The sequence below is a fragment of the Rhinolophus sinicus genome, linkage group LG07, assembly GCF_036562045.2.
Source record: "Rhinolophus sinicus isolate RSC01 linkage group LG07, ASM3656204v1, whole genome shotgun sequence".
Lineage (NCBI taxonomy): Eukaryota > Metazoa > Chordata > Mammalia > Chiroptera > Rhinolophidae > Rhinolophus > Rhinolophus sinicus.
In genome coordinates, this window is record NC_133757.1 from 63792997 (window position 1) to 63937175 (window position 144179).

The 144179-nt window shown below is 41.1% G+C and overlaps 1 protein-coding gene across 2 annotated transcripts; it reads right to left on the bottom strand.

Annotated features, from left to right (window-relative positions):
* Nucleotides 1-12018: 12018 nt before the first annotated feature.
* On the bottom strand, nt 12019-98431 carry ERCC6 (ERCC excision repair 6, chromatin remodeling factor). 2 transcript variants are annotated; one of them, XM_019730116.2, is made up of 21 exons: nt 98235-98430; nt 93070-93505; nt 91103-91223; nt 89089-89200; nt 83787-84486; nt 68398-68526; nt 62992-63150; nt 53901-54036; nt 40300-40470; nt 39641-39817; nt 35220-35336; nt 31611-31706; nt 29353-29568; nt 28788-28898; nt 28325-28444; nt 27488-27582; nt 19279-19424; nt 18492-19193; nt 16802-17006; nt 16090-16165; nt 12019-14717 (listed from the first exon to the last, which is right to left on the bottom strand). In XM_019730116.2, the coding sequence occupies exons 2-21, from the start codon at nt 93489-93491 to the stop codon at nt 14298-14300; spliced, it is 4431 nt and encodes a 1476-aa protein (XP_019585675.2). In that variant the 5' UTR covers nt 93492-93505; nt 98235-98430; the 3' UTR covers nt 12019-14297. The 2 variants fall into 2 exon arrangements, with proteins under 2 accessions (XP_019585675.2, XP_074193362.1); XM_074337261.1 differs by lacking the exon at nt 68398-68526 and having other exon boundaries at nt 98235-98431.
* Between the last annotated feature and the right edge of the window lie 45748 nt (nt 98432-144179).

Genomic DNA, 144179 nt, shown 5'->3' on the forward strand with positions numbered 1-144179 from the left:
AGGCTGAGGGCATCAAATTCATTGTGAGGAAGAAAATGATAACTGGTACAAGCTAAGGTGCTGCTTTTCCTCTCTGTTCAAAGAAGAAGAAAGTTATAAGAAGCAACTTAGAAATTAGCTAATGAGATGACTAGTCAGACTTTTTCTGTCTTAAATTCAGAGACTATCCAAAGCAATAATCTCAACTGAAGCTTGTTCCAGCCTTTTTTTCAAGTCTGAAGTCCACAGTACACGTAAGGGGAAATACGCAGAACAAAGGTTTGGGGCAAGAGCTCCAGGAGGATTGAACATGCTCGGGGCAGGTGGTCACAGAAGTAGGAAGAGGGTCTTGTTAATACGGACTGAAATTACTTTCCATTCACCTTTACCACATACTGTATTTTGCCGTGTATGATGCGCACTGTTTTGCCGAAATTTGTGAAGGAAAAATAAGGATGTGCATTATACATGGATAGTACTAATTCTGTGTCTATATAAATGTCTTTAATTCTTTTATTTATGCTTATGAGTTAAAAGTGTAACTCTAGAAATCAATAATGTTTCCTGGAACATGGTATTGGTTTTGTTGAACTTACAACCAACATGCAACAACAGAGTTCTTGGCCTTCTATGATGCTGTAGGGAAGATATTGAGAAAATTTGCCTTCATTGGCTGTTATGTTTTGTCTGTTAGTTTTTGTTCCCCCACATGAGAGACTGCATGTGGGGTTCCCTCACGTGAGAGACTGCACATGAGGTACTGGTTAGCTTTTTGTTCCCTCGCATGTGGAGGACTGCATGTGAGTTTTGTCTGTTTGTTCTCTCACATGTAGAAGACTACATGTTAGGCTTGTCCCAGACTAACTCTCAGTTGGTTTTTGCTCTATTTCGCCCGCATCAGCAGATGAGGTGGAGAAGTAACTAAGTTATATCAGAATGACGTGACAGGCATGTTGCCAGGCTTTGGAAGGCCTTGGACCCATGGTCCCAGGAGAGAGCAGCAGGTGTTGTTTGTCCGAATGAACTGGCCCTTCAGTCGGATAAACAGTATTTTTTTCACAGTAACTGCTGGACCCTTCCGGAACTGGCCATTCCCCGAGGGGGAAGCAGGAACAAGAGGCTTGACTCTAAGGTACATCTGAAAAAATATATAAGACAGACCTCAGTTGGCAGTATAATTTCATCTTTTGTCGTTGGTGATTCTTCATCATTCCAGCATCTTGGAAATTTGTACGTAACATGCAGCTTATGACACCAGGAGATGCCCTAACTTCCAGCCTCGGACCTGGTGAGGTCTGGCTGGTTCCCAAACTCTCTAGTGTTGTTCCCCATGGTAAGCCTTCTTGAGAACTGGTTAGCATGTTGAAACTTGTATGCAGCTTGCAGCTACAACATCAGAAGATGTCCTAACTTCCAGCAACAACGGCAACATCAGCAACAGCAGCAGCATTCTTGGGAACTAGCAAGCAGCAGTGAGAGATGCCTCACCTTTCCCAGCTGCAGACCTGGCAAGGTTTTGATTTCTGACCTTTCCACTCTTGTTTTTACTACAGTTTGGTGAGCCTTTGGCATCTACTGTAATAGTTACTATCTTATAGAGTTTATTACTGCTTTTGGTTACTCCTTATTGATGATAAGGAGCTTGGCTCTAAGGTACATCTGAGAAAATATATGATAGACCTCATTTGGCAGTGTAATTTTTATCATTTTGTCATTTGTCATTGGTGATTCTTCATCGTTCTAACATATTGAAGACTTCCAGCAACATGCAGCTTAGAACACCAGGGGATGTCCTGACTTCCAGCCATGAACCTGGTGAGGTCTGCCTGGTTCCTGGCCTCTATAGTGTTGTTCCCCATGGTTAGCCTTCTTGAGAACTTGTTAGCATCTTGAAAACTTTATGCAGCTTGCAGCTACAACATCAGAAGATGTTTTAACTTCCAACAACAAGAACAGCAACAATGACAACAGCAACAACATTCTTCAGATTGTTAACTCCTTGAAAACTTGTATGTAGCTTGCAGCTTATAGCATCAGAAGACACCCTGACTTCTAACAACAACAACAACGACAACAGCAGCAGCATTCTTGGGAACTAACAAGCAGCAGTGTGGGAGACGCCTGAGTTTCTCTCAGCTGCAGACCTGGCACGGTTTTGATTTATAACTTTTCCAGTGCTGTTTTACCCCAGTTTGGTGAGTTTTTGGCATCTACTATAATAGTTACTGTTCTATAAAGCTTATTACTGTTTTTTGATACTCCTTACTAATGTTATTTATGTATTTAACCAAGTGATTTTTGATCAATAGCAAACATGTTGGGATCTCTTAAACTTATATGTATACTCCTTTGACATGACATTGTTATCAATGTATATAGTTTAGTCTTAACCACCTTTACTTTCTGTCATTAGCGCATTATTTTAAGTGCCTTTGTCTTTTGCTATTGCATATTGCTAAATAGATAAGATATTGCTAAATAAATTAATCCCACTCTAGTGTGTTCTCCTCTTTCTTTTCCCCGCTCGTCATTACAGATGCATAAATATTGTAAATTTGTTCCCAGTACATAAAATGTCTTCTACCTTGTATCTGTTCTTGTGTTTAGCAATTGTTACATAAAATTTCTTATACCATAATATGTTAAAAAAATAAATGCAAAAATTCCTTTATAATACAAAAACAAACAAACAAGTGCCTAAATATAAACAAATAAAAATTTGAATTAAAAAATTAAAATGAAAGCTTTTTTTCCCTGAAAGTTTGGGCCAAAAACATGGGTGTGCATTATACACAGGAATACATTATACATGGGAAAATGTGGTAATGCTTTAAATTCTTCACCTCCATAATTTCATTCCTATTTTTAGTAAAAAAAAAAATTCTCCATTTTAGTCTCAGGTTACTTGCTCAGGAAAACGTAGTTTTTATTCTCCAAATAAAAAAATTTCAAAATTCTACTCCAACCATTAATTTGAGGATTAAAACCTATCCAATAGGCTAAAAATGTTAGTGTCCTTCGTCTCTAGTTACTTTGTTTGCATTCACTTCTGACACTTGTGTCATTGGAAGTATAAAATGTCCCCTTGGTGTGACCTGGTTGTCAGGAGGTGACCTCCTCTTCCCCTTTTGCATAAATGTTGTTCCTAGTGATTTAGCAAGGGAAGACACTGAATGGAAAAGTGAAATGCAACTTCTGAAAAAAACCTTTTGCCATTTGTGCCATAAAGTAAGACTGAAATTAGAAATATGTTCTAAAATTACTCACATGAATTAAATGTTAATGCATTTAGGTTAAAGAAATTAAATCAGTGTCATCATAGGAAGTTTGGATCAAATGACATTCTGAGCATAAAAGCTTAATGCCCCTTCCAGACAAAATACATACACATAAAAAAAGTCACATATAGTGTATGGTATACCAGAGGTGCCAAAAAAATGTATACACATTTTAAGAGATGTTACCTATGCTCCAGCAGTAGTTCGCCATAATCAGAAGTGTCTGGACACTGATGGTAACCACTTTGAGCACCTCTTGTAATTGCAGAAGTCAAATGTGACTTGTATTCATATTTTGTTATTGGTATATATTGAGTATTACAATTTTAATAGTTTTTTTCTTTCTTAAAATGTGTATACACTTTTTGGCACCCTCTGTATATACATATGTATCATACATACACTATATATATATATATATATATATATATATATATATATATATATATATATGCCATTGTGAATCACAAATTATGAAGTGTCCCTGAAGGACAGACTTGGATAGGACAAGAAGGGAACCACAGATGGAACAGGTGGCTGCTGCCAAGATGGGACTAGCTAGGGAGAGGGGTGTTGAGCCCACAGGCAGGAGTTATGAGGGCAGCAGGAGGTCATTGCATTAGGATCAGCCAGGGGTTGGGTCCTCAATCCCCTCCTCCCATCCCTCCCATCCTTCCCCTGCCTTTGCCCAACCCACTGAGCCATTGTGGGGGTGTTGCTTGGAGAGCAGGGCTTTGCCACGCCTCCAGGCTGGAAGCAACCTGGAGAAAGGGGGAGTCCCCATGCACCTGATACCCACCTCTGGACTTCCTCCCAGCAGCACGGTCCAGCTCTCTCAACAGCGCGGGAGGCACACTGGGATAAACAGGAGCGTCATGCACAGGCCAACAGGGAGTTCAAAGGTATCGATGGGAACATAACTAAGAACCACCAGAGCTGAGGACAACCATCAGCAGAAGAAGGAAGTACCAAAGTGGTGAACTGCGGCACAGGAGTCAAGGAAATTAAGCGACCAGAGGAAGCCACAGGAGATCTTCCATATCAGTAACACAATTGAGGGATAAGAAAGCCCAATCCCTCCAAGACAAAGGAACAGAGTATTATGAAAGAAGGACCAATGACAAATCTTAGAAACAAATGAAATGCGTTTTATAAAATTAGAAGAAAAATAGCAAAGCATAGACAGAGTAACAGAATTGACACTGCTGAAAAGCAACTTAGTGAGCCTGAAGACCAAGCTGAAACATTATCCCAAAGGCAGCATTCCAGCAAATGTTCACATAATGCCATGTTACATGAACATTTTTTAGAACATAAAAAGGTGGGAGGTTTCCCAAACCATTTTCCAAAAATAGAATAACCTTCACACATACACACACACACACACACACACACACACACACATACTCACATACACACAAATCAAAAAATGAGAGAAAAAAACTAGAATTCCCTTATGCACCTAGAAGTTAAAAATCTGATAAAGTATCAGCCAAGTAAAACCAGTAGTGTATTGAAAGCAAAACACACTATGATCCAAATAGGGATCCCCACCTCCACCCCAGGACTGAAAACATCTCAGGAATTATTGAGTGAGTTGATTCAACAAAAACTTCATCTACTATATTAATCCAATTCAGAACTTTAGCAGATTAAAGAAGGAAAGTATTATCATCTCAGTAAATGTAAATGAAAAATGCAACATTCATTCTATAAAAATAATTTGCAAGCTAGGAACACGGGGAAAAGTATCAACCAGAAACTTACAGAAAATCTGCTTGTCACATGGGAAGCATTATTCATGTAGGAACAAGACACAGGTGGCTGTGGTCCTCATCAATCCTGGCTAATGTTGGGCTAAGTAAGAAAACATTGGGCACAGTAAGAAAAAGGAGGCAATAATATCAAAACGAGGTATATCAAAAAGCAAGAAGCAATCCTGTCATTATTTGTAGATGACACTTGGTATACCTAGAAAATATAAGTGAATTAGCTGGCAAACTCTTAGAACTATAAAGTTAATTTAACGTAACAATAACAGTAACAGTAACAGCGACAATAAAAATAAGAACAGTTCTTATTTTTGTGCCAGGCACTATTCTAAGCCCTTTACACAACATGCCTAACTAGAAAATGTAATTATTTCAGCAGTGTAACAGATAAGATTATCTAAAAGTCCTTGTAAACAATCAGAAATGATATATAACATAAGAAAAAGCTGAGATCTTAGCAAAGTAATCTGCCACAGTCCACCAATGAGAAAGAAACTGAAAAACAGCATGGTCCATGGTCACTGTAAAGTGCTGTTTCTGAAATCTAATAGTTTGGATTTAACACCAAGGCATGGATAAAAGACAAGGGAAAAAGTGTCAGAACTGGGACTTCCATTTGCAGCCACAATCCTCCGAAAACAACAGGCTAGAATAGGATCTACTTCTTGGGACAGAGAAGCGTTTCTGTTTGGGCCTGGATTTTTAGTGGGGACTTTTATCCCCCCTCATTCCACACTCCCACACCCACTGTCTGGGAATTCATAATTATAATTAGCTCATGTGGGCTTAGGGTTCAAATTTACACCACCATGTGATCCAGGAAGTTGCAAGTCAAGAAATTAAGACAAAAATTGGCCCCAGGCTGGTAATACCACAGGACATCAGCAAATGCGAAACCACCATGCTGATGAGGAAGACTTACACCCACAGGTACTCACATCAGCATTATAAATACACATACAAACATCCACTATGAGTGAGAGCCAACAGATACAACAAAGAACAGGATGCATACTGAGAATTCAGCCAACACAATAATTGGATGGAGACTCTAAATACCGTTTCCCTGAAAATAAAACCTAGCCGGACAATCAGCTCTAATGCATCTTTTGGAGCAAAATAATACCGGGTCTTACATTAATTTTTGCTCCAAAAGATGCATTAGAGCTGATTGTCCGGCTAGGTCTTATTTTCAGGGAAACAGGGTATTATGTTTAAAATTATAGCCATAAAAGAAAAAATCTGTAAAAAGTATTGTGAAACAAAATCAGGAAGTTGGGGTGGGGGGAAGAGGCAGTTTTGGAAATAAATATTATAGTTATAAAATATTAAATTCAATATGGATAGCTCAAACAGAAGATTCGAAAGAAAGGGTCCCAGAAGGATGGAAGTAGAGAAAACTTGGAAGAGACAATATTCAAAGAAATAATTCCTCCAGTTTTCCAGAATTGTTGAAAAACATGAATCCTTAGATTCAGAAGCAAAAGTTCCATACAGGATAACATAAATTCACACAAATCAGAGAGAAAATGCAGACCACTAGTGACGAACAGATGCTATCCACAAAGGAACAACTTTGAAAACTTAGACAAAATGAACAACTTTCTAGAAAAATCTAACTTACCAAAGTTGACTGAAAGCATTATTGAACACCTGGAAAGTTTTTCTAAGTGTACAATTCAGTGGCCTTTGGTACATTCATGTATTGTGCAAACACCAACTCTATTTAGCTTCAAAGCACTTTAACCACCCAAAAGAGAACTGTGTACCTATTAAACAGTCACTTTGCATCCACTCCCCAACTCCCAGCCTCTGGTAATTTCCAATCTACTTTCTGTCTCTATAGATTTGTCTGTTCTGGACATTTCTTACAAATGAAATCATACAATATGTGGTCTTTTGTCTCTGGTTTCTGTCAGAGCAAATTATTTTTGAGGTTCATTGATGTTGTAGTGTGCATCAGTACTCCATGCCTTTTCATGGCTGAGTAATATTCCACTGTCTACATATGCCACATTTGTTTATTCATTCATCTGCCAGTGGACACTTCAGTTGTTTCTACCTTTTGGCTAGTGTGGATAGTGCTATGAACATGGGTGTACAAATATGTCGAGAATCTGCTTTCAATTCTTTTGGATATATACCCAACAGTGGAATTGCTGGATCATATGGTAATTCTATGTTCAGCTTTTTTTGGAAATTGCCATAGTGGCAGTATCATTTTACATTCCCATCAACAGGGCACAAGGGTTCCAGTTTCTCCACATCCTTGCTAATGCTTTTTTTTTTTTTTTTTGATAGTGGCTATCCTAATGGGTGTGAGGTGATACTTGTTGTAATTTGCATTTGCATTTTCCTAGTGATGTTAAATATCATTTTGTGTGCTTATTGGCCATTTGGAAAAAAATGTCTATTCAATTTCTTTGCCTATTTTTTCAGTTTTTTGGTTGTTGTGTTTGAGTTTTAGTAGTTCTCTATATGTTCTGAATATTGATCCCTTATCAGATATATGATTTACAATGTATTCTCCCATTCTGTGGGTTGCCTTTTTATTCTGTTGGTAGTGTCTTTGAAGCACAAATTTAATTTTTTTCATGTACAATGTCTTTTTCTTGTCACCTGTGCCTTTGGTGTCAGATCTAAGAGATCATTGCCAAATCCAGTGTCATAAAACTTTTGTCCTATGTTTTCTTCTAAGAGTTTTATTGTTTTAGGCCATGCTTCTATCCTGTTACGTTTACTGAGGTTTGTTTTATGGCTTAGCATACAATCTATTCTGAAGAATGTTCCATGTGTACTTGGGAAGAATGTATTCTGTAATTGTTGAGTGGGATGTTCTATAGATGTTAGATTCAGTGGCTTATCGTGTTGGCCACATCTTCTATTTCATTGTTGATCTTCTACCTAGTTGTTCTATCCATTATTGAAGATCTGGTATTGAAGTTTACAACTACTATTATTTATTTCTCCCTTCATTTCTGCCAGTTTTCGTTCCATTTGTGTTGGTGCTGTTTTCCATGTTATGTAGGTGCACACCATTATAAAATGTTCCTCTTTATCTCTAACATTTTGAAGTCTATTTTATCTGATATTAGTATAACACTTCACCTTTCTGGGCGCTGTTTGCAAATTTTTCTCCATTCTTTTCGTGTTGTTGAATCTAGTGTGTGCATCTGTAAACAACAGAAGAGTTGGACCTTTTTTTTAAATCCAATCTGACTTTTGATTGGAGTTTAATTCATTCACATTTATTACCAATATAGTTGGGTTTATATCTGCTCCTTTATTTTTTGTTCTCTATGTCTCATGACTTTTTTGTTCTTGTCCTCCTTCAGTTTTCTTTCACACTGAAGGAATACTTTCTGATGTAGTTTTTTCATTATTTTATCTACTATTTTTTGTTATTTTCTTAGTTGTTGCTCTAGGGTTTACCATATAACTCTTATCAGAATCTATTATAGATTTATTCTAGTTTACCCCCAATAACATATAGAAACACTCCTACATAGCTTTGTTGCCTTTTCCGTTTTTTGAGGTATTATAGTGATACATGTTAGTGTTACAAATCCAACATTACACTGTTATATTACTTTATCATTTGTCATTAGCTCATTACAGCTTTGCTCCCACCCATCTCCTTTGAGCTGTTATTGGCAAATGTTACACGTTACATTTCTGTATGTATACAGGCCCTGCAATACATTATATATGTATGATTTTATACAACTGCTTTTTGAATCAGTTTAGAGGAGAAAAACATGCATTTATAGTGTTGTCAATAATGACATTTTTACAAAATCTTTTACTAAAGCTCTTTGTTTATGTGGGTTTGCTTTACTACCTGAAGTCACTCACTTTCAGCCTGAAGAACTTTCTTTAGTATGTCATTACATCTGCTAGCAACAAATTTTATTTTTATCTCAGGAAGTCTTTTTATTTCTCAGAAAGGTGAAATCTTCATTTTTGAATGACACCTTTGATACAGGATTCTTGGTTGACTTTGTTTTCTTTGAGCACTTTCTGTGTTATCCTTACCTTCCGGCCTCCATCATTTCTTCTGAGAACTATTAATCTTGTTGAAGTTCCCTTGTAAAATGATGCACAATTTTTCACTTTCTACTTTCAAGACTTTTTGTTCTTAATTTCAGCATTTTTACTATGATGTATGTGTGCCCCTTTGCATTTATCCTGCTTGGAGTTCATTAAGCTTCATGGATGTTTTTCAATAAATCTGGGAAGTTTTCAGCCATCGTTTGAATATTTTTTCTTCTACTTTTTGCTCCTCTCTTTCTGGTACTCCCATTATGCATACATTGGTGCACTTACTGGTGTATCACGTTTCTCTGAGGTTTTGTACATTTTTCTTCAATCTTTTTTTCCTCTCTTCTTTGGATAGCATAATCTCTATCAATCTATCTGCAAGTTGGCTGAATCTTTCTCCTGCTGTTTCAAATCCGCTGCTGAGCCTGTCTAGTGAATTTTTGTCATTACACTTTTTAACTCCATGAATTTAGCTCCTGCACTTTGAAGCTGGAGAGGATGACAAATGCTGGTGGCATGCCCCTCCCAGTGAGGTACTATATCCCTTGATTAGGGACTGAGGGAGGGAACCCCATTTTCTTGGCTAAACCCACCTGGATTACAGCATCAGTCATCACACTGAGATGGAGAGGAGTGAGGAGAGGAATGGATTTGGCTCAAAAGTCCCAGACTCTAACTGTTCCTACCAAGATTTAGTAATTTTTCTTGACTAAATGTCTCTTCATTTGCAGTGTGCCCTTAAGACTATTTCTGGAAACTAATTTTTTTTTTTGGAGGGGGGATTGTTGTGCAGAACCTTATAAAATGTAAGTGAAAGACATATGGAATTATGTCTTTGTAATAAACGTGTATTATAAGTGGAGTGATATGCCCTATTCATAGATGATAAACTCAGTATCACAACGTTTCCCAAGCAATCTGTACAGTCATTACAATTTTGAAAACAACAAAATCCAAATATGACAAGGTGATCCCAAAATTTATCTGGAACAAAGGTGCAAGAACTAGTGTACTTTTGAAAGATGAGGGGAATCATCCTATCTCATATGACAGCCAATTATAAAGCTACATCAATTAAAACAGTGGGTTACTGGCAAAGTTAGGTAAGTGGACCTATTTAACAGAACAGAGCCCAGGAACATTCCTATAATTACATGGAAATTGGATATAATGATAGAGGTGGCTTTACAAATCAGGAAGGAAAGGATGAGCTATTTTTTTAAAAGGCACTAGGAAAATCAACTATCCATATGGAATTTACAAGAGAATTTATGAGAATGTAATCATGACTTCAGGTTATTAAAGGAGCTCTTAAATAAGTAAACAAAACATGGATAGGCTGAATTTTACTATATTTAAATTTAAAACTTCTGTATAATAAATGCCATCATAAACAAAGTAGATACATGGATATTTTAATTCCTCAGATTTTTATGCAAAATTAAAGATTCCCAACCAAAACTAAAAACCTATAAAATACCTAGGAATAAGACGAATATGAAATGTGTAAGATCTTTATGAATGAAGTTATTAAAATTTCATACAAGAATATAAAATATTTTAATAAAAAGAGGCCTATTATAATACTAATGGGAAAAATTACATTAATTATAAAGAAGTCTATTATCCTCAAATTAATGTATAAAGTAATGCAATCTCAATAAAAAGAGCAACACAATTTTAGTGGAACTTAATAAGCTGATAAGCTAAGATTCACCTGGAACAGAAAATGTACAAGAATAAGACAATGAAGAAGGAAAAAAAGGGGAACTTGCCTACAAACAGCAAAACAGTACAAAGTCAAATGACAGTGATGTCTGTAGTTGGTAGAACAGACATCTAGATCCATTGTTCAGAAAGAGGCAACTTAGCATATGATCAACTTGGCATTTCAAAGAAGTGGAAAAAAGAATGGATTATTGAATAATAGTTGGGACATTTGCCTTTTCATTTTTGTTTGGGGGGGGAGGAACCCTAAAATATAAATAACCAATAGTAAAACTAAGCAAATATGACATGAACAGGCAACACACAACAGAGGATCTACAAATGACCAAAAACATAAAGTGTTTGGTTTTAAAAGTCATCAGGGAAATTTAAGTTACAAGATACTTTCAACCACTGATTAGTTTTTAAAAAAGTAAAATAAAACAACTCCCAAGATACTACCTACTGTTGGCAAGGGTGTGGAGAATGGGTCCTTTTATGGAGTGTGAATTGAAGGAAAGTTTCATTACAGCCATTAAAATTAAAAATCCACATAATTTTTAATCCAGCAATTATGAAGGTAGTAGAGTTACAATTACAGGAATGAAAAGATATCATGCATATAACATTAAGTGAAAAGTTAGTTGCAAAACAATGACATAATCCCACTTATGTAAATCATACATATAAAACAAAACTAGCTGCTTTAAAAGACTCGAAAAGACAGAGTTTAAACAAGTCAGGAATTTATTTTGCTCTTAGTAGCTGAAAGAAAAGCAGTTCAAGGTGGCAGGCCAACTTCTCCATCCTCAGCACAGCTTCTGTCCATCCCATGTCTCTGCTCCAGCTCCCACTGGCCTCTCAGCCAGCAAGAAAGGGGAATGACAGAAAGAGAGCACACCGACTCCTTAGCTAAGGGCCTAACGTGGAAGTTCACGCACGTCCACTGCCTGGTCACATGGCCACAGTGAACGAGGGAGGCTGAGAAGGAGAGTCTTTAGCTGAGCAGCCACGTGTTCACATAAAATGTGGGAATCCTGTCTGCAAAAGGAGGAGAAAATGAACATTACAGCAGCAGTCTCTGCCACACATATGTGTGAATGCATGGAAAATAGCTGGGACGAATACTCACCAAATCTAGTACTTACTTCTGGAACAGGAGCAAAAATGGGGGGAGGCAGAACAGTGACTAAAAATTTTAAAATTTTAGTCTATTTATGTATTAATTGAATTACAAAAAATTCACATTTTAAGATCCTTTATTTGTAGCTTGATAAATATGTTAAACTCATTAAATCTACTGACACTGTACAAAGCTTTTCAGGTTCCAAAAATTAGATTTTATCTAAATGGACAAGGTACTCTATATTGTTAAAACCATTACACTTAGAGCATCTTTCTCTAAGTCCCCCCACACACACTCAACCCCTCACCCAGACGAATAATGACAATGTTTACAGACAGCCACACCGAAACACACGCAGGGCAGTGACCTACCCATGGTCACAGCTTGCCAGTGACAGGCTGAGGCAAGAACTGGAGTGAGGGCCACCTTGCTTTTACTGCATCATAACTTTTGATGGCATTTGCTACTTGACGAGAAGGTTATAACTTCTCTAGCTCTGTACAGTTTAGACTTCAGACAATATAATATGATGCCCAAACACTTGACGGTTGTGACCTGTATCAGTACTTCAATCTGAACAAGGGGGACACAATCTCTTACAGGCTAATGATTACAAAAATAAAAATTAAAAAAGGACTTCCCAGAAATAAAATAGTCATGAGTTCAACTCCCTTCTGAGCCTAAGTACTCAAGTTTAGAATTTACTGAACTGTTTAAAAATCCCTTCTATGACTTCTAGATAATGATGGCAAAATGAGAAAAATAATAGTTATCTTCCTCTTCTAATATGTAATAAATCACTCTAAAAACAGAAAAAAGGAAAAAAAAGAAAAAGCCAGAATCTGAAGAAAAAAAAAGCAGGAGAAAACCCTGGTGGTAATCACGACTCCCACTCTGAATTCTCCTGACAAAGGGGAAGGATCCTTGGCCCAAGCTATTGAACACAATGTCAGGATGGAAAGGTAAAGCCCAAGTCGTCCAACCAGAGCTGCGTGCTGCCCAGCAGAGGCTCTCCCCGACCCCTACTCTCTGGGTCCTGGGGAAGAGCATGAAGATCTGGACGCAGCTGCCCACTTTCAGCAGGAGAAAGAGGTAAGAAATGGCAGGGGAAGAAGGCAAGAATAGCATGGAAAAATCAAAGACAGGACAAAGAGCAAGCCAGAGAAAACAAATCCAAGAAACAAACTGCATGCACTGTGACAGCTCTAGAAAAAATGTAAGGAATACAATGAATGTAAGAAAACAAGACTTCAGAGCTGAGATCTTAAGTGAGAAGGAAACAGGAAAAACAGGGCTCAGAAAAATTGATAATGAAAACACTACCATCAGCAAACTATAAATACATAAATAACAGAAACAGAACAGATGCAACTGAACACCAAACTTCTTAAACAGGAGTCATAGTGAATGCAAACCAAAAAAGAGAGAGGGAAACAACAGGACAGAAGATAATACAGGAGAACAGTGCTGCCTAATATGAAGCAATCAACACCCTTAGGAAAGCAAACCATGAATAAAATAAAAAATGTTCCAAGTTACCTCCCAGCATAGAAGCAGATAGAGTGCTCGAATAGTGGTCACGGGCTGGGAATGATGATAGATCTGGATGGTCGTGTGTGTGTGTGTGTGTGTGTGTTGTTTTATCTGTACTTTTGGTTCTGCTTGTGTTTTTTTTGTTCTTTAAGACAACACATTTCATTTTCCTAAAACCAAGTCATTGTAGGGGGGAAAACGATACCCTTTGCTTAAAGTAAAGCCAGTGTAAACTGAGTACACTACAACTTCCGGCAAACACATCTTATCATTTATTACCAAGCTATTTCACGCTTTCCTAACATAAATACCTCCCAATGTAACAGTACCTTAAAAGATTGTTTAAAAGCAATTAATAATATGATTTAAAAGATAACAAATCTGAGCTTTTTGGGGTGGCATATGATAAATTTAAACATTTAAAGAAGCTATCTAGCGAAAATAATGCTGTTTTCAGATACTGATGAACTAATTTATTGAACAAGTCTGACCGAATGTAAGACATGTTTTTAGCATCAATAAAAATAATTCTTGAGATTTCTGGTCGACAAACTGCTACATGAGCAGCAATGTGTTCCAACAGCATCTTTTGGGGAAAGAAACAAATGTGTTCCAAGGATTAACTTTTAGGCCCCCGATTTTATAACATAATTCACAGTACCAAAAAAAATTAACCCAAGTCTTTCTAAAACTTTTGAGTTTCAAAGAATTTCTTCTTCCTTAAAGTTTTAATTATGAGGTAGATTATCATTCAAAGTAACTATCAAATGCAGCCAACCTGTGGACAAACGTGATTATTAAGCACAGGTGAATAATCAGAAATGTCTGTTAAAAAGTCAATTAACAGTTTAGAAGTGCTGATCAGCAGTACTCCCGCTTGAGCTTCCAAATCCCTTCACCACTAGAAGTTCTGTGAAAAGTGCACAGACTTCTCAGTAGCTCTCGAAAGACACAGGACTGTGAAGCTGACAACCTGCACTCAAACTCCTGCAGGATCTCCCGCGTGCTGGCCTGGCCGTCCACCTGGGCCTGAAAAGCAATGAAGTTTCTCATCTCTACCAGAAGGGCGTCGTGCTCCGTGGTGGCGGACAGGGCGACAGAGGCCTGACCCTGCACACTTTCATTTTCCAATCGCTCCGGCAAAATCAGGTGGTTTCGAGCTCTCATTTTAGCCAACAGTGAGGATGAGGGGAGGGCCCCGGATGCTGACTCTGGATCTTCCACTACTCCACTAAAATGCTCCGCAACGTTCTCTTTTCCATCTTTTTTCATGGTGCCAACCTGCAGAAAGAAGACCACTGCACTGATATGCTTAAATTCTAATTTGCAGTCCCACTCGGTTCCTCAGAGGCTCTGAAGCCCAGAAAACAACACATGTGGCCAGGGCGGTGAAGTTGACGGGGAAAGAATGAGACGGGTCTAAGAGAGGGCAGGAGGACAATCATGCATCTAAATCCAGCCGCCACTAAAGAATATGTCCTTAAAAAACCCCAAAACTCCACTATTCACTTGGTCACCTTCTGAGTGACATGAATGAAGGAGAGCAGATGCGTGGGGAGCAGACTTCCAGAGACAGCATCTAGGAAATGGTCTCCAGGAGGCCCGAGCTCGGGGGCCTTTTCTTGCTCTTCCTCCTAAATCTACCGTGACCTAGGCAGGCACTGTGGGGTAAGAACGAAGTCACAGCTGCACTTCTTTTTCTTCTTCACCTTTCGAGCTTTTCACTCTTTCCCACGTCATACCTCATGTGTTTCCTTAAAACAACAAAGGTTCTCTATTCCTGAATGGGCTCAGGAATTATGTGTAATCTGAAATTGGAGTCGGCACGTGGGAGTTTTCACATTTTATCAGTAACATAATCCTAACCCAGAAAAGACCAAACAAGGGATACAGAAGGAGCCTGGCCTGGCAGTCACGGCCCATAACAGGACAGACTGAGATGGTACAATGCTCCAGGAGCCAGTGAACTGCAAACAGTCAAGACTACTTTCCAGACCTGTATTCCAGAGGGTAGTGGTCTTTGGAGCTGGCACTTCACTGCCGGAAAGGGCAGGCTGTGTGGGCAGCAACTCACGTGTCACCTATCCCTGTGCTAACTTTCTGAGGGTAAAACGGAGAGTCTGCTACCCTGTTCCCCGAAAATAAGACCTAAGCAGACAATCAGCTCTAATGCATCTCTTGGAGCAAAAATTAGTATAAGACCCGGTATTATATTATATTATATTATATTATATTATATTAATTATATTAATCATATCATATCATATCATATCATATCATATCATATCATATCAGGCCCGGTCTTATGTTATATAGAACCCGGTCTTATAGTAAAATAAGACCGGGTCTTATAGTAAAAAAGACCAGGTCTTATATTAATTTTTGCTCCAAAAGACGCATTAGAGCTGATTGTTCAGCTAGGTCTTATTTTCGGGGAAACACGGTACAGAACTTGCTTGGGTAAAAGACTTCCTTTCATGAAGTTAGCTGCCCTTTAGATTCAAAGGAAAGCGCATTGAAAACCAGAGCACACAACACAACAGGTGTCATCACACTGGCAACTTTCCTCACATCGGAATCGGGTTAAGTTTTTATGGTGATTCCATCCAATGAGCCTCACCCAGGAGAAGCAGACAGGCCATCATCATATTACCTGGCATTTCTCCTTTGGCGATGTCGAAGGCTGCTGTCCAGAGAAGCTGGAATTCCTTTTCTGACCAAATCTACTTCTAAATAAGAAAAAGAATCACAGTAGGTAAGTGTTTGTTTTGTGATTAAGAGATGAAAATGTCTTTTCAACAACTAAACTCTTCCTGGAAAATTTTTCTGCTGCATGGTTCTTCTTTCGTAGCCATGATACTTCTGTTCTATCCCTTTCGATTCCTCTATTTTATTCTCCGGGGAAGTAACTGCTGCATCTTGTGTACGAACCATTCCATATCCTTGTTCAAAATGACCTGGAAACTACCCTCAAATCCCAGGTGGGAAAACCCTCCTAAAAGAGTACACTGTTAGCATTCAATAATTATTGACTGTTACTAGACAACAGCATTCCTTCAGTAATTACTGATTATTGAAAACTGGCTAATCATCTTATTAAAGTTTAATCGTGATGCTGCATCTCTTACTATTTTTAACCAAAACAGATCACTTCTTCTTCCCCTGAAAAATCAGCTTTAGAAAGCAGGGGATGAAAGTTAAGAGGTAAGATTACAAATGTTTCCCAAGTCAGGCAAATGCGCTGACCCAATTCCTCCCTAGTACCTTCTACTGCTGCAGATAAACAGAAGGTAGCCACGCCCATCCGGACTTTATGCCAAGCCTGGAGCCCAGGCTTGTTCACAGGGGGGCGGGGCATCTCTTACTTCATTCCTGCAGGCGCACCAGAAAGCCCCCTGCGGCCGGTCCACGTGGGCACCCCAGACAGTGCTCCCAGGCACCGCTGACGAGACAGTCTGAGTGCTTTCAGGGCTTCCTGGGCCACGCGGCTGGCCTCCGCCTCCACAAGCACATAATCGGGACTCGCTCCATCCATGATGGCGTCGTGCTTCATGACACTGTGCACGCCAACTAGCAACAAGGCAACAATAAGCGTGTTATTTATTTCAGGTCAGACACAATCATATCTTTTCTTCTATATAGTACAGCATGTTGTGGGTGGACAAAATAATGACTATTTTTAGCTGCTACTTACCGACAGACCACCATGACCCAGGAACTTACATACGTTGTTGCTATTTACCTTCATCGCCACCCGATGAGGTACAGACTATTACTACCCGTTTTACAATAATTGAAGCATAATGCTTTGATCACAACTTCAACATAACCTTTTCCCTACTATCTGGATACTTCGAAAGCCTTCAATAAGGGAAAAATCTAAACTAGAATTATAGAATTTCTAAAAATGACCATGAAAACACTATATATCAGAAGAATTTAATGCAGTTATCAGTGGAAAATTCTTAGCCTTAAATACTTGTATCAATAAAAATGAAAGAATAAAAATAAATGAACTAAATTTCCAAGTCAAAAAGTTTTATAAAAATAAAGCCAAAAAAAATTCACCAAAATACAAAATAAAAGCACAAGGAAAAAAGTAATGAAAATAAAAGCAAAAATTAATGAGGTAGAGAATAATCACGGATCTAATTAGTAAATCAAAATCCTGGTTTATTAAAAACAAAAGTCACAAAACAAACCACTAGCTTAACTTGATCAAGAAAAAAGGGGGGAAAACATACAAAATTAGAAATGACAAGGGGGAAATTATCTTGAAACAGAAGCAAATTAAAAAAGAATTATTACAAGAAGTATTTCCTATGCTTCTATGCCAATAAATTTGAAAACTAGACAACACAGATAATTTCCAAAATAGGAAAACTGACCAGTAAGTATAGAAAAAAACAGAGAAAATTAACAATAAACTATTTTACAAGAAAGCATCAAGCCTGGATAGTTTCTTTCTGGAATGCCATACATAAATCTGCCTTGAACAGAGACCTATAAGCAGCAATCTTTTGGAAGTCGAGGCCATCACACTGTGAACACAATGACTACCAACGACTGAACAACATGACTCTCCCGGGGATGACTAACCGTACAGGACTGCCTGTCCTCCAGGGTCCCCTGCAATCGTTGAGTCTGCTTTCCTAATTTTTCTGCCTTGAAATTAGCTATCAGCTTTCCTGCTTCCAGAGTGCCCATCCCTGGCCATACCCCTGCCTCTGTCCCCATGTTACTTGTTCTCCTGTGGTTGGAAAACCAGATCAGTACAGTACGTATAGAAACTTTCTACTAACATTCAGGTAGGCCAAACCCATTTAAAGCATCGCACCCCCTCCTGCATATAGTGATAAGTACTACTGTTCTCCAAAGTTTCAAATTCTCCTAGGTCTTCAAAAAAGAGGGGTGAATATGATTTTCAAAAATGTGAATTATACATTTCAAATTGGAATTTTAGAAGATAAGAATCCTTCCAGTTGAGAGCCCAGCCTGCACTGTCAGTAAAGTCTGCTCCTAGCACAACTGTGGCAAAGTCAGCAAAAGGGTTACCTGATTTTTTTAAAAGCTTTTCCAAAACATAATCATCATTGTTCTGTTCCTTGTTCTCACTCTCGTTTTCATTTTCTTGCTGCTGGTACTGCCTTTTCTTCACCAGGTGTGGGATTCGAGTTCCTTCAAACTTGGCGTCTCGTCGACGCTTGGAGTTCTTAGGCTTTTGCTTTGGCCTCAGATGTTTCTCCTGGGTCTCGTCTTCTGCCACACTGTGTTTTGTTTTTGACTTATGCTTATAAAAGTTATTTTCAATTTGTTCATTTTCCCAAAGGGGTTCTGTTTGAACTTGGCAGCTTTCTCTTTGATCAGAAAAACCTTTCTTTTCATCGATGCTTTCCTCACCAAATGTCCTGTACATTTTGCTGATTCTTGGAGAATCTGAGCACTCCCCATTCCCACTCAGCACTGGTGAGTCCTCTTGTCTACACACAACATGCATCTCTTCGCCAAGTCTAACACTGCTAATTGGAGAACTGGGTGTTGGAGGGGCATCTCTCAAAAAGTCACCTTGATTAGAAGTTACTGCATTTACGTCAGCTCCAATAGCTGTAGATTTCTCTTCAGATGACGTGGCATCATTTGCATATGCATTAGAATCAGGGAACATTTTGCATACTGGAACATTATGGTCTGTTCCAAAGGCTGGTTGAAGTTTCCTTTTAAAATGGCGTTTGGGTGTCTGAACATCTGAACCAGTTCCTAGAAAGGGAAAAAACACACTAATGTTACACTGCATAATTCTTACATAATTTACTCCTTTAAGTTAAATTATTTTATGTAATACCTGCAAAAATAGCACTTGTTTCAGTGCTCTGGGATGCATCAGGACTGGTCAGAGTAAACAGCTCATAAAGATCATTGGACTTGAAAAATCGCCTTTGCTTTGGATCTTTTAGCACTCTATTTGTCAAAAACTGCTTGAAGATTTGTCTAAAAGATAAAAATTAAACTGGTATGAAATAATATTTAGCTCTACCTCAAAGTTCTAATTAGAAAACAATGTAAGAAAGAGATGATACCCAGAGCTCTACGGATGTCCAAAGAATCCCCAACACTTCTTAGAAAACTGCAATGCACGAAGTACATAAAACAACCCATGTTTTACAGAATTTAAGTTAGAAATAATACATTATGAAGTGTGATAAAACAACATGGTGAATGTTTAAATTAAAAAGAAATCATTACAGTAAAAGACACATTGCGATTAATTCCCCTCAAAATACTCCCCCTCGCTTCAAAGACACTTATCCCATCCTTCTTGCCGCTTTCTGAAGCAGTTCTGGAAGTTCTCTTTTGTGAGTCTTTAGTTGTGCTGTCGTGGCTGCCTCTATGTCCTGAATCATTTTGAGTTTGGGGAAGAGCCAGAAGTCGTATGGTACCAGACCTGGTGAATAAGATGGATCAGGACACACTGTAATATTTTTATTTCACAGAAATTGCTGTATACCATAAGCGATGTGTGACATGGAGCGTTATCATCATGATTTACGGCACACTTCAAAACACACCTTTTCTCAACTGTAGCTCACACCCAGCTGACTGCACCGAACAAGTTGAAACTTGTCATACACTGTTACTAAGGTTCAATGCGCCACTTTCTGTATTGAAGATCTCTGCCTTTCCTTTGAATGGCACTTGGCAGCAGCATTCACCGTATTTTGTGATCACAACGGCAAGGCTCCGTGTCACACATGACTTCTGGTATGGCAATTTCTGTCAAATAAAAACATTACGATGTGTCCTCATCCACCTTATTCACCAAATCTGGTACCATGCGACTTCTTGCTCTTCCCCAGTCAAAATGACCATGAAAGGTAAACGTTTTGAATTGATTCAGGACATCGAGGCAGCCATGAGAGCACAACTCAAGACACTCATGAAAGAGGACTTCCAGAACTGCTTCAGAAAGTGACAAGAACAATGGGATAAGTGTGTTCAAAGCAAGGGGGAGTATTTTGAGGGGCATTAATGGCAATGTTTTTTTTTACTGTAATATATATTTTTTTATTTAAACATTCACCATATTGTTTGATCATGCCTTGTATTATTATTTATACCCAGTGGGGTTTTGCAACTTCCAAGATTTATCACATTTCAAGAAATACTTTTTCACTTACATTCATGTGATTCAGCCTCTCTGAGCTGGAAGGAGTCAGCCTCCTGATGCCTAGACAAGCGTCATCTGCCCTGCCCTAGCAGGACCCTCTTGTGATGAGGAAATCTCACCTGGGCTTTGCAAAGTTCTCCCTTGGAGTCACCTCACCAGCTTCCACCGGCTGATCCACACTCTATGCTGAAGCACTACACCTTCATCACTTGCCTGGGTATCTCCATAAAGTAGTCCTGCTCCTTCCTAATCACTTATTTTTCAGACTAAGGCGCGTATCTCTAAGAGGAAGCTCTGCCTCTAAGGACCTGTCTCCAGCCCTCTCACAACAAGGCTCTTGAAGAACATGAACCATCCCACGCGTGGCCCAGTGCATGGCGGAAAACAGAGGCCTCCCTTTAGGAGCTGGGCTGCAGCTCAACAGTAAAGTCTTCAGCAGGGGAGGTGGCAAAGTTGGCAATATCTCCATTCTACTGTTGAAATTACCTTTGCTTAATTCCCCTAGTCATTATAGACAGAAAGATGGAGGAAAACAACTGTGTCCGGGTCAACCTTTCTCCATGATGCTCTGAGCCAAAGCCAACAAAACACCCAGAGTAATCACAATTGTGTGCTGTGTTTAAATACTAATATGTTAGCTTTTCAATTTTCTCACTTCTTAGAATTTTTCTGAAAGAAGATAGTAGATAGGAACATTTTTCTCTAATACTAGGAAGTCTACACATAAGCAGTTCTTGAAGTTTAATAAGATAGAAAAATGATCAGGGTCAAAAACATTTTTTAAAAACTTACAACGAACACAGTGGTATATATACCTTTACAGATAAATGTTATCAGATTTTAGGGGTAGATACCCAAGAGAGGGATTGCTGGGTCATATGGTAATTTTATTCTTAACTTTTGGAGGAACCTCCATACTGTTTTCATAGTGGTTATACCAGTTTACATTCCCACCAGGAGTGTATGAGGTTCCTTTTCCTCCACAACCTCTCCAACACGTGTTATTACTTGTCTTGTTGATAACAGCCATTCTAACAGGTGTGAGGTGATATCTCATTGTGGTTTTGATTTCCATTTCCTTAATAGCTACTGAAGTTGAGCATTTTTTCATGTATCTGTTGGCTGTTTGTATGTCTTCTTGGGAGAAGTGTCTGTTCAGGTCCTCTGCCCATTTTTTTAATTGTATTGTTTGTTTTTTTGTTTTTGACTTGTATGAGTTGTTTATATATTTTGGATATTAGCCCTTTGTGGAGGCTAATTGTGAGAAAAAGGAACCCTTGTACACTGCTGGGGGGAATGTAAATTGGTGCAGCCACTATGGAAAACAGTATGGAGGTTCCTCAAAAAATTAAGAACAGAATTACCATACGACCCAGCAATCCCTCTTCTGGGTATCTGACCCAAAAATCTTAAAATATTTATCTGTAAAGATATATGTGCTACTATGTTCACTGCAGCATTATTCACAGTGGCCAAGACATGGAAACAACCAGTGTCCTGTAATAGACGGTTAGATAAAGAAGATGTGGTACATATATACAATGGAATATTACTTGGCCATAAGATGAAATACTGCCATTTGCAACAACATGGATGGATCTTGACATTATCATGCTAAGCAAAATAAGTCAGACAGAAAAAGCAGAGAACCATACGATTTCACTCATATGTGGGATATAAAACTGAAGGCAACAAACGAACAAGACAAATAAACAAAAACTCATAGACACAGACAATAGTTTAGTGGTTACCAGAGGGTAAAGGGGGAGGGGAGTTGGTAAAAGACGTAAAGGGGGTCAAATATATGGTGACGGAAGAACTGACTCTGGGTGGTGAACACAGAATGCAATGTACAGATGATGTATTATAGAAATGTACACTTAAAACCTATATAATTTTACCCACGAATGTCACCCCAGTAAATTTATTTAAAAATAAATAAATAGTTTCTGAGCCGATCAAAATGGCAGCGTGAGGTGAGCCTCTGTAAAGCTCCCCTGGAATTTACAACTAATCGAACAACAATAACTCCACAAACAGGCAAGACGAAGAGGCCCACTACTGAATTCACCTAAAGGTGGGCGAATCGCACGAGCGGGGAAGGACGGAAGGGAGAAGTGCAGAGACGGAGCCACGCAGGTGCAGGACGCAGACCTAGCTCAGTGCTCTGAACTCGCTGCATCCCAGAACTACTGCAGCTGCAGGAGAGGGAAGAACTCAGACTGCTGGGGCTCCGCTTATGGCCCACAGGGCTGAGGGGGCAGCATATAACACGGCTGAACCCAACGCTCAGGGCAGAGACCTCGGAGAAAAGACTGAGGGAAGAAGGTTGAAAACGGTGGTTTAAGCCCTCACTGCCGAGCAGAGAACGGAGCCTTAGGCACTGAGACTAGCCGCCCCCTCCCTACCCTCCCAGAGCCCGCCCCGCCCCCACATTCCTGGTGCTAGAAGCGGAACAGTAGTGGTGTCAGATCAAAAGAACAGAATATTTGCTGTTCTGAGAACTGTGGACCGCAGACACAGATTCGCAGCCCAACTGGTTCCAGCAAAGGGGAGGGAGCTGGGGAAGCAGGACCAGCTGTGGTGGTGGTCGCAGCCATTGCTCTGGGCCACCTCTCACAACTCACCCCGCCCCTGGCCCCACCTATCTGGGCAGATCCCTGCAGGAGTAAACAGAACTGCTGAAATATAGGGGCTCTGAATCTGGTGCAGGAAGAGCTTTGGAACTTCAAAAGCTCTCCGCATACCCACATGGACACTGCGCCCCGTGACCCAGGCAAACTATTAATAGAGGAGAAGCCCATCACCCAGGGAATCCCCCCCATTGTGTGAGAAGCTGGAATACTGCACAGAAAACATAGCACTACTGTGTGAGAGAGAAAAAAAGGCTGCAGTCGGAGAGAAAATAAAACATTCTACCAACAAGTACTGGAAAACAAAAGAAAGACCTCTTCCTATCAACCTCTTGCAGATGCCACTCCTGTAGATGTCTAGGAAGAGAAATAATAAATCATTAATTGCCATGAATAACTAAGGCAACAAGACAGCTCAGAAAGAAACTGAAAAGTCTCCAGAAAAGGCACTTAAAGATATGGAAATATGTGACTTAAATGACAGAGAATTCAAGATTGCAGTTCTGAAAAACCTCAACGAGATGCAACAAAACACAGAAAGGCAGTTTAATGAACTCAGAAAAACAGTCAAGGAACAACATGAGCATTTCACGAAAGAGATTGCATTTTAAAAAAGAACCAAATAGAATTTCTGGAGATTAAGAGCTCAATAGAATAAATCAAATGAAATAACCAGCTTAGGTAGTAGAGTTGACCAGATGGAGGAAAGAATCAGTGACATCGAAGATAGAAACCTGGAAATTACACAGATGGAAGAAGAAAGAGACTTGAGACTTAAAAGAAATGAAAGAACTCTACAAGAATTTTCTGACTCCATCAGAAAGAGCAATATAAGAATAATGGGCATACCAGAAGGAGAAGAAAGAAAGAAGGAAACAGAGAATATATTCAAACAAATTGTCGATGAGAACTTCCCAAACTTGTGGACAGAACTAGATCCTCGAATCCAACAAGCAAATAGAACACCTAATTACCTCAATCCCAACAGGCCTTCTCCAAGGTACATTGTATTCAAGCTGTCTAAAATAAACAACAAAGAAAGAATCTTCAAGGCAGTCAGGAAAAAGAAGACGGTAACCTACAAAGGAAATCCCATTAGATTATCATCAGATTTTTCAGCAGAAACTCTACAAACCAGGAGGGAGTGGAACCAAATATTCAAACTATTGAAAGAGAGAAATTATGAGCCAACAATAATATATCCAGCAAAGATATCCTTTAGATATGAAGGAGGAGTAAAGACCTTTCCAGACATACAGAAGCTGAGGGAATTTTCTAATACACGACCTGCACTACAAGAAATACTAAAGGAGGCTATTCGACCACCATCAACAAGGACAATCTGTGGCAACCGAAACATAAAAAGGGGAAGAGTAAAGGCCTGATTCAGAATATGGGAATGGAGAAAGTAAGTGTGCTGAAGAAAATGGAATACTCTAACTATCAAACTTTCTTTTAAAAAACTTAAGGGTAACCACTCAAAAAAAAATCCAGAACTGAAATAGATACTGTAATAAAAGAAGAAACAGAGGGAAACATCATAGAATACCACCACACAGAAATAATAGACAACAACAAAAAGGCAAAGAAACAATGGAGACACAGCCTTACCAGAAAACTAAAGATAGAATGACAGGAAATCCTCACATATCAATAATCACCCTAAATGTAAATGGACTGAACTCACCAATAAAAAGGCACAGAGTAGCAGATTGGATCAAAAAACTAAACCCAACCATATGCTGTCTCCAAGAGACACATCTCAGCTACAAGGACAAGCATAGACTCAAAGTGAAAGGGTGGAAATTGACACTCCAAGCAAATGGTACCCAGAGAAAATCAGGTGTAGCCATAATGATATCAGATGAAACAGACTTCAGGGTAAAAAAGATAACAAGAGACAAAGATGGACATTTCATAATGGTAAAGGGGACAACACAACAAGAAGACATAAGAGTCATCAATATTTATGCCCCCAATCAGGGAGCACCAAAATATACCAAGCAACTACTAACAGAACAAAAGGGAGAAATTGACCAAAACACAATTATACTAGGGGACTTAAATACATCATTGACAGCTATGGATAGATCATCCAAACAGAAAATAAATAACGAAATAGCAGCCCTAAATGACACATTAGATGAAATGGACATAATTGACATATATAGAGCACTTCATCCTAAAACATCAGACTATACATTCTTTTCTAGTGTACATGGAACATTCTCAAGGATAGACCATATATTGGGACATAAAATCTGCCTCAGCAAATTTAAGAAGATTGAAATCACACCAAGCATATTCTCTGATCACAAGGCTTTGAAATTGGATATCAGCAGGAAAAAACACAAATACATGGAAATTAAACAACATACTTTTAAACAACGACTGGGTCAAAGAAGAAATTAGAGGAGAGATCAAAAGATACATAGAAACAAATGACAATGGAAATACATCCTACCAAAATTTTTGGGATGCAGCAAAAGCAGTTTTAAAAGGGAAATTTATATCATTACAGGCCTATCTCAAGAAACAAGAAAAATCCCAAATAAATAACCTCATGTTACACCTTAAAGAACTAGAAAAAGAAGAACAAGTGAAACCCAAGGTCAGCAGAAGAAAGGAAATAACAAAAATCAGAGCAGAACTAAATGAAATAGAGAACAAAAAGACAATAGAAAAATTAATGTGACAAAGTGCTGGTTCTTTGAAAAGATTAACAAAATTGACAAACCCTTGGCTAGACTCACTAAGATAAAAAGAGAGAAGACACTAATTAACAAAATCAGAAATGAAAAAGGGTAAGTTATCATGGACACCACAGAAATACAAAGGATCATCTTTTTTTTTTAATTTTATTTTATTAAATTTATTGGGGTGACAAAGAGCATTTTATGAACTTGACTCCAAAGGCAATGGAAGTAAAAGCTAAAATAAACGAATGGGACTATATCAAACTTAAAAGTTTCTGCACAGCAAAAGAAACCATTGACAAAATAAAGAGGCAACCAACTGAATGGGAGAAGATTTTTGCAAACAGTGCCTCCGATAAGGGGCTAATATCCAAATATACAAGGAACTCATGAAACTCAACAACAGAAAAACAAACAACCCAATTGAAAAATGGGCAGAGGACCTGAAGAGACATTTCTCCACAGAGGACATACAAATGGCAAATAGACATATGAAAAAATGCTCAACATCACTAATCATCAGAGAAATGCAAATAAAAACCACAATGAGATATCACCTCACCTCAGTCAGAATGGCTATCGTCAAGTAGACAAATAGTAACAAGTGTTGGAGAGGCTGTGGAGAAAAAGGAACCCTCATGCACTGTTGGTGGGAATGCAGACTGGTGCAGCCGTTATGGAAGGCAGTGTGGAGTTTCCTCAAAAAATTACGAATACAACTGCCATATGACCCAGCAATCCCTCTTCTGGGTATCTACCCAAAAAATCTGAAAACATTTATACATAAAGACACGTGTGCTCCAATGTTCATTGCAGCTTTGTTTACGGTGGCCAAGACATGGAAACAACCAAAATGTCCTTCGATAGATGAATGGATAAAGAAGCTGTGGTATATATACACAATGGAATACTATTCGGCTGTAAGAAAAGATGATATAGGAACATTTGTGACAACATGGATGTACCTTGAGAGTGTAATGCTGAGCGAAATAAGTCAGACAAAAAAGCAGAGAACCATGTGATTTCACTGATATGTGGCATATAAACCAAAAACAACAAAAGAACAAGACAAACAAGTGAGAAACAAAAACTCATAGACACAGACAATAGTTTAGTGGTTACCAGAGGGTAAGGGGGGTGGGGGGTGGGAGATGAGGGTAAGGGGGATCAAATATATGGTGATGGAAGAACTGACTCTGGGTGGTGAACACACAATGGGATTTATAGATGATGTAATACAGAATTATACACCCGAAATCTATGTAATTTTACTAACAATTGTCACCCCAATAAGTTTAAAATAAATAAATAAATAAACAAACAAACAAACAAACAAACAAAAAACTTACAATAAGCCTTCTAGGCTTATTTTAATATGAAAAAATACAAAAACAAATCAAAAATTTCAAAAAGCACATTATCCCTCAAGCTATGGAAACAACTGCTCCAAGACAGAAAGACTTTTTAAAATTCCTGGCAGAGTCTTTCTATATCCTGCATACACTGCAGCCAGGAGAGCAGTCGTCATTCAAGGAGCGGGCAGACATGTGTACTGACCGGTGGTAAATCTTTTCTTCAATGGTGCCCGCAGTCAGAAGCCTGTACACCGTCACCTGCTTCTTCTGGCCTATCCTCCACGCTCGCTCCCGGGCCTAAGACAGAGAGACACATCTCAACAAGGGCCCTTCCTAATGACAAGCACTGAATAAAACAAACATAGGGAGCTGGTTGCTTCCTTCCACTCCCAAGTCAGAAGTTTGGCTAATGAGGCTATCCCCACCTAAGGCCTATTAAGGAAGATACACAGGCAGGTGACAAAGAGGGACCAATATCTCTACCTAAAAACCATGTGTGTTTGTTAAGGTCACATTCTTTTCAGCCCACATCTAGCAATGGATGCTATGGACAGACTGCTGGGCTCTTCCTGTCTGTGATGCTGGAGGGTGTCTTCCTCATGCTGAAGATGAGGTGACAGCCAAGATGGGAAGTGCGTGGTGAAGCTAGCACGAGCACTAAGGCCACTCCCAAGTGCCAGCCCGTAAACTACAGCTGACCCTGAGCAACGCGCCAAGCCCTGCATACTCACACTCTATGCACAAGTACAACCTCTGATTCCCCCAAAACTGTACTAACAGGCCACCATTGATGGGAAGCTTAACATAAATAGTGGATACACACATACTTTGTATGTTATATGTATTATATACTGTACTCTTACAGTAAAGTAAGCTAGAGAAAAGAAAATGTTACTAAGAAAATCATAAAGAAGACAAAATAAATTTACTGTATTTATTGAAAAAAATCCACATATAAGTGGACCTACACAGTTCAAACCCATGTTGGTCAAGGGTTAACTGTATGTCACCAATATACTCCTTTTTAAAAGGAACAGACCTGTGTGTCGGTGCTCGGATTCCAGTCAGGGTCATAGATGATGACTCTGTTTGCCCCCGTCAGGTTGACTCCTAGGCCACCCACCCGAGTGGTCAGAAGAAACACAAATATGGACATGTCCTAGAAGTAAAACATACAACACCTAATATGCACATTTAAGACTCAGTAGAGTTCTTCACCACTGCCCTTCCCTATTCCACACATGGAAAATGTTCCCAATATAAGGAACGGGTTATGTCTGAGAGACCTTCGTTAGTCAAGATCCCATCTCACAGCTCCTAGTTTTATTATCAGTATCAGTAATATATAGAAGTTTGGGTTTCAAGAACACACACACACACACACACACACACGCCAATAATCCCGAAATGCACAGACCAGTCCCGATGAAAGCACTGGGCGCTCCTTCCTGCCCACAGCATACAGTACCCCATCAGACTCTCCTCTTACGTCCACATGTTACCTCATTGTATCTTGTAATCAGTGGTTGTCTTGAAGCTATTGTGGTCGTACCATCCATTTTGAGATAGGAATACTTTCGGGCTCTAAGGAATACTTCAAGTATGTCCAACATCTGTTTGGGAGAAAGGATGAGGGATAAGAGTTAAAAAATCAAATACACACCCCAGTGAGTGCTTCTACATTTGTGTAAACAGTCACAACTTCCCACCACGCGTAAATGAAAAGGGTTTCCTGCTTTAAAGCAGATAAATGTAACTGCTACAAGAGTATTTTTGATATTTCCCTATTGTTAATTCTTACAAGTTTTGTAAATAGCTGGGCATTGATTTGAGTTCAGACCCAAACTCACCACAGCTCAGAATCCCATGGAAAGTAAGCCATTTTTAAAAGCCAACTTCTGGGCACCAACTCGAGACAAGGATCCAAGCTCCCAAAGAGACCTGCAGGCTGCTACCTCAGTATTAGTGGGAAGATCTGCTTTTGGATCCTCGTTTTAGACGATAGCCCATATTTTGAATTAATGACTGTAAGTTATAAAGAACCAACTTGTTGAGGCTGATGCTCACCTGCCTTGACTGAGAAAACAGCAACACTCGCTGACCCTGCTTGTGCCATATCTTCAACAAGGACTCAACAACTATCATCTTCCCAGAACGTTTCCAGTATCCAAACTGGTCTTCTTCTAGCTCATCCTCTGGAATACCTTTGAGATTCTTGGGGCCCCCAGAAAAGAGATCAGGGTGGTTGCAGATTTTTCTTAGGGCTATAAGTCCAGAGAAAATCTATGGTATAAAAGAATTATGTGGACTCAGATTATCCCATGTAAAATCATATTCCTCAGGAAGGAAGGGAAGGAGGCTGTTCGGTATGTAACACAGATTAAGAAGTTCCACTTACTTTTACATTAATATGATGTAATATCAGAAAATGTATCTGCATGGAAAATACACAAATGGGAGAGATCTGAAGGGCAGTTCACTGAGTAGGACACAGACGGGGTGAGAGCACGCCATCCCTGCCCAGCAGGACTGCATCTCTCCCAGCTTTCAAAGTGTAACCAAATCAAGTTCACCAGCATAAAACCTCATGCAGAAAAATATAAATTATAAATTAAGCCAGGAATCAAAGTGTATGATAGTTTTAACCAGTAAACAACAGTTAAACAGACACACAATAAAAGATCTGAATAAATCAGGAACATTGTCAAAACTCCCCCAAGAGCCATCTGTGACTCATTTTCCTCCCCCAGCCCTGTGCTGTCCAATCCAGTAACACCAGGCATATGTGGCTAAGAGCTCAGGAAGTGTGGCTAAGCCCAACTGAGATGGGGCACAAATGGCAAACACAGCTGACCCTTGAACAACACAGGTTTGAACTGCGAGGACCTTCTTACACCTGAATTGTTTTCAATAACTACATGTACAGTCAGCCCTTCATATCCATGGGTTTAGCATCCGTGGATTCAACCAACCGCTGACTGAAAACAGTATTTTTGATCTCAGGCTGGGAACCTGTGGATGTAGAGGGCTGACTGCATGCATTGTTCGACATCATTTTATAAAAGGGACTTGAGCATCTTTGGATTTTGGCATCTGCGGGGAGTTGTGGAACCAACACCAAAGGATGACTATAGTTAAACTTTTGAGAAGTCAAAAGTTAAAAGCAGATTTTTGACTATGTGGGGGGTGGGGAGGGGAGTGGCTCCCCTAATCCTGGAGTTGTTCAAGCGTCAACTGTGTCCAATTTTGAAGACTTACTACGAAAAAAAGAAAGTACAATATCTCAATAACTTTGATTACATATTAAAATATTTAGGATATATCCAGTTAAATAAAATATATTACCTAAATTGACTTCACCCTTTTACTTTTCTGTAATTTTTAACATGACTACTTGAAAATCTTAAATCACACATGTGGCTTGCATTGTGTCTGCTGGATAGTGCTGATCTAGACCATCTAGGGCTGCACAACTTAGAGGCACATGAAGATAAGGGGCGATTTAGGAGATGAATAGATGTGAATGATTTAAAAACCTCCTATAGATGCCAATGAAAGACAAAGTACGAAATTGTGAGGTATGGTTAAAAGAACTGAAATGACTTCATTTGGAAGAAAAAGCTTACAGGTGTCATGGAACACAGGTGGCATTCATGTGACCCACATCTAGCTCTTCATCTACATCTGTGTACAAGCAGGAAAGCGTGTATCCTGGCGCATACTCAGCTATACTTCCAGTGAGGACAAAGACTAAGAGAGTCTTTCTTACACGTCAGAGAAGTAAAACACAATTCCCATTTTAAGATACTGGAACACAAAGAACTTGAAAAATTTACATGAAGCTTTGACTTAAATGCTGATTAAAAACCTACTACGCATACTTACTGAACAGACATGTACCCACATAGATGGCTGACTATTGCCAATAACTGAAATGATGGTATGTATGAAGAAGTTTATGACGTTAATTCCTCCGCCCTGCGCCTGCAACACCAAGAGTCCGTGGCTGCTTCCCGACATTTGTCACAGGGTCAGTAGCCCCGCATGACTCACCATTACAGGCCCTGCCTGCTGTCCAGCACTGTTCTCCCACCTGACCACACAGTGCTGGATTCAAGTGTAACAGCTCCAGCACAGACAAGAAGGGGATGTGCTGAAATTTAATCGTGTGTTCTCTCACTTCTGGAAGGGCTCCAAACTAAGTGAAGGTTTGCACTGTAATGTGTTCAAGAGTAAGAGTGAACCCTGACTAGTACTGGTTTCCTTTCTTTCCCCACTTCCCTTGGTCCACAATTCATTTCTCCGGCTTCTGTCAGTAGGCTGACCTGCAGCTCTCCATTGAGAATTCTGTAAACTTCTTTGGAATCGATGAAATTCTGGTAGACTTTATGTTGCTCATCTGTAAGACGGCAAAATAAGACCTATGGGGGCAAAAGAGAGAGAAACTATATAATTTCAAAAGAAGTTTAACAGAATAAAATTATTGAAATACCAACAAAATTTTCTAATCAAAACAGCACAATGTATGCAATGTTAACAATGTACCTCTTGTTTCAAAGAACCCAAACGAAGCCACATCTGTGAGCTGAACAGTGAGTGCAGCTCCCTCCTCTCACCAGCTCCCATTTCTGTCATCCATCCATCTCTTGGTCCACACCCCACTGTCCTCACAGCCCCTGAAGACTGGTTTCTGCTCACAGGCAAGTTCAGGGCCAGGTGCACAGACAGACCTTCCTCCGTCCTAGCCAACAAGCACCCGACCGTCTCCCATGTGCAAACCTGACCAGGGCCCGTGACTCCATCTGCATGCCCCCTTTCTTGGAGTTCTAAGCGCTGGTCCTCAGGTTTTCCAGACTCTTCTCTGGCAGCAACCCCACCCTGCCAGCCCAACTGCAGCAAATACTCCATGCCGTCATGTGCTCTGATTCTGCTTCTCAACCTTCCTCGTTTCCCAAGTCCACCGCCGCCACCTCATGGCTCAACTTTCCTCCTTGGCTAGTCATATTCCCAAGGCATTGTCCTTCAGTCACACCCGTGCCACCCACTGACACTGCCCTGTAAACTTCCAAATGTAGATTAACTCAATCACCTGCCTTCTCTCCTCCTTCCCAGTTAAGTGTTGAGCACTGCTTGAGAATGTCACCCACCAGGGTGGTGTCCTGCCACTGCCCGCTCCTGGTCTCCAAGGGAACCCTCTATGCACTCCCTGCCCAGCACCTTCTGTAAACCCAGAATGGCTGTGACAATACTTCTCACTCCCCTCAAGCCACCTCTACTTAAAAACAATCAAACAAAAACAAAACAACAAAAATAACACCGAAGCTATCAGGCATGATTCTCTATAGTTTTTATTCCCTAAAATGTATCTACTTCTTCATCTGCCTCAGCTTATTTTCCTTTAGTCTCCGAGGAACAGGTTCCTATATGGAATCAAAGGCAATCCTTCAACCTTCCCACCAGATGTGAAAACCCACTCACCTTCCTCAGGACATAGCTCCACCCTTTAGACTCTCCAAAATTCGAGGGCGAAAACTCCCGAAAGTATCATGTACAAAAACCAGCTCTACTTCCTTGCCTTCTAGTCACTCATGAACTCAGCACAAGACGGGAGGGCACTTCTGCTGGTGCCACTGGGACTGTGATGGACGAGGTCACTGTACGTTCCTAGCTGCCACACACTGGGTGCTCAGGGCCTCCGGACTCCACTTCCCCTGACCCAGCCCCTGCCTCCCCACCTGGGCCTCTCGTCCTCCCATCTCACTCCTCCTCTACCTTCTCCTTAATTTTGCCCTTTCCCTGGGCTGCTTCTCTTCACATTCTACATGGACCCCTTGGGCAAACTCACCCCTGCTTGTAATTTTAACACCTTCCCTGCTCACAGGTCATAGCTACACCCAGACTAGAACTCTCCTCAGTCCTGAACCCATTTATGACTGCCTTTTGGGCAAGGAGATGTCCCCTCGCACTTCAAATATAGTAAGCTAAATTAAACTCATCAGCTGTCTCCTCGAGTTGTGTGTCCTTCTGAAGCCTCTGCTGCAACAGAGCCATCCCAGCATCCACGTGAGAAACCCGGGAGTCTCTGGGCCCTCCGCCTCCTCCTGCCAGTCCCACCTTCATCTCCGCTCAGGCCCACAGCTTTTCTCTTGAGGAATTTACAGGGACTGGCTAACTCATTCCACTTGCCTCCATTTTCTTTCCTTCCAATGCTTTCAGATGCTCCCTGAGTAATCTTTCTGACCTGAACCTTAGTGTTTATAACTCTTAATTTCTTAAATTCACATTTCAATCCTTTAAAAATGGCAACAGAAAAGCCTCTCCTCTTAATCACCAAGTAAATTGGACAAGTTATTCACCAGGTACCTAGTGTCTGCGAATCACCATTCTAGGTGTGATGCAGAGTCTGAAAACAGAATACCAACCTCAAAGAGCTCCAGTGGGGAGCCTGTGGGGTCTTCACATGGAACTTGTGTGTGTATGTGCTTGCTGGAGGGAACAACATATGCAAAGGGAGGGAAAAGTGGCTCATGTTTAAAAACAGGAAGCAATGTACCACAGCTACTGCATGGAACAGAGGAAGAGGCATTCAGGAATTCCCGTGAAAATAAGTCAACACAAACAGCTAAATCAGTCTTCTTTGTGGGGAGAGGGACATCAAAGGTATGCTGATAGGGAAACAAGCCTTGGAAAAATGAATCCAGCAACAATGTGCAATGCTGAATGGAGAGGAGGGTGCCCGTGGCTGGAAGACCAGCCACACTAAACTGCTCTAACTGATGAGGATGTGAAGCAGAGAAGTGAGAGATGACAAAGGACACATAAACACCTCCGCAGCTGGCTGACTGAGAATTAGATGCAGCTCAGAGGGCTGTGTCCTGAGTAACCAGCAGGGAGGGAAGGCCCGTGAGGGGAATGCTAAGACCAAGGCCTAAACGTAGAGGTGAGCTCTGGTGGGGAGGGAAGAGGCAGTGAGGAAAGGAGCCTGGATGACAGAGCTCCCAGGTCCTTTACAGTTTCAGCATTCAAAATCTGCAGTGCTTTCACTCTTAGATTCTGAATAGGAGGTGCACTCATCTATTCATAGAGCACTAGGGTGGAATTTTAAACGATTCTTTGAAAACTGAAGTCAGATGACATCACTCCTTTGCTCGGTATCTTCCTATGAATCTCCTCCAGTCTTCCCCGTGACCTGTGGGCTCTGGTGATCTGGTGGGGGACCTGACCACTTCCTTTGAGCCTTCTCCTTGCTCCTGCCTTCCATCTACACTGGCCGCCTTGCTGGTTCCCGAACATACGAACACACCCCTACTTTCCATCCACCTAGAATGCTCTTCCTCCAAAATCCCCTATAAGTCCCTCCTTCACCTTCTTTAGGCCTCTGCTCAAATGTCAGTTTATCAGAGGTCTTCTCTGACCATCCCTTATAAAAGCCTGCTTCCCCAAATCCTTGCCCTCAGCACTCCCTATCTATCTCCCTCACCCTGCCTCATTGTTTTCTCCATACTTACCGTCACCGGCCACCTGATATATTTATTTTTGACTGTCTCTCCTTAAAAATGAACGTGAGTTTAATGAGAACAAGTGTTTGCTTCACTCACTGCTATCTCCCAGGCATGTGGCTGGTACCTAGTACAATTTGTAGCATGAATGAATTGGGGACTTGAGGCAAATGGAAAAGTTCAAAAAGGGTAGCTGTGGGAATCCGTGTGTTAATAAGAGAGAGCTAAGCCTGTGGATGACAAAAGAGTCCTCCTGAGGGCAGATGCCACAGGGGGCTCACCTGGCACATACAGGTACATATGGATGTAGATCAGCCTGCCCCACAGCACCTGAGACACCAGTTAGTCTCACCAAGTATGCATATGAAAAGCAGAACAGACAGACAGGTACGCCCATGTTTTAGGAGTGTTTTGGTAACTCCTGGATTTACCGACCTGTTCATTTTTATCCGGCAAAGAAAGACTCATTTTGACATCTGACTTCATTCTCCGCAGTAGATATGGGTTTATGGTATCCCGTAAGACACACGCACACTTATAAGCAGTTTTAACCTTTAGTAAGAGAACAGAAGAAACAATTACCACATATTTAAGGAATGTGTTTGTTCTTACCTCTCAACTGATTCCAATGCTTAAAAAAAGAATTTTCAAAAGAATCACCAACAATTGTAGTTGGAAATGGCTGCAAAATGGGTTGAAAAAATTAGTATAAGTTAAATATATTCCAGGAGGTGGTAGCTTTCATCATAATATCAGTAAAAAAAAAACCCTAACCAAAATGTACCAACAAAAGAACACGGGTAATTTTGTGCCCTATTCTTCTATACTTTAATTATTGCATAGTTAAACCCAAACGTCAAGATTTATTTGGTTCTCAACCACCCTCTAGGGAAAAACAATGCTTTCAAACAAATCTTTGCTTATAATCTTGTATTCTCCAAAAGCTACAAAGGAACTGCGACCCTGCAAGACTGAAGATCAAAAGCCAACTCTGGGGGATGCTGCACCAATGGACACAACCAGATAATCAGCGGAGATCACTGCCCACTGGAGACTCAGGAGAGTAGGATCAAGAAAAGCCCTGTGAGTCCAGAAATGAAAGGTCACTCTGGCCTACAATGGAACAGCTGGTTTTGTAATGGAGCACAGCCACAAGAGATGGGTATTAACTGTACGTACAAACACAAAGGCCCACAGCGCAGGAAACCACTCCCTCTGCAATTCACTTAAGGGCAAACAAAGAATTCAATAAATTATTGATACTTTAAAAAACAATCTAAATAGGCTTAACAACCTAGTAAATAACTATTTAATAGAACAAGAAAAAATGCAACCAAAGTTTAATCTTAAGAAAGTTAGCTGCGAAATGAATGACAAAAAGAGCTTGATCGTAATACAGAAAAAAATCGTTACAGAATTAACATGGTAAAAAAGAAAACATTTTAAAAGACCCTAAGAAGACTTCAAGTATGTATACATGTGTGTTTATCTTATGTGTATGTGTGTGTGTAAACATAAAAAAATAGGTTTTACTTGGAATAGCAGACAATAATAAAGAAGCTCAATTAATCAACAACATTTAGTTACAGGTAACCCCATAAATGTATCCTTCAGACATTGATAAAAATTACCATTAAGACAGGTACATATTATGGGTTGTAATGCAGAGAGGATTAAGTTTCAGAATTTAACAAGACATTATAGTCTCACCAAAGAAACAAGTACTTGTTTAAATTCTTCCTGAAAATATGCAGTGTTTTAAGGAAACTGTCCTCACATCCTCACCTCTACCCACACTTCTCCTCCCAAACAGCCAGTGAGCTGGTTGGTGATGCTGGAAAACCAGGACAGGGCTGTTGGGTGGCCTGTTCTCTCCTGCTTGTCCATCCCTCTGGAAGCTCCCCTGCTCCTGAGCCACTGCGGGGAACTAACAAAGGTCAGAGCCCAGCACAGCTGGGGACAGGTCTGGGTCTGTGTGTCACACCCAACTCTCCCTAGAGGAAGATCTTACGCTCTAGGCTGGGGTGAGGATAGGAATTCAGGAAAGACTAAGAAACCTTATTTTAGTCTTGATGTCAAGCCACATTCCCCAGGGCAACCTTCCTAGAGAATCCCATGCTTCAGGCATTAAAGCTGATTCTCCTGTCCTTTTCTCTGTGAGTAAAAAAACATGGGAGGGGGAATCCAGCTGTATTTCTCTATCACTTCCAACTCCCCAGTGCTGGGGTAAATGGATACCGAGCTGAGCATGCCCGTGATTTCTTCCTATTCCTGACAAGGTAGAATCATAAGTCCACCCAGCTCTGATCCTTCCAGAGTTGTGTGAACTTAGGCAAGTCAACAAAATGCTGAATTTCAACAACTCTGAGCATGAAATAAGGAGGTTCAATTAGATGACTCCTCAGGTTCTTTTTAATTCTAAAATCTTCTGCACAAGTTTAACATACAGATCCAAGAAGCAGGCCCCACGTTTGGTATAATAGTTATTGTTCTTCCTCCTCACCTTCCCCTACCTTCCAGGTCCTAGCGTAGTCGTCTGGGTCTCAGGAAGCCTTTCTGACTCCCACAGTCTCTGATACTGTATATCGCTGATAACGGATGTTATTACCCTGCATTATGAGCATGTTTATTTTCCCTCTATGGACCCCGCAATGGGCTGGGAATACTATTCACAGAAAGGTTCCAGTCGCTGGCCATCTCCCATCATTTTAGCCCCAGCCTGACACAAAAACATGTGCTGACAGACTATCTTCTTGGGATTCAATAATGTGTGGCAGCCATGGACTTAAACAGAAAGGAACAAATAAAAACTACACCTCTGCTCCCAAGGACCTTATAATCTAAAAAGGGAAAAAAGTGCACAAACTTCTGAAACAAGGACTTCAAGGAAAAAAACAGCCATATTACATGGTCTCAAAGTATTTCCCCACAAATGACTTATTAACTCCAAAAGAGAAATGGTACGTCTGAAGAGTTTAGAAATCTGGCAAACAGCACCTCACTCAAGTAATCAGACAACTATCAATTAATACCACCAACAGTGATAAGCCAATAGCATGTACCTCCAGATATGGAGAATGAGAAAGATACGTCACTTCTGTGATGTTCTCGCCAAAAATGCATAATCTGAATCCAATCACAAAGAATGGAAGATAAACCAAAGTGAGATACATGCTACAAAATGACAAGCCTGTGGTCTCTGAAACTGCCAAGGTCATTGGAAGGCATAAGAAAGATTAGAGAAACTGTCCTGGACTAAAGGAGACTAAAGAGACAAAGATACTACTAGAAGAATTGGTAGAATATGAATGACATATACTTTCAATCACAGAATTATATCGATATTAAATTTCCTCCTGATTTTGATGTTTACACTGTAGTTATGGAAGAGAATGTCCTTGTTCTTTAGAAACACACCCTGAAGGATTTGGAGGAAAATGGCATCATCTGCAACATGCTCTCAGTGATTCAGAAAAAAATACTATAAATTTATGTGCATATACAGAGGTGCGGTAAGGGAGGGAAGGAAAACTAGAGCAAATGTGGCAGAATGTTAGCAAAATGCTAACAGTTGGTGAATCTGGGTGAAGAGTACACAGGAGTTCTTTTTTATGGTTCTTGCAACTTTCTGTTAAGTTTGAAATTATTTTAAAATAAAAAGTTTAAAAAAAGAACATGATAAATACAGAACAGTGATTCAGTGGAGGAAGAGAGACCCTACCAGAGTTCATTGAAAATCACTCAATCTCAAAATGTAAAAGGTATTAAAATTGTTGTTGACAATCCTCTAATTTTAAATGCCTAAAATTATTTTTCTAATTAGGTACCTCAAAACATGTGAACGTCTCTCTTGGTGAAAAGCTTTGTGGCTCAGGCACGACCTGGCAGATACAGGCCCCCTGAGAGCTGTGCAGAAACCTTGCCTCTCACCCAGGCTGGACTCTGGCCTCAGGTCGGCTTCACCTCTTGATGTTCCCATCTGTGACAGCCCCATGCTACAGATCACCCAGGCCTGAAACCTCGGGGGTCAGCTGCAGCAAGCGCATGACCCCCTACCCCATTTTCTTTATCTTATCAGCCTCCACACCTTGTTTGTTCTGCCTGAAAAAACGCCCGCCCCCACCCCAGGGTCCTTGCTCTCCAGTTCTGTCCTCAGGACCACCACGCAGGTCCAGGTGCAGGTGCTCATGATTCCTGCAGGTGCCTCAATGCCAGCCTCCCTCCCACAACTACCCACAGCCTGAGTGACTCTCTGAGAACAGCCCTGTCCCAGGGTCCTGCTCAGACACCCTCAGTGACACTTCCTTGCCTGAGCGCCCTACCTCCCTCTCAAGGCTCCCACTACCGGAACCCTCAGCTCACCTTCTACTCCCCCACCAGCATCTCCAGTCCAGTCAAGTGTGTCTCTTTCCTGCCCGTGGCCACACAAAGCGGCTGCCTCCACACTGTTACCCTAATCTAAAATGTCATCGTTCTTCTCCGCCTGTTTTCCCAGAATCAGAATAAGGGATACGTGTCTCATTAACTCTTCCCTGAACAATCCCCCTCCAGTTTCCTCTTTTTTAAGCCTTCAGACCACTTTATAAGATGCACTACCCCAGTTCGCATTGTTATATGCTGTCCAGAACTGATTCGCTCTATTTCATAATTTCTGACTGCTCTTGAGTATTTTACATGATTTTTAAAAACTTATCTGGAAAAATCCAAGCTATCAAGCAAAAATAATTTTGTGATTTTTATCACATACTAGGCCATCTCCCTAATATTCTGAATGACTTGGCTACAGAGTATATAGTACTGAGCAGGAACATTTGAAATATTGAAATGCCGAAAGTGTTACCTGCCTAATACATTACCTGTACTGGGGAGGCGTTTGAATATCCCCCCATGGTGATGGGGACAGAGAACTGCTCCATAAACACAGGCAATGTGCCCAGCTTTCCTGGGAAGATAAAGTCAAAGAGCGACCACAGCTCACGGAGGTTGTTTTGCATCGGTGAGCCAGACAAGATGATGCGATGAGGGGTGCGGAACTATTTTGGGGAAGAAAATATTTCTTTATTAAATTTACCTCTTAACAGATGGTCACCAACCCTACCCCAAAACACTCCCACGCAATCTTGTTATTTAATACGTATCATTTTGGTCTCTCTCCTCCAAAACATAAACATTTTATGCAATATTAATTTTTCAATTACATACAGATAAAAAAATTGGGAAGAATTTTTTCTTATTGTTCAAGCTGAATACAATGGATTAGAGTTGGATTTGGTTACATTCTAACAACTGATCCCTACAAGAGATACTAAGTAATGTGAACAATTAGAATTTTAAAAAAACATGATTAAAGGCAAGAATAAAGAATTTTCTGCATGAAGGCAAAATGTGTATTTCAAATTCCTTATGCAAAGGCATAAGAAAAGATTCCCTAAGTGTGTTACTAAAATCAGGGAGTTTATTCTCAATTAAATACTACGATCCACCTGGAAATCCCCCTTGTTATACAAGGTCATACCTGTTTGCAAGCAAGGGTGATGGCAGCATTTGGGTTTCGGATTTTGTGTCCTTCGTCCAAGATCACATAGTGCCAGTCATACCTGCTAATATCATCTTGCATCAGGCGAATGTAGGAGTAAGAAGTGATCAAAATTCCATGACAATGAGCAATATCTCGAATTAGTTTCTCCTAAAACGGTAAAGCCAGTTTTAAGTAAGAAGTTCAGTTAATAAGCATGAGTCTTAAAATGACAATCTTCCAATCATGATGTAATCCAAAGCACTTCATAAATATGTATACAAACATAATACCTACAATTGTACATTATCAGCAATGGAAGTTTGCTGTATGTTTCATGCATCTCTAAGTGGCAAACACTGACTAACATATCCACTATAGGGGAAGGGGGCTCAAAACAAGACCAGAAAAAGTTATAATATATAAACATTTACCTAATTTGTATTTTTCCAAAATATCCTTTGTGTCAGTCCTTGTTAAACTTAGAACAACAAGGTAGATGGAAAGTAATTTATTTGAAAACAAAAGCAAGAAAATGAGAGAAAAGCCAAGAAGATAAGAAAGACAAATACTGGAGCTCTAACGATTTATCACATGAATTCCAGGAGGATAGAGAAAAAACAATTAAAAGCAATGATTTGTTTTAAATGCAGAAAAAAAATTTAAGGAGAGACTTGAGTCTACAGAGCAAAATATCCCGAGTGTCAGGCAGAAACCTTGAAAAGACATAGACCTAGGCATATATCTACGAGCTGTATGAATTCCAAAAATAAAGAAAAACAAGAGAAAATGCTATAGCTTCAGAACAAAATAGAAAAAGATTCCCTGGAGAGGAAAAAGGCTCTATCAGTGCTGAACATCTTTTCTGTAACACTAAACATGTCAGAACTCAAAGGGAAATCTTTCCATAGTTCTGGAGGAAGCAGTGAACCTGGAACTCTGCACTGAGCTGAACTACAATAGCAGCCACACTTGAAAGAAAAAACAAACTCTACCTTCAGACAGGCAAGGACAGAAAATAAACCAGCAGGAGATGCGCAAGGTACAGTATGCGACATCCAGCGGGTACAGTCACTAAGAAGAGGACATGTTCCCTTTCTGTGAGCGGAAGCTGTGCCTGCAGATAACAGACCTCCCCAGCAGGAATCTCGTCACAGACACAGCAACTCAGAGAGAACAGGGATCCTGTTACTAACTCCCGTTTTACAGATGAGGAAACCGTGTCTTAGGGATAGTAAATAATATATCAGGTCACACAGCTGGTAAGTGGTGGAGTCAGGACTTGAATGTGGAAAGGCAGCCAACTCCAAAGCTAGTATTAACTAAATATTAGGCAACACTGCCTCTTACTTTACTATAAAAGAAAAAAACCTTAAGGGAAAATTACATGTAATATATACAACAGTTCTCAAAATAAATTATTAAAACAATAATTAAGTAAATATTAAAACACTGCTAAGAAAGGATCCAAAATATAAAAAGGGAAATATTTTTAAGTGTTGCTATAATTTCGGTTTTGTTTAACAAAACCTAGAGTGAGAATAGGGGAAAATACAGGAGAACTAAAAATCTCACCCTGTCCAGGTGTAGAACGGGGTGACAGATAGTGTTTAATTCTTAACCGCAATTGGTTGAAAGACATTTGCTAAACATTCATGCCCACTTACTGATTAACAGTTGCTACTTTGGCATAAATATGAAGAAATAAATAGATTGTAGAACTATTAAACTACAACAGGGCAAAAAAGACTAAACATGTCAGGGGTCGCCATATGACAGTGAGTTACTAGCAGCTAGACTTTTCACTGGGTAAGTATGGTAAAAACTGTCTCATGATTAAAAGAAACACAAAGTAGACAGGCAAGGAAAGTAGAAAATAGGGGAATTATCAAAAGATATACCAAGGAAATGCAAACAAAAACAGGGCAGGATTAGAAATATAAATATCAGACGAAAAGAAGGGAACAGAAGAAAGAGGGATGATTTCTATTTTAAATGAGACAACACAAAGAAAGAAGAGCCGTGAAACTTTACCTACCAAAAAGCACTACAACAAAACAAAAGCAAGTTCCTTAGAGCTGCACTGACAAAGTGGCAGAGCCATCGCCTTCAGGGGACCTGACCGTAGTAACCTCTCAGAGTCTGACAAATCAGAAGAGAGAAAGTAACATTAAAGGAAACAAAACATTTAAAAATTAAGATGCAAAGGATCTGAGTATCACCATTAGTGAGCTCCTTTTCCTAGCTATCAGCAGAGCTTCAGCCCAAACAAAGAATACTCATGTTTTACACTCTATTCAAAAAGGCTGAAATCAAACTCGGCAGTCAATGCAAGCTGCTGAAAAAAGGAAAATGGGAGAATTAGTAAGATAAAAATAAAAGTTAGTGAATCTTAAAGAAAAAAACCTGGTAGAACTGATGAAGCAAAAAACTAAGTAAGTCGTTGAACAGACCAAGCAGAACAGACAAACCTCTGAAAAGTCACCCCAAAGAACAGAGAGTCAGAGGCGCAGCATGACAGCTGTCAAAGGAGGGCCATGGCGGTGCAGAGAACACAAATGCTAACCCCACCACGTGCGGTCTAATACCAAAGATTGAACATCTGACAGAGGACAACTGTTAGAAAAATAAATTACCAAATTGACCCAAGAAAAATGAGACAACCCGATCAGACCAATACTAAAGAACTTGGATGAGATGTTATGCTCTTCCCACCAAAAGTCTACCACACCCAGAGGATTTTATGAGCGAAGTAGGAATTGATTGTTATTTCAACTGTTCCAAAATAGAGAAAAGGATAAAATGCATTCCAAATCATTACTATAAAGCCAGCAAAAGCCTGTTTTCAAAACTGACAGATACAACACATTAGAGAGTCATTACTTTATAATAAAATCTAGCAATATATTAACCTAATAAGGCTTACTACAGGAATATAAAGTATATAAATATCAGGATACCCAATAGAATAATTCATGTAATCACAATCATACAAATTTTATAAACTCCATCATCTTCAAAAATGGTATTATCTTAACAAACTAGGATTAGAATATTTTTTAATTCAATAGAATAAAAAAGAGTATGAAAAGGGCCGGGAAATTTTTGAAAGAGAAAAATAAAGAGGAGGAAACTGTGTTCTCATGTCATAATGCACTGGACACTTCACAGTCAGTAACACTTCAGAGAGCAGCTGACATAGCTAGCTGGTACCTAGGAAAGGCCCGACAGGTGAGAGCTGCGTTATTACTATGACCGCCATTTCGCCGCCTCCCTGTGCACAATGCTAGTGCCTGCTCCATACTACACCTATTTAACCCGACTTTGTACCTATGATGAACGCAGCTGTAAATACCTCAGGGCTCACAGCCGCACAAACAGGACTGGCCTGCGTCACTCCTCCCTGCCCCCAGTGCTACCCCACTGCCATGGGCCCCGCCGGAAAGCAGGCTGCCAGGAGGTGCACTGCTGCACCCCGAGTCCCTCACCACACCAGTCTGGGACTTTTAGAAGTCGGTGATGATTTCAATAGCTCTTGCACATCTAAATTTTCTATGGAGATGCTGGGCAGGCAGCTAGCCCAACTCAACCCCCATGCCTCCTCCAGAAAAGCAGTGGCTGCTAGAAGCCATAAAGCAGGTAGGGCATGCGATGACAGCAAAGAAACTCGGAGTGCTCCATGCCCCATTCTCCTCCAGGCACAGAGCTCTTTGTATGCACAGAGAAAGGGGAGATGAAAACTCCAACTGCGTGGGGCTTGAAAGACAGCAGAAGTTAAAGTACCACTGTAATGCAGGGAGGCCTGCGAGGTCTCTGCTCCCGCTCCCCATACAAGAACGCAGGATATGGTGATGCCAAAAAGGAACACCCACGGAGCCATAGGTAGGGGAGTCATACCACTATATTCTCTCTGGCGGCACTATACTCTCACTGGAGGCTGGATCCACACTGTCCGCAAACCGCCATCCACACTTGCCAGCCCAGCCGCCATCTTCTTGCTAGCCCCCATTTTTTTTTCTTTTCCTCTCTGCTAGCGTAGCCACAGCAGTTATATTAGTGGCCAATGGCTCACTGGTTACAGCTGACGGCCAACTAGCCACAGCTGATGGCCATGCAATCACAGTTGGCCATTTACTACCTGAGCCAGCACCTGTCTATGTGAGGCCGAGAGCCTGGAAACTACTTTCTGGGGCTCTGCCCCCACACTCCACCCCTACAGGCTCTCGCCTCACAATCTACGCGACAAGCGTCTTCCGCGAGGGGACCTGTGCGAGGAGCCTGGGGGTGAATGCAATATCCTGGACACAGCCAGGCTCTCTGGGCACAGCCAGGGTTTCTCAGGGCACCACCAGTGCTTCTGGGCACGGCCAGACTTCCTGGACTTCTTAGGGTACCACCTGTCTTCCCGGACACAGCCAGGGTTTCTCAGGGCACCACCAGTGCTTCTGGGCACGGCCAGACTTCCTGGACTTCTTAGGGTACCACCTGTCTTCCCGGACACAGCCAGGGTTTCTCAGGGCACTGCCACTCTCTGTGGGCACAGCCACACTTCCTGGACACAGCCAGGGCTCTCAGGGCACTGCCACTCTCTGTGGGCACAGCCACACTTCCTGGACACAGCCAGGGCTCTCAGGGCACTGCCACTCTCTCTGGGAACAGCCCGACTTCCTGGGTACAGCCAGGGTATCTTCAGGGCTCAGCCAGACTTCCTGGACTCAGCCAGGGCTCTCAGGGCACTGCCACTCTCTCTGGGAACAGCCCGACTTCCTGGGTACAGCCAGGGTATCTTCAGGGCTCAGCCAGACTTCCTGGACTCAGCCTGGGCTCTCAGGGTACTGCCACTCTCTCTGGGAACAGCCCGACTTCCTGGGTACAGCCAGGGTATCTTCAGGGCACAGCCAGACTTCCTGGACTCAGCCAGGGCTCTCAGGGCACTGCCACTCTCTCTGGGAACAGCCCGACTTCCTGGGCACAGCCAGGGTATCTTCAGGGCTCAGCCAGACTTCCTGGACTCAGCCAGGGCTCTCAGGGCACTGCCACTCTCTCTGTGCCTCTCAGGGTACCCTGCTGGAACAACAGCGACTCACAATCAAGGTGCTTACATATTCTCAATGGCGGCCAGTCAAGAGACAAAAGCAAATATCCCCCAGTTCCACTAACAACAGTTCCCAAACAAACAGTCAAGCGGTCCAGTAAATTAGGGATGGAAGGCAATTCCCCATAGTCCATAGTCATTTGCCAGGGCTGTCCTGGGGGTGAGGGATGACCTTGACCTCACCCTATCTCCCACGGAGGACTCAGCAAGCGTTACCTCCTGGGACTATAAGTCCCGCATCCGGGCTGCCTGAGCAGGAACTTCCCGGCCCACAGGGCTGCAACGACCTTCACTTTCTCTGGCCTGTGCTGGTTGGGGAACCGTCCACATCTTTCCACCTCTCCACGGGGCTCCATCTCTCCAGCAGCTGCATGGCTTTTCCTGTGCTGGTGGGAGAACCATCCACGTCCTCCCACCCCTCCACGGGGGTCCAGCTCTCCGGCAGCTGCTCCTCCTGGTCTTCCTCAGACTGGGTGTTCATACGCACAAACTGCTCCACCGTCCTTTGGAGAGCTTTGGCCGGCACCATACCCTGCTTACGAAGCTGAGCTTTTATACATGTAAACTGCTCCAGTACATTCCGGAGAGTTTCAGCCGACACCATACCCTGCTCGCTGCGCCATTTGTAATGCAGGGAGGCCTGCGAGGTCTCTGCTCCCGCTCCCCATACAAGAACGCAGGATATGGTGATGCCAAAAAGGAACACCCACGGAGCCATAGGTAGGGGAGTCATACCACTATATTCTCTCTGGCGGCACTATACTCTCACTGGAGGCTGGATCCACACTGTCCGCAAACCGCCATCCATGCTTGCCAGCCCAGCCACCATCTTCTTGCTAGCCCTCATTCTTCTCTCTTTCCCTCTCTGCTAGCGTAGCCACAGCAGTTATATTAGTGGCCAATGGCTCACTGGTTACAGCTGACGGCCAACTAGCCACAGCTGATGGCCATGCAATCACAGTTGATGGCCATTTACTACCTGAGCCAGGCACCTGTCTATGTGAGGCCGAGAGCCTGGAAACTACTTTCTGGGGCTCTGCCCCCACACTCCACCCCTACAGGCTCTCGCCTCACAATCTACGCGACAAGCGTCTTCCGCGAGGGGACCTGTGCGAGGAGCCTGGGGGTGAATGCAATATCCTGGACATAGCCAGGCTCTCTGGGCACAGCCAGGGTTTCTCAGGGCACCACCAGTGCTTCTGGGCACGGCCAGACTTCCTGGACTTCTTAGGGTACCACCTGTCTTCCCGGACACAGCCAGGGTTTCTCAGGGCACCACCAGTGCTTCTGGGCACGGCCAGACTTCCTGGACTTCTTAGGGTACCACCTGTCTTCCCGGACACAGCCAGGGTTTCTCAGGGCACTGCCACTCTCTGTGGGCACAGCCACACTTCCTGGACACAGCCAGGGCTCTCAGGGCACTGCCACTCTCTGTGGGCACAGCCACACTTCCTGGACACAGCCAGGGCTCTCAGGGCACTGCCACTCTCTCTGGGAACAGCCCGACTTCCTGGGTACAGCCAGGGTATCTTCAGGGCTCAGCCAGACTTCCTGGACTCAGCCAGGGCTCTCAGGGCACTGCCACTCTCTCTGGGAACAGCCCGACTTCCTGGGTACAGCCAGGGTATCTTCAGGGCTCAGCCAGACTTCCTGGACTCAGCCTGGGCTCTCAGGGTACTGCCACTCTCTCTGGGAACAGCCCGACTTCCTGGGTACAGCCAGGGTATCTTCAGGGCACAGCCAGACTTCCTGGACTCAGCCAGGGCTCTCAGGGCACTGCCACTCTCTCTGGGAACAGCCCGACTTCCTGGGCACAGCCAGGGTATCTTCAGGGCTCAGCCAGACTTCCTGGACTCAGCCAGGGCTCTCAGGGCACTGCCACTCTCTCTGTGCCTCTCAGGGTACCCTGCTGGAACAACAGCGACTCACAATCAAGGTGCTTACATATTCTCAATGGCGGCCAGTCAAGAGACAAAAGCAAATATCCCCAGTTCCACTAACAACAGTTCCCAAACAAACAGTCAAGCGGTCCATTAAATTAGGGATGGAAGGCAATTCCCCATAGTCCATAGTCATTCCAGGGCTGTCCTGGGGTGAGGGATGACCTTGACCTCACCCTCATCTCCCACGGAGGACTCAGCAAGCGTTACCTCCTGGGACTATAAGTCCTGCATCCGGGCTGCCTGAGCAGGAACTTCCCGGCCCACAGGGCTGCAACGACCTTCACTTTCTCTGGCCTGTGCTGGTTGGGGAACCGTCCACATCTTTCCACCTCTCCACGGGCTCCATCTCTCCAGCAGCTGCATGGCTTTTCCTGTGCTGGTGGGAGAACCATCCACGTCCTCCCACCCCTCCACGGGGTCCAGCTCTCCGGCAGCTGCTCCTCCTGGTCTTCCTCAGACTGGGTGTTCATAGGCACAAACTGCTCCACCGTCCTTAAACTGCTCCAGTACATTCCGGAGAGTTTCAGCCGACACCATACCCTGCTCGCTGCGCCATTTGTAATGCAGGGAGGCCTGCGAGGTCTCTGCTCCCGCTCCCCATACAAGAACGCAGGATATGGTGATGCCAAAAAGGAACACCCACGGAGCCATAGGTAGGGGAGTCATACCACTATATTCTCTCTGGCGGCACTATACTCTCACTGGAGGCTGGATCCACACTGTCCGCAAACCGCCATCCATGCTTGCCAGCCCAGCCACCATCTTCTTGCTAGCCCTCATTCTTCTCTCTTCTCCTCTCTCTCTGCTAGCGTAGCCACAGCAGTTATATTAGTGGCCAATGGCTCACTGGTTACAGCTGACGGCCAACTAGCCACAGCTGATGGCCATGCAATCACAGTTGATGGCTATTTACTACCTGAGCCAGGCACCTGTCTATGTGAGGCCGAGAGCCTGGAAACTACTTTCTGGGGCTCTGCCCCCACACCACTCTTATTTATAAAACATCCACTGGGTCACAACCAAACCCTGCAAATGTGCTCCCCAGAACTCCTAGCCGCTGGATCACAGACTCACCGTGGTCATGCAACTGACCTCCCAGGAACACGACCCTGAGCTGGATTCCGGACATCACTTCACCAAGTTAAACAAGTGAGACACGGAGCCTCTGGAATACATACCAGTGGAACGATGTTCAGCTTTTCCAGTGTGGGGGCAGAGCCCCAGAAAGTAGTTTCCAGGCTCTTGGCCTCACATAGACAGGTGCTGGCTCAGGTAGTAAATGGCCATTAACTGTGATGGGATGGCCATCAGCTGTGGCTAGTTGGCCGTCAGCTGTAACCAGTGAGCCATTGGCCACTAATATAACTGCTGTGGCTACGCTAGCAGAGTAGGAGAAGAGAGAAAGAATGGGGGCTAGCAAGAAGATGGCGGCTGGGCTGGCAAGCATGGATGGCGGTTTGCGGACAGTGTGGATCCAGCCTCCAGTGAGAGTATAGTGCCGCCAGAGAGAATATAGTGGTATGACTCCCCCATCTTTGGCTCCGTGGGTGTTCCTTTTTGGCCTCACCATATCCTGCGTTCTTGTGCGGGGAGCGGGAGCAGAGACCCCGCAGGCCTCCCTGTATGACACTATGGCTCCGTGGGTGTTCCTTTTTGGCCTAACTATATCCTGCGTTCTTGTATGGGGAGCAGGAGCAGAGACCCCGCAGGCCGCCCCGCACGACAAATGGCGCAGCGAGCAGGGTCTCCTGCATGACAAATGGCGCAGCGAGCAGGGTCTCCCGCATGACATCCTGTATGTTTAAGGACTGAAGTTTATTTGAAAAACTCTGTAATGTTCGCTATAGATGGATAATGATGAACAAAAATTAAGAAGACACTTTTATAAAAAGGAGTAAGAAAATTTTGAAAATGTCCCCATTGAAAAGATAACCTCCACTTACTTAACAGCCATTAGGTAAACACACATCTAAGACTGTTTTCACCTGATTCAATCTCAGAATTCTGTAACTGCCCAGGCTGGAGTTTCAATAATGGTGAATTGTTGAATATTATGGACGTCTCTATCTAAACACTTAAGACAAATCATCTCGGGCGGTTTCAAATTAAAAGCTTGTAAAATATGTAACCTCTCCTAGCTTTTGCAATTAATAGGGTACATCTGCAATTAGCCTGACTTACTGAATGCAGTGCTGTTGTCACTAAAAGATGTCTGTGAAAGGACTGCTATTATTATGGGGGCTCAGGAGACCAATCGCTCCTAGAGGGCAAACAGTGGACTGGTGGAAAACACAGCCATAAATCACTCTGTCAGGCAGCAGGAGCGCAGGGAGCACGGCACGAGAAGGCCACTCACGCAAACAGCACGGCAGCTTCCCAGGCAGGATTTGCTGCACCTGTAATTAATTAAAATTTCCTTCAAGCTAAATCTTTAATAAACAAGGATTTGTGCTGACGATGAAGAAAAACGGGCTCCAGCAACATAATTTTACAATACACCTCACAGAACGAGCACAGCATCTATTATTTCTTCCATTAGGTATATACACCGTCTCTAAAGTTAATAGGAACTACCTCACTCTGCGGAGTCCATTTGTGTACTTGGAACGGGTCTGCAATATTTAGGATGCTTGAGGGACCGTGTGGCCCTTTCCTACTTCTGTTATGTTTTTACTTGACTTCATTCCAGCTTTTAAAAGGCAAGTCTTGTTACTTTAGTGCTTCAGAAAACAGGCCTTTTTAAAGAACACACAATGATAGTTTCATTAGATGCCCATGTTTTGGTGTGGTTGGTTTCTTCTTTAATCACACCTTGTAGTTCCCCAAAAGAATTTTAACATTCTATTTCATTGTTTCCATTTGGGGCCAAATGTATCTGGACATGAGAAAAAAGGTCTATATGTAAATCACCATGCACATTTTTTATAAAGCAGGTATGAACCTTCTATCCGCAATGTCTTTATATTGAATGAATCACAATGTCGGAGCCTCTTTTCTCAACTACTAAGATGAAGAGGTCTACAATATTCTTTGTTTTTAAGTAAAAATTACCTGAGTAAATGTTACCTTTTCCTACACACATATTAACCCAACAAATTCCAACAAAATTACCAAAAAATCCCATTTTGCAGTAGATCAAACTAGGCTCAGAGAAGCTAAGTGACTTGCCCAAGGTCACAAAGCTGTATAATGACATACCCGGGACTCAAACCCTGGTCTGGTAGTTACAAAATCTATGCTTTAAACCTTTATGCCATTATTACATTTCCCACTCGTAAGCCTCTAAATGCCATGAATTAATAAAAATGAGATAAAACTCTTTGAATTATCTGAACTATTCTGTATCCTACATAGAAGAAAAAGGTGGGAGAGACATAAAGTGACAACTGTTTTTTTCCCCAAGAAAACGGTTAGCTTTTCAAGGTCAGTTAAAAACAACATATCCATTGTTTAGAGCTCTAACAGCATCAAATGCCTGGAATATTATGTTTACAGTTATGCAACAAATAAATACCATGTTCACCCCAAAATAAGACCTAGCCGGACCATCAGCTCTAATGCGTCTTTTGGAGCAAAAATTAATATAAGACCTGGTCTTATTTTACTATAATGTAAGACCGGGTCTATAATATAATATAAGACTAGGTCTTATATTAATTTTTGCTCCAAAAGACGCATTAGGGCTGATGGTCTGGCCAAGACTTATTTTCGGGGAAGCACGGTATTACTGACTCACACATCAAGTTTTTCTATGTTAGAAAAAGGGATCATAAAACATAACAAGAAAGGGAAAATCTTTGATTCCTGTTAACTGAGATTTCAACTGATCATAAAAGGAGATTCAGAAGACTAAGATGGCTTTTATCTGATTTGACTGGTAGGTTGGGAATACCAGCCACATATTTTTTGCATGGTTGCTGGGTGTTTATTTGATAATTCTAAATTCTGCTCTAAAGAGAATATTAACAAAGATAACATAAGATCAAGTGTCAAATGAGGTGGCAAGCTAAAAGGCTATTTAGGGAAGAAGAATGATAGAAGAGCCTCACTCAGAAACTGATCATTCGATATGGTCTCTAAATGCAAAAATTTCAAAATTTTAAGTCAGATCAGCTACAATAAATCATTAGGATGATAAAGATAACCCACTTGAATAATAAGCAGAACAATTCTGGCATTATTGCTCTTCTAAGTATCTTACAGAGGAATCCTCTTCTCTACTTCCCCAGCACTGAAAGTCCCTATGCTGGAGCCACTATTACATGGAGACAGGACAGCCAGCAGGCACAGAAAGCTCCCATGAAGCAAAGGAATCGCAGCTGATAAGGATGGAAAGGAAGTCAGACGTGAGATGCGGCTCCGAGGCCAGACTGGCACTGGCAGAATATTTGAAATATGATTAAGAAACATACTCTATTGCAATCTATCACACATCTGTGAGCCAACAGGTGTGCAGGAGGTGGTGACAAAGGTCTATACATACAAATAAAAAGGGACAGAGCAGAAGGATCAAATACCACTTTGGTGCTTGAATCCAGCAGCCAGAGTTTTGATCTTGGAAGTGTTACTAACAAGGTCTGTGCAAAGGAATTAACACATTTTTGATGTGTCATCATCACAATTACTAAAATGACATTAGCATTCTTAATAAACAATAAACTGCTTGTGTTTCTAAGTCGAGACTATGGTTTGAATGATGCAAGAGAACATCATCTTGATCCTTTGCCGACAGCTTACATCTTTAGAGATCTGAGATATTTTACAACGGAAAAGGAACAGTAGAAAGAGTTAAGGGTGAGAGTGAAAACACAAGTCTACCGCTTTTCCTCAAAAGTTCAGAAACTTCAAGTTAAAGTCCTTGGTGAACTGTAAAGCACTGAAAAAAAATTATGAGCAATCAATCATGTGTATCCATGTGTCTGTGTCTGCAAAACAACCTCAGAAGGTGGAATCATTGTCAACAAGAGTAAAATATCTGTTTGCTAAGATTTGCCCCCTAAACAAGTTAAGGAAGCATCACAGAGACACTGACCAATATCAGTCTATTTCCATTAACAAGTCAATGTATTTTGTCTATACGAAGGTAGTTCTTCAGGTTATAATGACAGAGGGAATGAGGTGAGCCACTTCCAAGTGAAGGTGTGAAATATACACACTTCACTAGCCCAAAAGAAAACGATAAAGAACATATGAAAAATTTGCCTTTTAAAGACAAACATCAACTAATAAATCGAGCTACAGAATTTACAATACAAAACAATACAAGTAAAAGATGTCAACAGAGAATGGAAGTGAAAAACGGAATAAAAAATGTTTACACAGGTAATAACAGGATGATTACAACAATTCATTTTGACTAGAAAAAAATCTAAACTGTTACTATGCTGCTAAAAACATCTTTTTTTCTTATCACAGCATTTATATTTTAACTCAGTTTATATTTATCATTTAAAATTCAGGGCAAAGTCAGTGGTTTTGACAATAGCTAGTATAAGAGTCCATCTCACCAAACTTGAGCTACTAAATTCTAGATATTCCTGATTCACTTTTATAGAAGTTCTGCTTACTCACAATAGCAAAACAGATGGGAATATGGAGGAAAGGAGTATTGGCAAAATTAAAGGAACACTGGAGTATAGCGACTCACATGTGTCTAACTCAGCGAGGCCAGCATTCACTACGAGCTCTTTCATAGGGTACCCGAGAGCTCACTCAAGAGCTCCAAACACGCAGGAAAGAAAGAACTCATAATAAACTGCCATTTCTTGTCAATAAAACAACCTGCAAACCCACAGTAAAAATGTGTAATTATTATTCACTCAGCAAATGCTTAGGGGGCACCTGGGATACAAAAACGAGGACAACACAATCCCTACTCTATGGAGCTTGTAGTCTAGATGGTGAGACCGAGATGAAAATAAAAAAGCATAATACAATATATCTATGTTATTCACAAGAGCATAGATTAAATCTCCTTTTAGATAATGTGGCTAAAACTATGAATAAGTGAGGAAATACAAGTATGAAAATACAGTGATATAGTTCTCTGATGATCAAGGTTTCAGAGAACAAAAAACAACTTAACTAAAAAGCAATGAATGCAAATTGTAAAATTCTCAAAATGATAGGTTGTTCTTTTATTAATTAAAAGTATGTTTGAAAAGCACATTAACAAATGCATCTGCCAATTAAGAGTTATTACATGACATTTTATATCCACCTTCCTAAAACTGTTTAAAGCTGCCAGTGCCCCCATCTAGCCAGTTAACTGTTATGTAGGCCCCTGACTAACGGTCCCACTCATGTTCTCAGGCCATGCCCAGTAGTTTCACTGGACAACAAACGTCTCAACACCACTAGGGACTGTGAATGATAAAGCCTACATTCATAATTGTTTTCAAAATACAGAGCTATTAATTAAATCAGTAACAAGTTTCAATGCATGACGAGAAACACAGAAACATACATTTGAGAAATACATGGATGAAAGAAAACACAAGTATGTAAAATGGAGGGCTTTAAGACAAAACAAATGAAAAGGTTCTGAAGTGTTGTAATGTTACCTTTTTGTGGGTATAGGAGCCGGTTTCGTGTAGAACTGCCACTCGGAACGGAGGCCACCACATGTGAAATTCCTTTACCCACTGATGCATCACTGTTGTTGGACACACAATTAGAGTCGGACCCAACCCCTCGAACCTGCACCCAAAACACCCAAGAAGAAAACACAACCATGAATAACAGCATATAGATGATTAATTGCCAAAAAACAAAAAAGAAACAAACAAAACTTAATAGCTCAAAAAAGAGAATCCTAGCTATGGAAATCTATTGACATTTTCTTTAAAGAAAAAGTATTGAGGTTAATACAACCAAGAGAAATGTCTTCAATCCCATTCATCTATTAGTAAATGCAGGTATTAAGAGAAAATACCAGAAAATACATTAAAATATAATGTCTAAAGTAAAAGAAAATCAAACAAAAATTATGTGACAAAAATACTTTTTCCTCCTCTATTGCAGATTAGTGAGGGTATTACATAGTGTACCTTCACCTAAGGGAACATAAGATCTTCGATTTGTTTGAGCCTTTACAGTCTACCAAGTTTTCACCCACAGAAGTTCAACTAATTTCAATTTAATCTCACAGTCCTGGGAAGTCAGCAGGACTGAAATGCCGTGGCCAAGGTTTGGAAGGGTGACGTGTCCAAGGAGACATGGTTATACCAAGAGATGGAGCAATGCCCAGAGCCAGTCTCCTGAAAGCTGTAGCCTGTTCTTTTACGTACGGTGCCACTCTCTTCTCCATGTGATAAAAAGCAAGGGGAGGACCATCACAGTGGCCGCTTCTAGTGGAAAGCCCACCCATGGAGTGCGGGCTGCATGTTGTGGAAAGCAGCTGAGCGCAACACAGCAAGAGCCGCAACAATGGCCGTCACATGCTCGCCCAGCAATCCCAAAAAACCACTTATGTACTGGATTTATACCACAGCATTACTTACACTGGGAAAAGTGGGCCTATTTTTCCAATTTATTGATGTGCAATTTCTACCTAAACATCCTTAAATAAGAGAAGGGTTGACTAAATCATCTCATTCTTTAACACAGCACAGGCTAGTGGTTAGGGGCCCTGCCTGGGGCTGAACCCACACAGACTGTGAACTTAGGCACATTAACCTCTCTGAGCCTCATTTCTCATCTTAAAGTGGGAATAATAATAGCACTGATCATAGAAGGCTACATAAAGATAAATCAGTTAATATCTGTAAAGTGCTTACAACAGTACCATACAGTAAATACTATAAGGGTCTGTTAAATAAAATGGAGAGTATTTAAAAACTTGGAAAAATGTTCAGAATAAGTCTTTTAAAAAATAAGATTACTGATGGAATCACCCTATTTTACCTACACACAGGTAGCTGACAAACTGCTCATGGCCACCATCTCCACATCCTCTTGTCCTCTCTCTCCCTGCTAACAGAACCCCATTGTGTGCAGGTACCCCCCTTCCTTCCCAGCCGTGAGCTGCATGGGATTCTGACCAGTCTGGCTATAGCGAGGTGGGGAGACGCAGAGGGCTGTTGGCACACACGGCCCCGGTGACGCTCACTAGTCCACTCAGGAGCCTAGGAGACTGGCTCGCGCAGTGCAAGGGAGGACTGACGCTATTCTCCTTATCCTCGGCTTTCCTTTCTGCAGTCTCAGTCCAAACGCATTAAATGGAAAATTCCAGAAATGAACAATTTGTAAGTTTTAAATTGCACACCATTCTGAGTAGCGTGATGAAGTCTCGCGACATCCAGCTCCGTCCTCAAATCCTCCCATTGTCCAGTGTATGTACACTATATACACTTCCCACCCACTAGTCGCATAGTAGCCGTCTGGGTTATCAGACTGACTGTCGTGGTATCACAGTGCTTCTGTTCAAGTCACCCTTAGAATAGCCTAACGCTACATCACAATGCTTACATCATTCACTTCATTTCCCCTCATTATGCAGGCACTATATCATCTTACATTATCACAAGAAAAAGAAGGGTGAGTGCAGTACAGTAAGACATTTTAAGAGATACACCACATTTACTGAACTTTTATTACAGTATAGTGTTGTAATTATTCTATTTCGTTATTGTTGATCACTTACTATGCCTAATTTATAAATTAAATTTTATCACAGGTAAAACAGTATATATAAGGTTTGGTACTATCCAAGGTTTCAGGCATCCACTGGGTCTTGGAAAGCACCCCCTCAGATAAAGGGGGACTACTGTACATTTTAGGTTAGGGAGAGTTTTCTCTCTTGGTCTGTCCTGCTGCATGTGAACACGGAAACAGCCCAGTGGCTGCTGGGCAGTTGGGCTACAGTGCAAAGAGAGATATTATAACCACAAGGAAAATTGGCCTTAGGAGAGAATTTAAGTACCTGGTACCTGAAGACACTGCTAAGCTACTGATTATGCTGCATCTACAGCCCACCTCCTCTGTAGGTTTCTAGGTGTATCACACATATTATGAACATTTAACCTAATTAGAGGCTGGGTTTTATTTACCTGCAGTCAAAATACCCTGGTATGTTGCACACCATAGGTGCCTGATTAAGTCTATGCCATCTGCCCTCCCCTGCCTTCCTGTTACAATGGGACAGGTGTCCCTCTGCCTTGCTGAGAGTCGTGACTCTAGCTGCTTCAGCTGTAGTCCTATGGGAAGCTGGGTGCCAGTCAGCGCATAAGATGAATGTTAAACACGTCACAGTGACTCTGGGAATCTCTGCAACATAAGATTTATGCTCAGCTCATGCTGTAGGAGGTAATTGGCTGAGGACACTGCAGACCCACAGGCCTACCCCCCGCTCACTCTGGAACAGTCACTGGCACTCCTGCTCCCTGACTTTTTTCTGCCCAACACGGATGCTGAATATTTGAAGTTAGGTGCATACCGCACACACTCCACCGATGCTATCGCATTAATTCCCAGTTTCAATTACTCTCTCTACACTAATGATGCTAAACCCAGTCTCCAGTCCACATCTCTTTCCTGAAGTCCAAAGTACCATATTCTTGGATGTCTAATTGCTGGCTGATATCCACTTACATGTCCCCATGGCACCATATGTCATTCACCCTCCCACCCCCACCAATCGTGCCCTCCTTCCATGTTTCCTAATACAAAGGAAAGAATTGTCACCTCTTCTCCAGGTGCCCAAACTGGAAATCCAGGTCTCATCCTTGGTCTGCCTCTCTTTTTCTCCACTCTACTCAACCTATAGAGTTCACGTCACGTTGACCTCCTAAATCTCTTCCAAAGCCATCCTATGTCTCCATCTACACTGGTGACACTCCAGTTCTGGCCACCGTCATCTCTTACCTAAGTTACTGCCCTTTCTAGAATGATCATTTCAAAATGCAAAATGTGAATGCTTCATCCCTTTGCTTAAAAAGCCTCTGAACTGTTCCTGTGACAATCTAAACACCTTAACCTGGCCTATCAGACCACAGGATCTGACCTCTGCTCACCTCTTCAGCCTCACCTCTCCAATACCTGCCCCTGAGGTTCAGCACTCCACCTGCCAGCTCTGGCTTCACTTCCTTCTTACCCTTTTGTCCCAGGTACCATCTATTTGTCCTTCAGACCTCAGCTTCTCCTCTATAGTCTTCCCTGTCCTTTTCTCTCCACACGGGCTAAGGACCCTTCCTTGGTACAACCACACTAATGAGAACGCCATACTAACCCTATCATAGCACATATCACCCTTACTGTCACTGTGTGTTAGGTCCTTCCTAAGCTCCTTGAGGGCAGATAGCCTTTTCTTCAAATGATCTCAATGCCTAAACCACAGGAGGTCATTAATGGATATTGGCTTTATTAAAAGAAAACATTTTTTTAAATGCTGGAAGAAAATACACTGAAATGTTAAGAGTGTTTCTAAGCTGGGGGATCATGGGTGACTTTTATTTTCTTGCTACACCTTAATAAATGACTCATGAACTTAAAAAAATTGTTAACTTAGAGTAAGTCACATAGTGCTTGAAATATTAAAAGTAATCTTTTGCACAACTGAAAAACACCTTGTAGTTCTAACAGAAAAATGAGCCTTAATTTATGAGAGGCTTACCCTCATACTCCAATGAGACAAAATGCACCCACTTACTTCCAAATCGTCTCAACCTCCAGCTACAGTCTCTGCCCTCTCCTCTACAGAAAGGGCTCAGACTACAGAAGCCAGAGGCTGCAACAGAATCCGACAGTTCCAGCAGAATTCCCGCGCCCTGCTTGCCCCTCACCAAGAACAGGTCCCCTCGATGTTTCTTGGGGAGAGCGTGACTCTGCCAGTGGCACTTTCGAGACAATATTCCTTTCTAAAAGGATTAAATGTACCAGCTTCTCCATATCCTCTAAGGGGAACAAAGTTATCATCAATATGCGCTTAGCAGGGATTAGGAAACAACCAATCAAAACCTGGCCAACCCGTAAGACTGTCAGCTGATTTCTCAACAGAAACTTTGCAGGCAAGAATGAAGTGGCAGGGAATATTCCAAGTGATGAAAAGCAAGGACATATAACCAAGATTGCTCTACCCAGCAAAGCTATCACTTAGAATTGAAGGACAGATAAGGAGCTTCCCAGACAAGAAAAAGCTACAAGAGTTCATCACCACCAAACCAGTATTACAAGGACTCTTAGAGGGACTTCTTTAAGATGGGAGGGAGGTTAAGGACGGGTGAAAGGGGAAGGGATTAAGAAGTACAAATTGGTTGTTTAGACAGTAGTCAGGGTGATGTAGGATACAGCATAAGGAATATAGTCAATGATATTGTAATAACAAGGTATGGTGCTGGACAGGTGTTAGATCTATCAAGGTGATAGAGGGGAATGGGGTTGGGGACAGGGTGAAAAGGGTGATGGCATTAAGAAATACAAATTGGTAGTTAATACAGTATGGGCGATATAACCAACAATGTTGTAGAGATCATGTAAGGTACCAGATGGGCACTGGACTTACCAGGGCGATCAGGTCATAGACTATGTAGATGTCTGACCAATGTGCTGAAGTAGAATAATATTGAATGTCAACTACAATTAAATATATAGTTATATATAGCATTGGGGTGTGAAGTACAACATAGGGAAGATAGTCAATAGTATTGTAACAGCTATATAAGATGTCAGCGGGGTAGTAGCTTGGGGGGTGGGTTATCACTTTATGAGGGGTTTAAATGTCTAACTATTATGTTGCTTTGTATACATGAAACTAATTTAAAAACAAAAAAAGATGTCCTCCACCTCCACCCCCAAAACAGTAGAGAACAGCTCACTGGTGACCACCAGTAGAAGTTGCTAGAGCCCCAATTCATTATTCTGACAATTGATAAAAAAAGGCAAGTCTGAAGAACGTAAAAAAAAAAAAAAAAAGAAAAACCCTGGCTAAAATAGTTAAAAATAAACTCACTTTCAAATAAGTATAAATATATACCTATACATTTTTCAGGTTATACAGCATTTTTTCTTTTTTTACGACATGCTTTCTGCAAACTTCTACAATGACGACTTACACTTTGCTATTTAAGGCCAATGTTTTATTCTGGCTGAATATCTATTTGGCCTTATTACGACCTTTAATTTCTGCCATTCTCCCCCAATGGAAGACTATGGAGGTTTTTACACTAAGTGGAAATCTGGGAGCAGACCTACATTGTTTCTGAACTACAGAAGGGCAATCAAATCCATTAACAGTCACATCAGCTGAACCCCCCCCACACACCCCCGGCTTTCCAACCCTCAATACTGGTGAGATGGGTATTAGAAATGACTAACTGGGGCCAGCCGGGTGGCTCAGGTGGTTGGAGCGCGGTGCTCCTAACGCTGAGGTAGCCTGTTCAATTCCCACATGGGCCAGTGAGCTGCGCCCTCTACAGCTAAGATTGTGAACAACAGCTCTCCCTGGAGCTGGGCTACTGTGAGCAGCCGGCGGTTGGCATGAGCTGCCCTGAGCTGCCACGGGTTGCTGTGTGCTGCCATGGGCTACTGTGTGCCAGCGTGAGTAGCCGGCAGCCATCATGAGCTGCTGTGTGCTGCTGTGGGCTGCATGAGCTGCTGTGGGCTGCCGAGAGCTGCCATGAGTGGCCGGTGGCCAGCGTGAGTGGCCGGCAGCCAGTGAGAGCTGCCGTGAGCTGCCGTGAGCGGCCGACTGGTGACCAACTGCTTCAGCGAGGGGTAGCGCAAGGCTCACAATACCAGCATGGGCCAGGGAGCTGTGTCCTACACAACTAGACTGAGAAACAACGGCCTGAACCGGAGTGGGGGAGGCGGAAAGAAAGGGGGGAAAAAAGAAATGGCTCACTGTACTGGAGTGATCAGCATCAATTACCAAACTGGCTACCACTCCTTTCATCTCTGATTATCATTGATTATCTAATGAATTTAGGACAAGCCAATAGTTCCAGGGTCAAATACTTCAATCTGCAAGATGGAAATCTATTATAGCCTAGAACTTACCAGGCATTACAAAATAAAACATTTACCTTTGAAATATTTAACTTTTCTCAGGTCATTTATTTATAATTAGGAGTTTACTAAATGATATCCAAGACTCTAAAGTATTAACTGGAATTTGAAAGATAAATCAGCTATTTCCTCTCCACCGTAACATTTAGGGGCCCATCATTATAACATGAATGGCAAAGTGAAAAGAATATAGTGTGTACACTATAAACTAGGAACACCATAACCAGCATAGATTTTTACGAACCACATGTAATCTGCTTCTCCCTCTTAAAAATACACACACATGGAAAATACATTAAAAAAAACATTTTCTTTTACCATGGAGTTTCTTCTTGGTATCCCAGAGATTTTAAAATTGCAACACTAAAACCATCTCAAATTAGGACCCCAAAATCTACAGCTTGCAAGAGTTCAGAGGAAACGAACCCAGCCAGTGAAGCAATTCCGGTTCCCCGCACTTGACTATTCGGTTTCATCTGATCCTCACTGAGTATTCTTCTGACTATTTCTTTAGGACATAAGCATAGAGGAGAACTCCAAGTTCACTTAGTTTCAGAGGAGAACACGTTATAAAACTGTTAGAAAACGTGACACAGTTTGTTCTGGCACATGGAAGTGGAGGGCCCAAGCTCCTCGGCACACCTCTACTCATAAGAAACCCAGTTGTTTGGCTGATGTATGACCACGTTCTGGGAAGCTCTTGTACCAGGACTATTGCAATGAAGACGATCTGGGCTACAGGCCAACATGCCACACTATTTCATTATGGAAAGAGGCTATGAGCATTGATAGTTAATTGATTACAGCTGCTCATTATTAGCCCTGACTTCACTCCTAGTAGAGTTGTCACTACTCAAGAGAGCATGTTTTAATTTTTAGATCAAAACTACACTGCAGGGATGATTTTAGGCTTCCTAGGCCCAGAGTATTAGATTCGGCACAAGTTTCATTATAATAGGAAGGGAAAGGGAGGAAAGAGATGGGAAATAAGGAAATCCCAGAAATCATTTACGGAAAGAAAGACAGTCCTAGAAACTATCTGGGGCAGCCTGGGACTTTCTAGTTATATATATATATAAAAAAAAAAAAACCCACATAGAGTTCCAGAGCCAAGCTAACTGAAGAGCTTATTTAGAATAGAGAAGCATTTCTACAAACGCTAATGAAGTCACAGAAAAGAAAACACTAAATGCCCATCTTCAACTCCGACTTTTCTTTTGAGCTAGAATGTTTTCATGTTTCTAGGCAAAATGTAACAGAATTCTAATATTTAAAGAAAAATGTCTGCTTCAATACAACTTCCTTGTAATAACAACAAAATATTTAGTATTTTAAAATCTCCAAACTATACGTAATATGCTGTTCTTTTCCTTCCTACATTTATATAAATATTCCTAAAATATTCCAAAACTTCAGTACTCATGAGAAGTGTTGATCTGCTAAATTGACAAAAGAGTAAGGAATAAAAAAAGGCACTAAACTGAAAATTAAGAAAAAAACTTCTTCACTCAGTAGTCTATGGTCTGTATGTGGCTCTCTACTAAGCACTTCTCAGCCGATGAAGCAGAGTGTGGCCCAGGAGCTCTCTGCAGCCGCTGACCTCAGGCTCACTGACACCATTTTAAAGGCGGGTCCCAATCCTATCTAGTGAGTGCCTGAAGTTTCTAGAACATAATCATCTGCTAAACATCTCCCTGTTGTTACTCATGAGATAAGGCTACTGGACTCTAAGAAGCTCTCAGATTAACTGGGTTCAAGATTAAATAGCCCACATAATTCACCTAGCATTATTTTTACCAATACTGATTTACATAAAGCCAATGTCCAGCTCAAATATGGAAACAGTCACTGTACCAATTTCAAAATAAAGTACTTCAGTCCTACCATACCGAACTAACACAGTTTAAATGCTTATTCTTTCAGAGTACTACAGCTTTAATAGTTTATTTAAATTCCTAAAGAGAATCAAGATTAAAATCTAAATATAGTTTTCTATCATTTTAGATAGTCATTTAGGCTTTGGCCTTAGGATTTATATAAAATCCTTAAAGATTGGGAAGAGGGTAGAAAGCATAGCGAGCAGACAAGTAATTTCATTAAAAAAAAAAAAAAAAGCGCTATCTATAAACACTCTCATGCATATTGATTATAAAAGAAATTTAGGAGAATGGCTTCTTCAAAGCTCCAACTTCCCCATGAATAGACTTTGTACTTACTGTAATGCTCACCTGGTCTCCTGCCAGAACAAATATTTTAATATAAAATTTAATAAATGGGACTAAAAGTATTATGTCTAATTTAAAATTCCATATTGTGTAAACTATTGATATTAACATAATTGAGTTTGTAAACAATCCATTTGCAGAAGCTAACCTTAGACACTGTATTGACCCAAAATATCTAGTGGGGCTCATCTGCAAAATGAAGCATCAATGCCTGGAATTCATTAAAAGTGTTACATGTTTAATTTCTCCTGCCCTACAGCTCCATTGTCTCGTAAAAATTTTCCTTTGATGTCCCCCACTAAAAGAATTAAAGGAATATTGTAATTGAAATGTCATCAATAATTCACAAAACCCTCCTCCACAGCAATACATCTGATGAAATATTAATTGAACTCCACAGACTGACAGTCTGCAGAGGAGCACTTGCCTGTAATTTGAACCACGAGTCCTGATCTTGCTGTAGCTCAGACCTGCCAAGAAGGCAATTATCTGGATGGTCTTGCCCAATCCCATTTCATCTCCCAGAATTCCTCCTGCCTGCTGGCAGTGCAATTCCCACAGCCACCTAACACCTGTCTGCTGGTACCTACAACAACAAACACCAACAAGAAAAAGAAAATGGCAAATGGTGGGTAATACAGATCATAACAGAAAGTACTCATGAATTAATCATTTGGCTAGGTCCTAGTACCAGTCAGAGAAACATGCTGGATGTGTGTTTTACATGAGTATTATATTTATAAGGTCATACATTTTTGATTACCTAGACATAAAATCACAAATTTTTCTTTACAGAATGTTAACACATTTCTAATTAAACTGATAGATGGGGTAATTAAGGACTATTTTATTTCTTTTTCAACATTAAAAATAGCTTGGTAAATAAGCATAACTTATTATCTTTCATTTAGTATATTTATGGAAAAAAATCTCAAATATTTTTAGATTTTTAAGTTCCAATAACTTTTCTATGAAAAAAAGGTGTAAACAGCATCAAAAAGCAGGACAGAGAATACCGCAATTTACAGTATATATTGCTGAAAAGTCACTTGGTAATCATATTATCTTTTTATAGGAAAATTAAATTAAATTTTAAGGCCATAAACAAGTTGGAATAATAGAGCTGCTCGCAAAACTAGTACATAACAGGTGATTCTGTCATATTACTAGCAGATGCAAAGAAGAACAGACTGAAGACTCAAGAATACAAAAGGTCTTTTTAATATTTTAAAGCAGAACTTGATTCAGGGACTTTTTCATAGATACAAAAACATCAGAGATATTAAAATTTTAAATAAGGAATACAGGTCAAAGAGAAGTAACAGTCCCTCTACCAAAAAAAAAAAAAGTTGGTATTTTCCGTTCTCTGCCAATAGCATATTTAATCTATAATCTAAAACTAAAATTTAAAAAAGGAATAATGCAAAAAGAATTTTTGAGAGTTAAAGCTTTAACATCATGGAATGGTACAAAGACTGTACGCACAATTAAAATGGCATCTAAAGCAGAAAACACTTAAGTTAAAAGACTGAAATCCAAAGGATTTTTTTTTTTCAAATAAAATACCAAGACTAATGAGCCTTCCACCTTAAAAGAAAGTGGTTTTGCTGTTTTACTGCCCAAATGTTTACTATTTGGTACATGGGACATTCACCTAAAATCTCATTATGGACTTCAGTCCTTGTTGAACTAGTTTTATTTCATCTTTTCTCAGTAAAATATGTCATAATTAACTTTCCCCCAGTATTCTTCAAAGTCAATTCCAAAAGTTTGACTCTAGCTGTTGCCATTATTATCTATCAAATAAGAAACATTCTGAATGAGAATTTTGCTGCTTTACTAAGTTTACTCATTATACTGCACACTTCGAATACAAATTCTGGAAAAAAGGAATAAAAATCCAAACACAGTAAGTGTAGTCTGGATAAAAGATCATTTAATTTGAGAAGAAGGGCAAGTCCTATTAACAAGTGGTATGTAATCAGAGAAGAAAGGCTACCACTTAAGGAGCCTACTGCCAGGAGGGACCAGGCCCATAGAACCTCAAAACCACTCTGCGGGGAGATGTTCAGCGCATTTTATAGTTGGGGAACAAAGGCACAGAGAGGTTAAGTAACTTGCCAAAGGTCACACTGATTAAAAAAACAACAACAACAAAAAAAAAACGAGCAAGCCAGAAATGAAATCCAGAACTTCTGATTCCAAGATTATCAAGCGATAATCTTGACCAATGGAGGGAGTTATTTTGCTCCCTGGGGGACATCTGGCAATATCTAGAGACATTTCTGGTTGATACAACCAGGAAAGAGCAATTGTCATCTAGTGGTAGAGGCCAGAGATGCTGTTCAACATCTTACAATGCACAGCAATAGTCCCTACAACAAAGAATTATTCAACCCCAAATATCAGTTGTGCTAAAGATGAGAAACCCACATCTAGAATAAAAGCTGGTTGTGAACTGGCTACACTAGCCTAATCTCAGCTTTGGAAAAAGACGTATTCAAAAAACTCTCCCCAAAAAATGATGTATAGTGGTCCCCCCTTATGAGTGGTTTCGCTTTCTGCAGTTTCAATTACTTGCAGTCAACCACAGTCTGAAAATATTAAATGGAAAATTCCAGAAATAAACAATTCATAAGTTTTAAACTACACACAGTTCTGAGTAGCGCGATGAAGTCTCGTGCCTTCCCACTCCATCCCACCCAGGACGTGAAGCATCCCTTTGTCCAGCGTCTCCCCATTAGTCACTTAGTAGCCTTCCCAATTACCAAATCGACTGTCATGGTATCGCAGTGCTTATATTCAAGTCACCCCGATTTTACTTAACAACTGATGCTGGCAATTCAGATATGCCAAAGAGAAGCTGTGAAGTGCTTCCTTTAAGTGAAAAGGTGAACATTTGGTACTATCTGTGGTCTCAGGAACTCTTTGGGGGTCTTGGAACGTATGCCCCTCGGATAAGGGGAGAGAGACTACTGTACAGTTTCCAGAATCACCAAATTCTAGTCAATGGACCGACCTCCTTTTACAAAGGTACAGAACAACTACGGAGCCAGCTCCTCTGGGCAGAGCAGGGACCAAAATCTCCCAGGGGTCATTCCAGTGTCTTCCTGCACTGCACTGCCTCCCCCCAACACGGGTCCAACACCTCTCTTTGTTTGGGGCCAATCAACATAAAGTGGGAAGAGTCTGGAGAGCAGCAATGGAGAAACATGAAAGAAGAAAGGGTGACTGGTTTGTTATCCCAGAGGGAACATGGGAGGGAGTTAGGACATTTGGATTCTATGTGACCCAACAGAGGCAGTAACAGTGTGCTAGGTGTTTTCTTGTCTACAAATGTAATCTCCAAGGGTGTTCGAACAGCAGAGCATTGTGTTTGTAAGATGATTAACACTAAAGAAATGACTTAAGGAAAAATATCTACTAGGCAGTCCCTTAAGTCACATCGCTACATGGAAATCCCCTAAAACAACCGGGGACAATGTACGAAGATGGCAGGAGTGACTTTCTTTTCCTAAAGGCCCGCAGACTGCACCAGCACACTGGCTGGCAGGCGCGTGTGGCTGGATGAGAATTTAGGGTGCCCGGGTTCTGCTTCCAGCAGTGCCCCTGACTGATTTACTTAGCTTTCGTTGCTTTAATTTTCTAATAACAAACATCGTAAAACAATTATATACTTTAAAAGAAAGCAGGTTATGAAATTCTGTTTTCAGAACCTTTGTTAAGCATATAAAAATTACTCTTCGGGGAAAGTTAAAACATTTTTACAAACTATTGTACAATAGTGAAGAAATTACTATTATCTGCTCTACCCTTGCGATCAAAGCATCACAAAATAACCACAGGTAATTGGTATATCTTGGCATTGTCACACTAAGTCAAGATTGCATTTACTGGTGCAGCTAAAAGTAAGGTCAAAAGAGTGAAGTTTGTCATTTGATTGCTAAATTACACAGATGAATGCATTTGCTGGGCAAACTTTCAAAACAGAATTTTAAAAGTTAAACATGATCTTGCAGAAAATAGCACTTAAATGGATAATTGTACCTTCTGACTCCCTTGTGTACAACAATACCCTGTTAATTTAATTCCACAGAGTGTGGTAAATACAGTAAAAATATATCTACAGCTTAAAATTAAATTGGCCTGGCTAAAACTTAATCATGAAAGGAAAATGGAGACTATCAATCCTATTACTTTTTTACATATAGCAGAAGAAAAGGAACAGAAGTTTTAAAACATTTATGAAATATTTAAAATGCTGCTTTTGAGAGATGAAAAATGAAAACAAAATACTTTCCAAGAATGTGCAATTAAGATAAATTAAAAGAAAAACATGTGTTTACATTAACTACAACAAGGTTAATAGTCAATATACTGCATCATATACTCTTAGTAAGTAAAGTTTGGTTGTAACTGAAATTTCTTTGCTAGAACATTTCACATGTATACAAAAATGCATATTTAACTTGAGTCTTAAGGATATTTCCCCAATCACTTGTAGAAGTATTCTTTCTTTGATAAATAAATTTAATCTACAATTTGGGTATTCCTTCTGCTAGTACAACACTGATATTATGTGGCCTATTCCTTAATAAGCAATCACTTTAGAGAAGATGGAAAGAGTTGGCAATAAATGTTGTCTTTACCTCTCCACAGTTAATTTTCATTTGGGAAATGCAATAAACAAAGTAGCCACCTTTCTGGGCTATAAAATATCTACAAAAATTACTGGAGAGATTCAGACTTAAATTTCTTTACAGTTCTTCTGTCCAATTATAGCAAGCCAATCAGGACACTTCATATCTTTAGAATTCAACTTTCCTATATGTTTAGTGGGATAAAATAACTATTCCCTGTCTCCCCTCGACCCCACCCTGAGAAAAATTAAAACTATAATGAAAGCTCTTTGAGAGGAAATATAAAAAGCATGCTATTTTTAAACAAACATCTTGCACAGCTGAATCTATGAAGGAGATTAAACATCACCATCTCGAAGAAATCTGCATCCTGCACCCAACTAAGTGATGATCCAAGAGACAGAAAGAAGCTATTTAATGGTTTAACTTCCTGTCTGCAGCGAAGAAGGCTTCCTAAAGTACCTTGTTAAGTATGTCTCAGGAGTGATGAGACTGGAAATGTGCCCCAGTTTTACACTCATCATGGGAGACTTGCCTGGGCCTTGCAGACGACAGGTATGCATCTATCACGCAGCACCCACTATCTATAAGGAAGGGCCACGTCACATGTGAAACATGGTCAGTTTCAAAGAGCAACTTAATCCTGAAGGTGTTTGCCTGTATCTTCTCTTTTGACATTAGAACATCTACATAAAATATTTAGATGCGCATTTGGTCAGCTCAAAAGTATTATACCCTTAGGTACAATATAAGGCACTCAGAAAGTAATCTCAACAGTTTTTTATTTCCACATAGAAGTAAAAACAAAACCTCCCCAATATTGATTTTAATGTACAACTTTTCCTAATTAAGCTGATTTAAGAAATGAGAGGTTTGGTTCCTTAAAATTACTAAGAACAAAAAAATAACTCAATGTAGATAGTTTTTAAATGTGTTGCTTTCAGTCTGCTGAGACAGGTCCACACAGATTCATCAGTTTACAAACATACCCAATGCGCACTTTAGTCAATTTATTATCATCTAATTGTAATGAACAGCGTGTGGCTACAATTTCATTTGACAGGATCTGTATCTGCAATAAATTGCTGCAAGTACCTTAAGGCCCACAGGTAACTGCTGTGTAATTCCTAAAATAGTAATTTGTACACAATGGCTTGATGACAGATATAAAGGAAAGAACACATGACACATACTTAAAAAGCTTTTTGAAAAGAAAACCCGGCATTTTAAAACCTTCATCAAATTCAGCATCACTTTCCTCAGAATCATCTTCAAGCTTCAAATTCTTCTCTTTGTCCTGCAGTCTCAGTTTATTCCATCTCCTACCATAAAAATAAAAATCATATTTCCATTATTTTGGTTACAAAACAGATTAAAATAGATAATTCTAGATAATGCACAGGGAAAAAACAGGCAAATCAGAATGGTCTTTTAGCTTTCTGCTGCCAACATTACCCAAAACACTGATGTTCAAAGAAGAAGAATTCTCTTTTCCTTCCTTCTCAATTCAATTCTTATTTGAATTATTATAGCTGTACTAGAAATATTTTTGTAAGATCCCATTTCATTATCAAAACTACTTGTTCCTCCTCTGGCACACCCTAAGGGAAAATTTCTCTGCTAGTTCCTAAAATATATGAACTTAATTCCAGAAAAGATTCAATGAAAATTTCAATATAACTAAGTATCTCCAAAAGGGCAATATAGCAAAACAACAGATTTTATTTATAATTACTATTTCTGCGCTAAAGATATGATAGTCATAGTATAAAACAGCACAGTATCTTAAACATAAAGCAAATTTTTGGTCAAAATTACTATATATCAGATTCACATATTGATTACTTAATGGTAATATATAAAGGTACTAATAATTGCATTATTTGTACCAACAATATAAAGGTACTAATAATTATATACCTGAGGAAAAAAATGTGTTCACTAAAAATCTAATTCATAAATTTAGCAATATGTTTTTCAAATATAAAATAAAATGAACATTTATATTTCAGAAGGGTAATGCTATGTATATATAACAGAAAAAAATGTCTAAACATCTGAAAGTCTTAGCAACACACCAAGGTTTTTGGGAAGGTGCATCCATTTGGCCAGACTAATTCTGCATTCATGTAACTATAATGGACACTTGTGTCACGAGTTAAAAAAAAAAAAAAGTCAATAGCCCCACATTCTATTAACTACCAAAATCAAAGGATGACTTTTTTCAGTATGCATGCAAGTGACTTTGAATTTCACAAAATGGTGGAAACGAATTAAAGCAATAATACAGAGAAATACCTGTGAAGTAAAGAGCTCACAGGAAGGGAACGAGAACAGCAACAGTAAGAAGGCATTTATCCATCACTCATCATGCAAGAATAACAGAGGGAAGGTAACGGAGAAAATGGAAGGATAATATGGCACACACTGCCCAGTTAGAGGGATTGTGTGTTTTCCAGGATCGATTACCAAGCCAGCAGAAGCCAAACACAGAGTGACAGGCAACCACACCCAGGGAGCTGCTGGAGGACCGTAAAGCACACCCTCTGATAAATTGCTGCCTTGCTGAAAATTCCATCTCTTCAAAGCACCAAAAAGAAGGGTTAGCTGAATTTAATTATAACCAATAAGGAAAAACGAGCTGGTGATCTAAAACTGCTTCTCGGGGTACTAAGAGGACCTATAGATAAGCAGTTTTGGTAATTTTCAGAGGATAGCCAATGGAAGAGGCAGCCTAGGGCCACGTCTAAGGAAATAGCTTTCATGTAACTACAAGGTTTAATATGTGATAGTCTTTTTATGTAAAAATTTAATGACCTTTTTGTGCTTAACTTCTAAAGGCAATCTCTTCCTCTCTTTTATTTGTATTTTTCTTCCTTAAAAATCATCTCCACGCAATTGATGAAACGAAGTACCTCTAGGTAGCTATAACAGTCTTTGCTATTCTTCTGAGGTTCACATTACCTTCAAATTTAATTACGTGCAAAGGCGTATGGCAGCGGTTCTCAACCAGGGGCAAAGTGGCCATCCTCCGCCATCCCCCACAACACCAGGCTAATCTGACAATGTCTGGAGACATATTTGGTTGTTACAACTGCTGGGGGAGGGGAGATATACTACTAGCATCTAGCAGTGGAGGCAGGGGATGCGGTAGGCACCCTACAATGTGCCAGGCAGTCCTCCACAACAAATGTAACCTCATCTTAAATGTCAACAGTGCCAAGGCCGAGACACCTGGGTACATAGGTACCTACTGGTGGAACTGAGAAACCAAAACAACGTACATATATTTTCTTGATGTGTGTGTGTGTGTGTGTGTGTATCTGAATTCTTGGTACTCACTATCTGAAATTTAGCAAACAAGCAATTTCAGATGAGATGTTCCTCAGTAACCAAACTGTTACTATCAGAGCTCAGAAACTAACATCTATATAACAAAAGATAGTTGTATTTAGCAAATTTATGGATAATAAAAATTTGTGGAAAAAATCACAAAAACTAGCATAGCCACTTAAAAATACTTCCTTTTACAACTACTCTTAAGATAATTTTTTACAGGGAGAAAAAGAAACACACTGGAAGATACTGTCTTTAAAAGTTTGGCACAACAGTCATTAAATATATTCCATACAAGGTCACATAGTAAACTTCATTGATAGACGACAGCTGCCTCCTTAGACTTAGCCAGTAAATCTTTGTGGCTGTTAAATTTCCCACCACATCACTCTGCAGCAACAGGGTTTCAGCTTCCTCCTTCTGCCTCCCTCCCTCCTAAAATATACGACAGCATATCACCACAGAACAAACAGCACCTAGGAAACCACATAAGCCGCTACAGAAATGATTGCATTCCAGTGTCTTCCGCTTCATAAAGATGAAAAGAGACAAACATTTATTTAGTTTGGCTAAAGGATAACTAAAGGTGGTGGGCAAAAATCATTATTGCCTACAAGTACTTGTATCATTGTGAAGACAAATCGCCCTAGTAGAATCACACACACATATTCAAGACAGAAAAGACCAGGTTATGAAATCACATGCCTATGGGCTCAGGCAAAGCGCTGCTGTGTTAGACAGAGCAGCAGTCACTCCTGTGCCTTCCAGCAAACACAGGCCTGCCTGTCGCCCACTGCAGCAGAGCAGCGCTGAGCGCGCGTGGGCCGACAAGGGCCACACGGCAGGCACACTGGGATGTGGAGGACTCACCTGAGCCAGACTCACCTGAATCCTGAGAGAAATAGTTGCTGCTCCCACCTTAGATGTCATCAAGGGTCTTATGCTCTTTACTGTGCTTAACCCGCTCATCCTGCAGCCTGGCAGGCTGCGTGATCTGTCTGGCCAGCAGGTGTAAAGGGGGATTCTGTGCTATGAGTAAACTGGGCTTGACATACGCAGTAAGAGCAGGCCAAAAAATCAAAGCCTGGACTTGGATGGTCTGGAATCAAATCCTGACTGCCGTTTTTGAGCTCCTTAACCCAAGCAAGTAAATAATGTCTTTAGCATCTAAGTTTCCTCAACTGTGAGATGGGAGGTCGACAGCATCCACTTCACTGGACCTTGGGGAGGGTTAAAGCACTCATTAGCGTGAGCTTATAAAATAGTAAGTGCTAAATGAATTAATGAATCGTATGTAATCCGACGTATAGGTGTGAAATCCTCACACAACCCCAGGCAGGAACTATGACTCTGATCACTTACAGAGGAGGAAGCAAAGGTAATACACAGTCCCGAACAATCGCATGAGGTGATGCAACGCACCGCAAAGTTTGAGAGAATGCTCTGAACATGGATACTTGAACAAAAACGAGGAAGGTTCATCAACGGATGCACAGTAAAGTATTATGAATAACACGATCACCATGAATTAAAAAACCAGCCATCAGACGGTACCTGCTAGAATATCTCAGTTTAAAAATTCTGCAACAGATTTATAAACAGTGAACTGTCATGAAATATGGCTGTCTTTTATATGATATAACAAAAATTAGACACAGAATGACTTAAAATTGGTTGGGGTGGTTTGGAAAAATAAGATCCAGGCCCAAGTGATCTGAAATTTTAAAAATCAGAAATGGCTAAAATGTCTCAATTCTATTATTTCAATAAATAAGCCAAATGACTAATTTTAAAAGTGGAAGGAGGCAGTAAGTAGTCCAATATTTATGTTTTTGGAAAATAAATAATTTTTTCCTGTTTTCTACGCTCTCATTTAAAAAACTCCACACATGTAATAGTCACAGCTGCAGCCACATAAAACCAGTGGGCCTGGTGCTTCTGGCAGTGTCTCTCCCTCACACAACTACGGCAGTCAGCCCGCTGCTCACTCCACTGGCAGCCACTCAGAAGAGAACCCAGTAATAAACATAAACTTCCGTTCCAATCAGATGCAGGCACAGAAAACACTTCCTGGCTTCGCTACATTCGCGCAGGAACGAGAACCTGGCCCAGGCCGCAGGGCCTGGGGCTGATCCTGCAGTAATGAGCGATGAGAAGCATCCTGGACCCGGGCGGGGCCCGACGGCTAGCAACACGGCACAGCATTCCCAGCTGCACCGCACCAGGAGCACCACGTCCTCCAGCGGTAACCTACTGGGGTACCTCGTCAATGGAAGCCTAGCAATACACCTGAGAGTCAATTGCCACCATTTAAAGTTAATTATGTTCAAAACAGAACTTCAAGCACATCAAGGGTGTTTCAACACACATAAGTGGGAAGACACAGCCAACTGCCATCAGGTCATACCTGGGGCTTCCTCATCCCTGTGCATCTGCATTCCTGTGCCGTCCCCAGCCTCCCTCCCCTCAACACACACATCCACACACTCCGTGGATCCTTGAGACCTCCCCCCAAGAAGCCCTGACCAGTAAGGCATCCTGTCCTCGAGGTGCCTCCCCAGCCCCTTGGCACCTTGAACACATCTGGTGTGTCCACTAGAATGCTCACCAAGCGGTAGCATCTTTTGAAATCCGTACCTGTCTCTCTCTACGACTGGGAGCCACTTGAGATTAGAGACTACCTTAGTCATTTTTATATCCCTAGAGACTAGTATAATGCCCACCTCACCACAGATACTGAATGAATGAATGAATGAATGAATGAGGTTCAGAATTGGGCGAGGGATAAGGAAAACATCAGGGTCTGAGAAGCATGGCTTGAAAATAGTCAAAGTGGGTCATTTCAAGTGGATTCAAGAAACTTCCTGTTCTGTCTCACTTACAGCCTACCTCCTGCTGTACTTCCTACTCCTCCTACATATATTAAGGTACTACTCCTGGCTATGTCCACTGGATAAACATGGTACAGGTCCACTACAAAGACTCAGCCATGGCAGAGGGCAACTGCAAAGTCAGAAACATTCTTAATGTAGGTTTTATAAGAAACAAATTTTTCAAGTTATTTTCAAGTCTTGAGCTCTGTTTTTTGGGAGTTTCCCAGTGGATTCACTTTGAAACTGGATTCTGCATACCAGTTGATGGGAAGAATTAGAAGCCCCGAGTTTGGGTCCACGCTTCCTTAGAACCAGGTGAAAAAGGCTAGGCAAAAGATTCAACTTTCTATGAAAGAATTAGTCTTCTGATAGAGGAAAAAAGAAGTTTAACTAGCCCTAAAGTATATTTACATCAGTAGAAAGAAAAAAATGTTTTTGATGTTCCCACATTCATCCTTCTCTTTAACCCATACAGGTAATAGTCACAGCTGCAACCAAATAAAATGACATGAGTGTATTATTCGCTGGGGGATTTTCTAACTCCTATAGTCCCTCAGCCTCCAGCGGCAGCCACTAGAGGAGAAGCCAGTAAAACACACAGACTTAAGATACCCACTGAGAAGTGAACACTGGATGTAGGCAAAGAGCTGCATTATAGGTCTGTAACTGGTAAGGAGAGGTCCACACTTAAGAAACATCATTTAACAATCGCTGCATTTGTCTCCTTGACCACAAAATGAGCTAAATATTAAATTCTTATAGAACTAAATGTATTATATATGTATTATACCCTTTGGAAACTGTTTTTTTTTTTTTTTTTTTTTATACTACATACATGACAGATGCTACCTTGTAATTATTGGCAGGATTACACAAGAAAGTAAAATTGAGAAGTTTTAGTTAATTGTAGGTTAAATGTGAATGAAAAATAACAAATGGCAAAATACCTATTGCAGTCTTGGGCAGGCAGGAGTCAATTGCAGGCCCCAAGTCTAAAGGCCATCACACTATTCCACCCTTACTGTCAGCCAAGATCAAGATTATCATAGACCACTCTGCATAGGACATGCTATCCGTCTAGGACAGCAAGGAGTGTGAAAATCAAGCCTTACAAGGCACAACAGAAGGATCTGGAACACTGACCTTAGAACAGAGAGAACTGTGAGGAACCAATGTGTAATCTTGACCTACCCTCACTTAGAACCAATGAACACGATGTGAAGTTTGAAGAATGTCCCCTGGGCAGGTGTCCAGTGTCTCCTAGTGTGTCAAAGGAGATAGAACTTGTTATTTCTCCTCAAACAACTGTTGATAATGTACCTATAAGTATAGATACTTTATCACTAAGTGGAGACTTGATCGTATTAATAAAAAATGTATGAAAGGTACAAAAAGCCAAACATCAACAAAACTAAGTTTATAACAGCTAATGATTTAGCTATGCATACTAATACCAACTGTGAAACTGCCTTTTACTTTGGAGAGAAGTCACCTTTTCATATGTATCAATATTTATAAGGCCTTCTTCATGATTCTCATGGACCCTCTGACTGGCTTGATGAAATCTTTGTAGTGCCTAGCGGGCATGCAAGTAACAAGAACAGCTGACATTTACAGAGTGCCTGACACGTGTCAAATACCTCAGGTATTATCGTGTGTGATCCTCATATAGCCCTTACAATGGTACTGCTATGAGTCTCATACTATGGATGAGGAGATAGACGTACAAGATCTCAGAGCTACCAAGTGAGACTGGCATTCTGATTCCATGACCTGTGATTTCTAAGCCCTATGCCAAACATCACCTCCTTAAGTAACATAAGTTAGCCCTGGACAAGTTGTGTTTGAAATTACTCACACATATACCCACACTATGGATATATTTTTTAAATTTAGAGTCAGAAAATACTAAAATGATTTGTAATTCCTGAAGCCCACTGTGTGCTGGGCACTAAGTTTTCTACATGCATTACTCCATTTAATCCCTACAACCTTGTGAGGCAGATAGTATTATTGATCTACAGTAGCCTGCCCGAGGCCACCAATGTGAAAGTTCAAACCCAGATAATCGAGCTTCAGAGTCTGTACTGTTACATAATCTTGCCTCTCAAACAGTATTTTTCAAACTCCCTAAAACGACCTCTTTTCTCATATGTCAATAATCACCTCTTTAATTGCTATACAATGAAAACAATTGTACAAGAGCAAACCAAATTCTAAAGCTTCAATTCAAATTTGTCTCAAAAAATGTCAGTGCTAAAGTTTAAGGAGGGGAAAGATGGCCATTTTTGTACCGTGACATGATTTCTTCCCTGCCTCAACATTATGCGGGTAGAGCCAAAACTCACTTTTCACTGGACACCTGACAACTCTTCCACATAACAGTAAAATCAGTTTAGCAGTTCTTTTTACTACAGATACTCTGGGCTGAACAAACACATAAGATACATTTAATACCAAACAAACAAACCAATGTACTCAACTGCTTATACAAACCACAAAAAATGCAAAATATACCTATTAACAGGAATTGTCAAATATTAGTAACCTGAAATCACATATTATTAATAATAAAACGAACATGCCCTCTCCAAAACTTCAAGGAAGTCACATACTGAGCTGTTTGAAATTCAAAACTGACCTTACGGCTCTGTCTTCATTTTTGTTTTTACGTTGCAAGGGCCACTAAGCCTGGAGCAGTTCAGGTCTATACTGACTGTGAGGGAAAAGCCACACATTATATAGTTAAATCATTCGTAACATGGGGTGAAATTTCAACTTGAAGATCATTCTCCACTTATTGCGATATCCATGAAAGAACTTCTACAACAGAAGCGCAACGAGTACAATCTGATTTTTAAAAATATATTCAAGGCACCAAGCTGGGTATTTAATATAGTTTGCATTTCTGTAGTGCAATAGGTTTTCTATTTCAGACAGCTAGGAATCCCTTACAGATTAGCCTAATTTGCTAAATTGAGATACTCGGTGTTTTACTTTTCTTATCTGTCTTTTTATGGTCTATCTGGGTGGACTTAATTGGCACATCTGAGCAGATGAAATACCCTCAGTTAGGAGCCCGGATCTCACAGAGTAAATTAAGACTGATGCAGACAATTACGCACTGGAGCTGAGAATGAGGTGTGTGCAGAGCACAGAGCAGAATTAGTCTTCATCTGTGTTTTAGCTTCATCATTTAAAAGAAGCCAAGATGCTCTCTAAGAAAATTCCTTAAGGGAGTCACTTTTTCTTTTCTTTAAAACACAGATTCGTAGACGAAAACAAAAAAAGAACACAGTTTTACTTCTTGAGAAAAACGTTAACTCTCAGAAACTGATCATAAGAACAATCTTCAAATCATTATATTTCGGTTTCTGGATCAAATCTAGATTAAGCTTCAACTAAGTTCAGATTTTCAGAGATCAAATGATTTTGGTGTTGGTTTTAAGGTACAAGCCAATCAAGCTCCCCAGAGTACTTTGCCTTTGCCTAAGTGTGACCTGAAGGTGCTGGGTCTTCATCTAGTGCAAAGACCCAACTGATGGACAAAAAGGACAATTCCAGTGTGAAGGGAGGCAGCTATGGGCAAAAGGAAGAGAAAGAGGCTCCTTGAAGACAATAAAATGGAGAGAGGAACTAAGAGAGTGGTTCTAGGGGCACAGCCTTTAGGAGTATTTCAGATGAGAAATGGAACCTGCAGAGAGAGTGTAGCTGGTCACCATCAAGTGATGGGAGAAACCAGCTGCTGAGACCATGAATGCTCCTCTGAGTCCATGGCATGGGACCAAGCTGAGAGATGCTCCCCCAACCCAAACCACCTTCAGATTCCAAATTACGTCATGTTTCTGGGCTCAGGTCCCTATCTCCTACGGGTCTGTGAGGATTACACCAATGAACCCACATAACCTGAAGCTCTGCCAAGTGGTCAGCACTCAATGTTACCTATCACTGTTGTTCTCATATGACCTCCTCCCATCCCCCACTGGTGCCACCCTTGCTCAGGCCACTGAGGCCTCCAAAGCGCCAAAGCCAAAAGACTTTTTTCAACATTTATCCTACGTGGCCTGATCCCTCTCAGCATCTGAAAACTGACACCTTCTTCTGGAATTATGCACACACACAACGCAACCCTGCAAACCAGGACCCAACTCACCCCCCGGCCACAGAAGCCCCACTGCTCAGGGGGAGGACAATGCAGACACTTTTTCCCAAATGATGAAGCCTTGCTGAGTATTAGAAGATATTCCGTAAGATTTACGTAACGAATTGGGTCATCAGTCCTTTTTAATCTTTAAATTCATATAAAACAAAGTAAAAAATAGGGGAGAAGAAAAACAAATCTTTCACATCAAAAATGTATTAAAAACCAGTTACATCAACAGGCATCATGACTATGGTTCAGGTTACACCAGACCCTGAGGCCAGTTGTACCCCCATCTGCACTGCACTTGTCAGGTCTGAACTCCCAAGCAATCTCCCCACACCCCTCCCACTGGCTCACGGTTTTGGTCAGGTTTCCTGTCCTGGGAGGCGGAGGCAGCTAAGTGCTGATTCTTGGCACCACCTTGTGATCACATCTAGATATTGCACATTCCACTTAATTCCACAAATGGAAGCAAACTGACATTGACACAACCCAGTTCTGGCTCCCAATTCCAATTCTACCTCTTAGCAGTGCAATCACAGGCAAGCTGATCAAGTTGAAATGGAAAGCATAAAGGGTTTGTACTGCCTACTGTAACTGTCATAAACAATATATGTATATTCGTACATACCGTGTTTCCCTGAAAATAAGATCTAGCCGGACAATCAGCTCTAATGCGTCTTTTGGAGCAAAAATTTATATAAGACCCAGTCTTGTTTCACTGTAACATAAGACTTGGTCTTAATATAACATAATATAATACCGGGTCTTATGTTAATTTGTGCTCCAAAAGACGCATTAGAGCTGATTGTCCGGCTAGGTCTTATTTTCGGGGAAACTCAGTAGGATCAAAGACTGGAATGCAGGCAGAAAAATAACAAATAGAGATGACAGTTTTTTCATCTTACAATTTTACTATAGAAAAACAAGAACTCATCAATGTGAAAGGGGCGGGGGGTGGCAGGGAAGCCTACAAACCATTCGGAGGTACCAACTCAACGCAATTTCAGGCTGTGACCTCCACTGCTTGGCCCAAAGTACCACAAAATCTGAGAAGACTCCGGCACCATCTATGAAGAGTCTGTGAGTCTGTTTCTGAACTCTACTGTGTTTCACTGACTGGGGGTGGGGGTAGGGCGAGGGGAGGGGGGACTGAGTCCAAGGTAATACCAAGCTGACTTCGACTAGAATAGAAAAGAAGCATTTCATTCTCAAACCTCATCATCCTTACCAACAATTCACTCCAACCGCCTCAAAGGTTTCCTAAATGGGAACATCTAGGGTCTATGACAATGAAGGGTGCCATCAACCTCACCTCAGAATCAGTGGGAATCAGTGGGGACGCGGTCAAAGAGCAAGTGCAGAGCCCGGCTCTACCCGCCCCTGACTTGCTGCCTCAGACGCTCCAGGCTGAGCCCTGAAGACACTCCTCGGGTGATTTAGAAGCACACGCCCCGATAGGAATCAGATGATCTAGTAGGTACTTGTGGGGACAGAGCCCCAGAGAGCAGTTTCCAGGCTCTCGGCCTCACGTGGAAAGGTGCTGGCTTGGGTAGTAGATGGTCATCGGCTGTGGCTAGTTGGCCATCAGCTGTAACCAGTTAGCCAATTAGCCCCTGATATAACTGCCGCGGCTGCGCTGGTTGGTGAGAGAGTCGGGAGTCAAGTCGAGTGGGTCGGTTGGCAGGCAGAGAAGAGGACAGCAGGTTGCAGGTCATGTGGCTCCAGCCTCTAGTGAGACTATAGTGGTATGACTCCCCTACCTATGGCTCTGTGGGTGTTCCTTTTTGGCCTCACTATATCCTGCGTTCTTATGTGGGAAGCGGAACCAGAGACCCTGCAGGCCGCCTCGCACGACAAATGGCGCAGCGAGCAGGGTCCCCCGCACGACAATACTGCATGTAACTGAGTGAACTGACCCAAAGTTCCTCTCCAGGCCCTGTCCTTTGTAAACACAATTTACAGGGTACATAAAAGCGGATTTTAGAAAACCAAGTCTGCCAAAAGCTACAACCTCAGAAAGGAAAAGAATGTATACATCGACTTAAATACATCAACCGGTTCTCAAATTTGACAGTGCATCAGAATCACCTGGGAAAACCTTTTAAAACTGCCACCTGGTAACCCCATGCTAGACTTCTAAACTCCACACCTGCACCGGCCAGGCTCCCAGGTGATTCTGCAGAGCCAGCCTGCAGGCTGGGAACCTTTGTTAGTCTGTGCTTATTGCCAAGGAAATATAGGCTGTTAGGTTAGCAAGTTAAACAATATGGCTGGCTAATGAAAGAGCAAGTGGTTCAGGGTATGGGTTTAAGTCAAACTATAAACACTAACCCGAATTGTGCCAGCAGCAGACAAAGCTTATTTGGAAGTGCACCCTCTCACTCAGGATATAACCCTACCTACACCCCAAGTCTGACCCAAGCAGCACTGACCACTGCTGGGAAAGAAGCCAGAGTGATGACATTTATTCGTGTTCTGTCTCAAGGTTAGCAAACAGCTGGCATGAATACTGATGCTTTCCCCATGACCCCCTTGCCCAACGCAGACATCACTCATGGACCAGAGGTGCCCTCTTTCCCAAGGAACCCAAACAGGACCTCTGTCTCCCCCTGAACAAACTACCACTGCCCAGGGTGGCAGCTGGCTGATGAGGAGGGGGCTTACGTGCTCCCTGTCCTGAAGCAGACAGCTTAGAAATGGGGCCTCTGCAGACCATTGCCACCACACCAGTAACCAAGGCAATCCAAACGAGACCCCTGAAGAAATAATGTACCTCCAAGGAAAACAAGCGTTTTCCTTGTCAATGACACACCTGAAGTTTTGGACAAATGTGGCAAGTGTTAAACCTGTATCCTACGGTCCCTATCAACACACCTGAACTAGCCAACAGACACGGCCCTGTGCTGGGATGAACTGCCTCCACAGTCTTCCCCAAAAAACCAGTCTGAATTCATTATTCCCTTCACACTGGTTAGGGCCTCTCTGTGTCTACATCCCCTAAAAGACTGCAAGTTTTTTTGCCGGAAACCCTAGAAGCCAGTCCTAGAATGCAGACATGCATTCGTGCAGTGAGAGCCAAGACGAAACAATGGCAGTTGACCTGTCTCAACTGGGAATTGAGAACAGAGGCAGCAAGGACCGCTGATCTTTGATCACTTTGCGGTGAATGTGATCAAACATGTGGAATGTTTGGTCTTCTAGGCATCTCTGGGCTGTCCTGGCTGTACAGACTGGACGACATAAGTGACAGGTAAGTGCTCATCAGAGACACACATCACTCAAACACTGAAAATGTGTTATTTCTATTAAGTCTTTACTTGGCTCCTAGAGCTCCCAGACCCAAGCTTTCTAAAGCAGCAATACATTTTAAGAGCTTAACCTCATTACTACGAGACATTAGGGTATCTAATGGAAAGTTTGGTACCACAAAATTAAAATTAAAAAATAATGGATGTTTTGTAAGATCTGCATACCACTAACATGTAAGAACTGACAGAATACTCACTTCTAAGAAGTAGTTCATCCATCCTGGTACATTATCAGAGGTATGAAAATCAGGGGACACACTGAAGAGACAGCCTCTAAATGCAATTTAGTACAAAGAAGGAAGCAGGACAAAAATGTGGGAAAGGGAAAATACATGGGAAGTTTAATAAGTGGTTAAAACTTCAAAGACTGATCTGAGGTCTTGAGCTAAATCAGAAAGTAGGATCTAAGTGCTATTATCCAGTTCCAGAAAAGGTTAAGTTCTAAAGAAGGACTGGTAGGAAATTTCCACAGAGCATTAGTTAAAAACAAAGATATCTAGTTAGGACTAAGCTAGAGCTGATGAAAGACCTATGACTTTCAAGTTGAGAGAATAAAGGGGATGAGATGTATAGGAGTCACCCACTTTCACTTCAAAGAGTTTAAAAGAACATTATAATTAACAGGGCTATGACTAATACATATTTAAGTTCAAAAAAGATGCATAGCCTGGGTACACAGGCCAAAATTCTAACCACTAAGAAAAACTCATTTTCTATGTTGTAAAATATATGGGTCTTTATTCAGATCATCCATCATCAAACCATTGCTAAAATAAGAAATTCTAAAGTCTTTTTCTTCACCCAAGAGAATGCCATTACAATTTCAATCTGTCTACAAAGATCAACAACAAGTAGTAACAAAATATAAAGAGTGACTGGCAGTTCTAAAATGTTCTTAATATACTTCTCAATCCTGAGTATTTTATTTTCTTTTAACGTCCCCCAATACAAAGAGTACCAGAGGAGATGTAGCACAAACATTTCAACATGGATATCTGCAGTCTAACAGCCTTAATAACTGTAGCTATAAAATTTTAAGAGCTATAGTATTTTGGTGGTGATTAGTGTTATTGATATTTTTGAAATTCATTTGAGGTTTTACTGTAACTTTAGCAAAAAATTGACTTATGATATGGCTTTAGAAATAATAAATTGTTTTACAATCTTAACATTATTAAGAAAAACTTAAAATTTAAACTAAATCCATATTAAAAATTCAATCAAAATAAATTGCTCTTGATCAAAATACTGATATATTTAAAACATACTTAATATTGACCCAATTTAATGGGAAAAATATATTGCTCCATTTATAGTCAATATGTTGAGATTAACATTTATTAATTCTCTACAGTAGTTAAGAAAAAAACTGATACCGCTCACTGTTCAAGATTATTGAGCAGTATCCCTCAAAAAGTTTCAGATATTCAACGTGCAAAAAAACTTTAAAGTTGCAATGAGAAGTGACAAACTTAAGCCACTCCTCAACCACGTATTACTACGTAAGATACCACTACAATGTGAGTACAACAGCTCTAACAACTGGATTTAGGTCATAGGTCCTCAAATTATTTGTGAAAAGAACTACGCTGCATCTTCTTTAACCTTTTCACTGCATTAACTAATTTCAAGTTTGTTCTCCAAAATGTGTCCAAAATTTACAGAAAATAATTACACTATTTGTATTTTTAAGTAAATACAATTAAGGTGCTACATTTTATTAAATTAAATGATTACTTTAAAGTATAAAAATTTCCTATTGTTATTCATTCTTGAAAAACACAAAAATATAGAAAAATGTACATCTGCTTTCCTAACCTTCCTTTCTGGAACACTGAGCTAGTGGGGTCAAGTCGAACGCCGCAGTCAGCGGTATGGAAATATCATTCGACTCTGGTCAAACGTCACAGCGAAAATATAAAAAGGAACGTATATGGCAGTCGATGTGGGTCATCCGCAGTTAAGCAACAGAAGAAAAAGTATCAGATCAAGATCAGGTCAGAGGAAAGCTAAAACACACACAATAAACTAACTAGGTCTCCCTACGTTGAGAAACAAGAAAAACCTGTCGAGAATTGGGGAAAAGCCATCCTGGGGGCAAACATTTAAAAAGGCGCTCTTGGTAAGCTAAAGTGTGAGACTGAAGCCGCGGCATTGCTGTGCTGGGAAGACGAGGTCGAAAAACATGCATCACACACTGTTCCTGGCTCACAGAAGGTGTGTGGCAGCATCATGCCGACTCTACAAGTGACGTGTTCACCTTCCTTTGTCTTACACCTTACTTGCATCAGACACTGACAAAGTCACGGAAATAAAAGCCAAAGGCAGTCTCTAGCACAAAAAAAGAGTGAACAAGAAAGGTGTACATATGAAGTACATTTCTGGCATGAGAGAGCTTTATAATTCTGTAGACGACGACTTTTTCAAGACAAGGAGGGAGGATTTAAGAAAGCAAGTTTATTCTTGCATATGCTAAAGCTTAAATCTCAGCTCTTACTTGAAGGAAAGTCCTCTAAAATTACTTTCCTACTTCAAAAGAAAAAACAAAACCACCCAATACACACTCCATAAGCCAACCTTTTCCTTCTGCTGACCCGTCACAGGGCGGCCACTCTCGGTGTAAAGGCACATGACACAGCCCATGCTTCCAGCCTCTGCACTGCCTCCTGCCCCAGTCCTTCCCCCCCCCCCCCCCCGGGCTCTTCTTCTTGGACTTGCCCCCAGATCTGAGTGAGGTCAGCTTCTGGAGGAGTCAGGGGATCTGCTGGTTCTAGCAGGCTAAGGCTGCAGGAAATCAAACCTCTGGATAAATGGGCATCTAACATACGAAACTGGATCTAGAACTCTTGTTTAGTAATAAACCTGCAGCCTAAGCTAAAGCAAGCAGTCCAATCCGCTCATTATCTCTGCAGACTGACCTTAACCGCTGCTTGTAGGAAGCTTCATCTCCATCATCTCGGCATCTCACTACTTTCCGACCACTTCTTCCTCCTGTGGCAGCTTCAGCTTCTTCCCCAGAACTTGGAAAAAAGTCATCATCAATATGCTGCATTTTGACTTTCTTCTGCCACTTGCCCCATTCAGAGTCGCTGCCATCTGACAGCTCAGCCCCCGCCGCCTCCCGCAGCTCTTCCTCCGTGGGAAAGTATTCCGACTCTTCACCCTCAGAGTCTCCCTCTGCCTGCCGCTGCACATCAGACTCCAAGGGTTTCTTTCCTTTCCGCAATCCCACTTTCCCTTGGAACTGAAGAGCCTTCTTTTGGAGCTTCCTGATGTGCTTTTTTAAGCGTTTATCTGTTTTTGAGAGAACTCTGCTTCTCTTGTTTGGTTCGTTTTCATTGAGCGTTGGGTTGAGTTCAGAAGTCACCAAGGCTGGAGTTTTTCTAGCTGCCCTTTTCTTACAAGCTTGCTTCTTTCTTTCAAAAGACAATTTTGCTTGATCTGCCAAATACTTTTCAAAGCCTGATGCTTCATTGAGCATTAGTTTTCTAGGTTTGTTCTCCTGTTTCTGAGGGATCTGGGTCCCAAAAGGTGTCATCTGGCCAGTGCGGATGAGCTCTTCCCAAGCAGTCTCCTGAACAGGCATGAGCATGCTGCCGAGGCAGGACAGCCCCGCTTCTGAAAGAGGAACAACAATGCACAGGGCACCTGTGTGAAACCTTCCAGGAGTACACAGACTTATTTAGTGCACAGTAGGTACCTATAGATAACTCATATTAAAAAAATACCAACGTACTAAAGCATATTATCTATGAAGAATAGAGTCAAATTTATTACAGCATTCATCATGCCACCTGTAATATACTCCTGCTCCAAAAGGTGATTTCTCAAGAACCTTTTCTAAAATATGGCATTATAAATACATTCTCTCTGTGTGCATCCAAAGACAGACTTAGACATATGTAACATACACAGAGACAGATATATTTAGCTGTGTTTCCTTATCAATTAAAGAGTAACCTGGGAGGAAGCACTCTCCCAACTTTCCATGTCACTGCTAACATCAGCATTCAGGTGGAGTGAAACTCAAGAGACAGTAAAATGAAACAGACATCTGAAGAATCAGCGTGCACCTAAACAGGTAAAACATAAATGTTAGATCTGCACTGCCCAATATGATAGTCGCCATGGGGCTATTGAAATTTAAGTTGAAAACTCAGTTCCTCAGGTGCACCTGTCATATTTCAAGTGCTGAACAGCCCATGTGGCTAATGGCTACCATAACAGGTAACAGAGACAGACATCCCCATCATTGCAGAAGGTCTACTGAATAGCACTGTGTTAGGTGTGTGAACTTAACTGGCTAAAGAGATGGACTAAAATTGGAAGTTATGCCAAAGTAATATAAAGTCACACAGAAATCATCCCTCTTCCATTACTTAAAATTAATCTCTGGCAAGATTAATTTAATTAATTACCTATCACCAAAATACCAAAACAAGTGAGGCTTAACAGGAAGAAATCCATATTCTAAAATCTACGTTTCTTGTAGGCTAATAATGACATGGCCAGTTTCTCATTAAACATGCACTGAAGAAAGAAATACATCAGAAAGTGCACAAATCCTAAATGTACAGCTCAATGAATTTTCAGAAAAAAACAGATCCATGCATTAGCATCCAGATCAAGAAACAAAAATTACTAGCACCCCTGATGTGCCCTTCTTGGCGCCTCCAAGCCTCTACCCCACCCCAAGATAATGACCTAACTATTAACAGTCAGGTTGTACCTGACTTTGAACTTTATGTAAATGGAAATGTTCATATTCCTGTGTCTGGCTTCTTTTAATCAACATTATGCTGGTAAGATTCACACTTATTATTGAATATAGTTAGTTTGTTGATTCTCGCTGCTGGTAGTATTCTATTATATAACTACACTATAATCTTTCATTTCCGTTCCACAGTTAATGGACATTTGGGTAATTTCCAGGTTTTGGCTACTAGGAATAATGTTGCTATGAATATTCTGGTATATATGTATATAATTCTCCGGGTAGGTTAAGCGTTAGTGGACATTGCCAAAGTTTTCCAAAATGGTCCTATCAATTTTAAGTTCCACCAACAGAATCTGAGAATTTCAACTAGTCCCCATTCTTGCCATTCCATTTCAGCTATGCCAGTAGGCATGTAGCAGTACTACTTAATGGTGTAATTTGTATTTTCCTGATGACTAATGAACGATCGTATCTTTTCATAGATTTATTGATCTTTTCTTTTGAAGAAAATGTTCAAGTCTTTTATCCATTTTTCTCATAGGCAGTCTGCCTTTTTAAAAAAGAAAGATTTTTAGGAGTTCTTTATACACTCTGGATTTGAGTCCTTTGATTGATACACACAGTAGAAATGTCTTCTCCCACTCTGCAGCTTGCCTCTCATTCTTTTCTGACATACAGAATGCCTTAGCTGTAATATAGTTCATTTAACAGACCTTTTCCCTAACAGTGAACATTTCTGTGTCTCATTAAGCGTTTGCCCAAGATCATGAAAATGTTTTCCTACATTACATTGTAAAAGCTTTGTTTTACCACTCACATGCAGATCTACAATCCATTTGGAAATTATTTTTGCAATGGTGTAATGAGCCAAGATTCATTTTCTATTCACGTGGATGAACCCAGCACAATTATTAAAAAGATGATTCTTCTCCACAGCACTGCACTGCCACATCTGTCATAAATCAAGTGACCATATATTGCTGGGTCTGTTTGCTGGACCCTCCCTTCTGTTCCATTGGTCTGTCTGTCTCTCCTTGTGCCATTACCACAGTGACTTAATTACTAGAGCTTGATAACAGGTCTTGCTATTTTGTTCTTCAAGATTGCTTTAACTAACTATTCTAGGCCCAGTGTATTTGTACATAAATTTTAGAGTCAGTTTGTTAATGCCTCCTACCCCTCAACCTACACTTTCCATCCCACACCCTTTCCTCAGTGCCCCCCCAAATATAGGTGGGTAGAATTGAAATCATTACAATATTGTATCTTCTGATCCATTACCACGGTGTGTTTCTCCATTTACTTAAGTCTTCTTTAATTTTTCAATAATATTTTCTAGTTTTTAGTGTAGAAAGCATTGCAGGAAACTAGATTTTTTGCTAAGATTTATTCCTAGGTATTTGGTTTGATTATAATTGGCATCTTTATTAAATTTTATTTTTTGTTTTTACTAGTATATAGAAATATAACCAATTTTCACATATTTGCCTTATATTCAATGACATTGCTAAATTCATATATTAATTCCAATAAATTATCCATAGATTCTTTTGGATTTTCTACATAAACAATCATGTATTCTGTGAATAATAATGGTTTTATTTCATTTCAATCCTTATGCTTTTTATTTTTCTTCCATTACCATACTATCCAGTATAATATTTAACAGAAAAGGAGATAGTGAGCATCTCATCTCATCCCAGATCAGAGGAGCAAAGCCAACTGTTGCAAAGTGTATCCTACCTACTTTCAGGAAAGGATTCTTTATCAGATAATCCTCACAACCACCTCTGAAATGGAGAATGGGAAAGGGAAGCATGTGAGGAGAGATGAAGGTCTACCATACTTAGGCCTGTCTCATGGGTTCAGAACAGACTTGGAAACGTGAAGGGCCGCAGCCAAGGTCTATGCCTGGGCAGCAGGGCTGGGGTACACCAAGCCTGGGCTCCTGGACACTCTGCTCATTGTCTCTCCAAACAGGGCACAGGGACAGGGTGGAAGAAGGCGGTCAGGGAGACCACAAACTGATGTCCCCAAGTAGAGATATAATAGGAACCCGGAGCTCAGAAAAAGGGCAAGGCCATAGGTTTACAGATTTGTAAGATACTAGAACCGCCGTGCCCCCAAAAGCCCTGGGGAGTGGACAAGATTACTCAGGGAGGTCCAACAACAGGGATCAGCAAGAAATTCTGAGAATAATCAACATTTAAGATAAAGCCAAGGGGTGGCCGGATGGCTCAGTTGGTTAGAGCGTGAGCTCTCAACTGCAAGGTTGCCGGTTCAATTCCCTTATGGGATGGTGGGCTGCGCCCCCTGCAACTAAAGATTGAAAACGGCGACTGGACTTGGAACTGAGCTGCACCCTCCACAACTAGACTGAAGGACAACGACTTGGAGCTGATGGGCCCTGGAGAAACACACTGTTCCCCAATATTCCCCAATAAAATTTTTTTTTAATTAAAAAAAAAAAAAAGATAAAGCCAGAAAAGCTGGCCAAAAAAATAACTGAACAAAAATGGTCAGAGGACCAGAAGGAAAACCAGGAGACAGGGATCCTGGAAGGCACAGAAGTATCAGTTGCTGACACAGGCCAAATGGAGCAAGGGTGAAAGAGGCTTCTGGATTTTAGAGAAATAACTATTAACCCTGGGCAACGTTTTACCAAAGAAGCAACAGGAGGTAAAAGATAACAGCAAGTTTCAGGCAGCCAGACAAGAACAAAAATCTGTTACCAATGAGAAATATGGTACCTCAGCAGCACAAAGCATAGCCATAGGCCCAATGAATTTCTGAGATATTAAACTTTAAAAGCACATCTCTCTGATATTTCTTCTATTGCCTCAATTAATTTTTCATAATTATCTTGTCTTATTGAATAAATTTCTGGAGCTTGTAGAAAATATTTGCTTGAAGAGCTTATGATAAGAAGTCTTAATCTATATTTCAAGTAGTAAATGACCGAACAGCTACCAACAATTTCTAAACACACACGTACATACAAGCTGACAACAGAGATGCCGCTTCAGACTGATGCCTTTTCCCAGAAGACGCCCATCTAAGGCAGTGAGCTAAACATCATGCCATAGTATAACTGGAACGAAGGTGTCTTTTCTTAAATAACAAAACTGATGCTTGGAAAGTCTGCCTAATGTCTCAAAAAGATATGTGAAAGCAATTCTATGAATGCTGATTGACAATGCTGGGCTTACAAAATGTCATTCAATCGAGATTTTAGTTGTCTTTATGAAACTATATAAGAATGTTAAAATTTCTGATTTATTAAACATAATAATAAACGTGTGCCAGCAGCCAATAGCAGACTGAGTTAAAAATTTACTTTCGCTCTCTAAAATCCCCATGTGACTTAAAAAGGATTTGGTTCTGCAGGTGTAGAAATGTACATGGTTCTCACCACCCAGGCTGGGACTGAGGAGACCCTCTACTGACTACGGGCATCAGGCATCTGCTCAAGAACACAGAGACACTGTTCCCAAAACCCTCACCTGCATCCTCCTCCTCCAGACTGGAGTGATCTATTTCAACTTTTACCTCCACTCCTCCGAGGATGGCCTGCAGACGTTTCTGTTTTGCTGTGATCTTCTTTAGCTGTTGTTCCTTAAATGGTAAATATTGAATACAGAAAACAGCAACGAAGTGATTTCTTGTTTAATACAAAAGACAGCATTACAAATTTTAAAAATTTTAACTGAGAGCAATATAAAAATAAAGGAAATTTCATATATTCCAATTATTATAGAGAACCTTATTTGAGCAACTGCTATTTTTATAGCAGGAAGCAGGCTGCGAAGCATTTCCTTCAGGCAGGTATTTATATCCGCCCCCGCCGCCCCCCTGACTGGGCGGCACACAGCTTTCCATGTGCTGAGCACTGACGTTCACATGTACTGAATGCCGATTTGGGAGGTGGAACTACTCTATTTGGGTCCCCAATTACAGCTGGGTAAATCACACTTCTCTGTGTTTCAGACCTTAGAGCCAATGGGCTATGAGCTCAACAGGCTGTAGGGATAAGAAACATAAACAGGAATGTTCAAAAGTTGAAAAGGTCAGTCCCCCTTGATAACCTACCATATTTACAATTGTCCTTTACAGTATTCCACCCAATCACAAAACTTTAAAACAAACATATATTTAGGTATATCCTTTTAGCCCACTCACCCAGACTCCTCTCTGACTTGTCATGCTCTCCATCACCAGAGCTCAGATATGGGGCCATTCCTAGGGCTTCCCCAATTAACTAGGCCAGTGGTACCTGGTTCTTCTTAAGGTCAAGAATGTTTGAATACCAAATATGCATGTGGGGCAAGAAGAAATCCTGAATATAAAGGCCATGTTGTAATGACTTGTTCATTCATTTCCTCTTCCAATTTTTCTCAACAAAATCTCATTGAAAACAGCCTTTCTCTCTGAACAGTCTATCTCTAAACATCAAAGAGCTGCTAAAGACAGCAATATAGAACTGAGTTGGATTTATTGCCGAAAGCAGCCTCATTTGATCTTCTCCTCTTCCTTCAACCCCAGCCCATCGGAAGCCCAGAGTCAGAAAAGGTCTCTGCACATTAACTCACAGGCTCCCACAAGCGGCCAGGTGCCCCTTCTCTGATTTGGGGAGACCCCGGCTGCCTCAAGCCACTGCTAGCTGTGTTTTGGGCTGCTATTCTGGAGGTAAGTGAGAGAAGATGGGGTGGTGAAGATAATAGGACTGGTGAGTGGAAAGCAAGAGATGTAACTGAGTCTCTACATACCCCATTAGTGGAGCTTAAATGAAAGATGCAAAGACTCTACTCACTATAATGAAACAATTACAAGAAAAAGGACATGTATTAGTCATTTTGGATGGGCAGAAACAAAATGATCAAAACTAGTCATTCCTATCTACTGCAATGTATTTTCATAAAGCATACATAAATCCTACACAGCGTTTCAAACCTTGTGAAAACAATGTCATCAGTAACAGATATTCCCCACCCTTAATTTAAGTTCTATAAGTGTAGACCCAGTGTGGCTGAGTGATGACTACAACACCTAAGGCCAGCTTCTCAGAAAGCTAGCATGAGCGTATGAGGGGTGATGGTTATATCAACAGGAAGTAGACTGTAAACAATCAGAGCAGGCAGGAGCTAAGCGGGAAAAAGTTCTCACAAGACGAGGTGACAGAGTGGAGGCTGGCACACCCAGGAGTCTCAGCTGGCTAGAAGAAAGCGGTGAAGCTAGAGAGGCTATGAAAGTATACAGTGAGGAGGGACACAAAGCTAAAAAAGTAACTTTTTCTCAAATATGTATGTGGGAGTATGTGTGTGTGTTTTTTAAAAATACTCTTTAACAGAGGATGTTAAAGGGAAACAGCTGAAAAAGTAAACATACAGAAAATAATTCAAAAATTTTCTATTAGAAACATTATCTTAAAGTACTTTACAGAACACTTCCTAAATATTAAATGAGCCTAAATGATGACTTTTTCAAAAATGCAATACTTAATGTGTTATTTGGAATCACCTTATTATACTTCTGCCGTTTTACAGAATCTAGTTTCCTGCTGATGTCTCTGTTGGTGGCAGCTTGAGGACTAAGTTGTTCAATAATTTTATTGATTTGCCTTAGGGATGCCGTACACGACCTGAAAAATAAGATAGAATGTCTATTTTCCACTCTGGTAACATTTTTTATAGCATAATATAGAGAAATACTAAAAACATGTCCCTTTTATTTATTAACTGAAAGATCAAAGAAACTAAACCAGAATGCATATTCTTGTTGGCCACAAATAGAACCTGAAGAGTTGTTAGAAGTTTAAGGTGACTACTAGTGTTTTATCTGACTTATTTAAAGCAGCTCATTCCCCTTTGTCAGCTGCTTCATTCATTCTATAAGCGTTTTAAATGTCTACTTTAGTCAAGAGACTGTGCTAAAACAATGTGGAATAAGTGGCCCTTTTATATGAAAAAATGCATAATACGTGGATTTTTTGAAAGACGATTTTTAAAGTAGTTTTAGGTTCACATAAAAATTAAAAGGCAGGTACAGAGATTCCCTCATACCCCCTGCCTCAAACATGCACAGCCTCCCCCATTATCAACAAGGCTTTTTAAAGCCCATTATGGAAGTCTCCTAAAGTTTGGAAAAGTACTAAAAATGCTTAAACATTTCCTTATATAAGTCAAACACCTTGACAACATTTTTCTTTCACATGACTAGAAGACATATTTGCTGTAGCATTACACTTTGTAGCATGAAGGAAAAAAATTCAATTTATAGTACCTTTCTCCTAAAATAGACACCTAATAGACACCTATAGAATTGTAACGCCTAATTTTCAAAACATAAATTCAATCTTCACATTTGGGTAATTTGCTATTTGTATCCCTTATGGATTTCAGCCTAAAAGATGTTATCAATGCAAGTTACTGGCAGTCTAAGCACCATGTGTCACCACCCATCTAGAGTTAGCTGCCTTGTGACTCTGCTGTCACCTCTGCAAGCAGTGAGCACATTTCTAAAGTCAAATGTAAAAGGTGTGTTCATTATAAAGAGTTGAGGGCCTCACACCTGAAGGTTAGACTTCAACTATTCAAGAATACCTGCTACTCAAGAGGCCAAAAGAACACACCAGGAAACATGTTAACAAAAAACATATCCTCTAAGTGCCAGCAGCTACCTATACTACTGCTTCCCCTCCCCAAGCAGCGTCCATCTAAGACTGTACCGTCTCTCCACCCAGTCCCCCCTTTCCTTTCTTGGTTGCTTGACACTGCCTAGCACACTGGCCACAGCGGGGAAGACTGGCAATGGGGAGGGAGTGAGCTCAATCCTCCACCCGCCTTCTAGCCCAGGTCCAGCCCTCCCCCACCCCCACCCCAACCCCACCAATGTGTTACGCTCAACAGAGCCCTTGTCTGTTTCTCCTCTAAAACACAAAGGACATCATGGGACTTCATCTTCCTTTACAGAGTCAAAAGCAGGACGGAAGAAAGGAAAAGAAGGGAGGTGTTTCTCATTATTTCTAGAAGTACAAATCTGACAAATCACCAAAAGACTGGCACACTCAATTTAGGGACAGAAAACTGGAAAGAAACTACAGGACAGAGAAAAATGTGAGGGGGCAGATACGTTTTTTGAATCTCGAGCAAAACACATCAGAACTGTAGGTACACTTCTCCTGAGAACACTTTTGTGCACACGCTGTGGATTCTGGGTCACTTACTTCTTTCTCTCCAGGACACACGCATCAATAGGCTGCTGTGAGCTGGACTGAGACCCTAACTACCACGTACAACACTGATCCAAGGGAAAGGGTTGAGGTCCAACATGAGGTCGAGAACTGCCCTTACTGATTACTGACTCCATCCTCCAACTAAGAGGTCCTATGATTCTCCTAAATTTCAGGAACACTGCAGCTACTAGCTGAATTTGTCCATCACTGTAAACACGACTCTGCAATCAGAGAGAAGATGGTCCACACTCACGTGAGGTCATCCAGGACTAACTGATACTCCTTCTCCGCATCGGCGAGCTGGGCAGCACGGCTGACCTCATGGATGGCACTACCCACCTGCTGAAGCACACCCTGCTCCAGCACGTCCTGGTCGTAGACGTCCACATCCAACCCCTGCAGTTCCAGCTCCTGCGCACTCGGCTCCACTGCCTGGATCTGACATCTGCTGATGTGTAGTAGGGCAGGCCCTCTCCTCAGAACTTCCAGCGGACACCCCTGAGTGGAAGTGGGTGGCCCATGAGCAGAGGAACAAGAAGGGAGGCTGTCTTCCATGCCCACACCGCCAGCATTTTCTTCTTTCATTGTTGCTTCTTCAATGTGACCGACGTACTGACTCTGTAAACAGTCTTGCTCCTGAGTTTGACTTGAGGGGGGTAGTTTGTCATTTGCCATCCTCTACAGAATATCTAAAAGGAAAACATTTTTTCAATAAGCCTTTTGGTTATATAAAATTGATAGTTATATAATTTCTTAAATATTTTATAAAGCAGACTGATTTCTCAAAAGTAATAATCTCAAGTTTCCAAGTATTATTTTTCTTAAAAGCAATCTATCTTCTTGAGTTCTGACAACAAATAAGAAAAACTGACCAAAAGAAAAAAAATAAGAAAAAAAATGTAGTATCATCAACAAAGGACACTTGGGTAGCCAGCTAAGAAAGCTAGCTACCCAGATGCTGAGTGGCGCCCAGAGTCTTCTCCAAACCAACTGAAGTCCTGTGACTGCTGCTTTCCCAGTGAGCATCTTCGCTGCATTAAGGCACAAATGATTTACATCCCAGTGGCATGATTAACGGGAATGTACAGATTTAGATTTAGTGCTGTACGGAGAGAGCTTCTGTAGGAATCTGACACGAGAAACTCTGAGGTTGAACATTTACTCCAACGAACACAAACTCTGAACAAGATATAATCATACTACCACTCAAATTAGAATCTGAGAAAAATTAAAATATTCTCAAAAATAACTCCATTTCACTGCGTGATACAATTTCTTACCCAGGAGGCTGACAAACACATAAAGCTGGATAATATCCAGCATAGACAAGGACGATCCACCCTCACACAATGCTGGTGAGAATATAAATTAGTAAAGCTCTTTTGGGAGGCAATTTAGCCGTATCTATTAAGATTTAAAAGCACAAGGTATTTATTCCAGAGAAATACATATGTACAAGCATGTTTATTACAGCACGTTTTTAATAGCTAAATATAGGCATTAAGCATATTCAGTGCTATAGATATCAAAGTGAAAAAAGCCACATAGTATGAACACATTTATGTTGAAAAATGCATATCTGCATTTGTGTATCTGGAATGCATTCAAAGTGATCTGTAGATAGTTGGGAAAGGAAAACAGAAGGGGCAGGGATGAATAAAAAGGAACTTTCACATTTTACTCCAAGTACTCGGGCACTCCTTGAATGAAAATGTATTCACTATATTTACTGCCTGTATAACTCTATCTAATAAGTAGATTATAAAGCAACACAATGACCAAGAGACAGCATTGCTGTTAATTTAACTGTGAATAAACTAAGGTTGCTTTCAGCACTGAAACTTTATTTCTATGAAATGACAAGTTCTCCCAATAAGCCCCACTCATTCCTCATTAAATAAAATGATCCCAGTGGCCAAGCACTGGGATGTGGAGATGCCGGGAGCTTAGCATCATCCTGAGCTGAGTGGCTCACTTTCTAGAGGAGGAGAAGCGTGTCAGCAACACCACAGCGGGGCAGATCTGTAGAAGAGACACGGACAAGAGGTCACGTGGACAGAGAGGAGGGGACAATGCATTGGGTCCGGAGTTCAAGAAAGATGTACAAGCTAAGATTTGAACACCTGGCCCAGGGTCTGATACACAGGAGGTGCTCAGTATGTGCTGAAAGGAAGTCAGGTTCAGAGTCTTAAATAATAAGTCTGGTCTGGACAACTGAGTCACGGGTGAATTCAGTGACAAAAATGAAATCTCAGGAAGGAAGCAGATAGGAAGCAGGGAGATGGGCTGGTGGCGCACTTATGAACTGGCAGTTAACGCATCCAGGATCCAGAAGTGCCAACCTGGGCTCAGGAGAAAGAGATGTGGCTGAATCACCAGAGCTGACAGCCCCAGGGACCCCAAGGCTATGACAGGTACCAGAGATCCTTTCAGAGGGTAAGAATCAGCTACCACTGAAAAGGTTAAAAGTGAACAACAAAGACAGTTCCTCCATTTGGGGGCCTTCTGATTATTTTCAGGAGAAAGGATCAGCTTAGCGCTCTATCATTAACTAGTCTCCATTTTCAACAGAGGGCAGGATTCTAGCTCAGAGCCTTAATACTAGCTGGAACTTAACAATTGTTTTCATTTTTATTTGTACGTATGCAAGGATTTCTTATTCAGTTAAAGAAAGACATTAATTCAACCAAAATATGAAATAATAATACTGTAGTATAAAACAAGGTTAAAATAATGATGTTGCAGAAAACTTCTAATAATAGAAAAGGAAGAAGAGGGAACGGTTAAAAGTGGGACATGATACGGCAAGTTCACACAAGGAAACTAGAAAAGGTCCAGTGAATTTCGAAATTATCAGGCCACTGGTTATCTTAGTAAAAGAAGTTTCAATGGAACAATAGGACAAAAATCAGGCAGTAGTGAGTTAAGTGAGTAGATGAGGAAACAGAGGCCACAAAGAGGCAGCCTACTCTTCTAGGAGCTTGCCTATGGAAGAGAGACAGCTGGAATGATAAAGTAATAATGGGTTGGAGGAGGAAAGTTAGGTCAAGAAAAACTATAGAATGCAATAGCTGCAGAGGGAGTAGGGACGTAACCTGCACAGAATGTTGCACAAGAAACAGAAGCAGGAAAAGATCAAGTATAGAAGTAAACAGAAGGCCCAATACATCTTTCTCTGACTCCAGAAAATTTGTAGCTACAGAGGAGAGAAGATGAGGTGAACCATACCGAAAATATCCCATAAGGCAGGAAGTTTGGGCATTTTCTGAATCGGGGGACAAACTTGAGAAGAACAAGATTCTGGAATAAATGTTCTATAGAAGAGAAAAGCTAATGGGAAACAAACATAAGTGACAGGTATGGAGGACCTACCTAAGGTTGCTCCCTCCAAATCGACAGACTGCCAACACTCCCCAAGGCTGTAAAATTTCCTCCTTCAGTAATTAACAGTCCAGGGGATATGTCACTTTTTGGGGATTTTCAAAGCAGAAGTAGCAAAGGGAGACAAAGGGGCATGGAGTAAAGATGCTAAAGATAACAGTTCAACTTATTGACCTTGGGGGTTCAAGCTGGGTAGATTTAAAAATAATCAAGCCAGAAGAAACTAGAGGAGGAAGGGTGGAAGGGCAAACGAGGGAGGGAAAGTGAAAGGAGGAAGGAAGGATGAAAAAAAGGAAGACATCAAAAAGCCACTTGAAGAAAGACTCTGGACCAAAGAGCATGTTTCCTGGAGTGAGAGCTGAAAACAAGGAGCTTCTCGTCAAAAGGTAAACAGAGTCAGAAGTAAAATAAATCATCCGTTCAACAAATATTTACTGAGAGTCAATTACACCAGGCAATGTGCTAGGTTAACCGTTTGTCTCCAAGAGCTTAGTCTCTAAGACCATTTTTTAAGAATTACACAAGTATACATATACATATTTAGTACATAAATATGTACTAAACCTATATATTGGGAGTGCCAAAAAAAAGTATACACATTTTAAGAGATGTTACCTATGCTCAAGCAGTAGTTCGCTGTAATCAGAAGTGTCTGGACACTGATGGTAACCACTTTGAGCACCTCTTGTCATTGCAGGAGTCAAACGTGACTGTATTCATCTTTTGTTATCGGTATATATTGAGTATTACAATTTTAATAGTTGTTTCCTTTCTTAAAATGCGTATACATTTTTTTGGCACCCTCTGTATGCACACACACACACACACATACACACAAATGTAACTGTGTAAGAGGAAAGTACAGGATTTTTTATGACAAAATAACAGAGGAACCTGACACTGTGGAGGTACGTGTGGGGTCAGGGACGCCTCACTGACTAAGTGATATCTGAGCCAGTATCTGAAGAATGAATAGTAGTTAATCAGGCCAAAAGTCAACGTTTTGCAGAGAAACAATATGTGTAATTTCTAAGGCTGGTAGGAGCTGATGCATTTGGGAAAAAGAAAGAAGGCTGGAGCACAGTGACAATTTATTTTACATAAATATCTAAATTAAAGGACATAATAAGGACTCCATTCATTGTGTAAATCTCACAGAATATCTTCTAATGCTTTGCAAGGCTTAAATCATCTGTAAAACCAATATTGTCATTGTCCTCCTCTTTGAGAACTGAGGTTTCCGTGGGACTACAGATTCTGGTTTGGAGGTTTGGCTGCATACATACATAGCTGGGGGAGGGACATAAGAGAAGAGACGGGGTAGCCAGGACCAGATCACACACAGCCTGAAAAAACACAACCTGAATTTTACTTCAAGTGCAACTATAATGTCTTTGAAGAGTTTTGAACACCGTAATAATGGTGGCATGACCCAACTGATGTTTGTAAAAGACCACCTGGGCTACTGTATGGATAACGGATTGGAGGAAACAGTGCAACAAGGAGATAACGGGAGAGAAGATCCGGGTGAAAAGTGACAGCGGCGTGGATGAGGATGACAGCAGTGCCAATGGATGCTACATGGGAAATCGTTACAGCCTTCATATTCAGACTGCTCAATCTTCCTTCACATACTCCTACTTGACTATATCAATGCCCAACGCGCCTGACTTGTACTTAGTCGGATTCTCTTTCAAATAACAACTCTGGTATTTAATCTAGATCAAACAGGGCCTAGCCGACACTGCGCGCGGGGCCTGACACAAAGCTAAGAAGTTGATGCTTCGCGGCTCGCTCGCCGGCCCCGGGCTGGGCCAGAGGGTGGGGGCCCTGCCACCTCAGGTGAGCGTGCGCCGCATCGTCACTTCCGGCCGCAGGTGGGCCCGCACGGAAGGCGCTCCGGGTCTGAGTGCCGGCTCCCGGCCTTCCGCGCGGACTAGCTCTTTGACACGAAGCGGGGTCGCAGCGGCCTGAGGAGCCGGAGCGAGGCCCAGACATTCCCCGCCCTATGTTCAACCCCGCCGCGCCAACACTCACCCCAGGGCCACGCGGCCGCCGGTACGGAAACGTAGGCACTAGCACCACAAGCAGCAGCTGAGAACTTCGGCTGGGAAAAGCCACGGCGCCTGCGTCCTGGGCCTGCCGTAAGCGCCGCCCCGTAGACACCACAGCGCCACAGCCAGCGGCCGAGAACTTCGACTGGGAACGGCCAGGGCGCATGCGTCTTGGGCCCGTCGTAAGCACCGCCCCCAACAGTGACCTGACAGGCTTGCGGAGGGTGGAGCCTACAGCGCATGCGCTGGGCTGCTGGGTTGCTTTGGAACGGCGGGCAAGACCACGTGGTTTGAGAGTAGGGTGCAGCCCCGCCTTTCTTGACCGGGGTGTGAGGGACGACTCGGATTTTGACCAGCTGTGTGGCTTCGGACGGTCACTTTACTCCTGGTGAACATGGCTCTGTAGTAAGGCAGTTCTAAGGATTAAAAGACGTGTTTCCAGAAAGAAAGAGAGGTATTCGAGTAGGCCGTGCGAATGTAAATGCTTACAATTAACCGTGAACTCCAAAGAGAAAATAAGTTTAGGGAAGGGAGCTGTCTTGAGCTCCGCACATGTGTGTAGCCACACGCAAGAGGCATTGTGACCTCCCTTGATCATCTGGCATGGCTGTGAGCAGATGAAAAATAGGGGGAGGGCTTAGCTCTATACCCTCTTCACCGCGCGCACGCGTACACAGGCATCCTGAGCTGGGGCGGTGCGTGTGCATAGTGGGCATTTATGAATGTCGTGATTGCATTAGTGAGACCATCATTTAATACCTGTCCTCAGATCAAAGAGGTAAGGAGAATTTGAAGAAACAAAATGTCCACACATAGGTTCAGAACAAAGGAAGGAAATTAATATTCACCTGAGGAAGGAGTAGCCCTAATAGGTAGGAGCTGTACCCAATGACAGCTCTCAGCCCAGGGATTCCAACACTGGGAGAGGGTGGATTTTCTAGGCTCCAGAAGCAGAAAGGTCCTCTGGGAGTGACAAGGGACTGGTGGGAAGGATCTCTGGGGCCTGGGTAGGGAAGTGCCTTATTCATTTTGAAGACTGGAAGTGGAGTTGGTAATGCTTAGTAATACCACCATCTCTCTCCTGTTAGCTGATGTACATAAGCCTCCTGTTATCCCACCTAAAAATATAACTTGTTTTGGAAATGGGAATAGGGAATTCCCGTGGTCTCTTGAATGAAATATTGATAATAGAAAGGCAGTTGGGGAGATACTAGTTTTCATACTTAAATCTGAAAGCAGAATTTCCCCCAGATACATAGTGGTTTCCAACCATTTTGAGAATGAGGTCCCCTTTTTAATGTGTACTGTGTTGGAAATCAAGTATGTATCAGTCAGAATTTTGACAGGAAGCAGGTGGTACACTCAAACTGGGTAGTTGAGTAGAATTAATAACTTTTTTACAAAGGCATGGGCAGGGTTTAGGAAAACTCAGGATAGCACAGTACCCCTGAGGCTAGCATAAAGCGAGGAGCTGTTCCCATCTGTCGTGTGCTGGATTGATTCCCCCAAATTAATGGAAATCCTAACCCCCAGGACCTCAGAATGTGACTGTATTTGGAGGTAGGGTCTTTAAAGATTCTAAATACTTTTAATTAAATTAAAATGAAATCATTAGAGTGGACTTTAATCCAATATCACTGGTGCCCTTATAAGAAAGAGATAAGGACACAGACACACACAGAGGGAAGACAATGTGAGGGAGAAGAGCATCATCTACAAGCCAATGAGAGGGATCAGAAGAAACCAACCCTACCAGCACCTTGATCTCAGATTTCTGGCCTCCAGAGCTATAAGAATATAACTTTTACTGTTTAAGCCCCCCAATCATTGTTATGTTACACTCTTACAGCAGCCCTAGCACCATCCATGGCCCAGAAAGGGTAATGGGAAGACACAGGTTCAGAAGAGAACAGCTGAATGGAAAAGAACACTTGACCAGAGAAGAGATAGGCACCAACCGATGGCCACTCAGCAAGAGGGGGCTGGGGAAACAAATACTCTGATCTCAACATCCCCCATTATTTCCTCTTCTGGTGCCTCCCACGGGTCAAAACCAACTGAAAGCCAGAGAGCAAGAAAGCCTGTTGATGCCCATACAGCTCAGCCTGTTAGGGCACAGGGCAGGGTAGAGAGATGGAGAGTGGATCTGGAACATCAAACAAAATATGCATCAGACCTCACAGAATTGTAGTTACACTTTTAGGATCCCTTTAATTTAGAAAAGGCATGATGATTCAGTCACTTATTAATTCAATAAAGCTTTTCAGGTGAATTTGTATTTAGTTAATTAAAGAATCTGCATTCTTTCTCTAAGCCAAGTTTCTCCTGACCTCTTAGCTTCAGAGTAGTAATAAGGTCACATTAGCAGCATTAACTCAGATTTTTATGATTCCTGTGCCCACCTGAATTCTCAGGACCCCTCTTTTCGCTCATTCCCTTATGAATGCCCTTGTAAAAGAGACCCCAGAGAGATCCCTTGCCCCTTCCCTCATGTGAGGACATAGTGAAAAGATGGCCGTTTATGAACCAGGAAATGGGCTCACCAGACACTGAATCTGCCAGCATCTTGATCTTGGACTTCTCAGCCTCCGGACTGTGAGAAATAAATTTCTGTGGTTTTTAAGCCATCCAGTCTATGGTATTTTGTTATCAGCCTGAACAGACAAAGACAAAATATAAGAAACGGATTTTAGTAACTTATTTGTAATACTCATTTACAAACTTAGATAGATTTCTGGATGTCAGCCAAGACCTCTCCTTTCCTCCCTACATCTGCTCAGTCCCCTAGTTCCATCTGTTCTGCCTCTATCTCTTACCCACCTATCCCTTCTTCAACATTTGCCTTGACTGTTGCAACCAGTCTCCTAACTCCACTCTTTTCCCTACTCAGACATTTCTTTCAGTTGCCAGAGGGATTTCAGATGCTCCTCAGATCATGTCTCCTCTGCCTCAGACCCACCCCTGCAGTGTAAAAATCTAAGCTACATAACACACTAGCCAAGACATTTTATTGTCTTGCCCAATCTGATTTTTCTGCATCATTTCTGTTCTCTCCCTAGATGCCAATGCCCAAGATTTAAGAAACTACTTACTATTCTATTTGTGGTCCTACTGCAGTCAGAGCCTACTGGCTAACAAGCCTATTGTGTGCATCTCATCCCAACTATCTTAGTCATCTGTGGCATAACAAAAACCATACACTGGGTGGCTTCAACAGCAGATATTTATTTTCTCACAGTTCTGGAGGGTGGGATACCTAAGATTAAGGTACTGGCTGATTCAATCATGGTGAGGACTCTTGCTGGCTTGGAGACAGCCACCTTCTCACTGTGTCTTCACATGGTGGAAAGAAAGTTCTGGTGTCTCTTACAAGGCCACCAGCTCCATCAGATTAGGACCCACCCCTTTATTAAGACCTCATTTAACTTTACCTCCTACAGGCCCTGTTTCCAATACAGTCACATTGGGGGTTAGGGCTTCAACTTATGAATTTGACAGGGTGGGGCAGGTAGTGGGACAACGATATAATTCAGTCCATAGCCAACTCTCCTCCAGTGACCTCACGTTAGTAACTTGAAATTGACCCTGTAGGAGCATTTACTTACAAGAATGGACAAACTATGAACCTGGGCTTTTGGTGGGAGAGGGACAGTTAATCATTTCCCAGCATACCCCTACCTGTTATTTTCAGGCCTACCTATGTAAGTTAGCACATGGGTCTGCCTGGAATGCTCTTACCAATTCCAAACTCAGCCCAAACTTTCTTTTCTCTGGAACTTTCCTTGACCCTCTAAACAGAATTAGGCCCTTGCATCTCCCCCGCATCCCTAAACCAGTATTTCGAATATCTCTAATATAGCACTTATTGCTTTGGAAAAATAATAAAATGTATTTTACTTAACAAGCACTTACAGAACCCTTACTGTGGGTTGGGTTTTGTCCTGAGTGCTTTACAAATATTAACTCATTTACATATGACCAGAATCGTCCTTGTGCCTTTACTTTCTATTTGGAATTCAGTGTAAGAAACTCTCCTCACACCCTTACAAAGCAGAAGGGCTAAGTTGACTCACTTTTCAAAACTTCAGAGTAATGACAATGTGCCAGTTTGGTTCTCCATTCCCCATAAACATGGAAAAACTAATAAAAATACAGTAGAAATATATTGGAAATTCATTGAATACTGTGCAAAATTGATAAATCTAAAAACAGAGGTCAAAGCATATTATTTAGAATTATGTTGCCAACCACGAGAAAAACGAATGCTAAATATATATTGAAAAAATAAAGCAAATAATTTTAAAAGCAATGGACATATAAAACCATATGATTCCATTCAAATGTGTGTGTGTGTGTGTGTGTGTGTGGTGGGGAGTACAGGGTGTGGGTGAGGAATAGTCTCCTTACTTTGGGGATCACACCTCTACCATGGTGTTCTGTGCCTTTGTCTCTCGTAATCTCATTGTTTTATATATTCTGTCCAACTTTGTCTTTGTCCTGACTTTTTCTCAAATCACTCGCTAATTAATTTTTGGCATTGCTTTTTCCCTAATATTTTATAGTCATTTTGATAATCTCCGGAAAATACCTTGCTCTCCAAAGCTGATATAAAAAAGAAGAGAACCGATGTGTGTATGAGCAAAGCTCTGCTCAAACTTTGGAAGAAGGTACAGGTTCATCTCAGTGTGCCCTGATTTTAGCAGGCTCCAGGCTCCACTATTTCTGTGTAATTGTACAATTAGTGACCAGCATTGTAACTAACTTCTGCAGTTATACATTAAGGAGATTTTAAAGGGAACTATGATGATTTTGAACACGAGAAGAAAAGTTATTGATCTATTCTTCATGTCAGTGGAAACAGAGAGTAGGAACATAACAAAGAATTTAGCAACAGTAAGAATAACCTGCTGACATGGATATGTTTACAGGATATCTATTATAATTGCAGAAAAAAATTGTAGAAAATGGAATCCTGTGATCTTAGTATGCTGTACATTGTGGGGCAATTTCACTTGTTGGTTCATTATCAGTGTAGCTCCCTTTGAACAGCTGAATCAAAGAGAATGCTTTCAATAAATGACCACTAGAGAAAGCACTAACTACGTAATGGTTTTGGGTAATTTCATTTCAACAGATGCATTCTATTGGGTGGCTACTAAGAGCCAGGTGCTCTGTTGGATGTGGGGGACACAGAGGTGAACAAGGCAGACCAGGCCCCTGTTCCTCTGGGACTCACATTCTAGCAGAGGGGGAAAAATAAATGCACTAAATAAAAACATAAAGTAATGATGCTATTAAGAAAAATAAAATTGGATATCGTGTTAGAGAGTAACTGGGATGGCTCTTTAATAAATGTATCTGAATAGGAGATATTTCAACTGCAGTCTGAATGACAGAAAGATCGCTATACGGGGATCAGCCAGAAGAGGATTCTAGACAGAAAACAATGCAAAGAAGGTAATGCAAGCACAACTTGGAAAATTTAAAGATTAGAAATTGGGTCACTGTGGCTGAAGCCAAGGTAGGCAGGAGCCAGATATCTAGAATTTTATAAGTTAGGCATGGGATTTAGATTTTATTCCAAGTGCAAATCAAATCCATTGGAGGGTTTTAAGTAAGGAAGTGATGTGATAAATTTATATTTAAAAATATTATTTTGGCATAAAGATAGTTACATAGATCAATGGAATAGAATTGGGAGTCCAGAAATAAACCCACATATCTATAGTCAATTGATTTTCAACATGAGTGCCAAGGCAATTCAACAGGGAAAGAATAGTCTCTTCAAATGGTACTGGGAAACTGGATATTCACACACAAAAAATGATGCTGGAATCCACCATATACAAAAATTAACTGAAAGACCTAAATGAAAGAGCGAAAACTATAAAACTCTTAGAAGAAAATTTAGGAGTAAATCTTCATGACATTGTATTTGGCAATGGATTCTTAGATATGACACCAACAGCACAGCAACAAAAGATAGATCAATTGCACTTCATCAAAATTAAAAACTTTTCTTCATCAAAGAATGCTATCTAGAAAGTGAAAAGACAACTTATAGAATAGGAGAAAATATTTGCAAATCATATGTCTGACAAGGGACTATTACTCAGAATAGATAAAGAATTCTTCCAACTCAACAACAAAAAGAACAACTAATTGAAAAGTAGGCAGAGGACTTGAATAAACATTTATCAAAATTACATAAAAATGGCCAACAAATACAAATGTGAAAAGATGCTCAACATCATTATTCCTTAGGGAAATGCAAATCAGAACCATAACGGATACCACTTTGCACCCACTAGGATGGCTGTGATCAAAAAATGGAAAATAACAAGTGTTGGCGAGGATGTGGAGAAATTGGAACCCTCATACATTGCTAGTGGTAACGTAAAATGCTGCAGTTGCTTGGAAAACAGTTTGGCAGTTCCTCAAAAATTCAACATAGAGTTACCATGTGACTGAGCAATTCTAGGTATACAACCAAGAGAATTGAAAGCAAAGGTCCACACAAAAAAGCTGAACACGAAGGTTCATAGCAGTGTTATTTGTAATAGCCAAAAGATGGGAAAATCCCAAAGCCCTTCAACTGATGACTGGATAGGCAAAATGTTGCATATCCATACAAAGGAAAATTATTCTGCCATTAAAAAGAATGAAGGACTGATACATGCTACAGAATGGATGAACCTTGAAACAATCACGCTGTGTGAAAGAAGCTAGGCACAAAAAAACCACACATTAGACAGTGGCAATGGTTGCACAATTTTGCAAATACCCTAAGTCACTGAATTTTACACTTTAAAAGTGAATTGTATGGTGTGTGAATTACATTTCAATAAAACAGTTTTTTAAAAATTTCTAGCACCTTGGGTCTTGAACTGTTGTTCTTCCTGTCAGTCTTGTGACAGCTGCCATGTAATAAGCTCAGTGGATATCAGGCCAATTTAAGATGTGTGAATGAGGTCATCCTGTACCAGCCAGCCCCAACCGAGAACTGAGCCTTCACTGACCTCAGGGATCAGTGGAGCTGACCCAGATCACAGAAATTACTTGCTGACCCAAAAAATTGTGAGATCTAATAAATCTTAGTTGTATCAAGCACTGTGTGCTGGAGCATTTTCTTATGTACTAAAAGTGAACTGATACGGACCGTGACCCAGATGGCTGTCACAATGTGCAGTGCCAGAGATGTGGATGACAAGATAGCTTCTTTGAGGGCTCACAGTACCAGAAAGGACCTGCCATTTACACAAAGATACTGGCAGCCAGCAGTCACTGCACTGTCGCCTACGAACGCAGAGATCCACGGGGACTCTGAAGTCAGCACAGATTGCCAGCAGTCAAAGGAGACGAAGGAATGAGCAAGCAAAAAGAGAGCCAGTCCGGCTTCCACCAAAAGCAGGTGGCCCCTATGTGGGACTGTTCCTCATACCACCTCAGCACATTGCCTGCATGGGCACAGAAACCTGGGCAGGAAGCGGAGGCTAGGAGGGAGGGTAGGCCATGTGCTCACCTCTGCCAGCAGCTCATTGCTTCTGAAGACCTGGCCCGACAATCCTAACACCCAAATAAGCTGAATATTTGCCTGAAGGGACACAAAGGTTTTAACTCTGTATTAGAATACCAGACATGACCTGGATAATATTGTCTGGCAAGGGATCAAGTTTTCTTTCCTTCCCACTTTCAGGAACAGAAAAATAACCTGAAAAAGCAATGTTGATGATAGTGGTTATTAGAGGAAGAAAAATCACATTTGCACATTGCTGGATCAAACCTCCCCAATGCAGCCTGTTTCATTCTCATTCATTTTTCTCGCCCTCATGATTGGAGCTAGCAATGTCCCCAGCCCTTGGAAAGTGGAGAAATAAATGTCTGAGTCTCTGCCCATGACCTTCTTCTCTTCGGGTTGTCAGCATGATGACATTCTATGGGTCCTCCATGATTTAGCTCCAAGCCCAGCCCTTCCATAAAGCTTTCCCAACACTCACCTTCAGGCTACAGGCAGTCCTCCTTGCTCTCTGTTCTTAACTGCACTCATCAGACTGTTTTAGAGCTGGCTGGGTCAGTATCCATTTTCCCTACTATTGGGAAACACAATCTCTGCTGCGCCCTACACACTCGGCTCTTTTGCTCCAGGGACACAGGATGCCACTCTGCTCTGTCCCCTCTCCCATAGCCACTAGGACTGTCAGTCACTGCAGACAAAGAGATATGAATCAACCCTCAGGAACAAGAGACTTCAGAGCCATTGTCAATCCCAAGTGTACCAAGTGGTGAAGCTTCAAACACTTGCCTCCTGCAGCCTGGCAGGAGCCTCTACTCACCTTTCACCTCATTTCTGCAAGGTCTGTGTTTAGAGACCCACAGACTCCTCAAGGTGCTTTTTAAGTCTTCCTGTTCTTTGCTGGCAAGTCGTTAATCTGTTTGTGGCAGCATAAATGAAATTAGAGGGTTTAATTAAAACTAATGAATGAGTGAGTGGAGACCAGCCTGGCTGCTTTGCTCTCTGAGCCTCAGAGCAGTAAATAATGAAAATGTCACACAGCGAGTGATATGTTTTAGCAGAAGTGTAAGGCCAGCAGAAATGAGGCCACAGAGAGCTCCTCTTGCCTGGCTGCAATTTGCAAGTTGGTGGAATCACCATTTTGGTGAGTCTTATTAACTAATTCCACACAAACTGTTCCAGTTTTCTGGCCCTTCAAAAAGAAAAAAATTGGTAGCATGCTGGATGCCTACTTTCTTCTTACCGTTGGCGTGCTTTCACAGGGCTCCCCTTAATGTCCCAGTCCTCATAGAGGGGAGCAGTGGGCACAATGATGGGGCCACACTATGGGCATTTAGTAGGGAGGGGTCCAGAATTCTGACGTTCTCAATATGTAGGACACAAAAGGGAGAATTGCCCTACTTGACTTTCAGATGCTTCCCCAGACATTATCATAGGTGAAAAACCTGCTCATAATTATTTGGGCTTAGACCTGAACTCCATGTTAACATAAAGTCCTTTTTGCACAGTTTAACTAAGGAATTTTCCAAATATGCAACTACTCTGTGAGTGAAGTAAGCTGGGACTTTGTTTAGCAGCATTTTATATTTTTTCCTTGTTTAAATATTTTTTTAATTTTTCAATTACAGTTGATATACAATATTATATTAGTTTCAGGTGTGCAACATAGTGATTAGACATTTACATAACTTACAAGGTTGATCACCCCGATAAATCTACTACCCATCTGACACCATATATAGTTATTACAATATCACTGACTATATTACCTATGCTATACTTTCATCCCCATGACTATTTTGTAACTGCCAATTTGTACTTCTTAATCCCTTCTCTTTTTTCCAACCCCCCTCAATCTGGCAACCCTCAAAATGTTCTCTGTATCTATGAGTTTGTTTCTGTTTTGTTTGTTTATTTTGTTATTTAGATTCCCCATATCAGTGAGATCATATGGTATTTGTCTTTGTCTGACTTACTCCACTCAGCATACCTTCCATGTCCACCCAAGTTGTTGCAGATGACAAGATTTCATTCTTTTTTATGGCTGAGTATTATTCCATTGTACATATGTACTACCTCTTCTTTATCCATTCATCCATTGATGGACACTCAAGGTTGTTTCCATATCTTGGCTATTGTTTAAGTAATGCTGCAATGAACATATGGATGCAGATGACCCTTTCAAGTAGTGTTTTGGGTTTCTTCGGATAAATACCCAGAAGTGGGATTACTAGGTCCATTTTGGTCTCTTGTTATGGCCTTTATTTTAAAGTCTCTTTTGTCTGGTATTAAGTGTTATAGTCCACCTTTTTTTTTTTACCATTTTCATGAAATTTTTTTTCCATCCCTTTACTTTCAGTCTCTGTGTGTCTTTCTATCTGAAATGAGTCTCTTGTAGGCAGCATATGTTTTAAGAGTTTTGTTTTCTTATCCATTCAGCTACCCTATCTTTTGATTGAAGCATTTAATCCATTTACATTTAAAGTAATTTTTGATAGATATGAAGTTGCTGCCATTTTATTATTCATATTTCTCCTTCCTCCTCTCCTTCTTCTCCTTCTTCTCCTTCTCATTCTTCTTTTTTCCCTTCTTCTTCTTCTTCTTCTTCTTCTTCTTCTTCTTCTTCTTCTTCTTCTTCTTCTTCTTCTTCTTCTTCTTCTTCAAGAAGTCCCATTAACATTTCTTGTAATACTGGTTTGGTGATGAACTCCTTTAGCTTTTTCTTGTCTGGGAAGCTCTCCTTTAATTTTAAATTATAGCCTTGCTGGGGAGAGTAGTCTAATTTTATGTCCTTTCATTTCATCACTTTGAGTATTTCATGCCAACTCCTCTGGCCTGCAAATTTTCTGTTGAGAAATCAGCTGACAATCTTCGGGGAGCTCCCTTGAAGGTAGCTAGTTGTCCTTCTCCTGCTGCTTTTAGGATTCTCTCTTTGTCTTTAACCTTTGCAATTTTAATTATAATGTGTCTTGGTTTGGGCCTGTTTGGGTTCATCTTGTTTGGGACTCTCTGCACTTCCTGGACTGGTGTGTCTATTTCCATCACCAGGTTATGGAAGTTTCAGTCATTATTTCTTCAAATAGGTTCTCGATCCTTTGCTCTCTCTCTTCTCCTTCTGGAGCTCCTATGATGTGAATGTTGTTACACTTGATATTGTCCCAGAGATCCCTTAAACTATCTTCATTTTTTTTAATTCTCTTTTTTGTTGTTGTTTTGATTGAGTGTTTTATGCTAGTTTATCTTCCAAATTGCTAATTCAATTTTCTGCTTCATCTAATCTGCTGTTGACTCCTAGTGTATTCTTTATTTCAGTTATTGTATTCTTTATTTCTGACAGGTTCTTTTATATGGTTTCTATGTTCTTTATGCTTACTATCTCTTTGTTGTAGTTCTCACTAAGATCCTTAAGCATTCTTACAAGCAGTGTTTTGAACTCTGTCTCTGGTAGGTTGGTTGCCTCCATTTCATTTAGTTCTTTTTCTGAAGTTTTCTCCTTTTATTTGGGACACTCCTTTTCTTTGTTTCTTCATGTTACCTGTCTCTTTGTGTTCATTTCTATGTATTAGGTCGATCTCCTATGTCTCTCAGTCTTCACCAGGTGGCTTTATATAGTAAGTGTGCTGTGTGACCCAGTGGCACAGTCTTCCTGATTACTGTGCTATGTGCTCCAGGAGTGTCCCTTGTGTGTGTTGCATGTATTCTCCTGTTGTAGTTGAACCTGGGACCCCTCACTCTTCAGGGGTGACCTCTGCCACAGAGATATCCCTCCTGATGCTCAACCAGTACCCATCAGTGTAGGGTCAGCCCATTTCACATCTCTGCCCCTCCTACCAGCCTCAACGTGGCCTCATTTTTATACCTTAGTTATGGGGGTTCTGTTCAGCTAGTCTTCAGATGGTTCTCAAGGTTGATTGTTCTACAATTTAGTTGTAATTTTAATGTGGTCATGGGAGGCAACAAGCACAGCATTTACCTATATCACCATCTTAGAATCCTTTCCTCCCTGTGTCTCTTCTTATAACAGTATTAATCCCATCATGAGGGCCTCACCCTCATCTAATAGTAATCACCTCCCAAAAGCCCCATCTTTAAACACTTTCACATTGGGGGTTAGGGCTTCAACACATGAATTGAGCAAAGACACAAACTTTCAGCTCGTAACATAATCCTTTGCCCAGTTTCTGCACCTGAGCCAATTTTGGAACCCGAAGCCCATTGACTGAAGGCAAGGCTGCATCTCCAGCAGGATGGACCCTGCAGCTCTAAGATGATTTCCCAGTCATAGGGGACCTCTTCCTTAGGTGCTCTACTGCATCCCTAGGAGTGTTGACTGTTCCTTATATCTATTATTCCTGTGTTCTTTAGAGTGATCTACTCATTTTACTATCTAATCCTTTATCATGCCATTCCCCTGTTAAATAATTGTTTATATTAAACTCTCTGTATTCAAATTAATGTGATTTCTCTTTTCTGATTGAACCATGACTGATATAGAATTGGTACCAGAAATTATTTTTATCGTCCACCCTCTAATATATATATATATATATATATATATATATATATATATATATATATATATATATCTTACTAAGGCATCTAAAGAACTTGTTAGTTCATGCTCATCAGATATGATCAGCATAATACTGTCAATATAGTAGAGCAGTGTGGTGTTTTGTCAAGTGTCAAGATGATTAAAATCTCTGTGGACAATAATATGGCAGAGAGCAGGAGATTGGTATGGCGCTGAGTCAAGAATTTGAAGGTATATTACTTAGTTTGTGGTGTAAAAGCAAATGAATTCTGATGATCCTTATAAATTGGTATGGAGAAAAATAATAAATATGGTATGCTAGCTAGGTCAATAGCTGCATACCAAATGCCAGGAGCTGTGTTTACTTTTTCTAATAATGCCACATATCTGGGATAGCAGATGAAATTGGAGTCACCATTTGATTAAGTTTACAACAGTCCACAGTCCAAGATCTTCTGACTTTTGCACAGGCCACACTGGTAAGTTATATATGAATGTCATAATCACTGCTACTCCTTTGAAGTCTTTTATGGTAGTATTCATCTCTGCAGTCCTCCCAAGCATGTAGTAAGCCTTCTGGTTTACTCTCTTGGAGTGAGTGGAAGTTAGTCCTCACCTCATAGGTCAGAGATAACATGTGGGTAAGTATATCTAATCCAATTATGCATTCAAAAACCTGAAAAACAACCCTAGAGTTGGTCCATGGACCAACAGAGCCCACTGTGAGTCAGACTTTGGCTCAAATTCCCTCTCTATCACCTGAACACCATAAACCCCTGCTCTGACTGTGGGGCCACTATAGTATTATGGGTCCCCAGAGTCAGTATATAGTATTCCTAGAGAGATATGGGAATTTCCTTTTCCCAAATGCACAGTCACTCTAGTAGGTGTCTGTGGAGAAGACTTGGAGTAATGTTTACAGTGTTTATCTATGGCAATGATTCAGGGTTTTCCTCAAGGGACTTCTTCATTCACGGGGCTCTCAGTGTGGGAATCACCTTAGATGTAAAAATAGGTTGAAAGGTTATGACTCAAGTCAGTGAACAAATAACTGTGTTGGAACACCCTCCCTACTCACCTGATCTGGCCCCCAATGACTTCTTTCTGTACCTGAAGATAAAGAAAATATTGAAAGGAAAACATTTTGATGACATTCAGGACATCAAGGGTAATACAACGATGGCTCTGATGGCCATTCCAGAAAAAGAGTTCCAAAATTGCTTTGAAGGGTGGACTAGGCTCTGGCATTGGTGCATAGCTTCCCAAGGGGAGTACTTGGAAGGTGACCATAGTGATATTCAGCAATGAGGTATGTAACACTTTTCCTGGGGTGAGTTCACGAACTTAATTGTCCGACCTTGTAAGTATGGCACTCATTTTTTCACTTGAGTAGTTTCTCCTCCCATGCTCCATAAATAATGTTTTTAAAATACAGCGTGAGGCTCCCACAGTGCGGGCATGGGTCACACTGTCTAATAAGGCCTGAGTATATGTTCTATTCTTAACATAGCCCCAGGGCCGAGCTAGAAAGTACCTACTGTACCTCATACCCTCCCTGCCTAACACAGTACCTCAGATGTGATTCTGTTTGGTGTTTATGGAATGGATGAAAGGCCAGCACATGAGGTCTTGGACAGGCCTGCCAGAGAGTTTTCTTCTGCCTCTGGAATCCTGAACATTCTTCTTTGCTTGGCACAGTGGTTTTCAAAGCCTGGTCCAATGTGCTTTGTAGACACAGATTCCATGCACCCCTCAGACCACCAGAACCAGGTCCTGAGGAGTGGGCCAGGAACAGACCTGTCTCCCCACTTTCCTGGGTACCTAACACAGGTAGAGAGGTGGCCCCTGGGACCTCCAGACTAGGGGAGGCATTTCTGACTCCTCCCCTCTTGGGGGAAGCTCCTGTCCTCCTTCATTCTCATCCTCAGTGTCCCCCTAGGTTTAGCTTTCCTTACGTTTCTCTCCACCTCCTGGTTATCTCCTTCCCAGCAGCTTGACCTGTCTTGCGTGCCAGAATAACAATTGTTGGGTCCAGTGGTAATATTTTTCACAAAGTTACTGTTTCATATTTCCCACTCAAGAAAGGTGGTATTTTATTTATAGCTGGCTGTTCTAGCCTGAGTCAACTCAGAAGTGAGACAGGTAGGGAGTGAGGAGAAAAGTACAGAATTCAGCAAAGATCCCAGATAGAATCCCAACTTAACAAAACAAAATTTAAGAAAATAATACAAAATCTTCTCAAACAATTAATGCCCTAAGATCACAGCTTTAATTTTTAAAAAATTAAAATCTTTATTGGGGATGAGGGTTGGGATTCATAGCAATTATGGTGTGTATTGTTTTCTGACTGATAAAGGAATTGAGGCCTTCGGTCCAGGGAAGAAAACGCCAGACTCAGCAAGATTCCAAAGTGGAAGCAATTTGGAAATGGTTTGGAGATCAATTCCCTGCCCAAAAGGTCTGAACAAACCCAAACCAGAGCTTTTTACACACATGATTAGAAATGAAGCAAAAATTTCATCTAAACAAAGGTGTGTGTGCAACATATTGGCCCCTTGGTGTCATTTGAAAGAAATTAGTGTGGAGGGCCAGAGAGATGACGTCTGCAATATGCAATGCTGCTCTGTTCCTACTGTAGCAGAAATAAATGTTCCCAGCAAACCTTCAGGGAGAAATAAGACATGTGCATAAATAAGATTAATCAGTAGAGCTGGCAACGACCTAATGAGTCATCTTTGACATCATAAAACTAAGAAAGCACGAGGCTATGGCCTGTCAGATCTGGGTACTCTCAGAAGAAGCAAACGGGAGCTGCCCAGGTGCACAGCTAGGGGCAGCTCCTGATCACATCAGGCCCAGTGGAGGGGAAATTATAGAAAAACGGCTGTATTGGGGGCTTATTGACCTATGTGGGTCTGTTTCTGTGAGGACACTTGGGGTGGGGTGTAGAGTGGGGGAAAATGAAGGTTTGGGGGCTCATGCTCCTTCTCCCTTCAGGACCCCTCTTCTTTCTGTTCAAATGAAGCTCCCAGGGAGGCTGTTTTTCCATCCAAACAAACCATCCACCAAGATTTCCTGGGATGCAGCACCAGGTTCTAGGAGATGGGGAAACGGGGGGCACAGAGCATACCCAGGACAGGGGCTCAATAAGGCAGGACCTTCTGAAGGTTCGAGACTCTGAAGAAGAGTGTCTGGAGTGGCCTTGTGTCCAACCGAGCTGCCAAGTCTCCACCCCACTTTGTCACCAGATCCTGTGGGCTAGTCCTTAGCTATAATTCCCCCCCTTTCTGCTACGAATCTGTACCTACTCACACACAGCCTTTTCTTCCCTGGAACCTGAAAAACTGTTCATGTCCCTTCCTTCCAGCCTGGTAATTATCCCCAGACTCAGTCAAGGAAAGTCTGGAGGCCATGGTGCTGTCCTCATAAATCACAGTCTCTTTTAGAGGGATGTCTATTTTATTCAGTGCCTCAGATGTCTCCACTCCTGCCACCCTTTGTGAAAAATGCCAAGCCTCTTCCTTGGGGACTCATGGGGACATGGCAAGCCGACCATGGCCTTCCCAGGTACTTCCTGATTTTGAAAGGTTTCTTTAAACACCCAAAACACTGAAACCCAACTTTGCTTTGCTGACTGATTCCATCTTGTTAGTGGACAGCATGCCTAAGAGCCTGAGATAGTTGCTCCATAGTTAGAGCCTCTTGAGAGAACAGCCAGCCCCCCCACTGTGCACAGCCAGGTTCTGTGGCAGCAGTGTCCCCACAGAAACCACACCACACCGCACCAGCGCTGCACCCAAACCACACCCAGAGCTCTGCAGCCCACTACACACATCGCTGACCCTGCTGCGTGCTGCTGGCTACCTGGCTGACTCCATAAGTCCCTGCTGCAACATCCTGGGCACACAGCCCCCTCCCTCAAGTGGCTGGTCCCAGAAGTCTTTGGCCAGGGCCTACTTCTGGCCCTGTTTCCCAGGCCATGTGCATGCTCCCTGTCCATGCCTGCAGCTAAGGGACAGGCTTATGAAACTCTTCCTCATGACAGCCATTGAGTGTACGAAGGGCATGAGCTCTGGAGCAAGGCAGCAGCACACGTGGCCCAGTGTTCTGGCTAAGTCATGGACGTGCATCCTGGCAAGTGAGGTCAGATCTCAGAGCCTTGGTTTCCTCATCTTCCTCTCAGTCAATGAATAATTACTATTCCTACTCTGTGCCTGCATTGTTCTAGTCACTGAGGACACAGCAGCCAGTAACAAAGATACAATCTCCACTCTCCTGCAGCTTAGATTTTAATGGAGAAAGAAAGAAAAGCAATAAATGAGTAAGCAAATAATAAATAAATGCAATAACGTCAGCCAGTGGTGAATGCCATACTATGTGACAGAGGGACTATGACTGGACAGCTGGGAGGGAACATGGATCGAGTGGTCAGGAAAGGCTGCTCTGAAGAGACGATCATTGAGATGAGGCCTGATAACCAAGAGGAAGGTAGCAATGAGAAGATCTAGGGTGAGGTGAGAGAGGAAAGCTTTCTGGTCAGAGTGAATTCCACCTATTTGAGGAGCAGCAGGGCAGCAAGTAGAGGGAATGGGGGAGACGGGGGTGATATGGGTCCAAGACGTGGGTGGGGGCTGGATCATGTAGGGTCTTGTGAGCTACAGGGTCTTCCATGCTTGAATTTTATTCTAGCCAGTTGTAATAGAAAATCACTGGATGGTTTTTGGTAAGAGAATGGTATCAGATTTTCATTTTTAGAATTTTACCTCGCCAGCCATCTGATGAGTAGATAGTGGCAATGGCAGGGAGTGGGGTGGGTGGAGTAGAAGCAAGTGACTATTTGGCAGCTTCTGCAACTATCCAAAAGGAAGATTAGGATGGAAATAGTGGAGACAGCGAGCAGGGACAGATTTGGTATATACTTTAGAATAAACCCAACAGATCTTGATGATGGATTTGATGTGAGGGTTAAGAAAAGGAAGAATGTGAGATGCATCTAAGAACTTTTGCTTGAGCCACTGGTTGGGTGGTGGTGCCATTTACTGAGAAGGGGAGGCCTGAGAGAGAAGCAGATATGTGCAGGTGGGGAGGAAATAGGAGGAATGTTTTGGCCAGATTATGTTTGAGAGACCTCTTGGACCTCCAAGTTTGCAGCTGAGTATACGAGCCTAGAGTTGAGGAAAAGGTCCAGGATAGAACATAAGTTTGAAAGTCTTCAGTACATAAATGGAATGTGAAGTCATGAGGTCAGATGAGAGCCCCTTGAGGCAATATGTAAATAGAAAAGGCGAACCAAGCTCTGAAGCTTCCAATATGTAAAAGTGAAGCATGATAAACCAGCAAAGGAGACAGAGAAACTGGGGTGGGAGAAACATTGGGAAAGAGAGAATGTCATGAAAGTAAAAAAAAAAAAAGGAGATTATTTCAAGAAGCAGTGAGTGGTCTGCTGTGTTTATAGCACCACTGCATATGACCACCAGAAGGACTGATCGAATCCTCTGTGGGCCATCCCATGACATTGCTTATTAAAAGGCCCTTTGTTGTTGACCTTCAAGACCTACTGCTTTCATGAGGCTCCTGTGTCTCTCTGTGGCCCATTCTGTGCCGAGTTGCCAGTGACTTTTAGATAAGGAAGAGTAATCACAGCACTATTTCTCTTATGAAGTCCAATAGAAATTGTAGTGATCAGGGGGTCAAAAGACACTTTCAATGGAGTGAACTCAGAAGGACCAAATGAGAGAGGAGAATACAAAGACAAATGAAGAGCTTATAAAAATCCTGCCTGAGAACCAGAATTGTCACCAAGCACGCAGAACACAAGTTTTACCCAAGAAAGAGCAGAGGATTGTTGTAAACCTCATTAAGACACGGCCACCAAACACTATGTAGTTAGTCCTGGCTGCTCACTGGTGGGTAAGATGGGTCATCTATGCAGCAGCTGGGTCACAGAGCTGTGTGTAATTTGGGGCATTTTATAAAAGAGCATGCAGTACAAACCCAGTATTTCAAAGGGTAAAACAGCTCAGTCATTTCCAAACATCTGTTTCTTCATGTCTTGAACAAACCACCAGGAAAGGTTCACAACAACCACGAGCTTTAGGTGTGGGGGGTGTGTGTGTGTGTGTGTGTGTGTGTGTGTAAGTGTGTGTAGGGAAGCACAAAAGAGAGTCAGAGATAATCAATCTACTTTGGGGATAAATCCATCTTTTGAAAATCAGATTTCTGTGTGAAATACTATTGTATCTGATGTTTCTCCCCAAGTCTCTCTCTCCTCTTTCTCTTTCTCCCCCACCCCTCTCCCTCTCTACTTCTCCCTCTTTCTCAAAGTACTATAGGCTTTTAAAATTTAACATTACAGATAAATCACCACCTTGCTAAACAAGATCTTACATTGTATTCCCTATAGTAAGTCAAAAGAAAACCCAAATAAATTGTACAGATTATTTTGGATTCTCATAAACCCCAAGCTGGCCCCAGTATCTGATCTGTTTAAAAGGGCTAAGGCCCAAAGATAAGAATTAGTAGCTGGTTGCTCCCTCTTGCTGGTGCTAACCTAACTGCCACCCTGGAAGGAAGCATATAGGTGCCTGTGGACCAGGCCCTAAAACTTCAAAAGCAGCCCCACCAAATCAGGATTTCACATGGACCTTACACTCTTGTGTCCTAACTGCCCTGGCTTTGCTTCTTCATTAAGAACCACTGAGCTGCCCTGGCTGCTTCTCATGCCCATGCCAGCTCTCAGACTCAGTCTGAGTTGGCTTTTTCTCTGTTATTACAGTGGACTCTACTGACTGTCCAGCGACTTAGAGTCTCTCCCTAGCCCTTGGTTCTCAGTTTTGTCAGCCTGTGCTGGTCCTGGTAGCTCAGTTGGACCATGTTCCCATTTAGTCATGCAATCATTCACTGACCGATATGTCGTACACCATCCATCCACCCACCTGCCCCTCCAATGGCCAATACCTGCTCTGTTCCAGGTGCTGGGCTTGATGCTGAGAAGTCAGAAATAATGAGAAATTCAGAATAAAACAAAACCATATTTTGAGAGAGAATAACAAGGACCATATTTACCCCCCCGCATGGAACAACCAGAAATCAAGTCAAAATATATGTTGAGACAATGGGTTTCAACTCACTGGACATGAGGCAATGAAACAAGGATTCCTGAGAGATGGGAAAAAATTTGAGATGAGCCCTACAATTGACTCAGCCTACTGCCCTGGAACATTTAACAGAGCACAGAATACTGTTCTGCAGTACACAGAGGAGAAAACCAAACAGAACCAGCAGACTCTCTGATTTTAGAACATGGAGCTGATAGTCTGAGATAACTACAACAGTTGAATTCAGAGGACAGAGTACCACAGAGGTGAGAGAAGTACCAAAACTTACAGGGAGTCACCCTTGGATATTTAGCAGAGTATCGACGAGCATGTTTGTGCAAGAAAATTATTCAGGTCTGGGGAAAAGAACCATCCAAAACTATTTCAGGGAACAATGCCCAGTGCTCGCAGTGGCTGGAATAGTGCCTGTTTTTACCAGGCCAACTGGAAAACATCATAATTCACAATAGAAGTACTCAGGAAAGCCTTGCCTCAATAATGCAAAATCATTAACCTGAGACTAGGCACTGCTCCAGACCCACCAAATAAATAATAAATCAAAACTGAAAGGATCAAACTGTCTCCAAGTAAATTAACTGTATCCCAGAACAAAGCGCAAGAAGATTTATAATAATAAAAAATATTCTGCACCCAACAAAGTAAACTCACAATATCTAACTTCCAATCAAAGACACCAGGCATTCAAAGATGCAGGAAAACATGATCCATAATAAGGATAAGAAAGTTATTTTTTTAAAAATGGCCCTTGTTAATTTCCTGAGATGAAAACTACAATGTATAAAATGAAAAATACCCGAATGGGATTAATGGCAGAATAGACATTGCAAAAGAAAGGTTAGTGAATTTGTTAACATTGTAATAAAAACTATCCAAAATGAAACACAGAGAAAATAAAACATTTTAAAAATGAAAAGAGCATCAGTGAGTTGTAGGACAACTTTAAGCAGCCTAGTATGTATGTGATTGGAGTCCCTGAAAGGGGAGGGGATAGAAAATACAGTTGTCTCTTTGTATCCATGGGGGATTGCTTCCAGAACCACCGCCACAGATACCCTGCAGATACCAAAATCCATAGATGCTCAATCCTTTATATAAAATGGCACAGTATTTGCAGATAACCTATGCACATCCTCCCATATACGTTAAATCATCTGTAGATTGCATATAATACTGAATACACTGTAAACACTATGTAAATAGTTGTTATACTGTATTGTTTAGGGAATAATGACAAGGGGGAAAGTGTATAAATGTTCAGTACAGAGATAGCCATTGTAAGCCCAACTACATAGTATACAGCAACAACGTAACATTTTTTTCTCGAATATGTTTGGTCTGTGATTCGTTGAATCCATGGATGTAGAGCCAATTGTGTCTGAGAAATAATGGCTGAAAAAATTCCAAACTTGATGGAAACAACGAACCCACATATCCATGAAGCTTAGCAAACCCCAAGCACAAGAAATATGAAGACAATGACACCAAGACATATCACAATCAAATTGCTTAAAACCAGTGAAAAAGAGAAAATCTTAAAAACAGTCAGAGGGAAAAGACATGTTATGTATAGAGAACAAAGGTAAAGATAACTGACAATTTCTCTTTGAAAAACATACAAGTAGGAACACATCGGGACAGCATCTTTAAAGCACTGATAGAAAAAACAACCAATCTAAATTTCTACACCCAACAAAAACCTCTTTCAAAAACAAAGATGAAATAAAGACTTTTTCTGACATATGAAAGCTGAAAGAATTCATTATGAGCAGGCTTTCAATACTAGAAATGTTAAAGAATACCCTTCAAAAATAAATAAAATAATACCACATAGAAATCTGGATGTATACAAAGAAACAAAGAATACCAGAAATGGTAACTATACAGATAAGTATATAACACATTTTTTATTATTTAAGGTTATTAAAAGATAACTGGATTTAAACAAAAATGATGGCAATGTATTATAACATTTATAACACATGTATAAGTAAAATGTCTGACAAAAAGAATAGCATAAATGCTAGGAGAGAGAGTAAATATACTATTATAAGGTTTTTACACTGTATATCAGGATTTCTCAACCACACCACTATTGACCTTTTGGACTAGGAAATTTTTCATTGCAAGGGAGCCTCATGTGCACTGTAGGATTTTTAGAATCATCCCTGTCCTCTACCTGCTAGAGGCCCCTGGTGTCTAGACATTGCCAACTGTCCTCTGGAGGACAAAATCACTTCCAGTTGTAAACCACTGTTTCATGTGAAATGGTTTAATGTCACTTGAAGGTAGACTTGATAAGTTAAAGATATACACTATAAACCCTATAGCAACTACTGAAATAGCAAAGCAAAGAGCTAATAGACTAAGAAAGAAGGTAAAATTAAGTATTATAAAACATTCCATTTAAAGAAGGCATGAAATAATTAAAAGGGAACAAAGAACAGCTGAGATACATAGCAACAAATAAGAAGATGATAGACTTTAACTTAACCACATCAAAAAATCATATTAAATGTATGTCGTTTAAACATTCAATTAAAAGGCAGAGATTGTCAAACTGGATAACAAAAGTACATACTGTCTAACAGAAATGCACTTTAAATCTAAAGACAGAAATAGATGAATCATCAGGGTGGGGAAAAAATACCACATTAACATTAGTCAAAAGAAAGCTTCAGTGGTTATATCAATATCAGACAAAGAAGATTTCAGAACAAAAAGTAATATCAAGGATGAAGAAGGTCATTTCATAAAAATAAAGGGGTCAATTTAGCAAGAGGATATAACAATTATAAACATTTATGACCCAAATAAGAAAGCCTCAAATATACAAAGTAAAACTGATAGAACTATACTAGAAGTAGACAAATTCATATTATACTCTGAAATTTAAATACTCTTCCTTCAATAATTGATAGAACAAGCACATAGAAAATCAACAAAGATACAACAGATTTGAGCATTCTCAACCAACTTGACCTGTTTGACATTTATAGAATGCTCCAAAGTACTCATTCTGCTCAGGTGCACATGGAACATTTACCAAGATAGTCAAGGCTATAAAATGAGTCACAATACATAGTCTGACCACAGTGGAATTAAGTTAGGAATCAATAACAGAAAGATATCTGAAAAATCACCAAATATTTGGAAATTAAATAACATACTTCTATATAATCCAAAGAAGAAATCCAAAGAGAAATTAGAAAGTATCTTGAACTGAATGAAAATGAAAAATCAATATATCAGTACTCAGGGGGGGAATTATAGCCCCAAACACCTGCATTAGAAAAAAAAAGATCTCAAATCCATGATCACAGTTTGCATCTTAAGAAATTAGAAAAGAAAGATCAAATTAAATACAAAGAAGGAAAAAGGAAATAATAAAGCCCAGTGAAGACATCAATACAATTGAAAGAAACCAAAAACTGGTTTTCTGAGTAGATTAACAAACAAACTTCTAGCCAAACTGATGAGGGGTAGAATAGACACAAATTGCCAATATCAGAAATGAAAGAGGTGATATCATTACAGATTCTACAGATTTTAAAAGGATAATAAGGGAATGTTATGAACAACTTTATGCCAATAAATTTACAACTTAGATAAAATGGACACGTTGTGAACAAATTTTGGCTGCATTTTTGCTGTCTCCTTATCCTCTTTTGACTTCTAAATGTTGGAGTGCTCAGGAACCCAATTTTTGGCAATCTTCTCTTTTCAGTCCACTTTCATTTTCAATGTGATCCCAATTATCCTATATCTTTAAACACCATCTGAATGCTGATGACTCCCTGTTTTTTTCCTTCCAGGCTGACCTATCTCCTGAACCACAAACATGTACATTCACCTTTCTACTCAACAGCTCCGCTATGATATCCCACAGACATTACAAATTTAAATGTCCAAAATGAATATCCTGATATCCTCCTCCTCATACACACAATTAGTCCCTCTCGCAGGCTTCCCCATCTCAATAAATGTAACCACTGTTCTTCCAATGTCTTGGGCTAAAACCCAAGCAGTTCAATTCCAATCCAACAACAAATCCTCTCTACACTACTTTCAAACCACATATTGAATCTAATTTCTTCTCTATCTTCACCACTTCTACTCCAGCACAAGCCACCATATCTCGTCCAGATTTCTGCAATAGGCTCCTAACTAAACTTTCCACCTCTGTTCTTGCTCAGTCCTTACCATCTAACCTAGTGGAATAGATATTTAATGTTCACGGATTATCTGTGTGCTCCTTCCTTTGGGCAGTGCTGTACGCAGAAGTGGCTAAGGTAACACCTAGATGAAACAAGGAAAAGCCCGTCTACCTCCTCTAGCCCCCTCATCCTTTGCCACCGTGTTGGGTAGTCCCAGAAGCCGCATATTAAGATGGTAATCTAAGGTGAAACCAGCCTGCATGCATAATTCGCAGTTTAGAAGGGGGTTGCCTTAGAGAGCCATCAGATTTGCAGTGCACTTTGCAGGAGGAAAAAATGAATTTCATGCATTCAGACACTGAGATTTTGGGTTTGTTTGTTACTGCACCAAGTATATCCTATCCTGTCTAATACAACCCTATAACACAGCAAAAAGTGGATCTTTTAGGACATATATAATCACATTTTTAAAGCTTCTTTTGTTGAAATGCAATCACATAACACAAAATTAACTATTTTAAATTAGTATTTAGTACATTCACAATGTTGTGTAACTACCGTCTCTATAAAACGCAAGTATATTTTCATTACTCCAAAAGAAAATCCTGTTCTCATCAAACTATCATTCTCCATTTTCCCCTTTCCCCAGCCCCTGACAACCACCAATCTCCCTTCTGTCTCTATGGATTTACCTATCCTAAATATTTCATATGAATGGGATTGTGGTTCACAAAATATGTGAACATTTGTGTCTGGCTTCTTTCAATTAGCATAATGCTTTCAAGGTATATCCACATTCTAGCATGCATCAGTTCTTCATTACTTTTTATGGCTGAATAATATTCCATTGTATGGAATTTTGTTTTATCCATTGATGAACATTTGGGTTGTTTCGATCTTTTGGTTATTGTGATCAGTGCTGCAATGAACATTTGTGCACAAATATTTATTAGAGTACTTGTTTTCAATTCTCTTGCGTATATACCTGAGAGTGGAGCTTCCTGGTCATATGGTAATTCTGTTTTGGAGGAAACATCAAACTGTTTTCCACAGTGGCTGTACCATTCTACTTTCCCATCAGCAATGTACTCCACATCGTCATCAACACTTAACTATTTTCTCGGTTTTGGTTTTTGTTGTCATCTTAATGAGTATGAAGTAGCATCTCTTTGTGGGATTTGATGTGCATTTCCCTAACGACTGAAGATGTTGAACATCTTTTCATGTGCTTTTTGTCCATTTGTGTGTATTTTTTTGGGGAAATGTATATTAAAGTCTTTCCCCATTTTTTAATAGGGCCCTTTGTCTTTTTGTTGTTCAATTTTAACAGTTCTTTATATATTCTGGGTACTATATCCTTACCAAATATATGCTTTGCAAATATTTTCTCCCCTTCTGTGGGTTGTCTTTTCACATTCTTGATAGTGTCCTTTGAGGTACAAATGTGTTTTTTTGTTTGGTTGGTTTTTTGTTTTTTGTTTTAATGAAGTGCAATTTATCTATTTTTTTCTTTTGTTGCTTGTGCTTTTGGTATCATATTTGAGAAACCAATACCAAATCCAAGGTCATGAAGCTTTTCCCATGTGTTTTCTTCTAAGAGTTTCATAGTTTTGGCTCTTACATATAGTTCTTTTTTTATTCAATTAAAGTTTATTGGGGTGACAATTATTAGTAAAGTTACATAGATTTCAGGTGTACAATTCTGTAATACATCATCTATAAATCACATTGTGTGTTCACCACCCAGAGTCAGTTCTCCTTCCATCACCATATATTTAATCCCCTTTACCCTTTGATCCATTTTGAGTTAATTTTTTTTGTATATGGTATGATGTCAGGATTAAATTTCATTCTTTTTGCATGTTCATATCCAGTTGTCCCAGCACCATTTTTTGGAGAGACTATTCTTCACTCATTGAACAGTGTTGGCATCCTTGTTGAATATCAACAGTCCATTGATGTATGGCTTTATTTCTTGCACTTCCAATTCTATTCCATTAATCTATGTTTACTCTTATTACCACACTCTTTTAATTATTGTAGCTTTGTAGTAAGTTTTAAAATCAGGAAGTGTAAGTTTTCAAAATTTGTTCTTTGTTTTCAAAATTGTATTGGTTATTTAAGGCCTCTTTAATTCCACATGAATCAGATACATTTTTTTCATTTCTGTAAAAAGGCCACTGGAATTTGATAAGGATTGCTTTGAATCTGTAGGTGCCTGTAGGTGCAATCTTAACAATATTAAGTCTTCTAATCCTTTAACGTGGGATGTATTTCCATTTATTTAGGTCTTCTTAAATTTCTTTCAGAAATATTTTGTAGTTTTCAATGTACAAGTCTTGCACCTCCTTGGTTAAATTTATTCCTATGTATTTTATTCTTTTTGATGCTATAGTAAATGAGATTTATTTCTTAATTTTCTTTTCATATTGTTCACTGCTGGTATTTAAAAACACATTTGATTTTTGTGTGTTAATCTTGTATCCTGCAACTTTGCTGCATTTGTTTATTAGCTCTAGGGGGTTTTTCAAAATGAATTCTTTAGGATTTTTCTATGTATAAGATCATGTCATTTACAAATAGATATAGTTTTACTTCTTCCTTTTCAATTTGGATGCCTTTAATTTCTTTTTCTTGATCACTTGCTTTAGCTAGAAATTCCAGGACAATGTTGAAAAGCAGTAGTAAAAGCAGGCATCCTTGTATTGTTTTTAATCTTAGGGGAAAAGTTTCAGTTTTTCACCCTTGAGTATGATGTTAGCTGTAAATTTTTTGTAAATATCCTTTTCTGTTTTGAGGAAGTTCCTGTCTATTCCTAGTTTTCTGAATGTTTTTATCATGAAAGGCTTCAGATTTTGTGAAATGCTTTTTCTGCATCAAATTGGTATGATCATGTGGATTTTTTTCCTCCATTCTCTAATGTTGTATATCACATTGATTGATTTTCTTCTGTTAAACCATCCTTGTTGTTCCTGACTGAATCCTATGGGATCATGGTGCATACTTTCAAAATGCTGTTGTGTTTTGTTTGCTGTATTTTGTTGAGAATTGTTGTGTTTATATAAAGATATTGGTCTACAGGTTTCTTTCCGTATTGTTTCTTTCTGTGGCTTCAGTATTAGAGTAAAAGTGGCCTTGTGGGATGAATTAGAAGGGGTCCCTTCCTCTTCTATTTTATTTTTGACAAGATTTTGAGAAGGATTGTGGTTAATTATTCTTTAAATGTTTGGTGGAATTTACCAGTGAAGCCATGTGGCCCTGGGCTTTGGGTGGGGGGAGCCGGGAAGAGGGAGGATAGATTACTGATTCAATCTCTTTTCTTGCTATAGGTCTTTTGAGTTATATAGGTTGTTGTTATGAAGACTTCTTAGGTAGTTTCAGTAATTCGTATGCTTCTAGGAATGTTTCCCTTTGGTCTAGATTATCTAATTTGTTGGACAATTATTCACAGTATTCTCTTACAATACTTTTAACTGCTATAAAGCGATAGCAATGAACCCACTTTAATTTCTAACTTTAGAAATTAATTTCTAAATCTCTTAATTTCCCTTTTTTTCTGTTAGCCTAGCTAAAAATTTGCCAATTTTGTTGTTCTTTCTAAATAACCAGTTTTTTGTTTTGTGAGTTCTCTCTATTGTTTTTCTATTTTTCTATTTCATTTATCTCTGCTCTATCTTTATTATGTCTTTACTTCTGCTAGCTTTGGGTTTGGTTTGCTCTTATTTTTCTAGTTTCTTATGCTGCATAGTTAGGTTGCTGATTTGGGATCTTTCTTCTTTTTAATGTAGGTGATTACCACTATTAATTCCCTCTGAGCACTGTTTTTGCCACATCTCATAAGTTTTGGTATGTGTTGTTCTTGTTTTCATTCATTTCTAAAAATTTTATGGTCTCCCTATGATTTTTTGATCTATTGGTTGCTCATGACTATGTTGTTTAGGTTTTACTATTTGTGAATTTTCCAGTTTTCCTTCTGCTACTGATTTCTAGCTTTACGTCATTGTGGTCAGAGAGTATACTTTGTATGATTTTAAACATTTAAAAAATTTTGAGAGTTGCATTATGGCCCAAAATATGATCTACTCTGAAAAATATTGTACATGCTTTTGAGAAGAGTATATATTCTGCTGTGGTTGGATAGAGTGTGGTTGGATATACATATATATGTTGGTTTAGAGTATTAAAGTTTCTGTTTCCTTACTGATGTTTTATCCATTGTTGAAAGTAGGTATTCAAAGTCTCCAACTATTATTATAGAATTGTCTATTTCTCCCTTCAATCCTGTCAGTTTGCTCCATTTATTTTGGGTCTCTTTTTATTGGTGTGTATATGTTTATAATTATCATATCTTCTTGATGAATTGACCATTATATTAATATATAGTCACTTTTTCTGTCTCTTGTAACAATTTGTTACTTAAAGACTTTTTTTATAGTAGTGTAGCCACCCCAGCTGTCTTAGTTACTATTTGCATGGGATATTCTTTTCCATTCTTCCATTTTCAACCTACTCATGTCTTTAGATCTAAAGTTAGTTTATTATAGACAATTTATATTTGGATCATGTTTTTTAAATCCATTCTGCCAATCTCTGTCTTTTGATTTGAAAGTTTAAACAATTTACATTTAGAATAATTACTGATAAGAAAGGACTTAAATCCTGCCATTTTGCTATTTCTTTCTGTATATCTTATACCATTTTTGTCCCTCATTTCCTCCATTACTGCCTTCTTTTGTTTAATTGATTTTTTTGTAGTGTACCTCCTTGATTCTCTTCTCATTTCCTTTGCTGTATTTTTTATAAATATTTTCTTTGTGTTTGTAATATGGATTACCATTAACATCCTAAGCTTCTAGCAGCATAATTTGAACTGACACAAAGCTTCAACAGCATATAAACGTTTTGCTCCTATATTGCTCCATCCACTGTGATTATCATAGCTCTGCCTTAGCCTTCACTTCCTAGAGATCAGCCAGAGATAAAAGCTTAAGGTCTTCTCAGTTCTTTTTTGAGCACACCTTCTGCCCTGGGCATGCATTTGGCTTTCTTAAGCACAAGTATTCATGGGCACTTTTGAATGGCCTAATATAAAAAAAAAAAAAAAAAAAAGTCCTCTCCCCAGCCTTTGTTTCCAGGCTTTAGATGCTCTGCTGTTTGCCAGAGCTGTGAGCTTTGGCACCAGGCAGAAGTAGGTTGTTCATTTGCTTACAGTGTTATCAAGGAATGCCCACTGTTTTTCCACCCTGAGTGAGTTCCAGTTTAGACAAAACGATGACAAGCACACTTAGACAGTTCAGAACAGAAAATCACAATTATTTTGGAGTAAGGTCTACTCTGCTTCTGCTGGAACCAGGGACCAGAGTCCACACTGGGAATGTGGGTTGCCATCTTCACAACTGCTGCCAAACTGGGGAGGGGGTGTGGCAAGGGCAAAAAAAAAAACACCGAAAAACTTTTCTGTCATTTTTAAGTTGGCTTTTTCTTGATTTTTACTGTTTTCTTAGTTGTAAGCCTTTGACTATTTTTCAGAGTTCTAATAGAGTTTATTTTCAGTTTTTGCTTGGTTTTTCAATGTTTCTGTGGAGGGATGGGCCCTTGGAACTGATTATTCCACCATTTTCACTTAAGTCACATAATCAGTTATTTTAATTACCTGAATTTCTAGAATTTGAGCAGAAACCAGTTTATACCTTTTCTCATCTACCTTTAAATATATGCTGTGTGTCATTTATTTTTAACCCTTAGGTAAAATCTTAGATCTTAGATCTAATAACTTTTCCAGTTATACTTCAATCATAAGCCAATATACTCTTGGTATTATCTAATCCAGTATAATAATAACATAATTGCATTTCATGCTTGTATAATAACCATATTTCTAAATTAATCCAATTTAAAACTACTTTCTACCTTAATCCCTACCTGTTCTAGACCAGGAACTTCCATGAAGCCTCAAAGATAGTGTATGTGTGAAGAAGAACATAATCATCTTCTTCACTGTTTCCTAGTTCAGCACCGTTACTGTCAAAGGATAGAGTGGGTTGAACCAAGAGGGAGAGATAATTAACAGAAAGCACAAAATGCCTGGTCATCTGGTAAAAGCAACTCCTGGATGCCAGATGTATAATTGCCAATGTTTTCTCTTATTGAGTGATTGTGAAGGTTCATTGGTAGTCTCCTTCTGAGAATAACTATCCACTTAAAAGTCCACTAGGGGTCTGGAGAATAATGGTCAAAAGAAGACGGCAGCCTTAGAATCAGAGTAGATGCCTCCATTTTCCATTTCCAAATATTACAATCCAGATGGGGCAGGAACCCAGTTTCAATCATGAAACTAGGTCAGTGGATCTCAAAGTATGATCCCAGACTAGCAGCATCAGCATCACCTGGGAATTTGTTAGAAATTAAATTTTATAAGGTATACCAAACAGAATTAGAATCTCTGAGAGTGGGGACCTAGCCACCTGTGTCTACTAAACCCTACAAGTAATTCTGTTCCATACTCAACTTTGAGAAACTTTGATCTTAAATAAGCCCTTGATCAATGCATTTCACACATGTTTGTTTCATGTTTGACATCAGGGGAGCTTTAACAAATACTGATATCTAGGTCCCACTTCCTCCCACCCATACATTCAATTTAATTGGTCTGGAATGAGACCTGGGCACTTGGGTTTTTAAAAATCTCCCTTGGTGATTTTGAAATGAAGTCAAGGTTGAGAAACACTTACTTATAGGATGATAGAAAAAAAGATGAAAGGAACTTAAATCTCTAAATGACCATGTGGAGAAGAGCCTCCTGCTGACTTTTATTTGGAACATTGGTGTGAGAGAGATACTTCTCTGTTCTTTAAGTCACATAATTGTTGGTTGTCTTCTTAGAGCAATTTTAGCCTAATACAGGACTCCGTAAGGATGTGAGCCAGAGTGGGTGCTTTATCCTGCTCTGCCCCAATATTTCCTATCTTGGTCACCTTAGACATGTTGGCCCACTCCAGCTCATTCTTGAGATCCAACCCCCAGTGCGGGCATACCTGATCCATCTCAGCCACCATGGAAGAGCTTCACACTAAGGGAGCAACTGATACACTGGAATAAAGGGGAGAGTACAGGTCTAAGTGAGTGGAAAGCAGGTGAAACAAAAAGGGAGTAGGTTAGCCTAAGAAATCAGAGTTCCTGGTCAGAGAATGAGAAAAGGAGGATATAGTTCCAGGAGTAGAGTAGCATCGGTGGGTGCAAGCTCATGACCATATCCATGGGTTTGGGCAGCCACCAGGTGATGTAGGTGAGAGCCCTTGGGGCTAGGGAGTCGAGGTGCTGGAGGCAGAAAGGACGATAACATTCTTCTCTAACTATTCCTGCCTCATCTGCCCAGAGCTTGCCCATGGTGTGCTCAGAGCCCCACTGAAGGAGGGACAGCCACAAGCAGATTATAAAAAGGAACGCTTTCCTGACTTTGAGTTTCAAAAACTAAGAAGGCCCCTAGATGACCCAGACAATGAATTTGGGAGAAAAGCATGATGAATAAGAATAAGGTTTCCACTCTCCTTACTTTACCACCAACCTCCCACTAATTAGAAAACTATTCCCTAGGTTATCAGGAGAGGGGAACTTGGGGGAACAATGAGAATATAGATTTGGATAGGTTTCAAAGAGAGTGGTCCTGAGGTTGTCCCCAGGCTGAGACTTCAGAGAAGTCTGTGGCCTCTGTGAGTAGAGATGAGCTATGCCTGCCTCCTGGTACAGACCTCGCAGAAGCAGCAGGGGGCTCTCCTAGAGGGAGTGGCTGCACTTGATGTCTAAGCAGGGGGAATCTTGGGCAACCTCTCAACAGAATGATTTCTGAGAGCCTAGAGCATCACAGAAGGAGACAGGAAGGCAGCTAGCCCCTAAGAGACCATGCAAGTGATGAAGGATGCTCTTCTCCCCACCCCCGTGACCTGCATTTGCAAATGACACTAGTACCAGAACTCTCTCTCCCCCAAATTTCAGCCTCAGCCATAAGAGGAGAATCTGTGTTGGCTAACATGAGGATTCCCTCATTTCCACAAAGTAGGGGCTGGAATTAGAATTAGTAGCAATCATGTTTCTTGTATGCCTGAGTTATGGACTGCAATCCTACCCATTGCAGTAGAGCACAGGATGAGTAGGAGAGGCAGATGTCAGAGGATGGAGGCAGAATATGCACTGGAGGGAAAGACAGGTACAGGGTGAATGTCACCAGATCTTCCTAACTCCATTAACAGGGTCTCCGCTTTCCTCAGTTATATACTTCTTAAACCCTCCTGGAACTTGTCATGGTGGGGTGGGGTAAGCAGGAAGGCATCCTAGAATTTGGCAGGTTGGCAGTTGGTCTCAGCTCTGAGCTGAAAAAGAAGATTCAACAGCTACCAAGAACTCCTTTTGGCTTCTTTTCCCACATTTTTATTTATTTATTTATTTATTTTTGTGACTCTCATGACCCAATAGCAAATCAATAGATCAACTCAGTGAAATAACCAAGAAGTGACTGCCCTGGGCTAGTCCATCCATTCATTCAACTGACTTTTGACTCAGCGAGCACTGTAGGGAGATACTGATCCTGACACCATCACTGGGGAGATTCACAGAGGAAGGAGTTGTTGAAAGGTGAGACTTGAAAAGTGAATACAGAGGAACACAATCAAAATGGCGGCGTGAGGTGAGCCTCTGTAAAGCTCCCCTTGAATTTACAACTAACCGAACAACAATAACTCCACAAAGGACTCCTTGCACAGCAGACAGACAAGACGAAGAGACCCACTACTGAAATCACCTGAAGGTGGGCAAATTGTGTGAGCAGTGGAGGAGGGAAGGAAGAAGTGCAGAGACGGAGCCACGCAGGCGCAGGACGCAGACCTAGCTCAGTGCTCCGAGCTCGCTGCTTCCCGGAACTACCACAGCTGCGGGACAGGGAAGAACTCGGACTGCTAGGGCTCTGCTTATGGCCCACAGGGCTGAGGGGGCAGCATATAACACAGCTGAACCCAATGCTCACGGCAGAGACCTCAGAGAAAAGACTGAGGGAAGAAGGCTGAAAATGGTGGTTTAAGCGCTCACTGCCGAGCAGAGAATGGAAGCCTTAGGCACTGAGACTAGCCGCCCCCTCCCTACCCTCCCAGAACTCGCCCCACCCCCACCTGCCCGGTGCTAGAAGTGGAACAGTAGCAGTGTCAGATCAAAAGAATAGAAAATTTGCTGTTCTGAGAACTGTGGACCGCAGGAAAAGATTCGCAGCCCAACTAGTTCCGGCAAAGGCGAGGTAGCGGTGGAAGCAGAACCAGCTGTGGTGGTGGTCGCCGCCATTGCTCTGGGCCACCTCTCACAACTCACCCCACCCCTGGCCCCACCTATCTGGGCGGATCCCTGCAGGAGTAAACAGAACTGCTGAAACACACGGCTCTGAATCTGGTGCAGGAAGAGCTTTGGAACTTCAAAAGCTCTCCGCATACCCACACAGACACTGCGCCCTGTGACCCAGGCGAACTATTAACAGAGGAGAAGCCCATCACCCAGGGAATCCCCCCCATTGTGTGAGAAGCTGGAATAGTGCAGAGAAAACATAGCACTACTGTGTGAGAGAGGAAAAAAAGGCTGCAGTCGGAGAGAAAATAAAACATTCTACCAACAAGTACTAGAAAATAAAAGAAAGACCTCTTCCTACCAACCTGTTGCAGAAGCCACTCCTGTAGATGTCTAGGAAGAGAAATAATAAATCAGTAATTGCCATGAATAACCAAGGCAACAAGACAGCTCAGAAAGAAAGTGAAAAGTCTCCAGAAAGGGAACTTAAAGATATGGAAATATGTGACTTAAATGACAGAGAATTCAAGATTGTAGTTCTGAAAAATCTCAATGAGATGCAAGAAAACACAGAAAGGTAGTTAAATGAACTCAGAAACACAATCAAAGAACAACATGAGCATTTTACGAAAGAGATTGAAATTTTAAAAAAGAACCAAATAGAATTTCTGGAAATTAAGAACTCAATAGAAGAACTTAAGAATGAAATAGCCAGCTTAGGTAGTAGAGATGACCAGATGGAGGAAAGAATCAGTGACATCGAAGATAGAAACTTGGAAATGACAAAGATGGAAGAAGAAAGAGACTTGAGACTTAAAAGAAATGAAAGAACTCTACAAGAACTTTCTGACTCCATCAGAAAGTGCAATATAAGAACAATGGGCATACCAGAAGGAGAAGAAAGAGAGAAGGGAACAGAGAATATATTCAAACAAATTGTCGATGAAAACTTCCCAAACTTGTGGACAGAACTGGATCCTCGAATCTGAGAAGCAAATAGAACACTTAATTACCTCAATCCCTACAGGCCTTCTCCAAAGCACATTGTATTGAAGCTGTCTAAAATCAATGACAAAGAAAGATTCCTCAAGGAAAGCCCATTAGATTATCAGCAGATTTTTCAGCAGAAACTCTACAAGCCAGGAGGGAGTGGAACCAAATATTCAAACTATTGAAAGAGAGAAATTATGAGCCAAGAATAATATATCCAGCAAAGATATCCTTTAGATATGAAGGAGGAGTAAAGACCTTTTCAGACATACAGAAGCTGAGGGAATTTTCTAATACATGACCTGCACTACAAGAAATACTAAAGGAGGCTATTCGACCACCATCAACAGGGTCAATTTGTGGCAACCAAAACATAAAAAGAGGGAGAGTAAAGGCCTGAACCGGAATATGGAAATGGAGAAAATAAGTGTGCTGAAGAAAATGGAATACTCTAAATGTCAAACTTTCTTTTACATAAACTTAAGGGTAACCACTCAAAAAAAAAAAAAAATCCAGAACTGAAATATATGCAGTAATAAAAGAAGAAACAGAGAGAAACATCATAGACTACCACCACACAGAAATCATAGACAACAAAAAGGCAAAGAAACAATGGAGACACAGCCTTACCAGAAAACTAACGATAGAATGACAGGAAATCCTCACATATCAATAATCTCCCTAAATGTAAATGGACTGAACTCACCAATAAAAAGGCACAGAGTAGCAGCTTGGATAAAAAAAACTAAACCCAACCATATACTGTCTCCAAGAGACACATCTCAGCTAAAAGGACAAGCATAGACTCAAAGTGAAAGGGTGGAAATTGACACTCCAAGCAAATGGTACCCAGAGAAAATCAGGTGTAGCCATAATGATATCAGATGAAACAGACTTCAAGGTGAAAAAGATAACAAGAGACAAAGATGAACATTTCATAATGGTGAAGGGGACTATACAACAAGAAGACATAACAGTCATCAATATTTATGCCCCCAATCAGGGAGCACCGAAATATACCAAGCAACTAACTACTAACAGAACTAAAGGGAGAAATTGACCAAAACACAATTATACTAGGGGACTTAAATACATCATTGACAGCTATGGATAGATCATCCAAACAGAAAATAAATAATGAAATAGCAGCCCTAAATGACACATTAGATGAAATGGACATAATTGACATTTATAGAGCACTTCATCCTAAAACATCAGACTATACATTCTTTTCTAGTGTACATGGAACATTCTCAAGGATAGACCATATATTGGGACATAAAATCAGCCTCAGCAAATTTAAGAAGATTGAAATCATACCAAGCATATTCTCTGATCACAAGGCTTTGAAATTGGATATCAACTGCAAAAAGAAAGCAGGAAAAAACACAAATACATGGAGATTAAACAACATACTTTTAAAGAAGGACTGGGTCAAAGAAGAAATTAGAGGAGAGATCAAAAGATACATAGAAACAAATGACAATGAAAATACATCCTACCAAAATTTTTGGAATGCAGCGAAAGCAGTTTTAAAAGGGAAATTTATATCATTACAGGCCTAGCTCATAAAACAACAAAAATCCCAAATAAAGAAATGGACAAGTTCTTAGAAACATATAGCCTTCCAAGGCTGAACCATGAAGAACTGGAATATATAAACAGACCGATCACCAGTAAGGAAATTGAATCAGTCATCCAAAACCTTACACCTTAAAGAACTAGAAAAAGAGGAACAAGTGAAACCCAAGGTCAGCAGAAGAAAGGAAATAACAAAAATCAGAGCAGAACTAAATGAAATAGAGAACAAAAAGACAATAGAAAAAATTAATGTGACAAAGAGCTGGTTCTTTGAAAAGATTAACAAAATTGACAAACCCTTGACTAGACTCACTAAGATAAAAAGAGAGAAGACACTAATTAACAAAATCAGAAATGAAAAAGGGGAAGTTATCACGGACACCACAGAAATACAAAGGATCATCCAAGAATACTATGAAGGACTATATGCCACCAAATTCAATAACCTAGAAGAAATGGACAAGTTCTTAGAAACATATAGCCTTCCAAGGCTGAACCATGAAGAACTGGAAAATCTAAACAGACCGATCACCAGTAACGAAATTGAATCAGTCATCCAAAACCTTCCCAAAAGCAAAAGTCCAGGACCAGATGGCTTCACTAGTGAATTCTACCAAACCTTCAAAGAGGATCTAATATCAATCCTGCACAAACTCTTCCAAAATATTGAAGAAGAGACAGTACTCCCTAACTCATTTTATGAGGCCAACATTACCGTGATACCAAAACCTGGTAAGGACAGCACAAAAAAAAATAAAACTACAGACCAATATCTCTGATGAATACAGATGCAAAAATCCTAAACAAAATTCTAGCAAATCGAATACAACAATGCATTAAAAAGATTATTCATCACGACCAAGTGGGGTTCATCCCCAGGGCACAAGGATGGTTCAACATCTGCAAATCCATCAATGTGATACATCACATAAACAAAATAAAGGACAAAAATCATATGATTATATCAATTGATGCAGAAAAAGCATTTGACAAGATACAACATCCATTTATGATTAAAACACTTAATAAAATAGGTATAGAAGGAAAATACCTTAACATAATAAAGGCCATATATGACAAGCCCTCAGCTAATCTCATAATTAATGGTGAAAAACTGAAGCCCTTTGCCCTACGTTCAGGAACATGACAGGGCTGTCCCTATCACCTCTGCTTTTCAACATAGTGATGAAAGTCCTTGCCAGAGCAATCAGGCAAGAGAAAGAAATAAAAGGCATCCAAATTGGGAATGAAGAAGTTAAATTATCACTCTTTGCAGATGACATGATGCTATATATAGAAAACCCTAAAGACTCCACCTATGATTGTAGCTATTAGAAACAATCAACATATACAGTAAAGTTGCTGGCTACAAAATCAATGTACAAAAGTCCATTGCTTTCCTATATACTAACAATGAAATCTCAGAAAAAGAAATACAAAAAACAATTCCTTTTGCAATTGCAGCAAAAAGAATAAAATACCTAGGAATAAACTTAACCAAGGATGTGAAAGACCTATATGCTGAAAACTATAAGACATTTTTGAAAGAAATTGAAGAAGACACAAAGAAATGGAAAGACATTCCGTGCTCATGGATTGGAAGAATCAACATAGTTAAAATGGCCATATTACCCAAAGCAATATACAGATTTAATGCAATCCCCATCAAAATCCCAATGGCATTTTTTAAAGAAATAGAACAAAAATCATCAGATTTGTTTGGAACCACAAAAGACCCTGAATAGCCAAAGCAATCTTAAGAAAAAAGAACAATAATGGAGGTATCACACTTCCTGACTTTAGCTTGTACTACAGGGCTACAATAATCAAAACAGCATGGTATTGGCAGAAAAACAGACACATAGACCAATGGAATAGAATTGAGAACCCAGAAATAAAACCACATAAATATGGACAGATAATTTTTGACAAAGAAGCTAAAACCATACAATGGAGGAAAAACAACCTCTTCAATAAATGGTGCTAGGAGAATTGGATAGCCATGTGCAAAAGAATGAAACTGGACAGCTATTTGTCACCATGTACCAAAGTTAATTCAAAATGGATCAAAGACTTAAGCATAAGACCTGACACAATAAACTGCATAGAAGAAAACATAGGTACTAAACTTATGGACCTTGGGTTCAAAGAGCATTTTATGAATTTGACTCCAAAGGCAATGGAAGTAAAAGCTAAAATAAACGAATGGGACTATATGAAACTTAAAAGCTTCTGCACAGCAAAAGAAACCATCGACAAAATAAAGAGGCAACCAACTGAATGGGAGAAGATTTTTGCAAACAGTGCCTCCGATAAGGGGGTAATATCCAAAATATACAAGGAACTCATGAAACTCAACAACAAAAAAACAAACAACCCAATTGAAAGATGGAAGGAGAACTGACTCTGGGTGATGAACACACAATGGGATTTATAGATGATGTAATACAGAATTGTACACCTGAAATCTATGTAATTTTACTAACAATTGTCACCTCAATAAATTTAATACAAAAATAAATAAAATAAAATAAAAAAAAAGAAAAATGGGCAGAGGACCTGGAGCGAGATTTCTCCAAAGAGGACATACAAATGGCAAATAGACATATGAAAAAATGCTCAACATCACTAATCATGAGAGAAATGCAAATAAAAACCACAATGGGATATCACCTCACCCCAGTCAGAATGGCTATCATCAACAAGACAAATAGTAACAAGTGTTGGAGAGGCTGTGGAGAAAAAGGAACCCTCATACAGTGTTGGTGGGAATGCAGACTGGTGCAACCATTATGGAAGGCAGTGTGGAGATTCCTTAAAAAATTATGAATAGAATTACCGTATGACCCAGCAATCCCTCTCCTGGATATCTACCAAAAAAATCTGAAAACATTTATACATAAAGACACGTGTGCTCCAATGTTAATTGCATCTTTGTTTACGGTGGCCAAGATATGGAAACAACCAAAATGTCCTTCAGTAGGTGAATGGATAAAGAAGTTGTGGTATATATACACAATGCAATACTATTCGACGGTAAGAAAAGATGATATAGGAACATTTGTGACAACATGGATGGATCTTGAGAGTATAATGCTAAGCAAAATAAGTCAGGCAGTAAAAGTAGAGAACCATATGATTTTACTGATATGTGGTATATAAACCAAAAACAATAAAAGAACAAGACAAACATGTGTGAAACAGAAACTCATAGACACAGACAGTAGTTTAGTGGTTACCAGAGGGTAAGGGGGTGGCGGGTGGGAGATGAGGGTAAGGGAGATCAAATATATGGTGATGGAAGGAGAACTGACTCTGGGTGGTGAACACACAATGGGATTTATGGATGATGTAATACAGAATTGTACACCTGGAATCCATGTAATTTTACTAACAATTGTCACCCCAATAAATTAAAAAAAAAAAAAAAAGAAGAGTGAATACAGTATCACGGACAAGAGAGGAAGGGTGAGCAATTCATCACCAAGACACATGAAGAAAGGCTATTGGGTCTGTTACCCAGAGATCAGGGGCCATGGCTGTTTTCCTCTGTGTTCTCATCACCCAACAGAGAAACTGACCCAAGATATACACATAGACAGAAATATGGATGGGTAGATGAGCCAATGGGTGAATGAAGGTACTGAAGCTATTTCAAGGAAGGTGAAGAAGATTCAGGGAGCCCAAAAGGAATAAAATAAAATAAGAAGCAAATTCAAATTTGTAATACAGTTAGCCGAGCCCCCAACTCATCCTTATCTCATGCTAGTCCGTCTGCTTGAGGTGCTGCCTTCCGAGCCTCGGGGATGAGCTCCAGTTCAGGCTGAGAGCTGGCGAGATGATGGATGCACAGACAGCCCTTCCACCCTCCCTCCCCACCTGACCACTGCACTCCAGCCCTGCCCAACTCCATGTGGGTGTCTTACTGGCAGCCTCCCTCTCACGTGGGCTGTTGCTATTCCTCCTCCTGGAAAGTCGCTGCCCTCCTCTCTTGTCTGGTTAACTCTTGATTTTCTGTTAGGTCCATCTGAAGACCCAGGAAGGAGTCTCCACTCTATTGTGTGTGTTTCCTCTCCCTACTGCTGCCGGGCTGTTAGGGGGTTGGTTCCCCACCTCCATACTTCATCTCTCACCCCATCTAGAACATGTGGGATTATTTTACTCCTCTTAGGCTATTCCAAACAACAGAGAAACAATCCCAACTACCTGTCACCCAGGCAAAAGCAGAGACGTCACCTGAGACCAGATAATTAAATTACAACAGGATGTGTACACACATCAGCTGAAACATGGTCCCAGCAGAGGTGGGGGGGGACTGTTCCTCTGCCTCTCCATGCCTCCCAGCAGCTCCCCTCTGCTCTGCAGTTTGGCCATCAGCAGCCCAGCATGTCACTTCAACCGTGCCCCCAGAAGCAGAATCTGGATCAAGTTATGTTGTTTTCAAGACATACAGACCTAAATTTTCTGCCTCCAGGCCAGTGTCATCGTTTATGCAGAACTGGGGAAGTAGTCCTTTAAATCTCCTCTGGCCCCTCCACATTAGTCCTCATGAGCTTGCAGTACAGGTTCTCCTCCAGCCCCTGCAGTGAGGAGGGACAATGTCACTAATGGCTGGACCTCCACCAGAGCCAGCGAGTGCGCCAAGGCTGGGCCAGCTGCTGCCTGGCCTTGTATGATGCGACAGACCCCACAGGACATGCAGGGAGGGTGTAGGGACTGACTGTATCAGCCAAACATGGGGAAGGGACAGTAGAGCAAATACAGCAAGCTTACCCATCCCGTCTAAAAATCAGCCCATAATTACATAGGACTAGGAACAGGGATGGTTACCTATTTACAGAGGCCATTGTAAGATGTCCTAGTAGCAGAGCAATGGGCAGGTGGGTAGCATCATGGATTTCTGAAGAAAAATGGCACCCTTAATGTGCGTATTTGTACAAGTATGTATGAGTGGGAGTAATTGCATGTACACACTCACACCCACACATGTAGTGGGGGCTAAATGCAGGCCTCTGGCCCATGCCAATCCTGCTCAGCTTAGACCTCATTTATTGGGGAAACTGTTCCTGGTTCTCCAGTAGCTGCCCCTTCCTGGGTGCTCAAGGAACAACCTGTGTGCCCCCACTTGAGCACTTGTCCTACTGCGTATAAGTGTCCAAGGCACACAGCTTCTGAGTGGTGTGGCCAGAGTCTGGACTACAGTAGATCTGACATGAGACTGAGGCCTCACGAGTGACAGTGTTTCCTGTCATACCTCCAAGGACCAGCAGAGACTAGGGTTTACACTGTCACCTCCCACCACAGCCATTCTGCATACAAACAGTCTCAGCTCAGTGCCTTACAACAACAAGCAACGGTTTCTCTCTCTGGGTTGGGGTTAGTGACAGTTCAGAGGGGATTAGCTGGGGATAGCTGTAGCCTAGACCAGCACTGCCGGGGCAGGACCTTCTCAAGGCAGAGGGCAGAAGCACAAGATTCTGAACCACATCTCTCAAGCACACCAAATCACCTGATCACAATTCCATCATCCAAAGTAAGTCACACAGCCAAACCCCATTCCTGAGGGGCAAAGAAGTACAGCCCTCCCACAGCGAGCCATTGTCAGACAGTGCACCAATAGAACCATCTATCACAGAATTCAACAGAGTTGGTCTTGTTAGTCCCACTAAATTGTGGGCCTGTGGGCAGAGATGGTGTATCACACACTTTTGTTGACCTTCACCCTCGACCTCAACACCTAGCTCAGTGTTCACCTTGTTCATAGTGTATTAGAGAAGGTAAAAGATACTTTCAGGCAAAGACACATAAAGCCCTGCTTCTTTGCCCAACCTGACCACCATCCTTTGGGAGATTCACTTCCTCTTGGCCCATTATGATGGTTAATTTTATGTGTCAACTTGGCTAGCCTATGGTGCCCAGATATTTGGTCAAACAATTGTCTCAATATTGCTATGAAGGTATTTTAAAGATGAGATCAACATTTAAATCAGTAGGCTTTGAGTAAAGCAGATTACCCTCCATAATGTGTGTGGACCTCATCAATCAGTTGAAGGAATTTAAATATAAATAAATAAATAAATAAATAAATAAATAAATAAATAAATAAATAAAAAGACTGAGGTCTCCCAGGGAAGAAGGAATTCTGCCTCCAACCTTGGGACGCAAGCTGCAACATCAACTCTTGCCTCAGTCTGCCTTGCAGATTTCAGTCTTGTCAGCTGACTTTCTTAAGGCAGAGGACAGAAGCACAAGATTCTAAGCCATACCAACACAATCTCATGAGCCAATTCCTTAAAATTCTCTTTCTCTCTGTGTATATACACACATCCCGTTTGTTCTATTTTTTTCTGGAGAACGCTGACTAATCCACCCATCAAACACCTCTGTCCTCTGAGACCCTTCTCCTGCAGGGCCTTCTACAGCCTGGGCTGGGCTTGATCTACAAATGGTTGTGGGGACAGAGTCCCAGAGAGCAGTTTCCAGGCTCTCGGCCTCACGTGGGGGTGGGAGTGCTGGCTCGGGGTGTTGGCTGTAGACAGTTGGCCAATTGGCTGCTGATGTAGCTGCGGTGGCTGCGTTGGTTGGTTGGCTGGTTGGCAGGCAGAAAAAGTGGATGGCGGATTGCAGATCGTGTGGATCCTACTTCATGTGTCTTGCCCAGCCGCCAGCGAGAATATAGTGGTATGACTCCCTACCTATGGCTCCGTGGGTGTTCCTTTTTGGCCTTGCCATATCCTGCGTTCTCATGTGGGGAGCGGGAGCTGAGACCCTGCATGACACCCTGCATGACAATGGTCATTGGTCAAAGCGGAAAAGGTCAGGTCCCCTCAGAACACAGAAGGGTCCCAGAGCAGACCCTCCCTGAGATGGGCTGGCTTGCTTCTGCTTCTAGCCCCAAGTCACGGTTAACACACCAGAGCTGCCCCAACATTTAATCCCTTAAGATGATCCTCAAGAGGAGCAAAAATGCTCAGTGGCCAGATAAGTTTGGAAGACACTGGGGAAGCTCACTAAATTTCCAAGAAGTTCTGCAGCAAAATAAAGGACAACAACAACAACAAAAGCCCCCAAACCCAACCTGTTTAACCTTGATTAATGTAGCCAGATCCTGCCCTTCATCCACGATCTGAAATACCCTCAAGAAGATAATGCACCAGCTGCCAGAAATCAAAGAACTTGGGGAACTAAAATTAGACAAAGTGAAGTCAAACTTCAGGTACTAAGTAGTTTGGCATTCACTGTCAGTTAGCATTTCCCCAAGCCTAAGTAAAATAATGATGCTTCTTTCCATGAGAGACCCTGGAAAACGCCCTGGGTGGGGCCAGTACTGCCATGCACTGCTGGAAGAGATTCTCCCTCTCCTAGGACAGGTGGACAGTAGACCATCTCCTCATCATTCCGTAAGGCACACCAAGACCTCAGGCATGTCTTCCAAAATAAAAATGGTCTACGCCTCTGCTCTGAGGGAGGACAATACACAGCTTCTGTCTCGAGCAGATGTTTGAAAGCCCCTTTCTATTAAAATCCTACTTATTTACTCTTTTGATATATTTCTTAAATAAATTGGGGAAGAACTTGTCTCTTTATGCCTCAAATAGGACTAAGGAAATGTTTATAGCTGTCACCATGGACCCACAAATTTGTTCCAAAGAAGATGATAGAGGTCAGAACATTCCTCACTTCTTGCTGAAACAGTCACCCAACAGTCCTTAGAGGGACTTGACTGAGGCCACAGGAAAATCCACCAGGTTCCCCCAGGCCCCCATTGCCGAGCAAGCACCACCGACTCCACAGACCAGGGCCACGTGGATTCTCTCTGAATCCCAGTTTCCCCTGCCGGTAGGTAATGCCTGGAGGCCAAGCGGTACTGTACAAAACTGGGCATATAGATGAGTGAAACACTCAGACTGTGCTCGTCTCTGGGTGGCTTGTGAGTCCCACTTCAGGGAGAACGAAGCATCAGACTATACTGCAGCCCAGAGAGAGCATGCAGCTGGGTCTCTGCAGGCCCTAACACGCCTTCTGTGTACCAAGGGTCTGACAGACATGATCGCACTGAATCCTCAGGAAACAGGAACTCACCCAAGATCACACCAGCAAGGGGCAGATTCTGAATTCAAATCCAGGTCTTCCAACTGTTGATTTCAGATGTCTTGATTCTTCTTAGAAAGCGGTCAGTTCATAATCCTAATATGACCCAGACAAAGCAAGACATTTTGACTCTGCCATTATAACTTCAGTGACATTTTGACCAAATTGTCGGGGTTAGGAGGAGGATTTGTTAAAAATAGTCAACACAAAATACACTAGGTAAAACTGCACAGATAAAAATTTAAAATGACTAATGAAATGGAGGAATTAATAACAGTGACCCCCTAAAGAAAACTCAGGGAGGTAGAAGTGATAGTGGCAAAATTTGATCATGGTTTTTAAAGCCCAATGGATAAATAAAATATTTGCTGAGAAATTTACAAAGAAAATAATTTATCCCAGTGAAAATATTTTCCATGAAATAAAAATGTAAAGAGCCAGATAGATGGGCAGGTAATTGACACATCAGAAGGACAGAATGTCATTCTCCTGAATGACCAGGCAGTGGCAGCAAAGACCAGTAATGGAATCATCCAGGCCAGTGGTCTTCCGCGTGGTCTCTGGACCAGCAGACTATTCAGGGAAGATGTAAGATAATTTCAGGCAAGGACAAACAAAGACCCGCTGGGAATTTGTTAGAAATCCAAATCCAAATCCAATGAATCAGAAACTGCTAGTGGGCGGTGCCGGTACTCTGCATTTTAACAAGCCCTCCAGGTGACCCTGATGGCCCTCAGGGAACCTACAGCCAAGCTCCGGTCAGTTTTCTCCGAAATGAGCAGCCACTACTGTAGGGATTGATTACGTGTTTCCTTATTTCAAGAAATAAAACACAGCTGACTGTCAGATTGGGGGGCTTGCTGCTGCTGCTTTAAACCCGTCTCCAGCTCGGAAACAGGGACGGATGGTCAGAGGTCTGCCTGTGAGAACAGCTCCCAGGCTGGCCACCTCAGCCCCACTATCCTGGCCCAGACACTGGGGCTGCCCCATCTCCAGCCTAGCTTCTCCTGCCTTGAGGCTTTTCACTCCGATTACCGGGAGGTGGCACTTGTCCTGTTTATCTTAGGTCTCCTCATGGAAAGGAACCCACGACCAATCCCAGAGAACAGGATCTGCAGTCCTGGCCAGGTCCCTCCCCAGCGTGGTGCTGAGGTCAGACTCTATGCACCATGGAGCTTTCTCTTTCCATTGTTCCCCAGTTGGTAAATTAGAGGGAAAATCCAGACCTGGCCCTTACATTCTGCCAGTTCCGCTTTGGTTTCTCCCATGAAAGTCTGGGCTACGCCCACCGTCACACCCCATGAGGGTATCCCTCCAGTGATGACTGGAGGGAGGTGATTAGATGATGCTGTTGCCCACAGAGCCTTGGAACAAGGTCTGGGTACAGCAGCTGAAAGCACGTGGACTCCAGAAGGAGACACACCTGTTCTAGGCTCAGCTCTGCCACTTTCTGCATGGTTTGCACAAATCACCAAGACTTGCCACACCTCAATTTCTACATCTGTAAAATGGAACTAAAACTACATTTCTCATAGTTTCGCTAAGTATCAACCATGTCAATGTCTGGCACAGTATGTAGTACCTAGAGGCCCTCGGCACATGGAAATAATTGTCCCTTCCCTCAGGAAGTAGTGAGGTTATGCCCAGCAGTATGTGAGCTGACATTGTCATCCATTTTGTCAGAGACTTTGTAGAGCAGAGGTTACAAAGTCAAGTGCCTATAAGAGGCGAGAGATGCAGGAGACTAGCAGAAATTAGTGCAATAGCTGGACAGGGCTGTGAGAAGCTGGTGACTGCATGTTCTGTCTAAAGGCGGGTTGCTACCCGGCCTAGGAAGCTGGTGCAGGTGGAAAAGAGGGCCCCGAGTTATCTGACTTTCTTGTTTCTCAACAGAAATTGAGATGCTTACGTGAAGCCCAGGCTACAGCCTGCCACCTGAGGACCAGAGCAGACAGGCTCCATGTCCCAGGTCACACATACCTGTGCCAAGCTGAACTATCACCTCTGGGGCACAAAAGGAGGGAAGAGCCTGGTCCCTGGTCAGTAGAACTGCCTTTGCTCCTTGGCTCTAGCACTCACTCACTGTGGGATCTTGCACACCACGATGACCAACACAAGCCTCTTTTCCATCTGTGAAATGGGGCTAGTAATCGCACCTACTTCACCAGTCTTCGTGAGAGTTAAGTGAAACCATGTGTGAAAGAGCTTTGAGACTTGAATGTGAGGTGTTCCTGTTAATCGGTGATAACAACCCCCATTTGATAAAAACCACTAGGGAGGCACCATTATAGCCAAAGTTAGGTTTGTGAACTTGCTGCAGCAAGGGAGACGGCACACCCAGGCAGCTGTGGACCCCCTACCAGAGGTGACAGGGCCACTGAAGGATTTGGGGTAAGGGCGGAGCGCAGGAACAAATTTAGATGAAGGAGTGTCTGACAGTCAAGACAGAGCAAGGCTGAGTGTAAAGGGATCTGAGCTGAGAGGTGGACCCGGGGTCCCGTTTCCTTAGAAACTACAAAGGTAAGGTCACATGGGATATTGTATCTGAAAATCCCTTCCCCGGAGCTCTGCACCTGTGTTGGAGGTGGGGGATGGTTCTGAGCCACTGTGAGCCCCTGGCTCAGGG

Excerpts from the sequence above, each read along its gene's own strand:
- ERCC6 (XM_019730116.2), bottom strand. The coding sequence starts at position 93,491 with ATGGCAAATGACAAACTACCCCCCTCAAGTCAAACTCAGGAGCAAGAC. Across the intron at positions 28,899-29,352 it reads TGTTTTCTCAGTCAAGGCAG|ATGTTGGACATACTTGAAGT; the intron begins GTGAGCATCAGC and ends TCTCCCAAACAG. Across the intron at positions 16,166-16,801 it reads GGTGCGCCTGCAGGAATGAA|AAGTAGATTTGGTCAGAAAA; the intron begins GTAAGAGATGCC and ends TTTCTTATTTAG.